The sequence below is a fragment of the Anolis carolinensis genome, unplaced genomic scaffold, assembly GCF_035594765.1.
Source record: "Anolis carolinensis isolate JA03-04 unplaced genomic scaffold, rAnoCar3.1.pri scaffold_55, whole genome shotgun sequence".
Taxonomy (NCBI): Eukaryota; Metazoa; Chordata; class Lepidosauria; order Squamata; family Dactyloidae; genus Anolis; species Anolis carolinensis.
The window spans coordinates 1-115,652 of record NW_026943864.1 but is presented as its reverse complement, the minus strand read 5'-3'; the positions used below and the strand labels follow the sequence as shown (position 1 = coordinate 115,652).

Below are 115,652 nucleotides of genomic sequence, written 5' to 3'. Positions count from 1 at the left end.
CTCTGCTTGTATGCTTGCAAGTATATCTCATTGAATTTCACAGAGTGTGCTCATAAACAAGGATTGTAGTCTTAGAACATTTTGGAAGCAATACATAATAGAATATTAGCTTTTTATTTTCACATCAGTCAGTGGTACTTATTGCATTTGTGTAGCTGAAATAAGATCATTATGGCCTTTTCTTTTTCTGCTTCACTAAAGAAAAGCAATTGATCATGCCTCTTAACCCATTGTGCTGCTTTCCTTTGCAAACACATTCCCTTCCTCCATTCGAATTGCAAAATCTCATTATCCTTACTCTGTGAAATGTTCAACTAATAAAAGGGACTGTAGACAATTTCATATTCCTAAAATACATATAAAATAAGCTTTTTATTTTCATGTCAATCAGAGGCAGTTATTACATTTGTTTAGTTGAAATAAGATCATTGGGGCGGGGGGCGGGTTCTGCTCCTCTTAAGAAAAGCAACCGAGTATGCCTCTTAGGTAGCAAAATGGAAGGGAAAAGGCAGAGAGGCCAACCAAGGGCAAGATGGATGGATAATATCCTTGAAGTGACTGGCTTGACCTTGAAGGAGCTGAGGGTGACAACAGCTGGCAGGGAGCTCTGGCGTGGGCTGGTCCATGAGGTCATGAAGAATCGGAAGTGACCGAACGAATAAACAACAACATGCCTCTTAGGTAAGCCAGCATAACATAGCAGTTTAACATCTGACCACAACTCTGGGGATCAGGATTCAAATTCCCAATCATGGAAACCTACTTGGTGAGTTTGGGTGAGTCACTCAGTTAGTCCCAGAAAACCCCATAATAGGTTTATTTTAGGGTCACCATAAGTCAAAAATTTATTAATATTTATTTATTACATCACTTCCACCCCACCCTTCTCACCCATCAGGGGACTCAGGGTGGCTTACAATATAAACATCTACACCAAAAAACAGTTTACATCAAATTTAAAATCCAATAAAATTAAAAATTCCAAAAAGTTAAGAACATACATTAAAAACTGTCATAATTATACATTTAAATGTACATTTGAGGCACTTTTCATGTCCAGATGGGGTCTGTCAGTGAGTCATATATTCATATCTCATTTCTGCTGCTACTCTTGCTCAAAAGCCTGGTCCCATAACCACGTTTTCATTCTTTTTCGGAAAGACAGGAAAAAATGACTTTAATTTACACAATAACAATGGATCTTAACCTAATGTGTTGCTCACCTTTTTCAAACATATTCCCTTCCTTTTATACAACTGCAAAGTCTCATTAGTGTTATGTTGAGAAGATGTTCTACTAACAGAAGTAACTGCAGTCTATTTATTATTTATTTACAGTATTTATATTTCACCCTTCTCACCCCGAAGGGGACTCAGGGCGGATTACAATGAACACATATATGGCAAACATTCAATGCCAACAGACAAACCACATACATTAGACAGACTCAGAGGCATTTTTAACATTTTTACAGCTTCACGATTCCGGCCACAGGGGGAGCTGTTGCTTCACCGTCCAGTAGTGGCTGTACTTCCTCATTCCTTTCCTCGTGTTTTGCTGGCAGTTTTATGGTGTTGTAAATTAGCCTCCCGCATGAAGCATCCCTAAATTTCCCTAATTGACAGGTACAACTGTCTTTCGGGGCTGCATAGGTCAACAGCAAGCCAGGGCTATTAATGGTCGGAGGCTTAACCCGACCCGGGGTTCGAACTCATGACCTCTCGGTCAGTAGTGATTTATAGCAGCTGGTTACTAGCCAGCTGCGCCACAGCTCGGCCAGTCTAATAATTTCAAAACCATCACATCCTTGAAATCTTCTTGCACATTGCTTTTCCGAAAATCACACACACTTAAAAAAAACAGGCCCATAACCAGAGATTTTGAGATGACATTGTTTAGTAGAAAGAGCCTACCATAGGTCTGTAAGGTGCAGTGCTATATTATGTCCAACATTATGCTTGGATCTTCCATTGGAAAACTAATATGGGCACAAGCAGCTTAATGCGATGAATGGCCTGTCTTGCCAGAGGGATGTTTGGAGTTAGGGTTGCCAGGTCCAAATAATCCCAAACTGTGTTTGCATCACCAAGAGATAATTTCATGTGATGTCACAGCAACAGGCTTTGGTGATGCTTCAAAGATGATGTTACAAGGATCAATCTATGATGATGTCATCAAGCATAGAACATTAAGTATCAAGTTGCCTTGAGTCCTTGTATTGGGAAAAGGGCAGGATAAAAAGTAAATAAATATAGCTACACGTTCAAAGTAAAAGCACAACACCAGTATATGGGAATGATGCGTGCCCCACACCCATTTCAAGGCAGTGCTCTCCTCCTGAGATTCCTTCTTCTCTGGAGAAGATTTGTAGTACGTTTTATTGATTAGCCTATCGGCCGTATCAAAACATTTAACACATAGACATACGGTAGAGTCTCACTTATCCAACACAAATGGGCAGGCAGAATGTTGGATAAGCATATATGTTGGATAATAAGGAGGGATTAAGGAAAAGCCTATTAAACATCAAATTAGGTTATGATTTTACAAATGAAGCACCAAAACATCATGTTATACAACAAATTTGACAGAAAAAGTAGTTCAATGGGCAGTAATGCTATGCAGTAATTACTGTATTTACGAATTTATCACCGAAATATTACGATGTATTGAAAACATTGCGTTGGATAATCCAGAACATTGGATAAGCGAATGTTGGATAAGTGAGACTCTACTGTACATACACATACAACCCTCGGTACAAAAGAAGTTAAAATAAACAGGCTGTTAACTAGATCCCATCCAGGTCAAATATCTGCATCACCTTTACAGTTTACCCCAATTGATTCCAAATAAGCAGTTCTCTCTCTTTTTTTTTTTTTTGAGTGGGTAAACAGTTTACAGTAGAGTCTCACTTATCCAACACTCGCTTATCCAATGTTCTGGATTATCCAACACATTTTTGTAGTCAATGTTTTTAATATATCGTGATATTTTGGTGCTAAAGTCATAAATACAGTAATTACTACATAGCATTACTGCATATAGAACTACTTTTTCTGTCAAATTTGTTGTATAACATGATGTTTTGGTGCTTCATTTGTAAAATCATAACCTAATTTGATGTTTAATAGGCTTTTCCTTAATGCCTCCTTATTATCCAACATATTCGCTTATCCAACATTCTGCCGGCCCGTTTATGTTGGATAAGTGAGACTCTACTGTATTAATGAAATGTTACATAACAAAACAGCAAATTATAGCAGATATTATAAGCAGTTTTCAGCTGTGTTGCTTTGAAAAGGACTGTTTTATGTGTTATTTTAGGATTCTGGCTGGCCAACAAAGATGTAGTTTTAATATGTGAGTCCCAGTATGTTTTGTGAATAATGTATGGCCCGAGGTATTGGTCTCTCTCTGGAGAAAAATAATGAAGCCAGACCAAAGGTCTGACAACTTTTTTAGGGTAGCTGAACCCCCCATCACATGCATCCTCATCTTTTCTGTTCCGTGGCTATAGGACTATTCTTTCATTGGCTGCATGATCACTTGGACCACTCCAGAAAAAACACACCAAGGAGACCATTCTTGCCAGACAATATCTCACTCTGATATCTCTTGCAACTGTTGGCCCTGTTATCAGCCAAGACCTTTTATATTAAGATTCCTTTCATCTCCTGAAGCTCTGTTTATTTACGATTCTGCATGGCAAAGGTCACTTGCTGGTTGTTATTATCTCTCTTTCATTCTATTTTAAGAATGGCATTTTCAAGGGTTAGGGTGAGGAAGCTGTAACAAAGACACTCTCAGCTGCCAATAGGAGCTGTCCCCAATCAGGTCCAAGGGCACAGAGCTGCCAGAATGTGTGGGAACAGGCATCAAAACCATTTTGGAAAAATTCAGGGTCTTGCTTCGTAGCCCATGATTTTAAAGCTGTTTTGATATCATTCAAGTCATTGAATCTGAAACCACGTATGTTGTCTTTCAGAGATCCAAAACAACAACATTCAATGACTTGAATGACATCAAAACAGCTTTAAAATCATGGGTCACAAAGCAAAACCCTGAATTTTTCCAAAATGGTTTTGATGTAAACCATGACACAAATGTGTACAAATTGATGGTGACTATGTTGAACTGTTGTTTTGCATAGAGGATAGTTCAGGCTATGATCTTCTTCTGCTATATGTCCATTCATAATGTTTTTATAACACAGGAGGCAAAACTTTTTGACCCTCCCGTGTATTAAGTGTGATTACTAAACTGTAATTACTAGCCTAGCCATTATTTGTGTCTGTGCAGATATTATATGAAATGCAATGGTAGGGTTGAATTATATTTACTGTATATACTCGAGTATAAGCCTAGTTTTTCAGCCCTCTTTTTAAGACTGAAAAAGCCCCCCTTGGCTTATACTCGGGTGAGGGTCCTGGTTGGCTTATATTTGGATCAGCTTATACTCGAGAATATAGGGTACATTTATTATTTTTCTCTATTAATATTGGCATTATTACATTTATTATTTTTCTCTATTATTGTTGCTACTATTATATTTATTTTACTCTATTTTTTTATTATTATTAATACATTTATTTTCACTCTGATCTTATTATTATTATTATTGCATTTATTATTTTACTCTATTATTACATGTATTATTTTCCTGTATTATTATTATTATTATTATTATTATTACATGTATTATTTTACTCTATTATTATTAAAAGGATACATAAGCACATTTACATTGAAGAAGATGAGAAGAATGATTTGATCAGAGTTGGACAGTCTTATCTTAAATTTGAGCTTTATGTAAATATTCAAAAACATTTAACCTACTGATGCCTCAATTAATGTAATTTTATTGGTATCTATTTTTATTTATGAAATTTACCACCCTTGGCTTATACTGGAGTCAATGTTTTCCCAGTTTTTTGTGGTAAAATTAGGTGCCTCGGCTTATATTCGGGTCGGCTTATACTCGAGTATATACGGTACGTTGAAAGAGCCTTAGAAGTGAGAACAAAACTAATTGTACACATTGTGTCGGTGCACACCTAGGAGGGGGTAATCTCCTCCCTTTCTTTCTGTGGTAGGCGTATTCTTCTTCCTCTTCAATTGTGACAACAAAATGCCCTGGAAGCCCTATAGCAGTCAGTAATTCAAGTGGATGAGTATTAGCAACAACTGTTCTGACAGGCTGGATGTCTATTTGATGGAGAGGTTGAAAGGAGGGGAGGAGGCAAGGTTGAGAGGTGCCATTTAATCATGTATTAAACTCTCTAATAAACACCCAGTCCAATGTATACATACCTTCTTTCTATTTTTCCAGCGGAGCCCCATTGGCACACCTACCTCTTTAAATATTGCAGCAAGATAGAAATGCATAAATGTTATGCATTTCAATCCACCAGCTATTTTTAGGGTTTCTTTTGTGAAGAAGGAAAAAGATGGTTTCAGGATTCATCTACCTCTAATTTAAGAGGGAAGTGTGCCGCATAGCCGTTGTCCCCATGAGGCGTTTTCAATCCAACAGAGCTTGAATGGTGAAATCGAAACACATTCCCCCGATACTGGTGTGCTGTGATTAAGCAGCCCATCCCAGGAGTTATGTGATGAATCAAGATTTTAAAAGGTTTCAGGGCCTATTTGCTGACTGACAAAGGTGAGGAAATGTATCATGAGAGTGGGGAACCACACTTATACAAATATGCACGTGGTCATGAATAATAATAATAATAATTATTATTATTATTATTATTATTATTATTATTATTATTATTAACTGGGATCTGCACGCATCATCCGAAAATACATCACACAGTCCTAGACACTTGGGAAGTGTTCGACTTGTGATTTTGTGATATGAAATCCAGCATATCTATCTTGTTTGCTGTGTCATAATAAATAATAATAATAATAACAACAACAACAATATCTTTATTTGTACCCTCCCACCATTTCCCCAAAGTAGGCCCGCAGCCAGGATTTTGATTCGGGGGGGGGGGGGGCTCGGATTTTTGTTTGGGGGGGGGCTGAGTCTGGGTGAGAGACGATCTACCCTAGCTGTCGCACCTCAGGCTAGTTTCACCTTGCTTAATAAACCCGGCTGCACACAGGTTGAAGTCTTTTGTAGTTTATTAGAAGATAGAAAATAAACTGTTCTTAAAAGCAAAAGCAAAGTTCCAAAAGATTGTTGCAAAACAGGGCTTCCAAGAATAATCCAAGAAATCATAAGGAATAAACAAGGTTCCATTAAGGCATGACAAAGTCCCATGAACATGAACACACAAAGGCTGCAAAATAATCCAGGAAAATGAGAGCTTGCTTCTTGGCTTGAGCGAGAAGTTGCTTTGACAAAGGTTTGTCTCCCAACACACTGTTTTAATACCCTTTGCCTAGCATGAACACATTTCTTTGGCCTCTGACCTCCTTCTTGTTTGCTATTCCAACACTCTTGCGAGCCTTGAATTCCAAATGGCCAGCTCAATCTAAAGATTCCATTTCGTCAAGGCCAGCCAGCTCATTAGCATCAATCTGCTGGCAGCTATCAGACTGAGAACTATCCTCCTTTTCTGAGTCAATTTGCACTTGGCTAGTTTCAGTATCATCAACACCATTCCCTGCTGTGGGAAAGACTTCCTGTTCCTCATTTTCTATAACAGGAACACTTTGAACCTGAATCCCATAATCCCCATCAGAGTCACTCTGAAGTTCCAGCTGAGTCATAACACTAGCAAACCTTTTGTATCGTTATGCCAATGCCCCCACGCATAGGGGATGTATTGAGCATACTGCTCAGATCATGATATGAGTAAACATAACAGTTTAAATAATAAAAGTAAGGCCTTTTTGCAGACCACCAGCTTAGAAATGGAGATGAGCACCAACCCCCAGAGTCAGTCACGACTGGACTTAATGTCAGGGGAAAACCTTTACCTAAGACTATATAAGATGCATATCACCTTGTTTTTAATATATGAAAAAAGATGTGCCTGTGAAACTTTATATGTTCATACTGAAAGTTCCAGAATGCCAAATTCCCACCCCCAACACCACACATACTAATTAATACACGTTGCTGAACATCTTCTTTATTTATTTAGATTTCTGTACCGCTTTCTGAGGCCCAAGCCCCCTGAAAGCATTTAGTAATATATTTTTTAAAACCTTACAAATGTAGGGTACAAACATGTATAGTTTGCTGTGATTCTCTGGATTATTTTGGTGCTTTTTATGTTAACTGTGTGTTTGTTTATTAAACAGATAAACATACAATCCATGGGGAAAAGCCGGGGCAGGGAGTTCTGAAAGGCTAAATTATGACATATATTACAACTTAAACAACAACAAATGCCAACTTTTGCTGAAATAAAAAAAATCAACTGTAAATGAAAAATAAACAAAGAGCTTGGAAGTTTTTGTGGCTATGAATGAGTCTCATCACAGAATAAAAAAACTCACTTTTGCCTCTCCATGAGCTCTTAATAGACTAGTGTGTTGTGTTAGTACAGTTGTGATGTATCTTATACATGTCTGACTATAAAGCTCTGTAAGGAAAGAGCACTCCTGGCCACAAAGAGCATAAAGTGCTAGAATTGGTCCAGGAATATCTCCAACCTATGAACATACAGTAGAGTCTCACTTATCCAACGTTCTGGATTATCCAACACATTTTTGTAGTCAATGTTTTCAAAACAATGTGATATTTTGGTGCTAAATTCGTAAATACACTAATTACTACGTAGCATTACTGCGTATTGAACTACTTTTTCTATCGAACTTGTTGTATAACATGGTGTTTTTGGTGCTTAATTTGTAAAATCATAACCTAATTTGATGTTTAATAGGCTTTTCCTTAATCCCTCCTTATTATCCAACATAGTCGCTTATCCAACATTCTGCCGGCCCGTTTATGTTGGATAAGTGAGACTCTACTGTACTTTTCCAAGGAAAGGTTATCTTCATCTAGTCAAACTGGCTTCCTCAACTTGGACAGTGAAATCTTTTGACCAGTGGCACGTTTTTCTTGGCCAGATTTAATTTCAGATTGCTTATTCATCTATCAATTTATGACAAGGATGAAGGGTGAGTCCTCCCTCCAGCAGCACCTTCTCCTGAAACTAATAATAAAAGAAGACCTAGGACCAGTTCCTATTCCCATGCCTTATTCTAGCAAAACAAGCCAGAAATATGACCAAACAGAATAACTGTGTTAGCAAAAAACATCTGTTCAGTTATAACTGACCGGAGGTGAATTCCAAACATCTGTTTCATGCATGAAATTTAGACATTGAACTATTTAAGGAAAGGAAGGAGCTGATCCATAATTTTGTTCAGCTGCTGTTTTTGTTGCAGACCATTTTCATCTTATTATTTAACTCCAGGTACTCTGGCTTTTCTGATGTAAAGATAGATGCCCTAGAAATGTAAACTATATGTATATACCAGAAATACAAATAACAGATGCTGGTAGAATTAATCAGGTTTTGCAGTAATTGGTTCCTTTCATTTCAGTATTCCTGAATGGGGGTACATTGATGTTCAAGTTCATTACCTGTTAAGACTGGATGCACTAAAAATGGCAAAATTTGGATTTCAAAGATTTTGTTGTCATTGTGTCATTGCAAAAGGGTTGAGGGAGAGACACTGCACTTTAATTAACAAACATGCACCAATATAAGATTTGATGCTACTTGCTGCTAAAAGGCAACATAGTTGGATGCATTAATAGATAGGGTGTACTTGTGACTAGGGAAGCCCGTCCATAAATGTGGACATTTTTTCTGACATGCAATGGACAATAGTCAGCCATTAACCTAACCTTGTAATGAGTGTGAAAAGATGAATGATCCTGGATTTGTCAAGTCTGGTAAATCCTTGAAAACTGTTGTACAAATTATCACAGGGAAGATCAGTTAAAAAAACTAAAGTGACATATGTGTTGTTGAAGGCTTTCATGACCGGGATCACAGGGTTGTTTTATGTTTTCCGGGCTGTATGGCCATGTTCCAGAAGTATTCTCTCCTGACGTTTCGCCCACATCTATGGCAGGCATCCTCAGAGGTTGTGAGGTATGGAGAAACTAAGCAAGGAAGGCTTATATATATCTGTGGAAAGTCCAGGGTGAGAGTAGAACTCTTGTCAGTTGGAGGCCAGTGTGAGTGTTGTAGTTAATCACCTAAATTAGCACTGAATGGCTTCATCTCCTGGCTTCTTCCTGCCTGGGGGCATCCTTTGTTCAGAGTCGTTAGCTGCCCCTGGTTGATGCATGTCTGGAACTCCTCTGTTTTTAGTGTGTTGCTTTTTATTTACTGTTCTGACATATATCTGAAATACTTCCATGATTGTTGTTGTGGTTGTTGTTGTTACATTTGAGTGCATTGTTGGCAAGGAATTTTTGTTTGTTGCTAAAAGAATGTTCTTGGCATGTTTGCACTAAAGTCTACTGTTTGTTTTTTGAATGATTTGCTTTTCAATTCAACACCATAAATCAGGTGGGGGAGAGAGGGTGTTAGATTTTTAGACTACAACTCCCAGAATACCAAAGATTATGGATCTTCAAAACTGAACATGTTACCGACGGATTCTAGGAAGTATTGTTTAAAATGTAACTTTGCCAAGCTCCAGTTTGTAGTTAAACTTCTGAAGTCTCTGGTAAACTACTGTAAGTAACTCAGAGGTATCTACAAATGAATTCTGAACTACATTTTTGCCCATCCCAGTGTAAGACGTCAGAAGTACAGTGTTCCCTCACTTATCACTGGGGTTACGTTCCAGGACCACCCGCAATAAGTGAAAATCCACGAAATAGGGACACTATATTTATTTTAATATTTATACATTGTTTTAGTAATTATACATTATGTTAAGTCTATATCAACCAATCCTGTGTTGATAAATCGCCTCCTTTTCCTCCCATTGCCACTTGGGCTCCTTTTCTCTTCCTTTGGCTTCTCCTTCCTCCCTTTCTTAGGCTGTAAATTGTAATTTTTTATGATTTATAATAGTCTTTTAGAGTTTATTGAAAAACTGGAAGGCAGCGAATCTGTGAAAAGTGAACCGCGAAGTACTGAAGTACTGAAATTTAAGCTGAATTGACTAAGAAGATAACCCAGATAACATGGTATGTTGATAGCAGAGTTGATATGGTGCCATCTGGGAAACTGCAAAGTTGGAGAGAGAAGAAAGGGGAGATTAATGAAACAAGTTTCATAGGGAGCAGTTTACTGGAAAGATAGAGAGAAAGCTGTTTGTGAGAAGCTGTTCGTGAAGTTTGTGCAAAACTCAAATCCTGGGAGCCATTTTAATCAATATTAATCAACAGCCTTGATGATAAAGATGGGAGAGTGTTAATGAAATCTCCTGATGATATCAAACTGCAGCTTATCTTTTATACGAGAGGAGAATGGAAAATTAAACAAAACGAGCTCAATATTTTTTATGGAATGGAATAGTAGAAAAGGAGCTTGCCATGTTTATGCATTTAATTGTTAATAATAGTAGCTAATTTTTGTAGTGGTCTTAGCAGCAGGAAAAAAGGGAAAAGGGAATTGCCCAGGCCTATTCAGAAACCACAGTAGATTCTAACCCAGTGTGTTGTCGAAGGCTTTCATGTCCGGGATCACAGGGTTGTTGTATGTTTTCCGGGCTGTATGGCCATGTTCTAGAAGTATTTTCTCCTGACGTTTCGCCCACATCTATGGCAGGCATCCTCTGAGGATGCCTACCATAGATGTGGGTGAAACGTCAGGAAAAAATACTTCTAGAACATGGCCATACAGCCCGGAAAACATACAACAACCCTCTAACCCAGTGGTTCTCAACCTGTGGGTCCCCAGGTGTTTTGGCCTACAACTCCCAGAAATTCCAGCCAGTTTACCAGCTGTTTGGATTTCTGGGAGTTGAAGGCCAAAACATCTGGGAACCCACAGGTTGAGAGCCACTGTTCTAACCACTCTTGTATGACACTTTGTGGTGCTTTGTTTTCAACTGATGTTAAGTTGTCTTCAACCTATGGCAATTGTTGGAGAGAGATCCAAGTCATCCTACTCTCAGCAGCTCTACTCAGATCTTGCAGATTCAGGGCTGTGACCTTCTTGATTGAATCCATCAATTCGAGATGTGTTATTCCTCTCCCTTCCCAAGCATTGTTGTCTTTTCAAGTGAGTCATGTCTTCTCATAATATAGTCAAAGCATGACAGTTTCAGCTTAGTCATTTTGGCTTCTAAATAAGGTTCAGGATTGATTTGTTCTAAGGATATATCCTTACAAATTTTATGGATGCTTCCATATATACCTGACCAATCAAGTTGGTTCAAGGTATAGTGGTACATCACACTAGACATTCATACGAGGGTTGAATGAAAAGTAATGCCTCCACCTTCGTAACTCCTCAACAGATGCCAGTACTGGTATGCGGCAGGTACTGACTTGTTCAGTAGACTCTCCTGTACAGTTCCATTTGGCAGGAAGCCTTAGCATTGAACGGTTGTGTTGTTAAAGTGCAAAGTATGGAACCCTGTGCAGACAGTTGGTCAATGCGACTTAAGCAACGTGCAGTCATTGAATTCTTGACAGCAGAAGGTGTCACCACAAAGAAGAAAGGTGTCACCTTCATTCTCATAACGCGAGATGAGTTCCTGGCAAATTTCAAGTCCATGTGCTTTCATTTCATGTGCTGATTTTTAATATCGGAGTACAAACATCTCTATCTGCGGTAATTGATGTTCCCTGGTCTGATCACGCTGTCCTGAAGGCCCGGATTGAGATTCCATCTCCTCCTCCCCATCCTGCCACACCAATCTTTGCTCGGTCTAGGAGACTCATGGAACCTGCTAGGTTCTTGAATGCCCTTAAGGGCCTGGGAACTGCGTGCGTCACTCTCAATGAGCTAGTCAACATCTGGAACGTCAGTTTGTTGGCTGCCTTGGATGAGATTGCCCCCAGACGCCTCCTTCGCCCTCACCGGAATCGCTCCCCCGGTACACTAATGAGCTACGGACGATGAAGCAAGCACGAAAGCGGCTGGAACATCGGTGGCGACGGAAACCCGACAAGGTGTCACTGTCCGCTTTCAAGGCTTTTCACAGGTCCTATGAATCAGCCGTCAAGGATGCTAAAAAATCTTACAATTCCTCCTTAATAGCCTCTGCTAGATCGCGCCCAGCTCAAGTATTCAAAATCGTTCGTGCTTTGACCAGTCCGGCTCCCTTAGTCCAAAACCCAGCAACCACGGCTCTTACAGCAGAGGCATTCCAGAAGTTTTTCACTGATAAAATCACCATGCTTCGGCAAGAACTGCCCCCTACAGTTGATACCTTAAGTGAGCTTGAGACTTTGTGGCCACTTAGTGGGCCTATTTTTGACCGATTTGCTCCGGAAGACAAGGAAGATGTCGCTAGAATCCTGGCTGTTGCAAAACCAACCACCTGTTCCCTTGATCCGTGTCCCTGCTGGCTGGTGAAGAGCTGCCTGGAAGGTCTACTCGATCCGTTGAGTAATATCATCAATGGCTCTCTTGTCTTCCCGGACAACCTAAAAGAGGCAAGGGTTCGTCCCTTGCTAAAGAAGCCTAGCTTGGATCCCATGACCCTTGCCAACTATCGTCCTGTCTCCAACCTCCCATTCTTGGGTAAGATGATAGAGCGGGCTGTGCTGGGACAATTGCAACAATTTCTGGATGATACAGCCGGCCTGGACCCTTTCCAATCAGGCTTCCGCCCTGGCCATGGGACGGAGACAGTTCTGGTTGCCATTACAGATGAACTTCGTCGCCAGTCTGATAGCGGCGGATCAGCGCTACTGGTACTTCTCGACCTTACCGCAGCGTTTGACACCGTTGACTACGATCTAATGATTCACCGTCTCGCCATGTCCGGAGTTCGCGGTCAGGCCCTCAATTGGTTCAACTCATTTCTGCGAAAACGGAGCCAATGCGTGGAGTATATGGATCAAGTCTCTGACAGATCTCCCCTCCTATGTGGGGTGCCCCAAGGTGCAATTCTCTCCCCTCTTCTCTTCAACATCTACGTTAGACCCCTTGCTAGTTTGGCTCAGAGTTTTGGCCTAGACTGCTATCAATATGCGGACGACACCAAACTCCTTCTGCGCTTGGAGCCTGGAGCAACGTCAATACCAGACAATTTCACCTTATGTCTGGAGGCTCTGTCGAACTGGCTACGTGCTAGCAGACTGAAGGTGAACCCGGCGAAGACTGAGATTCTCTGGCATGGCCACTCGACTGGTCTGACCCACTTGCTTCCCACCTTCGATGGTGCTGCCCTATCTCCTTCGCCCACCGTTAAGAGCCTGGGTGTCGTTCTGGATTCGCAGCTGACAATGGAAGCTCAGGTCGCTGCTGCCAGCAAACAGGCCTTTTTCCACCCTCGACAAGCGAGGCAACTGGCACCCTATCTATCTGATGAGGCTCTGGCAACTGTCATCCATGCCACGGTCACGTCTAGGCTGGACTATTGCAACGCCCTGTATGCTGGCCTTCCGATGTCCACGACCCGGAAGCTCCGTATTGTTCAGAATGCGGCAGCCAGGCTACTCACAAGAACACCCATGAAATGCCACATAACACCAGTGCTGCAGCATCTGCATTGGCTTCCAACTGATTACCGTGGTCTATATAAAATGCTAGTCCTGACTTTTAAAACTCTTTACGGCCAGGGCCCATCGTACCTTAGGGACCATCTCTCCTTCTCCCATCATTGGAGGTCGCAACAACCATCCCAATGAGACTTACTTCATGTTCCGGGTCCTAGAGAAGTGCACTTAGAAAGGACCAGACGCAGAGCTTTTTCTGTTTCTGCCCCTGCCTTTTGGAATGCCTTGCCGCCCTATATGAGAGCCATGCGTGAGTTAGGGCCTTTTACCCTAGCACTCAAGACATGGCTCTTTACTAGAGCTTTTAATCTATTTTAATTTTTATCAATATTTGTATGTATGTATTTTTATCCTTTACAATTTTATCTTGTAAATCGCCTAGAGCATCGTGGATGGAGGGCGATTAATAAGTAATTAAATGATGATGATGATGATGATGATGATGATTTCAGGCATCAGCATCCTTGGTACCCATCGTGCACAGATCTTCCGATAGCCAAGCAAAGCAATAATGTGACCCACACGTTCTTGTGAAATACCGATTATGCTTGAAATTTCTCTCTGAGTGATACGACCATCGTCATGAATCAATATGTCAACCTTTTGCTTGTGAAACTCAGTGGTTGCTGTCACAGGATGTCCAACTCTTTGTTTCTCACGCAAGTCAGATGTTCCCACCTCAATATCTTTAAACTACTGATGCCTCAATTAATGTCATTTTATTGCTATCTCGGCTTATACTGGAGTCAATGTTTCCCCAGTTTTTTGTGGTAAAATCAGGTGCCTCGGCTTATATTCGGGTCAGCTTATACTCGAGTATATATGGTATCTTTCCTCCTCCTTCCCATGGGGAGAACTATCATATCAGACCACCTCATCTCTCCAAACCCCTAATCACTCACATTTTAAGAAAAAACGATATAAATAGCATATGAGACAGAGGCCAGAAAGGGAACTTTTCTGAAAAGCAATGAGTAGCAAAAATAGCTATGTTGGTTTAACACAAAACAGTACACTTCCCTTCCCTGCCCAAAGGAGCAACAGTAGTCACCATTACTGAGAGTATATAGTCTGAATTTGTCCTACATAAAAAAATTCCCCAAACCCTATTTTAACTTGTAGTGTTTTAATAATATGGTTTCCACATTAAGTTGTTCATCTCTCCCTCTTGGGGTTTTAATTTTGTTGTTGTTCTCCCACTTCTGCACCACTTAATATACTTCTGTGGTGTTAAGTTGGACACCCAGCTGCATATAACATTAATGAACCCAAACTATTAGCAAATATTATGTAAGACCATTTGGCAAGGATTGTGTTCTCTCTTTTTCCTCTATATCAGCACTTAGTACATCATGCCTTTTTGTTTCTGCCTTTGTTATTAATAGTAAAGAGCATTTATTAAAGACTAGATTTGTTAATAATTAAGCATTTGATGTGTATTTTACTTCAGAATGATTGAGAATTCAGACAGGCAAGTGTTTTAGTCACTCAATTTAACAGGCCTTTTGTTATTGTTCTTGATCACATGCTGACTCCATTCACATTGCAATCCCACCTAAGTCTAAAAATTCACTTGGAGATATTCCTAAGTGAGTATGCATTTGGTTGCAACCTAAAGCAGGGGCTGGCATCTGGTTTGTGAATTTCAAACAAACCTTCACATTTTCTGGGGTTAGGGGTGGAGGACAAGAGTAGAAAAGCCATAAATACATAGGTAAAGGTTTCCCCTGATGTTAAGTCCAGTCATGTCTGACTCTGGGGGTTGGCGCTCATCTCCATTTCTAAGCCGAAGAGTCGGCGTTGTCCGTAGACACCTCCAAGGTCATGTGGCCGACATGACTGCATAGAGCGCCGTTACCTTCCCGCCGGAGCGGTACCTATTGATCTACTCACATTGGCATGTTTTCGAACTGCTAGGTTGACAGGAGCTGGAGCTAACAGCTGGCGTTCACTCCGCTCCCGGGATTTGAAAGTATTAATACTATATATCAAAAAAAGAACCACGCACTTCTCTGAGGGCATTTTGAATGCTTGGGTGGGAAAAATGATGACAGTGGCACCCAAGGGCACCTGGTGCTCTCTGGTGTTACTGGCATTTACCCACTCTCCCTAGAATGACCCTCAACTTATCCATAGGTCATATCAAAATTCTGATTTGTTTTTTGTGGCATAACATTGGGAAACATAGCAACAAAGACTCTGTGACAGACACACATCTCCCAACGCACAGTCTTGGCAACTGGTTGGATATAGTTGAAATTGTGGTGGCATGAAACAGTCCTTCTGCATAGATAACTGTGTGCCTGTGATGTCTGACAACAGCCTAAGATCTAGTTTATGCTGGTATCCAAATTCATCTTGCAAATTGAACTGATGATGGCACTCCTCAGTGTCTCAGCTTTACTTTGTTTTGCCAAGAACTGCTCCATTTGTTCTTCTGTCACATTTAGACATATTTGTTGGATTAAATAAAAATTACTGAGCCATCAGATGGAAGTGTAGGAAGTGTTAAGCTGTAAATGTGGATATTTTTCAAGTATGCCAGAATGACAGCTGGTTTAAGAGGTTTCAGAAGAAAATATCTGAGATTCTATAACAGATTACAGGGCAGGTGTTAAGCCAGTCATGGTCAACTGGGACACTCCAGGTATTTTCATTTTATAACTTCAATCAGTCTTAGCTTGCATAGCCAACAGTATGAGCTATTATTGGAACTGCAATCCAAAGAAAATCTAGATGTCCCAGTTATCCATCTGTGAGGTAAGCTGAAAAGTATTAAGTATTCAATCAAATTTCTTGAGTCTTTTCAAGTGTTCAAATTTCAACTTTCATTTCATTATTGAAATGGCAGACCCTCATCCTCTCACTGCTCATTATTGACAGGCCAAGTGACCGCTGCTGGTTCTTTTCTTAGTCAATCAGTACATGAACTCCTGTTTGGACTACATTTAAAGGAACTATTTGTAGTGCTGAACACTCTTAATACTAGTTTCAGAACCTTAAATAACTCCCATAGGTAAAGCTTAGCTAAAGTTTTCCCCCGACATTGAGTCCAGTCGTGTCCGACTCTGGGTGTTGGTGCTCATCTCCATTTCTAAGCCGAAGAGCCAGCGTTGTCTGTAGACACCTCCAAGGTCATGTGGCCGGCATGACTGCATGGAGTGCCGTTACCTTCCCGCCGGAGCGGTACCTATTGATCTACTCACATTTGCAAGTTTTTGAACTGCTAAGTTGGAAGAAACTGGGCCTAACAGTGGGAGCTCACCCAGCTCTCAAGATTCAAACCACCGAAAACCTTCGGTTTGTAAGTCCAGCACCTCAGTGGTTTAACCTGCTGTGCCACCATAAACTCCCATAACTCCCATAAAGCTATATGAAGCCCAGAATGGATTCATTGTCCCACACACTTTATTTATTTATTTCAGACATTTATATCCCGTCCTTCTCACCCCCGGGGGGAGGGGGGTTCAGGGTGACCTCAAAATCAGCAACCATTAGATACCAAGAAACATATAAAACAAATTAAAACATTAATTTAAAACATCCATTTAAACATCCATTTAAAAAGCACCATTCAAGACATAATCCAGGTCTGTCCATTATCAGTTGATCATTTTTACTGCTGGTCAAATGCCTGGTCCCACAACCAAGTTTTAAGTTTTTTACGAAAGGACAGGAGGGAGGGAGCCAATCTGATTTCATTAGGGAGGGAGTTCCACAGACCGGGAGCCACTACTGAGAAGGCCCTGTCTCTTGTCCCCACCAATCGCACTTGCGAATGTGGTGGGATTGAGAGCAGAGCCTCCCCCGACAATCTTAAACTGTGAGGTGGATCATAGCAGGAGATACGCTCAGACAAGTAAGCTGGACCGGAACATGGGACTCACTGTTCATATGTCTTATTTTACAGAAGTCATCACTCCATTTGAAAGTTTCAAGTGTCCAGTCTAAGTCTGAGTTAACAGATAAACACTAACTCAAGATCCTTGATATTACCCATCAAGAGTTAGTGCCTAGGACAGGTACACCTGGTCAGTGTCCTATCCACAGTTTCCATATTTCTATTTAAATTATAGCAATTATTTCTTAAAGTGACATCTATAGATACAAAATTGTATAGGCCCCTTTTCCCCCAATCTGTGTTCTCTTCTGTCCTTCATGGATATGCACTTCCTTTATTTTTGTAGTTAAGTGCAAGTGGTTAATCTAGCCCAGGGGTCTCCAAACTAAGGCCCGGGGGCCACATGTGGCCCATTGAAGCCATTTATCTGGCCCCCGTGGCAGCGGCTCCCTCCTCCTCTGCCGAGGAAGGTGCATGCGGTGCAAGGGAGAAGGGAAAGGCATGCACCTTTCCCGCCTCCTCCCATGCCTTCCAAAGCTTTGGTTGTTTATAATGGTATTTTAATTATTATTTAATTAATAATTAATTATTAAGGGGTGCTTTGTTAGTGCTTTTGGTGCACAAAGGCAGAAGGGGGTTGGACTAAATGGCTCAAGAGGTCTCTTCCTACCCTCTTTATTATTAATATTATTATTATTATTATTATTATTTTATGACACAGCAAAAGGAGCCCTAGTGGCGAAGTGTGTTAAAGCACTGAGCTGCTGCATTTGCAGACTGAAAGGTCCCAAGTTCAAACCCCGGGAGCGGCGGGAGCGGCCGCTGTTAGCTCCAGCTCCTGCCAACCTAGCAGTTTAAAAACATGCCAATATGAGTAGATCAATAGGTACCGTTCCGGTGGGAAAGTAACGGCGCTCCATGCAGTCATGCCAGCCACATGACCTTGGAAGTGTCTACGGACAACGTCGGCTCTTCGGCTTAGAAATGGAGATGAGCACCAACCCCCAGAGTCAGACATGACTAGACTTAACGTCAGGGGAAACCTTTACCTTTACCTATGACACAGCAAACAAGATAGATATGCTGGATTTCGTATCAGAAAATCACAAGTCAAACACTTCCCAAGTGTCTAGGACTGCGTGATGTATTTTCGGATGATGCATGCAGATCCCAGTAGGGTGGCCTTTTGCAGTTGGCAGATCTTGATTTTGTCAATGTCTATTGTTTCCAAATGCTGGGTGAGATCTTTTGGCATGGCACCCAGTGTACCCATCACCACTGGGACCACCTGCATTGGTTTATGCCAGAGTCTTTGAAGTTCAATCTTGAGGTCCTGATAGCGGCTGAGTTTTTCCTGTTGTTTTTCGTCAATGCGACTGTCACCTAGGATGGCGACATCAATTATCCAAACCTTTTTCTTTTCCACAACTGTGATGTCTGGTGTGTTGTGTTCCAGAACTTTGTCAGTCTGGATTCGGAAGTCCCACAGTATCTTTGCACGCTCATTTTACAATACTTTTGCAGGTTTGTGATCCCATCAGTTCTTTGCTGCTGGCAGGTGGTACTTGAGGCATAAGTTCCAATGGATCATTTGGGCCACATGGTTGTGCCTCTGTTTGTAGTCTGTCTGTGCGATTTTCTTACAGCAGCTGAGGATATGATCCATGGTTTCGTCGGTTTCCTTGCACAGTCTGCATTTTGGGTCATCAGCTGATTTTTCGATCTTGGCCTTAATTGCATTTGTTCTGATGGCTTGCTCCTGGGCTGCAAGGATCAGGCCTTCCGTTTCCTTCTTCAGTGTCCCATTTGTGAAGCACAAGCAAAGCACCCCCGACAGATGGCCACCCAGCCTCAATGTTGTTATTGTGCTTTTGGTGCACAAAGGCAGAAGGGGTTGGACTAAATGGCCCAAGGGGTCTCTTCCAACCCTCTTTATTATTTTTATGATGATGATGATGATGATTAACATTGGGGCTGTATTTGTTCCCGTTTTGTTTGTTTACTTCAAAATAAGGTATGTGCAGTCTGCATAGGAATTTGTTCATAGTTTTTTTTTTAAACTATGGTCCGGCCCTCCAACGGGCTGAGGGACTGTGAACTGGCCCCCAGTTTTAAAAGTTTGGGGATCCTTGATGTAGCCTGTTATAAGTTAAGGGAGGCTCTTGGTATGCCTGAGGTTTGATCCTAGAAGAGGGCTACTCGAAGGCAGGAGAAGTTGTAGTTCCCCCATCTCCAGATTCAGCAGTAGGTTAAAAGGTGAATGGACATCTCTGAGTTCTGCTCTAACATCCCAGTTTATGTTCAAATAAAGCCCAGAGAGGGTGAAAAGAGTCCTTTGTTTCTAAGACCATAATAACGGGTTCAGCATAGTGCTCAAAATGTGCTTCTCTTCCACATTCCATCCCTCTGGTTTGCATGACAGCCTAGAAAATCCACAGTAAGGGCATCTCTCTGCATGGTGACAATGTTTTTTCCACAATGATTCAGGGAATATCATTCTGAAGTCTTTACAGTCAATATGTATTTGGGTTAATTAACTGAAAACACAATGGCACTGTCTAGCTCCCTTCTCCAATTCTCTGATTAACCAGTCTCAATTTCAGCATGTGGCCTGCAGCATTTCTATTTTTAGCACAAATTGAAGACTCTTAAATTGCTTATTTTCTGTTTACTAAAGTTTTTCTGTTTGTTCCCATGGAAACTGTGGCAAGTGTCACAGATAAACTGGTTTATTAAATGGACGGAAGCACAGTTGCAAGATTGGAAAAGAAAGGCCTGTTGGATTTTATGCACAACTTGTAGTGTCATAAATATGACACAAAAGGGGAAAAATACTAAATACATCATGTGAATCTATATTAGATCAGAGCATCCTTCCACCAGCCAGCAGTCTCTGGATATTTTAAACTATCAAATGTATATTATCCCCAGCACAACATGGCCAACAATGGCTCAAGGTGATGGTGATTGTTTTGCAACACATTTGGAAGTTGTCAGCTTGGAGCAAAACAAGAGTATATTTGAAACATGTTCTCCAGTGTGTTTAAATTTCTTTCCATTGGCACTGTGAAACCAGGTTTAAAGAACTCCATTAATGATTAATGACTATAATGGAATGGATAAATTGCAGATCATCTGCATTAGTTTCAGCCTCTTGTGATTATGGCCAGATAATTCTCTCACGGATGTATCCATGTACAACTGGGAGCTAAACTGTCTCTTGGTGCTTATTACCACAATCACATTACTATTGGAATGGATCTCTCCTGCTACAGAAGCAGTCTAATGGCCATGTTAAAATACAACTTGTACAAGGAAACATTTGAAAGTAAGGAAACATGGTTGAGATATTTCCTTTTCAACCATTTGATGAAGCATCCAGCGAGTTTGATGTAAAGGTACAAAATAAAAATTATTTGCTTTGACATGACTATATAATAGGGTAGAAAGGTGTGTGTGTATGTAGGTATCTATCTATCTATAGATATAGATATGAGATGTGAAATAAAGCATATTTCAGAATGAGATATGGCAAAGGTTCTAGGAAAGAGACCCAAAAATGCTGGCAAAACACTAGCTGTAATTCTTTCCTTTTCTTGTTTTCTCCATTCGTTGAGTAGAGATAAGTTATAAGCAAGTTTACTCAGGTGTTTACTCAGCTTCCTGACCTGAAAAGCAAAACAACAGCTCTTCAAGTATTGCTTATCTCTAATCACTGGTTGGACATGACAACAGATGAAAGAAGAGGTTCCCGTGTAGGGACCACAAGCCAGAAAAATAGTAAACTATTGTCTAACATAGCTTTGCCTCTACATAAATCATATAGCCCTTATATAGATAATATAAGCACTTTGTATGAACCAAAGTAGTATGTGCAACACAGGGCTTGTACCCCTCCCTTCCTGTGGGCTGGTGACTTCCTTCAGGAAGTTCCAGAGAGAGAAGAAAGCTCAGAGTAAACAAGTTAGGTCATTGGTATCACTTGTGCCAAAGTAGGTGTGGAAGGTGAGGAAGACCCTCAGCCTTTGGTGAATTCTAGATAAGGCCAAGATATACAATTCTTTGTTTGCTACGACATGCTTTGCGATGGCCATTTGCATTGTACGGACCCACAAAAGTGGGTACTTATGGCTGTTTTGCCTTATCATCAGCTGTGATAATAAAAGGCTTGTTTTATTGCTCTCCTGGAATTCTCTCCTTTACTCCCCCGCTGGGCTAGTCTCTAACTCCCATGCCTGCATTATGTAGTACATTTCAATGATTTCAAGTGCAGATCATATGCTACGGTCTTTTTTTCCCCCCATATCAACATTGGTAGTCTCCATGGAAAATTGGTGATATGCGTTTATAGCACAGCACAATCATTTATAGAGATTAGTTTATGGAGTTATTCTATGTTGTTTTGTTTATTGAAATCAAGCCAACTTTGAATGAGACATCACACAGTCTTTCTATCATAAACTGTTCTTCTCAGGTCTTGCAGACTCAGGGTCTTGGCCTTCTGTATTGAGTCTATCTATCTGAAATGCAGTGTTCCTCTTTTCTTATTGCCTTCTACCTTACCAAACATTTGTGTGTATGAATGAATTGTATCTTCTTATGATATGGTCAAAGTATGATAGCCTCGGTTTAGTCATCTTGACTTCTAGGCAAAGTTCAGACTTGATTTGCTCTAGGACTCATTTATGAGTCATTTTAGCAGTCGAATTTTCTGCAGCACCATCTTTCAAATGAGTTGATTTTCTTTCTATCATTTTACTTCACTTTTCAGCTTTCACAATCATACATAAACATGGGAAATGGACAGTATGACTAAACAGACCCATTGTCATGACTCTTAATCTGAAATGGGGCCTTCCTCTTTTTCTGTTGCCTTTTAGCATACCAAGAATTGTGACTGTGTGAATGTAAATTGTGTCTTCTCATGATTTGGCCAAAGTACAACAGCCTCTGTTCGGTCAACTTAGCTTCTAGGGAGAGTTCAGTTTGGATTTCCTCTAAGACCCATTTATGTTTCATTTTAGCAGTCAACTTTTCTCCAGCACCATGCATATTCTTTCCACCAGCTTTTTTCAGTTTCACACATAAATAGAAATGGGAAATACAATAGTATTTTTCACTTCCTTAATTGTTTATCCGTAAAATATTTTCTTGCATTTTATAAAAGGTAATATTATTCACTTGTTTCTAGCTATTGGGTGAGCTTTTGTAAAGAAGAAAAGAAACCAGGGAAGGAAGACAAAAGGCTACTATTACAGCACTAAAATAAAAAGTACAAAGACGTTAGTGTCAAAAATGACCATTATTGCTTAATGATATAGCATTTGAAGGTATTTTATGCATTTAAAGATTTAAGATTTTGCATTATAGATGTACTGAAGTTTCATAGTTACTTTATTGCTGTAATATGTGCTGGTGGCACAGTGCATTAAAGCGCTGAGCTGCTGAACTTGCGGACCAAAAGGTGCCAGGTTCAAATCCCGGGAGCGGAATGAGCGCCCACTGTTAGCCCTAGCTCCTGCCAACCTAGCAGTTCGAAAACATGCAAATGTGAGTAGATCAATAGGTACCGCTCCGGCGGGAAGGTAAGGGTGCTCCATGCAGTCATGCCGGCCACATGACCTTGGAGGTGTCTATGGACAACGCCGGCTCTTCGGCTTAGAAATGGAGATGAGCACCAACCCCCAGAGTCGGTCACGACTGGACTTGATGTCAGGGGAAAACCTTTACCTGACCTATGTGGCCATTGTAATTAATAAAATGAAATGAACAACAAGAAATCCAGTATCTAACCATTCTCACAATATTTATCTGGATGATGAGCAACCAACTGCTTTGTGGCTCACTCTCGCTTTCTCTCTCTCTTTTTCACTCTCTCACACACGTTTGTAAGCCTGTTATTGGATCATTAACAGGACATTGTCCCTGGATGGAACTGAAATCCTTAATAAGCCTATACTCTGACTAAAACTGGTGATGTTTCAAAAGACCTTCTCTGTCTGCAGGGCATATCAAAAGGAGCCTGTCTTTCAATCCAATCATTATTCTTGGAGTAGGTGAGGAAAAGAAGGTTGATAACAAAGGAAATAATTAGCTCAACAATGCTAGCAAAAATCTTGGATCAAGAGATGCACCAAATCTGTGTAACTGTAAAACATCTCTTACCCTCCATCCTCCAAAGAAAAGAAAAAAAACCCTGGAGAATAGTAAAGGAACACTGTGATAGGCATCTGATGGGACCTCAGAGGAGTCTTCCTTGGGCCACTGAGGATAAGATCACTGCTGTTTATCAAAGTGTAGAAACATGACCAGATGCTTCTCTGCCACTCTACCTACTCTCCACCAGCCAGTAAATGGTAGTAATGGGTGGCTGTAGCAAAGAATCCCTGCCGTTGCTATGGAGACCGGACCCTCCCCACCAGCTTCCAAAGGATGGAGGGTACTTGTTTAAGTTGGCATCAAACCTGGGCAGGATTTGGTGGGGCGGAAGGAGGATTAGGCTCTTGTGTTGTCGAAGGCTTTCATGGCCGGGATCACAGGGTTGTTTTATGTTTTCCAGGCTGTATGGCCATGTTCCAGAAGCATTCTCTCCTGACGTTTCGTCCACATCTATGGCAGGCATCCTCAGAGGAGAAACTCAGCAAGGAAGGTTTATATATATCTGTGGAAAGTCCAGGGTGAGAGAAGAACTCTTTGTCAGTTGGAGGCCAGTGTGAATGTTGTAGTTAATCACCTCAATTAGCATTGAATAGCTTCATCTCCTGGCTTCTTCCTGCCTGGGGGCATCCTTTGTTAGCTACCCCTGGTTCCCATGTCTTGGTTCCAAGGGCAGCTAACGACTCTGAACAAAGGATGCCCCCAGGCAGGAAGAAGCCAGGAGATGAAGCTATTCAGTGCTAATTGAAGTGATTAACTACAACATTCACACTGGCCTCCAACTGACAAAGAGTTTGGTTGTTGTGTGTTTTCCGGACTGTATGACCATGTTCTAGAAGTATTCTCTCCTGACGTTTCGCCCACATCTATGGCAGGCATCCTCAGAGGTTGTGAGGTATGGAGAAACTAAGCAAGGAAGAGATATATATACATATATATATATATATATATGGAAAGTCCAGGGTGAGAGAAGAACTCTTGTCAGTTGGAGGCCAGCGTGAATGTTGCAGTTAATCACCCTAATTTGCATTGAATGACAAAGAGTCATTCCAGAGTCATTTCCAGACAGGAATCAATCAGGGGCAGCTAACGACTCTGAACAAAGGATTTCCCCAGGCCAGGAGGTGAAGCTTGGAAGGACATTTAATGCTAATGAAGGTGATTAATTACAACATTCACACTGGCCTCCAACAGACAAGAGTTCTTCCCCCCCCCAACCCAGGAACTTCCACACATATATAAATATAATATATATACAGTAGAGTCTCACTAATCCAAGCTAAACGGGCCGGCAAAAGCTTGGATAAGCGAATATCTTGGATTATAAGGACTGATCAAGGAAAAGCCTATTAAACATCAAATTAGGTTATGATTTTACAAATTAAGCACCAAAACTTCATGTTATACAACAAATTTGACAGAAAAAGTAGTCCAATACGCAGTAATGTTATGTTGTAATTACTGTATTTACGAATTTAGCACCAAAATATCACGATATATTGGAAACATTGACTACAAAAATGGCTTGGATTATCCAGAGGCTTGGACAAGCAAGGTTTGGATTAGTGAGACTCTACTGTATTATATATTAAATGTCATATTACTAATAATATTACCATATAATTATATAGTACAATATATTAATTTAATGCTTATATTGTGCTAGGCTAATAATATATTGTATGTTCATTTGATTTGTAAGCCGGTCTGAGTCCCCTTTGGGGTGAGAAGAGCGGGATATAAAGGTAGTAAATAAATAATAAACTTTCCTTGCTTAGTTTCTTCATATCTCACAATCTCAGAGGATGCCTGCCATAGATGTGGGCGAAACGTCAGGAGAGAATGGGGCCGGGCTGTGGCACAGGCTGGTGAGCAGCCAGCTGCAATAAATCACTCTGGTCATGAGTTCGAGGCCAGCCCATGGTGGGGTGAGCACCCAACATTTAAAAATAAAAAAATAGCCCCTGCTCGTTGCTGACCTAGCAACCCGAAAGATAGTTGCATCTATCAAGTAGGAAATTAAGGTACCACTTATAAAGTGGGGAGGCTAATTTAACTAATTTACGACTCCATAAAAAAAAATCATCCAGCCGCCATTGGAATGAGGAAGTGCCGTCGCAGTGGATGATGAAGCAGCTGCTCCCCCTGTGGCTGGAATCGAACATCCCCTCAGGAGAAGTTTAAATTGCCTCTGTGTCTGTCTCTGTCTTTGTTCTATGTGTATATGGCATTGAATGTTTGCCTTATATGTATATAATGTGATCCGCCCTGAGTCCTCTTCGGGGTGAGAAAGAAGGGTGGAATATAAATATTGTAAATAAATAAATAAAATATATAATACTTCTGGAACATGGCCATACAGCCCGGAAAACATACCTACAACAACTCTCCAAAAAGTTCCTCTCGTTCTCATAGTTTAATGTTGACCTTAAGGTTGCAAAGGGGATTTGTGTGTATCTGCAGTTGTTATAAGAAGCCAAATCTTTGATGTGTCGGGTGGAAAGTTGACTGGGCTGGCATGATAAACTGGGGATCTCTCTTCCCTTCCACTTTGCCTTTCCTCCCCCATCCCTTCTAGTACATTTCCCCCTCCCATGCTATAAATAATCAAGCTCTTATGCAGTAACAAGATGCAAATTCAGCCTCCTCCTAGAGCAGCAGGCGCTGGGGAGTGGGGGGGGGGGGAGAGAAATAAATTGCTTCTCTGACAGTCAGTTACAAGGGTAATCATTCCAAAAAGGCAATTTGACGGGAATGAAATTTGCATTGCATTAGCATTGTGAGTGACACCGAGGTCCTGATCCTGCAGGAGGTGAAGGGAAAAGATGCAACCTATGCCTCCCAGCAATGCTTGTGGAGAAGGCACAGAAATGCTCAGGAGCTGCGGGAGGAAAAAGGAGATAATTTAGAGACGGTTGGGAGGGCTTGGATGTGACTCTAGATTTGTTGGGCTGCTGTTAGATTCAATTGCGGTTGGCTCACAGGAGTTATGTTCTAGACGTTCTCATAAGACCATAGGTAAGCAGAGAGACCTCCAAAGACCATCTAGATGGTCTCATAAGATCATAGATAAGGAAAGGGATCCTCAAAGCATTTGGATGGTCTCATAAGACCATAGATAAGCAAAGAGACCTCCAAAGACCATCTAGATAGGTCTCATAAGCCCATAGATAAGGAAAGTGACCTCTAAAAGCCATCTAGATGGTTTCATAAGACCATAGATAAGGAAAGGGATACTGAAAGACCATCTAGACAGTCTCATAGGACCATAGGTAAGGAAAGTGACCAAAAAGCCATCTACATGGTCTCATAAGACCATAGATAAGGAAAGGGATCCTCAAAGATCATCTAGATGGTTTCATAAGACCATAGGTAAGGAAAGTGACCAAAAAGCCATCTACATGGTCTCATAAGACCATAGATAAGGAAAGGGATCCTCAAAGATCATCTAGATGGTTTCATAAGACCATAGGTAAGGAAAGTGACCTCCAAAAGCCATCTAGATGGTCTCATAAGACCATCAGTAAGGAAAGGGATCCTCAAAGACCATCTAGACGGTCTCATAGAACCATAGGTAAGGAAAGTGACCTCCAAAGGCCATCTAGATGGTCTCATACGACCGTAGCTAAGCAAAGAGACCTCCAAAGACCATCTAGACAATCTCATAAGACCATAGGTAAGCAAAGAGACCTTCAAAAACCAGGTAGACTTAGGTCAACCCTAAGCCTAAAGTTAGCACAGGGGCCAGGTCAATGACCTTGGAGGGCCGCATCTGGCCCCCGGGCCTTAGTTTGGGGACCCCTGTGTTAGAGGATGCAGCTACATTGTAGTATTAATGCAGTTCGGTACAACTTAAATATATACTGTATATACTCAAGTATAAGCCTAGTTTTTCAGCCCTTTTTTAGGACTGGAAAAAACCTCTTCAGCTTATACTCGGGTGAGGGTCCTGGTGGGCTTATATTCAGGTCGACTTATATACGGTATATTTATTATTTTTCTCTATTATTATTGGTATTGTTACATTTATTATTTTACTCTATGAATGAGCGCCCGCTGTTAGCCCCAGTTCCTGCCAACCTAGCAGTTCGAAAACATGCAAATGTGAGTAGATCAATAGGTACCGCTCCGGCGGGAAGGTAACGGCGCTCCATGCAATCATGCCAGTGGCCACATGACCTTGGAGGTGTTTACGGACAACGCCAGTTCTTTGGCTTAGAAATGGAGATGAGCCCCAACTCCCAGAGTCGAACATGACTGGAATTAACGTCAGGGGAAAACCTTTACCTTTACCTAACCTACATTTATTATTTTACTCTATTATTGTTGTTACTTTTATATTTATTTTATCCTATTTTTATTATTATTAATACATTTATTATTTTACTCTCAGAAAGAGAAAGAGTGCAACTGGTCCCTCTTCTGGAGGCTGTTGTGTGGGTGGAGCTAATAAAGTGGTTTTTTTGTTCACTGCCATATTGTAGGAAAAAATTTCAATGCTCTACTATAATTGATTTTTTTTTTAAAAAAAAATAACTGACTGCTTTCCTCCTCTTTTTTCTCCCTCTCATTCTTATTCTCTTCTCTTCTTCCAGGCCTGAGCCTTCTATGATGTACACTCCAGACTGAACTTGAAACCGGGGCAGCTTAGGAAGGGAAGAAGGCCGGCTGCTCCGGGCATCAAGAGAGATATATGGTCCTTGGAGGAATATTGGAGCCTGTGAACATTTGGGAACCGGTCAGAGACTTTGCTTGACTTGACCTGCTCTTGGGTGGAGGAAGATGCTGTAGAAGAGCGGCCCTGTGCTCCTGGGGAGGGGGAACAGGGGAGGTGGAAGGACCTTTCTGCCTTGAGACCCACGGACATTGGGACTTTTCTGCTTGAGAGAGCCCCCTCCCCATGTCCAGCGGTCCCTGTGGGTTCCTCATCGTTTGAGAAACAGACCAGATTGTAACCTCTTCTCCATCTTCCCTCTCCACGGCGCTACTCTTTTGTCTCATGTGGATTTGAAAGCATCTCGAGGACGGGAGGCCTCCTTGACCTCCAGGCGAAGCCATGGCGAAGCCGGTGCGTTTGCTGGTGCCCTTGGCGCTGCTGGTGGCCTCGATGCTGAGCCCAGGCGCAGGCGGAGCGGCCTTGGAGTTCAGCGGCACGACAGGGCAGTGGGCACGCTATGCGCGGTGGGACGCCAGCTCCTTGGGGGAGCTGAGCTTCAGCCTCAAGACCAACGTCTCCCGGGCGCTGGTGCTCTACCTGGACGACGGCGGGAACTGCGACTTCTTGGAGTTGCTGATCCTGGAGGGGCGCTTCCGCCTGCGCTTCACCATCTCCTGCGCAGAGCCGGCCAGCCTGCACCTGGAGACGCCCGTCAACGACGACCGCTGGCACATGCTGCTCTTGACGCGCAACTACCGAGAGACCATGCTGGTGGTGGACGGCGAGGCCCGGGTCGCCGAGGTGAAGTCCAAGCGGCGCGACATGACGGTGGAAAGCGACCTCTTCGTGGGCGGCATCCCGCCCGACGTCCGCCTCTCGGCCCTCACGCTCAGCACCGTCAAGTACGAGATGCCTTTCCGCGGCATCGTGGCCAATCTGAAAGTGGGAGACATGCCGCCAGCGCTCTTGGGCAGCCAGGGCATCCGCAGCGACATGGAGTACCTGTGCACCAAACAAAATCCTTGTGTCAATGGTGGGATCTGCACCGTCATCAACAGCGAGGTGCAATGTGATTGCAGCCTTACCGGCTTCCAGGGGAAGTTTTGCAGTGAAGGTAAGACACTCTGATTCTGGGATTTATTTATTTATTTATTTACAGCATTTATATTCCGCCCTTCTTTCTCACCCCGAAGGGGACTCAGGGTGGATCACATTACACATATAGGAAAACATTCAATGCCTTTTAACATAGAACAAAGACAAGACAAACACAGGCTCCAAGCTGGCCTCGAACTCATGACCTCCTGGTCAGAGTGATTCATTGCAGCTGGTTGCAGTTGGCTTGCTCTCCAGCCTGCGCCACAGCCCAGGATTGAGTTCCTTGAACCACTCAGGGGTACGGTAGCCAAAGATGGGGAATGGTTGTTGTAAAAGTAGTGTCTCACTTATCCAACATCCACTTATCCAACATTCTGGATTATTCAACGTAGTCTGCCTCCCACCCGGATTCACAGCTGTCTCTCTAGGCAACCAGTACTGAACTTTTTACTCATTTAATTACCGACAATATTGTTACTGTAAGCTTATTTTAGGCAATTCTATCTTTATTTATAAGGAGCCCCGGTGGCGAAGTGTGTTAAAGCACTGAGAGTTCCATACTTCGCACTTTAACAACACAACTGTTCAATGCTAAGGCTTCCCGGTCTGCACAGGGTTCCATACTTCGCACTTTAACAACACAACGGTTCAATGCTAAGGCTTCCCCGTCTGCGCAGGGTTCCATACTTCACACTTTAACAACACAACCATTCAATGCTAAGGCTTCCCCATCTGCGCAGGGTTCCATACTTTGCACTTTAACAACACAACCGTTCAATGCTAAGTCTTCCCGGTCTGCACAGGGTTCCATACTTCGCACTTTAACAACACAAACGGTCAATGCTAAGGCTTCTCCGTCTGCACCGGGTTCCATACTTCGCACTTTAACAACACAACGAGGGTGCAGTGAATGATGAATGGTCATGAGTTTTCTTGTTTTTCTGTCCAAATTGTCTAGTTCCACCTGTGACCAATTTATAATGCCAGCAGTATATCTTATGACAGGTATGGCCCAGGTGTTTATGGCCTTGATGGTGTTGCCTCCATTGAGCTTGCTTTTGAGAATTTTTCTGACCCTTTGTGTGTATTCTTTACTGACCACAGTCTTCACATGTTCATGCTTGATGTTGTCCAGCTGTAATATGCCCAGATATTTATAGGCCTCTGGCTGGTGACACTTTATTGTTTGGCTATTAGGCATATTTATGCCCTTACTTTCAATGATTTTTCCCTTCTTCAATGCCACTGTCGAACATTTGTCCAAGCCAAACTCCATGCTGATATCAGTGCTAAAAATTCGGACAGTGTTAGTCAGAGACTGGATTTCAGTTTCCGTTTTTCCATACAGCTTCAGGTCATCCATGTACATCAGATGCAAAATTTTGTGAGATTTCTTAGATGTTTGATAGCCAAGATTTGCTTTCTGTAAGATTGTTGACAGAGGGATCATGGCAATAATGAAAAGCAGAGGGGACAATGAGTCTCCCTGGAAAATTATTATAATTATAATTATATAATAATAATTATATTATTATTATAAAATTATTATTATTATTATTATTTTATTATGACACAGCAAACAAGATAGATATGCTGGATTTCATATCACAAAATCACAAGTCGAACACTTCCCAAGTGTCTAGGACTGTGTGATGTATTTTCGGATGATGCGCGCAGATCCCAGCAAGGTGGCCTTTTGTTGTTGTTGTTGTTGTTGTTGTTGTTGTTGTTGTTGTTGTTATTATTATTATTATTATTATTATTATTATTATTATTATTATATGGGCACCAACCCCCAGATTCAGACACAACTGGAGCTCGCTATAACCTGCAATGTCATTGGAGGGAGAGCCATTGGTGTCTCCTGTGTAGTGGGAGCTATAGCTGTTTGTGGAAGTGGGAGCTTGTCTGTGGAAGTGGACACCCCAGCCACACATACACATACATATTTTCACTTCTATTATGTGTCTAGATTTGTGTGAGGATCACTTTCATGCTATGAAGAATGTTGCTGTGCAGGAGTGGTCATAATCGGTCCTAGACGAGGAAACAAATGCCTTGCAGGTCAAAGGCAATCTGGTCCCTAGCTACAAACAATTTATTCAGCTATTACTTATCTGTTTATGACTGTGCCTGCTGTTCTGGAAGGAAGCCAACAAGGGCTGCAGGCATCCAGCACTGGGGAAGCTGGTGTGGGCGGACTGCAAAGGGAGACCCTGGGCTGTTTTTCCAAAGTCCCTTGCTTCCCTGCTTGGATGCCAGTGGGTGGATCCCAGTGATGTAATTGAGGGAGAGCACTCATTCTTACTCTCACTCTCTTTCTGGAATCCTTTGCTTGTGCAGAGCATAGTTTCCCGTTTCCTAATACAGGTTCAGCATCCCTTAATCGGAAATGCTTTGCATTAGATGTGTTTTGGATTTTATGATACTGTATATACTCGAGTATAAGCCTAGTTTTCCAGCCCCTTTTTAGGACTGGAAAAACACCTCCTCGGCTTATATTCGGGCAAGGGTCCTGGTGGGCTTATATTCAGGTCGGCTTATACTTAAGTATATATGGTATATTTATTATTGTTCTCTATTATTATTGGTATTGTTACATTTATTATTTTACTCCATTTATTATTATTATTACATTTATTATTTTACTCTATTATTGTTGTTACTTTTGCATTTATTTTACTCTATTTTTATTATTATTAATACATTTATTATTTTACTCTATTTATTATTACATTTATTATCTTACTCTATTGTTGTTACTCTTACATTTATTTTACTTTATTTTTATTATTAATACATTTAATATTTTACTCTATTTATTATTACATTTATTATTTTACTGCATTTATTTTATTATGACACAGCAAACAAGATAGATATGCTGGATTTCGTATCACAAAATCACAAGTCGAACACTTCCCAAGTGTCTAGGACTGTGTGATGTATTTTCGGATGATGCGCGCAGATCCCAGTAGGGTGGCCTTTTGCAGCTGGCAGATCGTAATTTTGTCAATGTCTGTTGTTTCCAAATGCCGACTGAGATCTTTTGGCATGGCATTTATTATTATTATTACATTTATTATTTCACTCTATGATTATTAAAAGGATACATAAGCACATTTACATTGAAGAAGACGAAAATAATGATTTAATCAGAGTTGAATAGTCATATCTTAAATTAGTTTGACATAAAGATTCAAAAACATTGAAACTACTGATGCCTCAATTAATGTAATTTTATTGGTATCTCGGCTTATACTGGAGTCAATGTTTTCCCAGTTTTTTGTGGTAAAATTAGGTGCCTCAGCTTATATTTGGGATGGCTTATACTCGAGTATATACGGTACCTTATTTCCATATACTACAGTATGTACACAATTAGATCAGGGTTGTTGTGTGTTTTCCAGGCTGTATGGCTATGTTCCAGAAGTATTCTCTCCTGATGTTTCACCCACATCTGTGGCAGGCATCCTCAGAGGTTGGAAAAACTAGGGATTCTGAGACATACTGCCCGAAAGTAACTTTTTTGCAAGTTCTGTTTTTCCCTATGAAAAATACAAAGTGAGATCCTGTCAATGAACCACAGAAATGTGCTAGAAGACCTAGAAATTCCTAGAGAGGTTTTCTTTCAAGTAAAAAATCTGTGTTTATTTACGGTATGATTTTTCATTTTCACATGGGAAGAGGAGAGTGCAGACTTGTGACTTTCCAGAAGGTTCGGGCAAAAGCAAACTATGTCCAGCACTCTCCGCTTGTGTGTTCCTCCCTTCTTAACAACCTTTGCCATTCTGACCACACTCTGAGCTTGTTTAAGCCGCATCTGCCGCAATTTCCATCTTTGAAATGCTGAAAGGTATGCTTTTGTTCTCATGTTCAGAGATAAAATCTGCTGGAGAACTTTGTCTGGTCTACCTTTTTGATCTAATTCAGACTCCAACAGACTGCTATGAAAATAGCAACATGGTTATACCTCAGACTCTGAATTTTATAATGCAATTCTTGGAATAAAAATCCCTAGTACAATATAGGTTGAGCATCCTTTTTTCCAGAACTCCCAAAACCAAAACACTTAAAAGTTCAATATTATCCACATTGATCATAGAATCATAGAATAATACGAGGGTTGAATGAAAAGTAATTCCTCCACCTTCATTACTTGGGTTTGGATGGGAATATTTTAATAAATCCAACACAGAAATAACCCTTAGAATGTACTCTTTAACAATCACTTTTCACTTTTCCACACAATCACCAGACAATTGGATACATTTCTGCCAACAATGAACATGTTTTCTGAAGCCGTCATGGAAGAAGTCGACACTCGGTTTCCACAACCAGTGTCTCACAAGACCCATCATGCACAGATCTTCCGATAGCCAAGCAAAGCAATAATGTGACCCACTCATTCTTGTGAAATGTCAATGATGCTTGAAATTTCTCTCTGAGGGATACAACAATCGTCCTGAATCAATCTGTCAAACTTTTGCTTGTAAAATTCAGTGGTTGCTGTCACAGGACGTCCAACTCTTTGTTTGTCACGCAAGTCAGATGTTCCCACCTCAACATCTTTAAACTTACTCGCCCAATGACACACAGTACTCACATCAACACAATCACCACAAACAGCTTGCATTCTCTCCTGAATCTCCTTTGCGGTGACACCTTCTGCTGTCAAGAATTGCACGTTGCTTAAGTTGCATTGACCGACCGTCTGCGCAGGGTTCCATATTTGGCACTTTAACAACACAACCGTTCAATGCTAAGGCTTCCCTGTCTGCGCAGGGTTCCATACTTTGCACTTTAACAACACAACCGTTCAATGCTCAGGCTTCCCCGTCTGTGCCGGGCTCCATACTTTGCACTTTAACAACACAACCGTTCAATGCTAAGGCTTCTCCGTCTGGCAGGGTTCCATACTTCACACTTTAACAACACAACCGTTCAATGCTAAGGCTTCCCCGTCTGTTCCGGGCTCCATACTTTGCACTTTAACAACACAACCATTCAATGCTAAGGCTTCCCCATCTGCACAGGGTTCCATACTTCACATTTTAACAACACAACCGTTCAATGCTCAGGCTTCCCCGTCTGTGCCGGGCTCCATACTTTGCACTTTAACAACACAACCGTTCAATGCTAAGGCTTCTCCATCTGGCAGGGTTCCATACTTCACACTTTAACAACACAACCGTTCAATGCTCAGGCTTCCCATCAAATGGAACTGATCTTTGTAGGTTCGACCTATTTGCCGACTTAGCATAGACCCACAGGTATGCCTTCTCAGTATTATACTTAGCACTTTAATGCCTTCATCAGTTGGGCAACTACCCCTCCCTGATGACTCTGACATATTTTGCACTTTGGCCCAGATCTGTGATTTTAACTCATGTTTTTAACACCTTATTTTGTATGTTGACCTTTTATGACTGTTTTTATCGATATTGTTGTTTTTATTGTTGAGTGATTTGCTTTATTGTTTTGTTTGCTTTTATATTGTGGTGTTTGGGCATGGCCCCATGTAAGCCACCCCGAGTCCCTTCGGGGAGATGGGGCGGGGTATAAGAATAAAGTTATTATTATTATTATTATTATTATTATTATTATTATTATTATTATTAACTGTAGAGGAGAGTCTACTGAACAAGCTAGGGCCTGCTGCATACTAGGACTGCCATCTGTTGAGGAATTACGAAGGTGGAGGCATTACTTTTCATTCAACCCTCATAGAGATGATCTAGAGCAGGGGTCCCCAAACTAAGGCCCGGGGGCCGGATGCGGCCCTCCAAGGTCATTTACCTGGCCCCCGCCCTCAGTTTTATAATATAATATTTTTACATCAGTTTTAATAATATATTGTATATACATATAATATTAATAATAATCTTATGCTATACAATATAATACTAATAGTAATACTGTACCATATAATAATATTAATTATATGTTACAGTAGAGTCTCACTAATCCAAGCCTCGCTTATCCAAGCCTCTGGATAATCCAAGCCATTTTTGTAGTCAATGTTTTGAATATATCATGATATTTTGATGCTAAATTCGTAAATACATTACTGCGTATTGAACTACCTTTTCTGTCCAATTTGCTGTATAACAGGATGTTTTGGTGCTTAATTTGTAAAATCATAACCTAATTTGATGTTTAATAGGCTTTTCCTTAATCCCTTCTTATTATCCAAGTTATTCGCTTATCCAAGCTTCTGCCGGCCCATTTAGCTTGGATAAGTGAGACTCTACTGTATATATATATATTACATATTGTATAATAGTATAGTGGTGTAGTTCAATATAGTAATATATAGTGCTAATATTGTGTTATGCTAATAATATAATATATTGTATGTACATACGGCTGCTCTGAGTCCCCTTCGGGGTGAGAAGGGTGGGATATAAATGTAGTAAATAAATGCAGTAAATAAATAATTAATTTTAGACTTAGGCTCGGCTGACATGACCTGAAGGCACACAACAACAACAACAACAACAACAACAACAACAACAATCCTAATTAACTTGGCTATCTCATTGGCCATTAGCAGGCCCACCCTTTCCATTGAAATCCTAAGAGGTTTATGTTGGTAAAAATTGTTTTCATTTTTAAATATTGTATTGTTCTTTCATTGTTGTTGTTGTTGCACTACAAATAAGACATGTGCAGTATGCAAAGGAATTTGTTTTTTGTTTTTTCAAATGATAATTCGGCCCCTCAACAGTCTGAAGGATTGTGGACTGACCCTCTGCTTAAAAAGTTTGGGGACCCCTGATCTAGAGGTTATAATGCAGCTTGCAATTAGAGAGGATCTAGAGCACCAGAGCATCTGTTTTGGAGGGAGAAAGCCCTAGGTCCAGACTCTGTTTTTTCTTAGTAGGCTGAGAAAGAGCGTTCTCTGAAATCCCAGAGAACTTCCGCTACTCTTTCAGAACCAGTTCTGGAGCAGTGACATATACTGGGATGGTAGCAGCAGGGATAAAAATGAGATTCTGGGAGGCCAAAACTAAGATGCTTTTCTGTTTGAGGCTCTATTCATGGATTACAAACACTGGAGCCTTGGCTCCTGCCAGCTTTGCAGATTCAGGGCTGTTTGCATATAGGTAATGTGCCTTAAACCTTGTCACTCCATCCCTGTGCAAATCTAACCCTTCTCTGTTTGCCTTTTGTGTGTGTGTGTGTAAGGCCCCGACGGCAATGTGTTTTAGTATCCCGACAGCAACCAGACAGTTTCAGTTTACATAACCCCTCCACGAACACGCCCTTCGTCTCACGAGGAGTGCCAAATGGTTCTCGCTTACGTCAAGAAGTCTCTCCAAGTTTTCTTTTCCCATGTAGACGCACAACAACAACACCCACACGCACCGTCACTTGGGCTGAGACCACCCACCCACTCGCTCCCGGCTACATGTTGTCTGGGTTTGTGTGTGTGTGTGTGGGGGGGGGGAGAGGAGGAGTCTGGAAAGCAGATGGTTGTAGCGACCAAACATGGCTAGTTGTTGTAGAGATGGCTTGGCGATGATGGAGAAGCCTCCATTAGCTCTCACACAGGCAGCTGTGGCAGACATTTCAGCCCACTGACTCTTGGGTGGCGGTTGTGCAAAAGAAGGCGATGGCGATTGTCACGGCCGGGGTAGCTGTCACCTAGCCCTGTTGCCATGGAAACAGGGCCCCGGCCGGCTGATGGATTTAGACTCAAACACATTTGATGCTCCTCAAAGTGTGCAGTTTCTCAATGACACAGCAGGAAAGTTGGAATGCAAGTGACTGAGAGATCATTTGTACATGCTTCCTTTCTTCCTGTGCTCTAGCCCGGCCTATGATATGCCTAAAGGATTTAGTTTTCCCTTCAGCAATGAGTAGACCTAATCCTACACTCACCCTGGTCACTCAACTACAACTCCCAAGAATTTCCTAGCCAGTGGAGCCAGTGGGCATTTGAACCACAGTAGCAATTCCAACTTCAGATCAGAAGCCGGTCTCTTGTAAGGCTGGTGGGACTTAGTTGCCCAAAAAAGACTAAGCCACCACAAAATATTTCATATTACGAGGGTTGAATGAAAAGTAATGCCTCCACCTTCATAATCCTCAACAGATGGCAGTCCTGGTCTGTGGCAGGTACTCACTCGTTCAGTAGACTCTCCTCTACAGTTCCATTTGGAAGGAAGCCTTAGCATTGAACAGTCATAAAAGGTCAACATACAAAATAAGGTGTTAAAAACATGAGTTAAAATCACAGATCTGGGCCAAAGTGCAAAATATGTCAGAGTCATCAGGGAGGGGTAGTTGCCCAACTGATGAAGGCATTAAAGTGCTAAGTATAATACTGAGAAGCAGGGCCGGCCCCACCATAGAGGCCACGTGAGGCGGCCGCCTCGGGCGCAGGTCCCTGGGGGGCACCGTCAGGCTTCCCCCGCCCCTGTGGGGGGGGCGCTTTTCCCCACCCCCTGCGTGGCGCCAGCGGGGTGGGGGCGCTTTTCTCCACCCCCACTTAATATTATAAATTATCTCCGGCCAGCCCTGCTGAGAAGGCATACCTGTGGGTCTATGCTAAGTCGGCAAATAGGTCGAACCTACAAAGATCAGTTCCATTTGATGGGAAGCCTGAGCATTGAACGGTTGTGTTGTTAAAGTGTGAAGTATGGAACCCTGCCAGATGGAGAAGCCTTAGCATTGAACGGTTGTGTTGTTAAAGTGCAAAGTATGGAGCCCGGCACAGACGGGGAAGCCTGAGCATTGAACGGTTGTGTTGTTAAAGTGCGAAGTATGGAACCCTGCGCAGATGGGGAAGCCTTAGCATTGAACGGTTGTGTTGTTAAAGTACGAAGTGTGGAACCCTGCGCAGATGGGGAAGCCTTAGCATTGAACAGTTGTGTTGTTAAAGTGCGAAGTATGGAACCCTGTGCAGATGGGGAAGCCTTAGCATTGAACGGTTGTGTTGTTAAAGTGCGAAGTGTGGAACCCTGTGCAGATGGGGAAGCCTTAGCATTGAACGGTTGTGTTGTTAAAGCATTAAATTACTATATTGTACTACATCATTATATGGTAATATTATTAGTAATATTTATTTACTACATTTATATCCTGCTCTTCTTACCCCGAAGAGGACTCAGAGCGGCTTACAAATCAAATGAACATACAATATATTATTAGCATAACGCAATATGAACATTAAATTACTATATTGTACTATATCATTATATGGTAATATTATTAGTAATAATTTTATAGTAAATAGTAATATTTACTACATTTATATCCCGCTCTTCTTACCCCGCGGTGAGAACTCAGAGCAGGTTACAAATCAAATGAACATACAATATATTATTAGCATAGCACAATATAAGCATTAAATTACTATATTGTACTATATCATTATATGGTAATATTATTAGTAATAATTTTATAGTAAATAGTAATATTTACTACATTTATATCCCTCTCTTCTCACCCCAAAGGGGACTCAGAGCGGCTTACAAATCAAATGAACATACAATATATTATTAGCATAGCACAATATAAGCATTAAATTACTATATTGTACTATATCATTATATGGTAATATTATTAGTAATATTACATTTAATATATAATATATAATTAATATAATTATATTGCATTATTAGTAGTATAATATTGTATTCCATTATAATATTATAATTAGCGGAAGTCGTGTAAGTGGGATTCTATTCTACCAGAATCAGTGCAGATTGCACCTATGAGAACGTTGAATATATAGCATTAGAGAGGCCTGCAATCCACCTGATGACAAATTGGCTGACATTGTCTCCCCTAATTGTCATCAAGCCAAGAAGCATTGAGCATATGAGCATGTGGCCACTCCAGAAGAATTCAGAAGCAAACTCGCGGTGTTTTCGAGGGGTGTTTCCATCTCTGTGTTTGTCTCTTCTCCATGTGCCACGCCGGATGCCCTCCTGGCACTGCCTATATTTAAACCAAGCAGCCTCCGGTCAGGTCATTTGCATGCTTGCTCACGAAACCTTGGAGGGCAGATGCAAGAGGATGTCCTTGCCATAGAGACACACAATTGTGAGATTGCTTGTCATTTTCTTTTGTTGGAATAGGAGTTGTAGTTTGGCAGAGAAGGCTCACGACCTTGTAAAACCACAACTCCCGTGTTTCCATGACATTTAGACACGCCATTTAAAGTGGCGTCAAGCTGTCTTCATTCTGCAAGATAAGCAAAAATTTATGTGCATCATCAATCTCTTTAAATCCAAATAATGAAGTTAGCACTGGAAGTCATATATTCGAAAAAAATTGTGAATGAAAAGACCGAGTTGAAATTATCAGATGGGGTTTCAGTATCTCAAAATATAAATACCGCCTGTGTCTCATTATGCCAAAATATATACAAGATGCATCTGGTAGAATAATTAGAGAAATCTCCTTCAAAAAATGGCTGTGATGAATCATATATTAAAATTTTACAGAGACGGCTATCAGTGCTAACTGTGACTTGAGATCGAGAGAAAAAAAAATGCATTATGCAAAAGCCAAAGAACGTTGAATTTGCAAATATGCCAGGGAGATTGTTGGCGTTTAAGTTATAAAAAGAAACAGAGAGAGAGAGAGAAATAAAGATACAAGAGGGGAAAGAGATAATTGCTGATAATGCAGATATTCAAAAGGTGTTCCACAGATATTCTTCGTTATAGAAAAGGCAACAAATGCTGTTGGTAAAGAAAGAGGAATCCTTAGAGAAACAAAATCTACTGTTTATCTTTTTTTTCATGTCAGGAGCGACTTGAGAAACTGCAAGTCGCTTCTGGTGTGAGAGAATGGGCTGTCTGCAAGGACGTTGCCCAGGAGATGCCACCGGTGGTGTAGTGGGTTAAAGCCTTGCGACTTGAAGGTTGGGTTGCTGACCTGAAGGCTGCCAGGTTCGAATCCAACCCGGGGAGAGTGCGGATGAGCTCCCTCTGTTAGCTCCAGCTCCATGTGGGGACATGAGAGAAGCCTTCCACAAGGATGGTAAAACTGTTTATCTAAAACAGTCAGAGATAGATGTTGAATGCTCCTATAACGGTAGAAGATTAAGATTGGTAAGGTACTTGGGTCAGATAACATATGCTGTTTTATAAATGTTTTGAGGAAGAGGGTTGTTGTATGTTTTCCGGGCTGTATGGCCATGTTCCAGAAGTATTATTAATAATAATAAAAATAGAGTAAAGTAAGCCCTCTTTTTAAGACTGAAAAAGCCCCCCTTGGCTTATACTCGGGTGAGGGTCCTGGTTGGTTATATTTGGGTCAGCTTATACTCGAGAATATATGGTACATTTATTATTTTTCTCTATTATTATTGGTATATATTTATTATTTTTCTCTATTGTTGTGGCTACAATTGCACTTATTTTACTCTATTTTTATTATTATTAATAATAATACATTTATTATTTCACTGTGATATTATTATCATTGCATTTTATTACATGTATTATTTTCCTATATTATTATTATTATTATTTCATGTATTACTTTACTCTATTATTATTAAAAGGATACATAAGCACATGTATTTTATTTACTCTATTATTATTATTATTATTATGATTACATTTATTATTTCACTCTGATCTTATTATTATTATTATTATTGCATTTATTATTTTACTCTATTTATTATTACATGTATTATTTTCCTGTATTTATTATTATTATTATTATTATTATTATTATTATTATTATTACATTTCTTATTTTACTCTATTATTATTAAAAGGTTACATAAGCACATGTACATTGAAGAAGATGAGAATAATGATTTGATCAGAGTTGGACAGTCTTATCTTAAATTTGATCTTGATGTAAATATTCAAAAACATTTAACCTACCGATGCCTTAATTAATGTAATTTTATTGGTATCTATTTTTATTTCTGAAATTTACCACCCTTGGCTTATACTGGAGTCAGTTTTTTTGTGGTAAAATTAGGTGCCTCAGCTTATATTCGGGTCGGCTTATACTCGAGTCTATACGGTATTCTCTCCTGACATTTCGCCCACATCTATGGCAGGCATCCTCAAAGGTTGTGAGGGTGCCTGCCATAGATGTGGGTAAAACATCAGGAGAGAATACTTCTGGAACGTGGCTATACAGCCCGGAAAACTCACAGCAACCCAGTGATTCTGGCCATGAAAGCCATGAAAGCCTTCAACAGCCCTTTTAGTTTCTTCTAACTAAGTGATTTTGTGATTCTGCCAAACACAAGCTCACTCCGTTCTGATATTATGACTATCACATCACCTCTATGTCTACTTGTCTCCAAACTAAACATGCCCAGCCTCCTCAATCATTCGTCTTGAGAGTATTTTGAACATCTTGGTTGCCCTTCTCTGGAGATGTTCCAGCTTGTCGACATCCTTCTTGAACTGTGGTGCTCGGAACTGGACACAGTGTTCCAAGTTGAACACCCTGAGGAACCATGCCTGAACAGTTCAGGGCCACTGAAGTTCAAAAGAGCAAATTTTCGGAAACTGCTACCGTGAGTCGTTTGCAGTCCATAAGCACAAACATCTTTTTGTGATTCTGGAAGGGTCTTTTATGTTCTCGCTCAGCCCAACTCATATTATGGGCCAGAATCTCATCCCCAGTAGGGAATTGCCTCCAAATCGTGCTCCCGTTGTAGCATAAGAACAGAGGATGTGTTAAGGCAGAAAAATTGGAAGGGCACCACTACATAATGCCCTTCCTCCACCAATAATATAGACTGAATTTTTCATGGAGACGGTGAACAGTTTCCCTTGTAGAACAACTTCCATGGCAGGAATGGAGAATGGGTGATCATTTGCACGTGGCTGCAACTCCCAACAGCCCTAGCCAAAACAGCTAGAGTTGAAGGATAATACGAGGGTTGAATGAAAAGTAATGCCTCCACCTTCGTTACTTCAGTTTGGGTGGGAATATTTTAATCAATCCAACACAGAAACAATCCTTAGAATGTGCTCTTTAACTACCACTATTCACTTTTCCACATCATCACCAGACAATTGGATACATTTCTGCCAACGATGAACAAGTTTTCTGAAGCCGTCACAGAAGAAGTTGACACTCTGTTTCCGCAACCAGCATCTCACAGTCCCCATCGTGCACAGGTCTTCCGATAGCCAAGCAAAGCAATAATGTGACCCACACATTCTTGTGAAATGCCCATTATGCTTGAAATTTCTCTCTGAGTGATACGGCGATCGTCCTGAATCAATCTGTCCATCTTTTGCTTGTGAAACTTGGTGGTTGCTGTCACAGAACGTCCAACTCTTCAGACATTCCCACCTCAACATCTTTAATCTTGCTCACCCAGCAATGCATAGGACTCACATCAACACAATCACCACAAACAACTTGCATTCTCTGATGAATCTCCTTTGGGGCGATACCTTCTTCTCTCAAGAATTCAGTGACTGCACGTTGCTTAAGTTGCATTGACTGACCATTTGCACAGGGTTCCATACTTCACAACCGTTCAATGCTGAGGCTTCCCCATCTGTGCAGGGTTCCATACTTTGCATTTCAACAACACAACCATTCAATGCTAAGGCTTCCCCGTCTGCACAGGGTTCCATACTTCGCTCTTTAACAACACAACCATTCAATGCTAAGGCTTCTCCGTCTGCACAGGGTTTCATGCTTCGCACTTTAACAACACAACCGTTCAATGCTAAGGCTTCCCCGTCTGCGCAGGGTTCCATGCTTCGCACTTTAACAACACAACCATTCAATGCTAAGGCTTCCCCGTCTGCGCAGGGTTCCATGCTTCGCACTTTAACAACACAACCATTCAAATGCTAAGGCTTCCCCGTCTGCGCAGGGTTCCATGCTTCGCACTTTAACAACACAACCATTCAATGCTAAGGCTTCCCCGTCTGCGCAGGGTTCCATGCTTCGCACTTTAACAACACAACAGTTCAATGCTAAGGCTTCCCCGTCTGCGCAGGGTTCCATACTTTGCTCTTTAACAACACAGCCATTCAATGCTAAGGCTTCCCGCCAAATGGAACTAACTGTAGAAGGGAGTCTACTGAACAAGCCAGGACCTGCCGCAGACCAGGACTGCCATTTGTTGAGGAGTTACGAAGATGGACCAAAAGGTCCCAGGTTCAAATCCCGGGAATGGAATGAGCGCCCACTGTTAGCCCTAGCTCCTGCCAACCTAGCAGTTCGAAAACATGCAAATGTGAGTAGATCAATAGGTACCGCTCCGGTGGGAAGGCAATGGTGCTCCATGCAGTCATGCCGGCTACATGACCTGGAGATGTCTATGGACAATGCCGGCTCTTCGGTTTAGAAATGGAGAGAAACATCAGGGGAAACCTTTACCTTTTAACCTACAAAGGTGGAGGCCTTACTTTTCATCCAACCCTCATATTTGTATGATTCAGCATTTTGGGTTCCTCCTATCAGACTCAAACCTGGAATGAATTCATCCTTTCATTTAAATGGATGCTATTGTCACCACATGGTTGCTTTAAATTTAACATAGGTGGGCTGGGGAGAAAGGGTGACATATCCTGCTTTGAGCTCTTTAGACGGAAGAAGGGTAATAAATAAGGGTAATAAATAAAACCATGTCCTTTGCTACTGTACTAAACTATCCACAGGCTGGAATGGTCTCTCCCTGCTCCGTCAGTTCATCAGCTTCAATATTTCTTTCCGCAGACTGCTCCTTTGGCTGCCTTGCCTCTCTCCTCCCTCTCCTCCCCTCCAGCTTCCCTTTGTTTATTCTCTTTCCCCCTCTCCCTGCCTTTTTTTGAATCAGCCCTTCTCCATCCCTCTCGCTCACGCCATACCCATAGGCAGGCCTGCAGTGGTGCCCACCTGCCTGTTCCCGTTAGCTTTGCTTCCCATGATGGGTGCCGAGTGACTCCGCTCCTATTTTTCTTTTCCTGCTGAATTGCTTTCCTTGTCGAGGGGGCTCCAGGCCCAGCCAGCCTTGGCGTTCCCTGCAAGGACAGCCCAAGGTCGGTTGCCAAGCACGGCTGCCAAAAGATGCAATGCATGCTGTGTGTGTGTGTGTGTGTGTGTGTCTTTTTCTCCCTGTGGAACATCTCCTAGGGCATGGCTTCTACTCCTTACTCACTGTTGAGCAGGCTGGGCACCACCAGGTGGCAATCGGAGAACTTCCGTGGCATGTGCCGGAGCATCAGGCCATGCCTCCAAATGATAAAAGAAAAACATTGCTGGAATTTTATTTATTTATTTATTTTGCACAAACTCGGCCTTTGCCTTGCACACAAGAAAAAGTAGGAAATTTATTTATTTATTTATTTATTTACCCTGTTTCCCTGAAAATAACACATCCCCAGAAAAATAAGACCTAGTAGAGGTTTTGCTGAATCTATCTATATAAAAAGGTAATGAAATTTCGGCCTAGGACAAAACAACAAAACTACACATCCCAGAAACACTAAACTTGGCAGCACAACCCCTCATCCATGCCTCTATGTTCATACAACAAAAAACAAAAGAAAAATAAAGTCCTAATTAGAGGGAGAGGAATAATTGTTTTTATCCAATTGCTGCCAGTTAGAAGGCTAAGCTCCGCCCACTTGGTCTCCTAGCAACCCACGCAGCCCAGGGGACAGGAAGAGTTAGGCCTCACTTAGGCCTCTTCCACACTGCCTATAAAATACAGATTATCTGATTTGAACTGGATTATATGGCAGTGTAGACTCAAGGGCCCTTCCACACAGCTATATAATCCATTTATAATCTCATATTATCTGCTTTGAACTGGATTATCTTGACTCCACACTGCCATATAATCCACTTCAGTGTGCAGTCGGACACAACTGGACTTAATGTCAGGAGAAAACCTTTACCCTTTACCTTAACTACCACCAATTCTTCAATACTTTATTTCCCATACCACCATACTTTGCCACAGCAACGCGTGGCCGGGCACAGCTAGTTGCTAAATATAAGGCCTCTCCTGAAAGTAAGACCTAGCAAAGTTTTTGTTTGGAAGCATGCAGGATTGTTGTACATGGAAATAAAGGTAGGAACAAGAAATAATAATAATAATAATAATAATAATAATATAATAACTTTATTCTTGTATCCCACCTCCATCTCCCAGAAGGGACTCAGGGCAGCTTACACAGGGACAAGCCCAACAACAACATAAATTTACATATGAACAGAAATTTAAAACAGTAATTTAAAAACAGTATAGCAATAAAATATAATATAGAAATTCTTGAAAGGATTCACAGTTTGGTTATGCTGGTTTGTGATGACAACTACTGTACAGTAGATAATAAATTTTCATTTTTTAAACATTCAACCATAAACGTGAATTTTTCTTTGTGGAAAAATAAGACATCCCCTGAAAATAAGACCTAGCGCCTCTTTGGGAGCAAAAATTAATATACGACACTGTCTTATTTTTGGGGAAACAAGGTATTATTTAATACATTTATATCCCGCCCTTTGGAGCATCAGGCCATGCCTCCAAATGATAAAAGAAAACATTGCTGGAATTTTATTTATTTATTTATTTATTTTGCACAAACTCAGCCTTTGCCTTGCACACAAGAAAAAGTAGGAAAATTATTTATTTATTTATTTATTTATTTATTTAATACATTTATATCCCGCCCTTTGGAGCATCAGGCCATGCCTCCAAATGATAAAAGAATAACATTGCTGGAATTTTATTTATTTATTTATTTATTTTGCACAAACTCAGCCTTTGCTTCAAGTCAACCTTCAAGTCACAAGGCTTTAACCCACTATGCCATCAGGGGCTCCATAGAGTGAATGGTGACTCTGGCCACCTTAATTAGCATTGAATAGCCTTGCAGATTCAACACCTGGCTGCTTCCTGCCTGGGGGAATCCTTTGTTGGGAGGTGTTAGCTGGCCCTGATTGTTTCCAGCCTGGAATTCCCCTGTTTTCTGAGTGCTGTTCTTTATTTTCTTCGTGGGTCTGTAGATAGTTTGTAGGTTGTGTTTCTTCATCAGCTTCCCTTTGTGGCCAGTGGTTCCCTTGAAGTATGGCAAGAACACTTTTCCTCGGGGTGGGTCTTTGTCCTTTCTCGTGTGACTTTTTCCATACAGATTGGGTGATTCGACTTGTATATGTGATAGCTGCTGCTTTACTTTAGGGACTACAACACGGAGCAATGGATTCGCCTAAACCAGGGGTCCCCAAACTAAGGCTCGGGGGCCGGATGTGGCCCTCCAAGGTAATTTACCTGGCCCCTGCCCTCATTTATAATATAATATTTTTATATCAGTTTTAATAATATAATATATTGTATATACATGTAATATTGATAATAATATTATCATTTTATACAATATAATACTAACAATAATGCCATATAATAATATTAATTATATGTTATATATTACATATAATATTACAGTATAGTGGTATAGTTCAATATAGTATAATGCTAATATTGTGCTATGCTAATGATATAATATATTGTATGTATTACAGCTGCTCTGAGTTCCCTCCGGGGTGAGAACAGTGGGATATAAATGTAGTAAATAAATGTAGTAAATAAATAAATAAATAATTTTGGACTTCGGCTCGCCCAAAGTCTGAAATGACTTGAAGACACACAACAACAACAATCCTAATTAACCTGACTATCTCATTGGCCAGAAGCAGGCTCACACTTCCTATTGAAATCCTGATAGGTTTATGTTGGTTAGAATTATTTTCATTTTTAAATATTGTATTGTTCTTTCATTGTTATTGTTGTTTTTTGCACTACAAATAAGACATGTGCAGTGTGCATAGGAATTTGTTCGGTTTTTTTCTCCAAATGATAATTCGGCCCCTCAACAGTCTGAAGGATTGTGGACCGGCCCTCTGCTTTAAAAGTTTGAGGACCCCTGGCCTAAACATTAAGAGAGAATCCAAGATTAGGAAGAGCGGGAATTCCAATCTAGAAAGGACCGCTTATAGTCCTTCTGTTTGCTGTCCATGGTCCTGAAACTAAAGGCCAACCCTCCTCCTTCCATTCTAAATATCTTTCCTGCTCAGTGCTAACTGTGTCTATTTTACATCCACCATTTGCTAGTAATTGCATTCATTATTAGTGTTTTTTAATTTAATTTGTCACAGCTGTGTTCAGTGTGTGTTCCCCATTCCCACTGAGCTGCCTTTTGTTGCCTTTGTAACCTTATTCCAGTGTTTCATATTGAGAACTGAAATCTTTGTGTTGTCGAAGGCTTTCATGGCCAGGATCACAGGGTTGTTGTATGTTTTCCGGGCTGTCTGGCCATGTTCTAGAAGTATTCTCTCCTGACGTTTCACCCACATCCATGGCATCCTCAGAGGTTGTGAGGTATGGATAACTAAGCAAGAAAGGTTTATATATATTTATTTCCATCATTTCTATCCCGCCCTTCTCACCCGAAGGGACTCAGGGTGGCTCACAATCTGGCCAAATTCAATGCCAATATACAATACAAAAAGATAAAACTTAAGCAATTAAAACAATTAGGTAATTTAACAAAATACAATAAATAGATTTAAAACCATCTATATATATAAAAAGGTAATGAAATTTCGGCCCAGGACAAAACAACAAAACTACACATCCCAGAAACACTAAGCTTGGCAGCACAACCCCTCATCCATGCCTCTACGTTCATACAACAAAAAGAAAACAAAAAATAAAGTTCTAATTAGAGGGAGAGTAATAATTGTTTTTATCCAATTGCTGCCATTTAGAAGGCTAAGCTCCACCCACTTGGTCTCCTAGCAACCCACTCAGCCCAGGGGATAGGCAGACTTAAGCCTCACTTAGGCCTCTTCCACACTGCCTTTAAAATACAGATTATCTGATTTTAACTGGATTATATGGCAGTGTAGACTCAAGGCCCTTCCACACAGCTATATAACCCATTTATAATGGACTTAATGTCAGGGGAAAACCTTTACCCTTTACCTTAACTACCACCAATTCCTGAAGACTTTATTTCCCATACCACCAGACTTCGCCACAGCAACGCATGGCCGGGCACAGCTAGTCTATATATATAAAAGAGTGATGGCATCACGGCAATTCACAAAACAACAAAAGTACAGGCCCCCCAACCTCAAAATTTGACAACACAACCCATCATCCACGCCTCAAGGTTGATACAACAAAAAGAAAAGAAAAATAAAGTCCTAATTAGAGGGAGAGCAATAATTTTTTTTATCCAATTGCTGCCAGTTTAGAGGGCTAATCTCTGCCCACTTGGTTGCCTAGCAACCAAAGGACAGCCAGGTTTCAGTTAGGGGACAGGCAGATTTAGGCCTCACTTAGAATTCTTCCACAGATTATCTAATTTGCACTGGATTATATGGCAGTGTAAACTCAAGGCCCTTCCACACAGCTATATAACCCATTTATAATCTTATATTATCTGCTTTGAACTGGATTATCTTGACTCCACACTGCCATATAATCCACTTCAGTGTGCATTTTATACAGCTGTGAAGAAGGGGCCTCAGATAATCCAGTTCTAAGCAGATAATTTAAGATTATCAATATACAGTAGAGTCTCACTTATCCAACGTAAACAGGCCGGCAGGATAAGTGAATATGTTGGATAATAAGAAGGGATTCAGGAAAAGCCAATTAAACATCAAATTAGGTAATCGTTATACAAATTAAGCACCAAAACATCATGTTTTACAACAAATTTGACAGAAAAAGTAGTTCCATGCGCAGTAATGCTATGTAGTATTTACAGTAGAGTCTCACTTATCCAACACTCGCTTATCCAACGTTCTGGATTATCCAACACATTTTTGTAGTCAATGCTTTCAATATATCGTGATATTTTGGTGCTAAATTCATAAATACAGTAATTACTATATAGCATTACTGTGTACTGAACTACTTTTTCTGACAAATTTGTTGTCTAACATGATGTTTTGGTGCTTAATTTGTAAAATCATAACTTAATTTGATGTTTAATAGGGTTATCCTTAATTCCTCATTATCCAACATATTCGCTTATCCAACGTTCTGCCGGCCCGTTTATGTTGGATAAGTGAGACTCTACTGTACTGTATTTACAAATTTACCACTAAAATATCACAATGAATTTAAAACACTGACTACAAAAACATTGATTATGAAAAGGCAGACTGCGTTGGATAATCCAGAACATTGTATAAGCGAATGTTGGATAAGTGAGATTCTTCTTTAATATGAAATAATTACTCGGATAGAATAATGCAGAACAATATAATCTCTAAAACCAGGACAGTAAATAAACAGGGGAATTCCACACAGGAAACAATCAGGGCCAGCTAACACCTCCCAACAAAGTATTCCCATCATCAAAGTCTGGCAAATCCTGTTTTCTCAGGGCCACAGACAGTAGAAGCACATAAAATATCGCAAACAACACCACTCTGAAAACAAGGGAATTCCAGACAGGAAACAATCAGGGCCAGCTAACACCTCCCAACAAAGTATTCCCATCATCAAAGTCTGGAAAATCCTCTGTTTTCTCAGGGCCACAGACAGTAGAAGCACATAAAATATCGCAAACAACACCACCCTGAAAACAAGGGAATTCCAGACAGGAAACAATCAGGGCCAGCTAACACCTCCCAACAAAAAATTCACTCAGGGAGGAAACAGCCAGGCTTTAAAGCTGCAAGGCCATTACATCCTAATCATTTTTCCTAATTGCAGCATTCATACTTGCCTCCAACAAACAAACAAAAAAACCAATCAGAAATATTGTATATTCACAACCTTTAGGAAATAATATCCCCTGATGGCGCAGCGTGTTAAAGCGCTGAACTGCTGAACTTCTGGACCGAAAGGCCACAGGTTTGAATTGGGGGAGCGGAGAGAGCCCCCACTGTTAGCTCCAGCTTCTGCCAACCCAGAAGTTCGAAAACATGCAAATGTGAGTGCATCAATAGGTACTGCTCTGGCGGGAAGGTAACACCGCTCCATGTAGTCATCCCACATGACCTTGGAGGAGTCTACGGACAACGCCGGCTCTTCGGCTTAGAAATGGAGATGAGCACCAACCTCCAGAGTCAGACACGACTGGACTTAATGTCTGGGGAAAACCTTTACCCTTGACCTTAACTACCACCAATTCCTCAATACTTTATTTCCCAGACCACCAGACTTCGCCACAGCAACGCGTGGCCGGGCACAGCTAGTACATTATAAAATACTTGAGCCATATACTGAACAAAATCTGGCTACCAGTATTAAAAAAACTCAACAATCAGAACAGTAAATAAGAAGCAACACTCTGAAAACAGAGGAGTTCCAGACATGAATTAACCAGGGGCAGCTAACGACTCTAAACAATGGATGCCCCCAGGCAGGAAGAAGCCAGGAGATGAAGCTATTCAATGCTAATCAAGGTGATTAACCTGTGAGTTTTCCAGGCTGTATGGCCATGTTCTAGAAGCATTCTCTCCTGACATTTCACCCACATCTATGACAGGCATCCTCAGAGGTTGTGAGGTCTGTTGGAAGGTTTGTTGGTGGCCAAACTGGGAAGTGAGACTAAACAAGGCAAACCTCTTGCATCTTATTGAGCCTGTGCTGATGCTGTGTAAGTTGGATTTATTTTCTCTGCTGCCAACACAATATTTCATGCTGCAATTCATTGCACTTGGCTATTGTGTTTTGACTATGGTCTTTTTAAATATTTTATGGTTTTGTGAGCTGGCCATAGAACATTGTTATTGGGAGGCCTATATAAATAACGATTTAAAAAACAAAACAAAACAAGGGCTTAAAATCTTAGGAACCCAAAACTGCTTTAGGCTCAGAGCCAGTGGTAAGAGACTAAGGCAAAATCCTATTAAATCAATTCCTGAATGTGATGTAAACACATATGCAAATCTTGCTAATTAAATGGACTTACTCTGGTTTGGAACAGAAAAAGGCTTGAAACAAAGAAGTTACAGTGGACCAGCTGTTTTTTCACAGCAAATTGCCCATAGCTTTTTGAAAATGATTAAGGAATGTGCTGTATATACTCGAGTATAAGCCTAGTTTTTCAGCCCTTTTTTTAGGACTAAAAAAGGCCCCCTCGGCTTATACTCGGGTGAGGATCCTGATTGGCTTATATTTGGGTCAGCTTATACTCGAAAATATATGGTACAGCCCGAAAGACATACAACAACCATATGGTACATTTATTATTTTTCTCTGTTATTATTGGTATTAATACATTTATTATTTTATTCTATTAATTATTATTATTACATTTATTATTTTACTCTATTATTGTTGTTACTTTTACATTTATTTTACTCTATTTTTATTATTAATACATGTATTATTTTACTCTATTTTTACATTTATTATTTTACGGCATTTATTATTATTATTATTATTATTATTATTACATTGATTATTTCACTCTATGATTATTAAAAGGATACATAAACACATTTACATTGAAGAAGATGAAAATAATGATTTAATTAGAGTTGAATATCTTAAATTCCAGTTTGATGTAAAGATCCCAAAACATTTAAACGACTGGTGCCTCAATTAATGTAAATGTATTGGTACAGTAGAGTCTCACTTATCCAACATAAACAGGCCAGCAGAATGTTGGATAAGCGAATATGTTGGATAACAAGGAGGGATTAAGAAAAAGCCTATCAAACATCAAATTAAGTGATGATTTTACAAATTGAGCACCAAAACATCATGTTATACAACAAATTTGACAGAAAAAGTAGTTCAATATGCAGTAAAGCTACGCAGTAATTACTGTATTTACGAATTTAGCACCAAAATATCACGATGTATTTACCACCCTCGGCTTATACTCGAGTCAATGTTTTCCCAGATTTCTTGTGGTAAAATTAGGTGCCTTGGCTTATATTTGGGTCGGCTTATACTCGAGAAAATATGGTAATTTTTTTGGTATCTCGGCTTATACTCGAGTCAATGTTTTCCCAGATTTCTTGTGCTAAAATTAGGTGCCTTGGCTTATATTTGGGTCGACTTATACTCGAGAAAATACGGCAATTTTATTGGTATCTCGGCTTATACTGGAGTCAATGTTTTCCCAGTTTTTTTATGGTAAAATTAGGTGCCTCGGCTTATATTCGGGTCGGCTTATACTCGAGTATATATGGTAAATCTCCAGACAGCATAGGGACTGGGCCTTTTGCACATGGCATAAACAACAAGGAGCATGTGCAGAGTGCTTTCCCTTTCATCCCATTGAGTCGTGGGCTTACACCCAACAAGCAAAGCCGTGCCAGATGCACCGGGATCCTGTGAGTTAAGAAACTGTCAGCCACAGATCCATTCAGGGAGATTTTTAGCATGCACATTTCCAGTGGATGATGAATGACTCAATTCGTGTGATTTATTGGTTCGTTCTTCCAGACCAACATTATTCATCTTTTAAATCCTTATTACGAACCTCATTTGGAGCATTTGCAAATCTGCCCCCATGGAAAACAAATCCTGTGAGAAAATAAACGCTGGAAGAATATTTAGACTGGAAAAGAGAAGATGGGGGGAGTGGTATGAGATATAGGGGTGGGGAAGAGAGACCTCTTAGGGTGCCTCAAAAAGGATTTGCACATGGCAGAGGGGAAAAAAACTGTTTTCTTTTTGCTGTGAAGAACTAGACCAAACAGAGTTGAATTATACGAGGGTTGAATGAAAAGTAATGCCTCCACCTTCGTTACTTCAGTTTGGATGGGAATATTTTAATAAATCAAATGCAGAAATAATCCTTAGAATGTGGTCTTTAACTATCACTATTCACTTTTCCACATAATCACCAGACAATTGGATACATTTCTGCCAACTATGAACACGTTTTCTGAAGTCGTCACGGGAAGATGTCAACACTCGGTTTCCACAACCGGCGTCCCACAGTCCCCATTGTGCACAGATCTTCCGATCACCATGCAAAGCAATAATGTGACCCACACATTCTTGTGAAATGCCAATTGTGCTTGAAATTTCTCTCTGAGGGATACAACGATCGTCCTAAATCAATCTGTCAACCTTTTGCTTGTGAAACTCAGTGGTTGCTGTCACAGGACGTTCAACTCTTTCTTTGTCACGCAAGTCAGATGTTCCTACCTCAACCTCTTTAACCTCACATCAACACAATCACCATAAACAGCTTGCATTCTCTGCTGAATCTCCTTTGGGGTGGCACCTTCTGCGGTGAAGAATTCAATGACTGCACATTGCTTAAGTCGCATTGACCGACCGTCTGCGCAGGGTTCCATACTTTGCACTTTAACAACACAACCGTTCAATGCTCAGGCTTCCCCATCTGCACATGGTTCCATAATTTGCACTTTAACAACACAACCGTTGAATGCTAAGGCTTCTCAGTCTGCACAGGGTTCCATACTTCACACTTTAACAACACAACCGTTCAATGCTAAGGCTTCCCATTCTGCGCAGGGTTCCATACTTCACACTTTAACAACACAACCGTTCAAGGCTAAGGCTTCCCATTCTGCGCAGGGTTCCATACTTCACACTTTAACAACACAACCGTTCAAGGCTAAGGCTTCCCATTCTGCGCAGGGTTCCATACTTCGCACTTTAACAACACAACTGTTCAATGCTAAGGCTTCCTGCCAAATGGAACTGTAGAGGAGAGTCTACTGAACAAGCCAGTACCTGCCGCAGACCAGGACTGTCATCTGTTGAGGTGTTACGAAGGTGGAGGCATTACTTTTCATTCAACCCTCGTACAACGGTGCTTTGGTTTGCAACTATCTGGCTGCCTCCTTCCTTTGGCCAAAAGTTTAGGCCTTTGGAAGAAACACTGGGCCACTATGGCCGCTGCACTCCAGGCCCTAAGCGATGACATTGTTGTTGCTCTTGTTGTTGCTGTCAAGTATGAAATGTATTTGCTAATTGCTTTCCGCCCACCAGGACTTCCCCAAGTGATGCCAATAGACTCTATAAATTACACCGTTCGAAAGCACAGCGCTCGCAGTTTTATAAACCAAAGGCCATGCAAAAGAATAACAGTTTTGACCACTGCAATGGAAGGTCAACAAGAGGCAGCACAAACGTACAAAAGCTGCATCTGCAGCGTCTATGACTTGCTGGCTCACTTATGGGATGGGGTGAAAGGGTATGGAATATAGGATCCTGAAAAAGGGCTGGCAGCCAGAACAGAAGTGATCTATGTGGCAGTGTTATGCTATGTTACACAGAATGTCAGACTTGTGAAAAAATTCATCAACTTGTAAAAAGAGGAGGCATGGTGAGAAGGAGTTCATTTCCCTTCCCTCTTTGGAGTCTCCCTCTCCACTGCATTTTCTCCCTAGAGAAGGAGTCTCCCTTGGCTATCTTTTCAGCACCAAAAGAAAGTTTTTAACTGCTACAGGCTATTTAATCATCATATCCAGACTTAGGTTTTGCGTGTGCATATTTGCGCTCAATTTTGTGCTTTAAATTGTTCATGTAAATAGCATGCCCACAGGGGCGGTTCAACCGTGAGGCAAATTAGGCAGTTGCCTGTGGCACCATCCTCTAGGGGGCGCAATTGAGGTGCTCCCACATGCGCACATCCCTCCTTATTATCCAACATTTTTGCTTATCCAATGCTTTTATTTTTCAGTGATTGGTTTGGGGTGGTGGGACGCCAAAATTCTGTTCGCTTACACTTGAAAATTACCTAGGGCCGGCCCTGTATGCCCACACTTGAAATATCTATCTCAGTATGATATTATTTATTTATCATGTCAGAAGTAAATTGAGGGTACAGTTATCATGTATTTAAAAATACAACATTAAAAACTTGGCATTATATTACGTGTCCTTGGACCAGAAGCTGGCCACTTGGGAGTGCCTCTGGCGTCACTGTGAGAAGGTCCTCCGCTGTGCATGTGGCAGGGTTCAGGCTGCATTGTAGTCAGTGGTCTGAGGTTTGCTCTTCTCCACACTCGCATGTCATAAACTCCACTTTGTAAACCCATTTCTTAATATTGACTCTTCACCTCGTGGTGCCAGAGCACGGTCTGTTCAGAGCCTTCCAAGTCGCTCAGTCTTTTGTGTGCCATGGAGGGAGTCTCTCATTCTGTATCAGCCATGGATTGAGGTTCCAGGTTTTAACCTGCCACTTTTGGACTCTCACTTGCTGAGGTGTTCCTGCGAGTGTCTCTGAAGATCTTAGCTGTTTCTTGATTTAAGGCGTTGGCATGCTGGTTGGTATCCGAATAGAGGATTGGCCAGAGATGTCAATGCCTTGGTCCTTTCGTTATTGGCTGCTATTTCCCTAGGGATGTCAGGTGGTGCAATACCAGCTAAACAGTATAATTTTTCCAGTGGTGTTGGGCATAGACATCATGTGATGATGCAGCATGTCTCATTAAGAGCCACGTTCACTATTTTAACACTGGGCATTCGTATTCAGCAGCAGAATGGCATAGCGCAAGAAGTCTTCACTGTGTCCGGTTGTGATCTCCGGGTTGTGCCAGTCAGCTTTCGTATGATATTATTTCTAGCACCCACTTTTGCTTGATATTCAAGTCAGAGAGTGATCCAGAGTTCTGTTATTATCATTTAGCAGATGATATGTACTTCGTGGGGTGGTGTATATTCATAGGAAAGCTGTGGCAATGCTGGGAAGGGAGGAAGCATTTGTTGTTGAAACTTCTTGAGTCAACCGAGTTGATATCTTTTGGCATTTTCCATCCTTGAACTACCGTATGTGACATCTTCCAAATCTATGTTTTCTTAAAATACAGTGATATCCTCCATGTTAGTGGGACATTCAATCTGCTCCAGGTATTACTCTCAACTTTAAAGGAGCCGTTCAAAGTATTCCACCAGATACTTGCAATATTTTTGATAATTCCTTTAAATATCAGACTAAAACCCAGAGCGCAGTCAGTGCTCCTCTGACATGGGAGCTACCAAATCTTGAGATGTTCTTCATTCACCATTTCCATTTGAAAAGTTTTTTTGTATAACCTTGCTCAGAAATCCATATATATTTGTGCGCACATTCCTCCTGTGACTATTTCTCAAAAACAATTTTCCTAATACTGTATATCACATTTTAGTGTCAGTTTCAAGAATATATGCATTTCAACGTCATGGTTCCAGCGAGTGACAGACAAAATGTATCCAATTGGTGTTGTCTCCTTTTCGCAATCATTTTGTCCCATTTGCACATCAGTTGCTGTTTTCTTTTATTTTCTTTTTTTAAAAACACTATTCAAACCGGAACTGTGAATTTTAGCATGCACATTTCTCCTAATGTACATCTACGTACATAATTATGCCTTAACACACCTTTTCAGGCAACCAGTTTCACCCACAAAGACAATGTTATTTTTGCAAATGTATGCTTTTTTGTACAGGCCCCCAGTGGCACAGCATGTTAAAGTGCTGAGCTGCTGAATTTGCGGACCGAAAGATCGCAGGTTCGAATCCGGGGGCAGGGTGAGCTCCTGCTGTTAGCCCCAGCTTCTGCCAAACTAGCAGTTCGAAAACATGCAAATGTGAGTAGATCAATAGGTACCGCTCCGGCGGGAAGGCAACAACGCTCCATGCAGTCATGCTGGCCACATGACCTTGGAAGTGTCTACGGACAACACCGGCCCGCTCATCTTGGAAATGGAGATGAGCACCAACCCCAAGAGTCGGACATGACTGGGGAAATCTTTTTAAAAAAAATATTTTTATTAAGGTTTTTATCATATGAAATAAAGTAAATTAACATCGGAAGAGTGGGAACATTTTGATTATATAGAAAGTAGGAAAACAGAAAAGGAAGAAAAAGAAAAGGAAGAAAAATAAAAAATAAAAGAAAATAAAAATAATTAAAAATTAAAAAAATAAAAATTTGTTGACTTCTTACTTTGATAGTCCTATAGTCCATTTTCAGTCAATGTGTTCTTGTTTTAAATCTACTGTATATACTCGAGTATAAGCCTAGTTTTTCAGCCCTTTTTTAAGGCTGAGAAAGCTCCCCTCGGCTTATACTCGAGTGAGGATCCCGGCTGGCTTATGTTTGGGTCGGCTTATACTCAAGTATATAGGTAATCAGACAGTCTTATCTTATTAAAGTCTTCTTCTTCTTCTTCTTCTTCTTCTTCTTCTTATTATTATTATTATCATAAATTACAATTTTATGTAAACATTCAAACACATTTAACTTATTGATGCCTCAAATAATGTAATTTTATTAGTACAGTAGAGTCACACTTATCCAAGCCTCGCTTGTCCAAGTTTCTGGATTATCCAAGGCATTTTTGTAGTCAATGTTTTCAATATATCGTGATATTTTGGTGCTAAATTCGTAAATACAGTAATTACAAGCTAACATTACTGTGTATTGAACTGCTTTTTTGTCAAATTTGTTGTAAAACATGATGTTTTGGTGCTTAATTTGTAAAATCATAACACAGCTCGGGCTGTGGCGCAGGCTGGAGAGCAGCTGCAATGAATCACTGCAATGAATCACTCTGACCAGGAGGTCATGAGTCCGAGGCCCGCTCGGAGCCTATGTTTGTCTTGTCTTTGTTCTATGTTAAAAGGCATTGAATGTTTGCCTATATGTGTAATGTGATCCGCCCTGAGTCCCCTTTGGGGTGAGAAGGGCAGAATATAAATGCTGTAAATAAATAATAAATAAATAAAATAATTTGATGTTTAATACGCTTTTCCTTAATCCCTCTTTATTATCCAAGATATTCACTTATCCAAGCTTCTGCTGGCCCGTTTAGCTTGGATAAGTGAGACTCTACTGTATCTATATTTATTTTTATTTTTGAAATTTTCCAGTAGCTGCTGCATTTCCCACCCTCAACTTATACTCGAGTCAATAGGTTTTCCCAGTTTTGTGATAAAATTTGGTGCCTCAGCTTATATTCAGGTTGGCTTATACTTGAGTATATACGGTACTTCTCCTCTGTTTTCTTCTTTACCTTCGGATTGCATACTTTCAACAAAAGAGGAGAAACCTTTACCTTCCGTACTATGAATGAAAAAGAAAATTGCATTAACTTATTTTGCAGCCCAATAAGCAGAGTTCAAGTCCAGATATAAACTGGGTGCTGGGAATTCTTTCTGCTTGAAATACATGGCTGAGAAATACTATGGAGAGAAAAATGCAGTTTGCAGCTGCAGCCAAGAATGGAGATCGATGCTTGCAGCAAGCAATCTGCCTTTACTAATACCATTACTCATTGTTTCCTACACAAACAGAGACTGAGTAACCTATGCATGCAGACACCTCCTCATTGCCAACGAAACCCTCTAATCAGAGAAGGAGGGGAAAGCAGACGGAAGGCTTGGGAGGCAGGCAGAAAACCATCTTGTTGTGACAACATTGTCACAACACAAGTATGACACAACTGAAACAAAGGAAGCCGCGTTTGTATTGGGTCAGACCATTGGTCCTTCCAGCCCTGTACTGTCTAGTCTAGAAGGCCATGCTTTCTTTCCCAAGATCTCAGAGAAGGGTTTTTAAAATAGCTTTAGGTAAAGGTAAAGGTTTTCTCTTGATGTTAAGTCCAGTAATGTCCAACTCTGGGGGTTGGTGCTCATGTCCATTTCTAAGCCGAAGAGCCGGCGTTGTCCCTAGACACCTCCAAAGTCATGTGGTCACTGGCATGGATGCGTTGTTACCTTCCTGCCGTAGCGGTACCTATTGATCTACTCATATTTGCATGGTTTTGAACTGCTAGGTTGGCAGAAACTGGGGCTAACAGCAGGCTATTCTTGGAATAGTGTAATAATAGAGTAAAATAATAAATGCAATAATAACTGTGGGACTTCCGAATCCAGACTGACAAGGTTCTGGAACACAACACACCAGACATCACAGTTGTGGAAAAGAAAAAGGTTTGGATCATTGATGTCGCCATCCCAGGTGACAGTCGCATTGACAAAAAACAACAGGAAAAACTCAGCCGCTATCAGGACCTCAAGATTGAACTTAAAAGACTCTGGCAGAAACCAGTGCAGGTGGTCCCTGTGGTGATGGGCACATTGGGTGCCATGCCAAAAGATCTCAGCCGGCATTTGGAAACAATAGACATTGACAAAATTACGATCTGCCAACTGCAAAAAGCCACCCTACTGGGATCTGCACGCATCATCTGAAAATACATCACACAGTCCTAGACACTTGGGAAGTGTTTGACTTGTGATTTTGTGATACGAAATCCAGCATATCTTTCTTGTTTGCTGTGTCATACAATAAAATAATAATAATAATAATAATAATAATAATAATAATAATAATAATAAATCACACAGCCCTAGACACTTGGGAAGTGTTCGACTTGTGATTTTGTGATACAAAATCCAGCATATCTTTCTTGTTTGCTGTGTCATACAATAAAATAATAATAATAATAATAATAATAATAATAATAATAATAATAATAATAATATCACACAGCCTTAGACACTTGGGAAGTGTTCGACTTGTGATTTTGTGATACGAAATCCAGCATATCTATCTTGTTTGCTGTGTCATAATAAAATAAAATAATAATAATAATAATAATAATAATAATAATATCAGAGTGAAATAATAAATGTAATAATAATAATAATAATAATAATAATAATAATAATAGAGTAAAATAAATGTAATAGTAGCCACAATAATAGAGAAGATTAATAAATGTATACCAATAATAATACAGAAAAATAATAAATGTACCATATATTCTCGAGTATAAGCTGACCCAAATATAAGCCAACCAGGACCCTTACCCGAGTATAAGCCGATGGGCTTTTTCAGTCTTAAAAAAAGGGCTGAAAAAGTAGGCTTATACTCGAGTATATACGGTATATATTGCATATTTGCATGTTTTCGAACTGCTAGGTTGGTAGAAGCTGGGGCTAACGGTGGGTTGGCTTATACTCGAGTATATACGGTAGCTTTTCCAAGCTATGGTACCCAGTGCAGTATTTCAAACCTCTGCAGAGGAGTAATTTCAGTTTATTTATTTGATGCATTTATTCTGCTCTTCATCAAAAGGATTTTCAGCACGCTTATGTTGTCAGTTAGCAAACATAAAACAATAATTACCCTCCAAAACCATTAAAACTCTTACCAGCAAGCAAATTAAAAGCAGCATTAAAACAATAAGCGCAGGAACAGGCCTCCTCACAAGTAAGGACTGCCGCCTACTGCTCATCTCTTTAATTATTCCTGCCTTGTCCTCTCCGCAGCTGCTGGCATTGATTTGTTGGAATAAGTACATTTGTTAGTATATCTGCCATGACTTTGGAAAAGTCAACAACAAACACATGCTGGAAAATGTCTGAACAGCAATTAATGTTTTAAACAATGCAGGACAGTTCCCAGCCTGCCCTGTTAAATGCTGACATCTACTGATAAATGGGTGGAAAGAAGGAAGAGACAAAATTAATCCGTAAAAAAAGAAATTGGGGTGGTTGAGATGTACCATACCGTATATACTCGAGTATAAGCCGACCCGAATATAAGCCAAGTCATCTAATTTTACCACAAACAACTGGGAAAACATTGACTCAAGTATAAGCAGAGAGTGGTAAATTTCAGAAATAAAAATCGATACCAATAAAATTAAATTAATTGAGGCATCAGTAGGCTAAACGTTTTTGAATATTTACATAAAACTGTAATTTAAGATAAGACTGTCCAACTCTGATCAAGTCATCATTCTCATCTTCTTCAATGTACATGTGCTTACCTAGCCTTTTAATAATAATAGAGTAAAATAATAAATGTAAGAATAATAATAAATACAGTCAAATAATAAATATAATAATAAATGTAATAATATCAGAGTGAAATAATAAATGTATCAATAATAATAAAAATAGAGTAAAATAAATGTAATAGTAACAATAATAATAGAGTGAAATAATAAATGTAATAATAGAATAAAATAATAAATGTAATAATAGAATAAAATAATAAATGTAATAATAACAATAATATCAGTGAAATAATAAATGTATCAATAATAATAAAATAGAGTAAAATAAATATAATAGTAACAATAATAATAGAGTAAAATAATAAATGTAATGATAAATAGAGTAAAATAATAAATGTAATACAGAAGAGTCTCACTTATCCAAGCCTCGCTTATCCAAGCTTCTGGATAATCCAAGCCATTTTTGTAGTCAATGTTTTCAATATATCATGATATTTTGGTTCTAAATTCGTAAATACAGTAATTACAACATAACATTACTGCGTACTGAACTACTTTTTCTGTCAAATTTGTTGTATAACAATGTTTTGGTGCTTAATTTGTAAAATCATAACCTAATTTGATGTTTAATAGGCTTTTCCTTCATCCCTCCTTATTATCCAAGATATTCACTTATCCAAGCTTCTGCCGGCCCGTTTAGCTTGGATAAGTGAGACTCTACTGTAATAATATCAGTGAAATAATAAATGTGTCAATAATAATAAAAATAAGATAAAATAAATGTAGTAGTAACAATTATAATAGAGTAAAATAATAAATGAAATGATAATAATAGAGTAGAAAAATAAATGTAATAATATCAATAATAATAGAGGAAAAATAATCAATGTACCATATATACTCAAGTATAAGCTGACCCGAATATAATCAGGACCTTCACCCGAGTGTAAGGCGAGGAGGGCTTTTTCAGTCCTAAAAAAGGGCCGAAAAACTCAGATTATACTCGAGTATATACGGTAATAATAATAATGATGATGATGATTATGATGTACTAGTAAATGTTAGAAATGACTGGATTGTTTTCAACTATTTTGTTGACTGGTTTCGGAGGAAAGGTGGTTTGTAAATAAGGTTAACAACAACATTCTCACTCAGGCTGTGAGATGTTGGATACTTTGGTAAATGATGAAAATGATGTCAAAATTTGGTGCTTTATATCAGTGATACCATAGTTTTCAAATTTTCTCTGCTATGGCAGACATTTCTGACAATTGCCTACTGTTCTCCAACAGCGCTAAGAATTACCATGAAATGTCAACAATTGCTAGTCATAAGCTTTTAGATTCATACTAACTGTGCCTGGCCACGCGTTGCTGTGGCTTATGGGAATCCTTTGTTGGCTAGATGGAATAGCAGTAAATAGCCTTGGAGCCTCAAAGCCTGGCTGTTTTTTTCTTATGGGAATCCTAGTTTGGTGTGCTGGAATACAATGGAATAGGTTTGCTGCTTGGAAGTCTGGGTACTTGCGTTCTAGGGTAATAATTTTGGCCAAATTTGGTGTGATTTGGCCCAGTGGTTTTGTTGTTAACTCAGTCCTACAACATACATCACATTTATATATATATAGATATCACTTATCATCTATATATATAAAAGAGTGATGGCATCACGGCGACCCACAAAACAACAAAACTACAGGCCCCCCAACCTCGAAATTTGACGACACAACCCATCATCCACAGCTCTAGGTTGATACAACAAAAAGAAAAGAAAAATAAAGTCCTAATTAGAGAGAGAGAGGAATAATTGCTTTTATCCAATTGCTGCCAGCTAGAAGGCTAAGCTCCTCCAACTTGGTCTCCTAGCAACCCAATAAAAAATAATAAAAAACACTAAAAAATTAATACAATAAAATACCATAATAACAAAAAATAACTAAAAATAATACAAGAAAATAATAAAATATAATAAATAAAAAGATAACTTACAATAAAATTAATTAAAAAATAGAAATAACGTCAAATAAAAATTACACAACAATTTTAACCAATACCACCACCACTTTGCCACAGCAACGCGTGGCCGGGCACAGCTAGTAGATTCCTATAATCCTAGAATTGGAAGGGACCTCATGGGCCATCAAGTCCAACCCCATTCTGCCAAGAAGCAGGAAAATCGCATTCAAATCCCCCTCAACAGATGGCCATAAAGCCTCTGTTTCAAACCTCCAATGAAGAAGCCTCCACCACACTCCGGGGCAGAGAGTTCCACTGCTGAACAGCTCTCCCAGTTAGGAATTTCTCCCTCATGTTCAGGTGGAATCTCGTATATATGTATGTGTCAGAGTATTTGCAGCGCAGCAGTAGTTGGATGGAAGCAGTGGAACGCAGAACAAAGAGACACTCAGAGACATTGGTAAAACTATTTACAAAGTTTTACTGTATGCAGCAGTATTCAACACAAACAGACTTGCAGACGACAGATGAACACAGGACTGTTCTGTTCTCCAACAGAACTTGACTCGAACTCTAGGCAGACAGAACTCAACTGAATTGAACTGAACTGATGCAATCGTTATGCACAAACACTTGTGTCTGGATACTCCCTAGTTCCAGCCACACATCAAGTTCATCATAGCTTCTTGGCAATTAACTCTTTCCACACTATGGTACATTCTGGATGATGCAATCAGTTGCAATACAAGCATGGCACAAATTGCATTTAAACACTATAAACACAAATCCCACATTAACAGTATGCACACATGTTTGAAGATTTCCAAAGCAGCATTCGGGCTTTCAGAGAAGAGGAATCCACTATGAACCAAAGCAGACACTTCTCTCTTCCATCTCTGCTGCTGCCCACCTCTTTTCCTGGCAGCAAACTGCTGGAGAAATCAGAAACAAAAGCCTGCATCACAATACAACCCCACGGTGTAAAGATGCAGTTGCTGCTTGAGCTAAATTACCCCCCAACGAGTGCAGCTGGCAATTACGCCTGACATACGCTCAGCCAGCCGTGCCAGGAGGAAAGAAGAGTTACCGTCAGGATGGTTGCAAGGTTCAAGATCATTCAAAGGAAAAGCCTCCTGAAGCTTCTCTCTCTCTCTCTCTCCCCGCCTTCATTCGATTCCTTTCCCCCACCCACATCATTTTATTTTTAAAACGATTCCTTTGAAGATAGTTTGGAAACTACAGCTAGTTCAGCGATCGGCAGCCAGGTACTAACAGGGAGAGAACCACTCCCATGCTGCAGCAGCTCCACTGGCTGCCGGTCTGTTTCTGAGCTAAATACAAAGAGCTGGTTGTTACCTATAAAGCCCTAAACAGCTCAGGTCCAGGCTATTTGTCAAATCGCATCTCCCTGTATCGACCATCTCGGGCACTTCGGTCAGCGGAGGAGGCCCTACTCTCAGTCCCACTCCATAGCAGCTATGGTCCAAGTGACTGAACATTTTCAGCAACTTGGTCACTTAAATCGGTCCAGGTATACACTCGCTCTGTGCAATAATATTTTTACTGACTGTTTAAATATATATATTTTTTTAATGTGGGATTTTTATGAAAACGTGTATGTTATTGTCATTTTATACTTTTGATATTAGTGAAGTAGTCGTGGCATTGAAAGTTTGCCGTTTATATGTATGTTAACCACCCTGAGTCCCTCTGGGAATAGAGGGCAGTCTAGAAGTAAAGTTTTATTATTATTATTATTATTATTATTATTATTATTATTATTATTAATGACACAACGACATTGTATGACACAGCAAACAAGATAGATATGCTGGGTTCCCTACTTCACACTTTAACAACACAACTGTTCAATGCTAAGGCTTCCCCGTCTGCGCAGGGTTCCATACTGCGCACTTTAACAACACAACCGTTCAATGCTAAGGCATCCCAACAAGATGAGTCCACAACAGACACTCTGCTGGCTGTTGTATTGGATCACACCTCGGACACTTCCTATTATTATTATTATTATTATTATTATTATTATTATTATTGACACAACGACATTGTATGACACAGCAAACAAGATAGATATGCTGGATTTTGTATCACAAAATCACAAGTCGAACACTTCCCAAGCGTTTAGGACTCTGTGATGTATTTTCGGATGATGCGCGCAGATTTCAGTCGGGTGGCCTTTTGCAGTTGGCAGATTGTAATTTTGTCAATGTCTATTGTTTCCAAATGCTGGCTGAGATCTTTTGACACGGCACCCAATGTGCCCATCACCACCAGGACCACCTGTACTGGTTTCTACCAAAGTCTTTATTTATTATTTATTTATTTACAGCATTTATATTCTGCCCTTCTCACTCCGAAGGGGACTCAGGGCAGACCACATTACACATATAGGCAAACATTCAATGCCTTTAACATAGAACAAAGACAAGACAAACATAGGCTCCGAGCGGGCCTCGAACTCATGACCTCCTGGTCAGAGTGATTCATTGCAGCTGGTTGCAGCTGGCTTGCTCTCCTGCCTGCGCCACAGCCCGGGCCCGCAGTTCAATCTTTGCAGTTCAATTTTGAGGTCCTGATAGCGGCTGAGTTTTTCTTGTTTTTTATTATTATTATTATTATTATTATTATTATTATTATTATTATTATTATTATTATTGTATGACACAGCAAACAAGATAGATATGCTGTATTTCGTTTCACAAAATCACAAGTCGAACACTTCCCAAGTGTCTAGGACTGTGTGATGTATTTTTGGATGATGCGCGCAGATCCCAGTAGGGTGGCCTTTTGCAGTTGACAGATCTATTATTATTATTATTATTATTATTATTATTATTATTATTATTATTATTATTAACTGTGCCCGGCCACGCATTGCTGTGGCTTATGGGAATGCTTTGTTGGCCGAGTGGAATAGTAATGAATAGCCTTGCAGCCTAAAAAGCCTGAACTCTGGCTGTACCCTGGTGCCATTGTGACCGAGGGGGTTGCTAGGAGATGAAGTGGGCAGGGCCTAAAGGGGGCGGGGCCTACCCTTCTGATCAGCAACCAGGGTTGAAAATAGCTCTTCCTCTTTCTCTAATTTGGACTTTATTTTCCAGGGTTTTTTTGTTTGTTTGAAAGACATAGATTGGTTGGCTGTCTTTTGTGGCCAAATTTGGTGTGATTTGGTTCAGTGGTTTTGTTGTTTACTCAGTCCTACAAATGTACATGACATTTTTATATAGAATCACTAGCTGTGCCCGGCCACGCGTTGCTGTGGTGTTGTCTGGTGGTGTTGGTGAGAAATTGTTGAGGTAGTGGTGGTATTGAATGTCTGTTGTGTGGTTGTCTTTATGTTTAGTATGCACACTGAAGTGGATTATATGGCAGTGTGGAGTCAAGATAATCCAGTGCAAAGCAGATAATAACCCTTGCTGTTGACCTATGCAGCCCCGAAAGACAGTTGCATCTGTCAATTAGGGAAATTTAGGTACGCTTTATGCGGGAGGCTAATTTAACTAATTTACAACATCATAAAAAACTGCCAGCAAAACACGAGGAAAGGAATGAGGAAGTACAGCCACTAGTGGACAGTGAAGCAACAGCTCCCCCTGTGGCCGGAATCGTGAAGCTGGAAAAAAATGTTAAAAATGCCTCTGAGTCTGTCTATATATGTTGTTTGTCTGTTGGCATTGAATGTTTACCATATATGTGTTCATTGTAATCCGCCCTGAGTCCCCTTCGGGGTGAGAAGGGTGGAATATAAATACTGTAAATAAATAAATAATAAATAAATAATATAAGATTATAAATGGGTTATATAGCTGTGTGGAAGGGCCTTGAGTCTACACTGCCATATAATCCAGTTAAAATCTGATAATCTGTGGAAGAGGCCTAAGTGAGGCCTAACTGTGCCTGTCCCCTGGGCTGAGTAGGTTGCTAGGAGACCAAGTGGGTAGAGCTTAGCCTTCAAACTGGCAGCAATTGGATAAAAACTATTATTTCTCTCCGTGTAATTAGGACTTTATTTTTCTTTTCTTTTTGTTGTATCAACCTAGAGCCATTAATGATGGGTTGTGTTGTCAAATTTCGAGGTTGGGGGGCCTGTAGTTTTGTTGTTTTGCGGGTTGCCCTGATGCCATCACTCTTTTATATAGATAGATTATTATTATTCCTTTCAGGTCAACTTTCTATACATTTAGCTGCATTACAGGCACATAGCAGTTTTAAATAGGCATTCCAACCACTGCAATGAACCCAGTGGTTAATTCAGTTGTCTGTCCAACCCCTTGATCCAGAGGTCGGGCTTATCATGGCCTTTTCTGCTGTTCCTCCTGTTGATTCTGTGCCACGTGGAGACGGTGGCTGCCAGAGCACAGCATTCATCTCCAAGAAAAATTACCCTCTGCGTCGCCTGGAGAAGGAGACCTGAGATTAAACCCCCGCCGGCGCCGGCGCCGTGCACTCCATCACCTGCTCTTATCTTCCACACATTCCTTTCTTCCTTGTCTTTTTGGTGGCATCTTGACTCCTCTCGCCAAGAAATCGGCCGGCTCTCTTGTTCAAACAGGCAGAGCAATTTTTAAAGGAGAGGCCAGGCCGAGCTGCTGATGTCACAGATTTCCCTCTCTGCGAATCTGCATTCTCAGCACACGCTGGGTTAACTTTGATGGTGCCCCTCCGCCTTCGCAGTTACCTCTCATCTGAAATCAATGCCCCTTTCATCCTTGCTACAGAGCTTTGGTTCCTTATTGCTTCTAAAAAAAAATCATTTTTATTGAGTAACATTTACATGGAATAAAAACTGAGTCAAACATATAACAAAAAGCAACTACAGTACGACCCTTGTGCCCACAGTTTCATCTACCTGCATCTGACAAAATATGTCTCCTCTAGGGATTTTCAGAGTGGCGGGCGGTGGCACAGCGTGTTAAAGCGCTGAGCGGCTGAACTTGTGGACCAAAAGGTCGCAGGTTCAAATCCAGGGAGAGGAATGAGCACCTGCTGTTAGCCCCAGCTTCTGCCAACCTAGAAATTCGAAAACATGCAAATGTGAGTAGATCAATAGGTACTGCTCCGGCGGGAAGGTAGCGGCACTCCATGCAGTCATGCCAGTGGCCACATGACATTGGAGGAATGAGCTCCCGCTGTTAGCCCCAGCTTCTGCCAACCTAGCAGTTCGAAAACATGCCAATGTGAGTAGATCAATAGGTACCGCTCCGGCGGGAAGGTAACGGCGCTCCATGCAGTCATGCCAGTGGCCACATGACCTTGGAGGAATGAGCACCCGCTGTTAGCCCCAGCTACAACCAAGCTGGTGTAGGGACCATAAGCCAGAAAATAGTAGACTATTGCCTATATAGCTTTGCCTCTGCATATATCATATAGCCTTTATATAGACAATATAAGCACTTTGTATGAACCAAAGTAGTACAGTAGTCTCGGTTATCCAATGTAAATGGTCCGGCAGAACGTTGGATAAGCAGATATGTTGCATAATAAGGAGAGATTAAAGAAAAGCCTATTAAACATTAAATTAGAGCCTATTTTGGAAAACTATAGGTCAGTTCCTGTAACTTTAGATAAAAGCCGGGGATGGTTACACTGCATAGTTAATATTGGAGCAAATGAGCTCCCTTTTTCTAGTATGAATATGACAGCAAAAATAAGTTTGGTGCAAGCTCTATTGCTTTTCCTCCCTTTCCAGCTGGATCTCATCCAGGTCTTGGTACCATGGCTCAGCTCCAAAATATGTGCAGTAATAACAGCAGAGGATAATAATGGGCATGTGCTAAGTGTCTATCTTTCTATTTTTAAAGCGGCTGACAAGCTAAATATCAAACCCCCCTCAGCTGCCAATGTATTAAGGATAGCCGGATCCTTTTTCAGCGTGCTTTCTGTAGCCAGATTTTGTTCATTTTCATGGTTTCCTCCTTTCCGTTGAAATTGTCCACCTGCTTGTAGGTTTCAGTGGCTTCTCTGTGTAGTCTGACATGGTGGTTGTTCGAGTAGTCCATCATTTCTGTGTTCTCAAATAATATGCTGTGTCCAGGTTGTTTCATCAAGTGTGATGCTATAAACCCCACTTGCCTAGTTTCCAACAGACCTCATGACCTCTGAGGATGCCTGTCATAGATGTGGGCGAAACATCAGGAGAGAATGCTTCTGGTTGTGAGTGGTCCATCATTTCTGTGTTCTCAAATAATATGATGTGTCCAGGTTAGTTCATCAAGTGCCCTGCTATAAACCCCACAACAGACCTCACAACCTCTGATGATGCCATAGATGTAGGCGAAACGTCAGGAGAGAATGCTTCTGGTTGTTACAGTGGTCCACCATTTATGTGTTCTCAAATAATATGCTGTGTCCAGGTTGTTTCATCAAATGTGATGCTATAAACCCCACTTGCCTAGTTTCCAACAGACCTCACAACCTCCGAGGATGCCTGCCATAGACGTGGGTGAAACGTCAGGAGAGAATGCTTCTGGTTGTTAGAGTGGTCCATCATTTCTGTGTTCTCAAATAATATGGTGTGTCCAGGTTGGTTCATCAAGTGCCCTGTTATAAACCCCACAACAGACCTCATGACCTCTGATGATGCCATAGATGTAGGCATTTTCGTCAGGAGAGAATGCTTCTGAAACATGGCCACGCAGCCCGGAAAATTCACAGCAACCCAGTGATCCCGGCCATGAAAGCTTACAACATTTTACTAGTTGTTTATTCCCATTTTTCAAACATTGCTGTGCTGCTTTGTCATATCAGAACATTGTATCAATATTTGCTTTTTTGTTGATAATAGCTGCAATCAGAGTCTGAATAAACACATGGGTGAGAACACTTGTCAAGAACGAAAGAAACCACATATATTTCCGTACCAAGAGACAGTATGTAGTTGCTAGAGTTCAGGCAGGGATTTGGCATATCTGTGGGCTGGTTCCCAAATAATATTTAGGGAACCGTGGGAGAGTCACACCTTCCCCGGCTAACAAACCCAGTAGGTTTGCTGGGAGAATAAAGAGTCACCACATTAGGATTTGGAGAGCAAGGTTCGGATCTCTACTTGGCCATGGAAAATCACTCACTTATCCAACGTTCTGGATTATCCAACACATTTTTGTAGTCAATGTTTTCAATACATCGTGATATTTTGGTGCTAAATTCGTGAATACAGTAATTACTACATAGCATTACTGCGTATTGAACTACTTTTCTGTCAAACTTGTTGTGTAACATGATGTTTTGGTGCTTAATTTGTAAAATCATGACCTAATTTGATATTTAATAGGCTTTTCCTTAATCCCTCCTTATTATCCAACATATTCACTTATCCAATGTTCTGCCGGCCCGTTTATGTTGGATAAATGAGACTACTGTATTACTATTTGTAGATTTAGCATTCTATTGATTTCTCCTTCAACCATTCTCCAATATTCTTGCACTTGATCGCACTCCCATATCATATGATATAAACACCCCTCTTTGTTCACGACCGTGCCAACACTTATCCTTCATCCCTGGTAAAAAACGTGAAAGTTGTGAAGGAGTTCTGTACCATTTTTGTAACTTTTTCCTTCTTGCTTCCCTTAATACATTGGGATTCCTTCCAAGGTGATCCTTGGTGCTCGAGATGCTTGTCTATTCTTAAGGTGAAAAGCACATGTGTGCATGGATTAGGAATCAGCTGGTTTTCCCTGTAATAGGCAATAAGAGCACCTAAAGCTTCAGAGAGCTTCTGTTCAACCATTTCAAAGCTCCCTGAGCAGTGATGGCACGATTGTCAGTATAGTGATGGATTAGGAATCAGCTAGTTTTCCCTGTAATAGGCAGTAAGATCACCTAGAGCTTCAGAGAGTTTCTGTCCAACCATTTCAAAGCTCTCTGAGCAGTGATGGATTAGGAATCAGCTAGTTTTCCCTGTAATAGGCAGTAAGAGCACCTAAAGCTTCAGAGAGCTTCTGTTCAACCCTTTCAAATCTTCCTGCTTGAGCAGTGATGACACAATCGTCAGCATAGTGATGGATTAGGAATCAGCTGGCTTTCTCTGTAATAGGCAGTAAGATCACCTAGAGCTTCAGAGAACTTCTGTTCAACCATTTCAAAGCTCCCTGCCTGAGCGGCGATGGCACGATCGTCAACATAATTTAACTCAAGGAAGTAAAAAAGGAAGAAAGGAGGACAGAAGGTACGAAGTCATGACTAAGCTACACGTAAGGGCTATTATGAGGAAATGACTTCGCAATAGAGAAGTTTTACATGAACTCCTCTTGTTTTTGCTTTAGAAACTTATCAGTGACATCTGGCAGCTTCCATACTAGTGAAATGGAGCTCTAGTCCAACTTCAATGATTCGTTCAAAATGCAGATACTATTTTGTGAAGCACCTTGGATATACGTAGCTGCATTAACATTCAGACTGAAAACCAGAGCAGATTCTACACTTCCTCAGACGCAGGAGCCACCAGTTGCCATAGGAAATTAAAGACTGCCAAAATACAGTAGAGTCTCACTTATCCAAGCCTCGCTTATCCAAGCTTCTGGATTATCCAAGCCATTTTTGTAGTCAATGTTTTCAATATATCATGATATTTTGGTGCTAAATTCGTAAATACAGTAATTACAACATAACATGACTGCGTATTGAACTACTTTTTCTCTCAAATTTGTTATATAACCTGATGTTTTGGTGCTTAATTTGTAAAATCATAACCTAATTTGATGTTTAATAGGCTTTTCCTTAATCCCTACATATTATCCAAGATATTCGGTTATCCAAGCTTCTGCCGGCCCGTTTAGCTTGGATAAGTGAGACTCTACTGTAGTTCCAATATTGTTTTGGGATGCTCCCTGGAGAATACCTCCTTTGGCAATGAGTTGCCACTTTACACCATGCGCCAATTAGGAATGCTGTATTGGTTGTGTGCGCACACTATTACCAATGAGTCTGCCTTCTGTGTGTGTGTGTGTGTGTGTGTATGTGTGTATGCTCACACTTTGCTCACTGGTCCTGTGCCTTCCAGCTCTCCTGCGTAGCAAGTGGTATTGGTAGGGGAACACAACAGGCAGTATCTGTGCCGGCGAGATAAGATTCTGTGCCTTGCGCTGTGGCTTTGACTTTGACTTGCTCTTGATGTCGTGACTTCCTGGAACAAAAACAAAGGGGAAAGTGAAGCTGGAAGGGGTGGCAGGAGAGGGGGAGAGAGAATGAGGTGTGCGAGGAAAACCAGTTGCCCAATTTCTTTGCTCCCCTCTGAATGAAAGGGGGCTGCAGACCCCGGTCGGAAAACAAAGACAGCGTGGGAAGTAATTGTGGGCGAGGGTGTGATGTGTGCATGCCAAACAAAGCCGTGCGCGTCCAGATGTCAATTCTGGCTCCAGGAATGGATGCATTGCAGAGGAGGAAAGGTATACCCACACAATATACACACAAGCAATCTGTTAAGGGTTAGCCATGCTGGTTTGTTTCAGTATGGGAAGTAAAGGAAAAAAAGCCGTTCTGTAGAACCTTTAAGACCAAATCTACGAGGGTTGAATTAAAAGCAATGCCTCCACCTTCGTTACTTCTGTTTGGATGGGAATATTTTAATAAATCAAATGCAGAAATAATCCTAAGAATGTGCTCTTTACCACTATTCACTTTTCCACATAATGACCAGATAATTGGATACATTTCTGCCAACGATGAACAAGTTTTCTGAAGCCGTCACGGGAAGAAGTCGACACTCGGTTTCCACAACCAGCGTCTCACAGGACCAACTGTGCACAGATCTTCCGATAGCCAAGCATACTTCACACTTTAACAACACAACCTTTCAATGCTAAGGCTTCTCCGTCTGCACAGGGTTCCATACTTCACACTTTAACAACACAACCGTTCAATGCTAAGGCTTCCCGCCAAATGGAGCTAACTGTAGATGAGAGTCTCCTGAACAAGCCATTACCTGCCACAGACCAGGACTGCCATCTGTTGAGGAGTTACAAAGGTGGAGGCATTACTTTTCATTCAACCCTCCTGTTTTAGTATCAACTTTTGTGGCTTGCAATCCACTTCTTCAGATGAAATGATGGAGTACCGTATTCATTGATTTGAGGAGCTGGGGAGGGGGCGAAATGGGATACGGAAAAAACGGGATTGTAACATTAGGCACTTAGCATAAACATGCTGGCACCGTTAAGCGAAAACACGGGTCTGCTTGGCTGTTAATTGGCTCTGAAGTGTGAAACTAATACGTTCTGCTTTCAGGAAAGTTTGGTGCTGTTGGAAGCAGAGCCTTTTCTTGAAGGCTTTTGTTTGTTTGTTTGTCATACGCACAACTATCATGAAAGCCAGCCTATTAATATATATAATGGGCTGAAAAGCCATTTTCTCTGTTCAAACCACTGGTAATTGACTGGAATTTGCAAATGTATCCCAATTACAAAAACATTTAACCTACTGATGCCTCAATTAATGTAATTTTATTGGTATCTATTTTTATTTTTGAAATTTACCACCCTCGGCTTATACTGGAGTCAATGTTTTCCCTGTTTTTTTGTGATAAAATTAGGTGCCTTGGCTTATATTCCGGTCGGCTTATACTCGAGTATATATGGTAATTGGAATGTATTTTTATTTCTGAAATTTACCACCCTCGGCTTATACTGGAGTCAATGTTTTCCCAGTTTTTTTGTGATAAAATTAGGTGCCTCGGCTTATATTTGGGTTGGCTTATACTCGAGAATATATGGTATTATTATATTATCATATCATCCATTGAGTTTCAGAACTAAACCCCATTTTTTGTGACCCTAGCCAAATATCCCAGCCATGACATCAAAGTGTGACCTTTCTGTTCTGAGTGATAATTGTCTACAAAAGGACTTTTAATCTGGGTTTATTATAAGGGTTCTTCACTCCAAATGAAGAAGGAGAGCTTGAAAGCATTGGCAATGCAATATGTGGATTCCTGGGGTGGACTCTTTGGGGTCAAAGGAGGGTCCATGGGGCTCCTGTGTTTCAAAGAAAACATTCAGAAGCCACGAAAGTCACTCCCAGAGTAAGATCTAAGCTCCGTGCAGTCCTGTGTGGTTTAAAATCCTTTTTAAAAAGCTTCAAGTAAGCTTGTGTCAAGACTGGCATGGGCGAAAGAGGCTTAAACCTTGTTCCTCTGCAGCTGGTTTTTTGTTGCAAAATTGGCCCCCCTGTGCCGGTTAAGGCAAAGAAAACCCCGTTTCTGCCTTTGGAGCTCCTACGCAGAGAGGGAATTTTGAAACAAAAACCAGTCAGGGGTGCAATGGAAGGTTAAGCCTCCCCCGCCCAGAGATGGATCGGTCCCCCAACTCTTATTAGAGAGGAAGAAAGAAAAGAAAACGATTTTAAATTGCACAATATGTGTTTTATCATAATGTGCCTCATTTTGCCACAGTGGAGTTTTTTTATACCAAATATACATTGAGGGACTCATTTAGACCAGCCTTTTGTAGTTTAAGCAAGGATTTAGATTTCCTTCAATTTGAGATATATGTTTATATAAGCTCCCTGCTCTGTATTGTGTGGTTGTGTTACGATAATATATACAGTAGATACTCGAATATAAGCCAACCCAAATGTAAGCCGAGGCACCTAATTTTACCACAAACAACTGGGAAAACATTGACTCAAGTATAAGCCGAGAGTGGTAAATTTCAGAAATAAAAATCGATACCAATAAAATTAAATTAATCAGTAGATTAAAATTTTTTGAATACAGTAGAGTCTCACTTATCCAAGCTAAATGGGCCGGCAGAAGCTTGGATAAGCGAATATCTTGGATAATAAGGAGGGATTAAGGAAAAGCCTATTAAACATCAAATTAGGTTATGATTTTACAAATTAAGCACCAAAACTTCATGTTATACAACAAATTTGACAAAATGTAGTTCAATACGCAGTAATGTTCTGTTGTAATTACTGTATTTACGAATTTAGCACCAAAATATCACGATATATTGAAAACATTGACTACTAAAATGGCTTGGATTATCCAGAGGCTTGGATAAGTGAGGCTTGGATTAGTGAGACTCTACTGTATTATTACATTGTATCACATCATAATATTATTATTAATATTACATTAGTGAGACTCTACTGCATTATTACATTGTATCACATCATAATATTATTATTAATATTACATGATGATAATATTATAATGCAATGCAATTTAATACTAATAATAATACAATATAATAATATTAATTATATATTATTTATTTCACGTAATATTACCGGTAATAGTACAGTATAGTGGTGTGCTGCAATATGCTGGTATATTGTGCTAGTGTAGTGCTGTGCTAATATAATATAATACACTGTAGATAAATATTATTTGTAAGCCACTCTGAGTCCCCTTTGGGGCGAGAAGGGCGGGATATAAATGTAGTAAATAAATAAATGAAGCCCAGATACTGTGGATGGGATTGCTTTCATGTGCAGATACATGTGGTGCCAGTCCTAACGGCATAACCCGAAAAACTCCATCAGGTTGTGGATGAACTACAACTCACATAATGCCAGGTTAATCCCAAAAAACTTCATCAGTACTTAAAGCTTGTTATGTTGGGCAAATTTGCTTTGTATGCATCATTGGTAAGGTTAAGTGCTCTCTTGCTGTAGGGTAAACTACAACTCCCACTATGTTTTCGGACCCCTCAAACCCCTCCAGTAGGTCAAGTTAGTTATTATGATTCTGCGTGCCAAGTTTGGTTCAGGTCCATCATCGGTGGAGGTCACAGTTTCTCTGGTTGTGGGTGAACTACAACTCCCAGAAAGGAAGGTCAGTTTCCTAACCCTAACCCAAACACTCCAGTAATCCAATTTTGGGATATAGGTCTGTGTGCCAAATTTGGTCCAGATCCATCGGTGTTGGGGTTCACAGTGCTCTCTGGATGGAGGTGAACTACAACTCCCCCAAATCAAGGTGAATTTTCCCCAAAGACCTCCAGTATTTTTTCTTGGTCATGGGAGCTTCTATGTGACAAGTTAGTTCCAGTTCCATCATTGGCAGAGTTTAGAGTGCTCATTGATTGCAGATGAACTATACATCCCAGTCCCTACAACTCCTGTAAATCATGGTGAATTATTTCATAGGCTGTTTTTTCCCATCTTGTCTGAATTAAGCCTCAGCCTACTGCATGTAGAACTGCACATAGCTCTCAGTGCTTCCCCATCAAACTTTTATTCTTAATTAAAGAGCTGTGGATGTCATAGCCTTTCATCAGAGGATCCTGCTCCGTCCCCTTTGTTATGAATTGATCGGAGCTGCTTTGATCACAACCACTCCACCAAACCAGATTACAGACTGATGAAATTAAGGCAAAGCCATTTGATAAAAGCAGATTTATTTGATGATGGATGGATCATGTAGCCACGGCTTATGACAAGTATACACTGTTGTTGCAGTGGATTGAAACCCACTTTCTTCCTAAATCCAGGTGTCCCAAAAATACAGAATTTCCCCCAATACTCTCTCCCTCCATGTCCTAGGTAGGCAATAGTTTCCTCCTCATCCACACTGGCTCTCATTTAGGATACTAATTTATGTTAATACTCTGTGGCATGGAATGAGGACGTTTTCTGGGGTTAATGAATCTGGAGTACTGTATATACTCAAGTATAAGTCAAATGGGTGGAAAGAAGGAAGAGACAAAATTAATCCGTAAAAAAAGAAATTGGGGTGGTTGAGATGTACCATACCGTATATACTCGAGTATAAGCCAACCCGAATATAAGCCAAGTCATCTAATTTTACCACAAACAACTGGGAAAACATTGACTCAAGTATAAGCCGAGAGTGGTAAATTTCAGAAATAAAAATAGATACCAATAAAATTACATTAATTGAGGCGTCAGTAGGTTGGATGAGCAAAGGTTGGATAAGCAAAACTCTACTTTACTTTGTATTGATGATGTTAATATTGAAACTCAGTAATTCAAAGCAAATAAAGACAAACGGCACTGAATGGAACACAGCAGGAGGATAACACACCTGGGCATCTCCTGGGCAACGTCTCTGTAGACAGTCAATTCTCCTATACCAGAAGCAACTTGCAGTATGTTCCCAAGTTGCTTCTGACACGATTTAAAAAAAACCTTTTTAAAATGTCCTGGTTTCTCTCTTCTCCTAAGGCAAGAGGCCACTATAACCAGATATATAATATAATAATATAAACTATAAGACAGTATTTCCTATAAATGCTATAGTCATAGAACATACAATATACAGACAAGGATTATAGAGATTCAGAATATACTAAATGCTTCAAAATACATGTCTCTAAGCCAAAATCTTCCTTATATAGGAAAGCAAAGAAATTCACAAACCTTGAATATAAGAGTTTTGCTTTCTGTGAGTGTATGTGTGTTTGTAACACATTGATTACCGATATACTCAAGTATAAGCCGACACGAATATAAGCACCTAATTTTACCACAAAAAAACCTGGGAAGACATTGACTCAAGTATAAGCCGAGAGTGGTAAATTTCAGAAATAAAAATAGATACCAATAAAATTACATTAATTGAGGCGTCAGTAGGTTAAATGTTTTTAAATAGTTACCGTATTTCAAAGAAAAACAATAAACTAGCTCCAGGGGGATTCCTTCCCAGGTAATCCTCAGAGCTCAAGATGCTTGTCTGTTCTTAAAGTGAAAAGCACATGTCTGCATTTTAGATGGATTTGGAATCAGCTGGTTTTCCCTATAATAGGCAGTAAGATCACCTAGAGCTTCAGAGAGCTTCTGTTCAACCATTTCAAAGCTCCCTGCCTGATCGGTAATGGCACGATTATCAGCATAGCTAAATCAAGGAAGTAAAGGGCCTGGGCTGTGGCGCAGGCGGGAGAGCAAGCCAGCTGCAATTAACTGCAATGAATCACTCTGACCAGGAGGTCATGAGTTCGAAGCCGCTCGGAGCCTATGTTTGTCTTGTCTTTGTTCTATGTTAAAAAGGCATTGAATGTTTGCCTATATGTGTAATGTGATCTGCCCTGAGTCCCCTTCGGGGTGAGAAGGGCGGAATATAAATGCTGTAAATAAATAAATAAATAAATAAATAAATAAGGAAGGAAGGAGGACAGAAGGTACAAAGTCATGACTAAGCTACAAGCAGGTGATATTATGAAGAAATGACTTTGCAATAGAGAGTATCTCTGTAGATCTTAAAAAGCTGTTTCTTGATTTAAGGCATTGGCATGCTGGATGATAGGAATAACCCTCCCAGTCCATTCGTCCTCTCTCTTAGTCCTTTCAGGCACATCGAGGCCAGGAATAGTTTCCTTGTGTATGCCGGCTGAGATCTTTTGGCATGGCACCCAATGCGCCAATCACCACCGGGACCACCTGCACTGGTTTCTGCCAGAGTCTTTGAAGTTCAATCTTGAGGTCCTGAGTTTTTCCTGTTGTTTTTCATCTATGCGACTGTCACCTGGGATGGCAACATCAATGATCCAAACCTTTTTCTTTTCCACAATTGTGATGCCTGGTATGTTGTGTTCCAGAACTTTGTCAGTCTGGATTCGGAAGTCCCACAGTATGTTTGCATGCTCATTTTCCAATACTTTTGCAAGTTTGTGATCCCACCAGTTCTTTGCTGCTGGGAGGTGGTACTTGAGGCCTAAGTTCCAATGAATCATTTGGGCCACAGAGTTGTGCCTCTGTTTGTAGTCTGTCTGTGCGATTTTCTTCCAGCAGCTGAGGATATGATCCATGGTTTCGTCGGTTTCCTTGCAGAGTCTGCATTTTGGGTCATCAGCTGATTTTTCGATCTTGGTCTTCATTGCCTTTGTTCTGATGGCTTGCTCCCGGGCTGCAAGGATCAGGCCTTCTGTCTCCTTCTTCAGGGTCCCATTCGTGAGCCAGAGCCAGGTCTTCTCCTTGTCAGCTTTTCCTTCAATTTTGTCAAGGAACTTTCCATGCAATGTTTTGTTGTGCCAGCTGTCAGCTCTAGTTTGCAGTGCGGTTTTCTTGTACTGGTTAGGGTCTTCATTGCCTTTGTTCTGATGGCTTGCTCCTGGGCTGCAAGGATCAGGCCTTCTATTATTATTATTATTATTATTATTATTATTATTATTATTAATTGTGGGAGTTGAAGTCCAAAACACCTGGAGGACTGAAGTTTGCCCATGCCTGCGTCTATACTCTAGATGTGGGTTGGAGGGGAGGAGGATGCAGATTTGAGGGTCCCGGTCCTCGCCTCCCGTCTTCCAAGGCCTGTCAAGCGCCTGAGCCGAGCGGAGAAGGAAAAGGAGTCTGAGCACATTAGGATGCTGCTCTCTCCTCCCGTTGCCATGGAGACCACTCCAGTGGTCCCTCAGGCATGACGGCGGCGGCCATATTGCTCCGGCTGCGGCAGCCCCCACTAAGTGAGCCGGAATTGGCTCCGGTTAGGATCTTGCAGCCGGACAAAACCAGAGGGAACTTGGAGACGAAAGAAAGCAGGAGACATGTGCGCACCACCCGCATGGCTTTCCCCTTCCCTGCTACTATCACACCCCCTCTATTATTGAGAGCCTGCCCCGAACCCCTATGTAACCCTTCCTCTCTCTGAGTCCTTTCTGGCTCAAGGGGAGCAAAAGGGAGGGAGACTTGTGAGCAATGCACAAAGGCACACGTTCGCACACATCCGCCCACTCTCCGCGTCTACATAGTGAAGTGGAAAGGATAAATCCCAAAGGGCAGGCTGTGAATTCAGGCTCTGCCCGTCGTCATCCTCGCTGCTTCAAGCAAGGCAATTGGGGGCGGGGGGTGGGGGCGGAGGGGGGGTGGGGGGGGGGTTGCCCAAGGAGCAACCCACGGCAGGCGACCGAGGCAAGAAAATGAAACAAAGCAACAGTCTCCTTTTGCAGGGAGACTTGAGTGCCTGGTGCATCGCGCTCACCTTCACGTTTCATCATTTCACACCTTCAAGTGCATGCAATATGCATCTTTCCATAGCAGCTGCCTTGCATGCAGAATCGTAGAATCGCAGAGTTGGGCTGTGTGGTCTAATCCCCTGCCATGCCTTTCATTATCAACTGTAGTACTTCTCATGCATACCTGTGCATTGGGCCGGGCTGTGGTGCAGGCTAGTTAGCAGCCAGCTGCAACAAATCACTCTGACCAAGAGGTCATGAGTTCGAGGCCAGCTCGGAGCCTGTGTCTGTCTTTGCCTCGGTTCTATGTTATGGCATTGAATGTTTGCCTTTATGTGTGCAATGTGATCTGCCCTGAGTCCCCTTCGGGGTGAGAAAGAAGGGCGGAATATAAATGCTGTAAATAAATAAATAAAATCATATTACAACCAGTTCCAGAAATGCTTCAGGACCAGCCCCTTCCACACAGTCTTGAGCAGTTATCTTTGGGGCCAGGCTTTAGCACAGCAGGTTAAACTACCAGCTGAAATGTTGGTTTATTAGTCGAAAGGTTGACAGTTCGAAGCTTGAGTCAGGGTGAGATCCTAGCCTTTAGCCCAGCTTTCACCTACCTAGTGGTTCAAAAGAAAAATGTGAATAGATAAATACTGGGAGGTATTTAGGCACCCATAAGGAAATGCCAGGAAAATGCCGGTGACATTAAGTCCAGTCGTGTCCGACCTGGGGGTTGGTGCTCATCTCCATTTCTAAGCCGAAGAGCCGACGTTGTCCATAGACACCTCCAAGGTCATGAGGCCAGTGGCATGACTGCATGGAGCATTATTACCTTCCCGCCGGAGTGGTACCTATTTATCTACTCACATTTGCATGTTTTCAAACTGCTAGGTTGGTAGAAGCTGGGGCTAACAACTCTCACCCAAAAGACTCCAGAACTTCACGTGTGCGACCCTCCGTGTGGGGATCTTTTGGAGTCTTTGGGTGGGAGTTGTTTCTTCATCCTCATTCCAACAATGGGGAGGGTGGCTGACAATGCAGCGTTTTGGCGACGCTGCGCAACTGCGAAAAGGGGTGACCGGCTGGTTGAGGACGCAAGCGGCAGAGTTTTGTGGGGAAGGAGTTGCCAGGCTCATTCTTCGCTATGATAAGTGCCTAGATTTGAATGGCGACTATGTTGAGAAGTGGTATTTGGGTGTGGCTTTCAACTGCATATGGTAAATGTTTTCTCCTATACTTTTTGAGGGCGCAAGCAGCAGAGTTTTGTTGGGAAGGAGTTGCCAAGCTCCTTCATCGCTATGATAAGTGCCTAGATTTCAATGGGGACTATGTTGAGAAGTGGTATTTGGGTATGGCTTTCAACTGCATATGGTAAATGTTTTCTCCTATACTTTGTTCATTTTTAATTCCAAAACGTAATCTACTTTCTGGATAACCCTCGTACCATACACGCACCATTTCCAGCATCTCCTTCTCAAAAGCCCATCACTATGCTAGCAAATTTTTACACATGCCACCCACTACTAGAATCTACTCACAAGTCATCTATTTGGGGCTCCTTAGAGTACACCTACACTAGACAGTTACAACAGTTTCATACTATTTTCACTGCCAATGCATAAATCTAAGGAAGCTTTGGATTTGTAGTTTGGTCACGAATTCTTTACTAGGGAGCTCTAATGCTCATCTATGTAAAACTTTAAGCTGCTCACCAAACTACAAATGTGAGGGTTCTGTAAGATAAAGCCAAAATACTTACCGTATATTCTCGAGTATAAGCCGAGGGTGGGAAATGAAGCAGCTACTCGTCAATTTCAAAATAAAAATAGATACCAATAAAATTACATTAATCAAGGCATCAGTGGGTTAAATAATGTATATATACAGATACAGATATACAGATACATGGATCTATATGTATATAGGATTTGCAAAGACCTGCAAAGATATGAGGGGAAAATTCATATATAAAATTAATGTATATAGCTAGATAGATACAGGTATATAAATACATAGGGATTGCAAATGCATGCAGGGGGGTTAATGCCTATCTGTAGGAGAGTTTAACCAATATTTCAGGGGAAAATGCTTTTATAAGATTAATGGATATATATTTTCTTCTTCCTGACTTGCAAGGGCTTCTCTACCTTTTCAAAACATTCCCTTGGTTAAGAGCGAGGGAGGCTTTGGAAAACTAAACACTGCTAAGGGAGGATAAGAGAGATACATATATATCATATATTGCAAGCAATGTCCTCCAGGTTCTGTTGATCTTGACCCCATTATAAGCCAAGGGAGGCTTTTTCAGCTAAAATAAAAAGGGCTGAAAAACTCGGCTTATCTTCGAGTATATACGGTAGTTCCACAGAACTGTATAGCATAAAAACACTGCAAGTCACCGGGGATTTATCTATATGCATTCCTGGATGAACTCCTCATCGAAAAGCAGATTGGGAGCAGCGAAATGAAATTCCAGGAAGATATAGGATCCTAAGGCAGGTGCAGGCTCCACCTGGCAAGAACTGGGTGAGCCGGATGCTGTCGAGCATAAGACCTCACTGATTCAATTGAGATTTATAGAGATCTTGGTTGTCCTACAGTCCCATTACCCCCTATCTGATTGCGGAAGAAAGAAGCGCAGGAATGGCTGCAAACAGGTTGCAACTCAGTGGGAGGGCAACTCCTTTGCATGCAGACGCTGAGAAAGGCTGGGCTGAGAAAGATTTCTGTCAAGAAACTCTGGAGAATCACTGCTGGCCGATGCACAGAATACTGAGCAAGACAGGCAAGTGGTCCACTGCAGTGTAAGACAGCTTAAAATCTCAGAATGACAGAGTTGTAACAGAGCTCATGGGCGCGAGTGCAGCCTCCTTGCTCAAGGCAGGATTTCCAGCCAAAGTATCCACAACAGGGAACTGTCCAAGGTCTTTTGAAAAAGTTCACCTCCTTAGGAAATTGGTTCCACTGCTGAACCACACCTACTGTCAAAAAGTTCCTTCAAATGTTCAATCAAAATCTACTCTCCTATAACTACAAGCCTGGTGCTACCCTCTGTGACAGCCTATGAGCTATTTAAAGAATGATCCCATGTCCCTTCTCAGTCCTCTTCATGGAGCAGAACATGGCTAGCTCCTTCCAACTTTTCCATGTATAAGGTAAAGGTAAAGGTTTCCCCTGACGTTAAGTCCAGTCGTGTCTGACTCTGGGGGTTGGTGCTCATCTCCATTTCTAAGCCAAAGAGCCGGCGTTGTCCGTAGACACCTCCAAGGTCATGTGGCTGACATGACTGCATGGAACGCCGTTATCTTCCCGCTGGAGCGGTACCTATTGATCTACTCACATTGGCATGTTTTCGAACTGCTAGGTTGGCAGAAGCTGGAGCTTAACAGCGGATGCTCACTCCACTCCCCGGATTTGAACCTGGGACCTTTCAGTTTGCAAGTTCAGCAGCTCAGCGCTTTAACGCACTGTGCCACCAGGGGCCCCTTAAAATAATGTATAAATACAGTATTAAAATATATTTTCCGCAATAAGTGACAATCCGCGAAGTAGGGACACTATATTTATTTTTAAAATAATGTAAGGTAAAAAGGTAAAGGTTTCCCCTGACGTTAAGTCCAGTCGTGTCCGACTCTGGGGGTTGGTGCTCATCTCCATTTCTAAGCCGAAGAGTTGGCATTGTCCGTAGACACCTCCAAGGTCATGTGGCCATTGGCATGATTGCATGGAGTGCCATTACCTTCCCACCGGAGCGGTACCTATTGATCTACTCACGTTGGCATGTTTTCGACTAGGTTGGCAGAAGCTGGAGCTTAACAGCAGGCGCTCACTCCGCTCTCTGGATTTGAACCTGGAACCTAAACCCATCGATAAGTGAGGGAACACTGTATTCTTTCTTTTTGGGAGAACATCAGGCATTCTATCAGTCTGTGTGCTTTGCACCAGTGAGTATGGAATGGGCGCATAAGCTGTGGCCACTTGACAGATTGATTGCTGTGGGTGTGTGTGTGAGTGTGTGATAGAGAGAGCATGTGTGTTTGCACATTCAAGAAGGGAGTGCAAAGCCCTCATTTGCATGAAATTGGGTCCTTTTTCGGAAACAGCTGCCAGTGCCAGGTCGAAAGCTGACGCGATGATGAATGGTGACAGAAGGGCTGGTGCAAAAGGAATAGTAATGGCATTTTGATCTGATATCAACTGCACCCTTTAAGAAGCAGGAGCGAAGTATGTGGCCCCATATTGCTTATCCTCCTCCTAGTCCTCGGGATCCTGTTTTATATATCAAGACTGTACTGGGAGGTAATGAATGGGTAGGTGGTCTTAGCAGACATGGAAATCAGGAAGACTTTAACATGGGACCTCCGGCTTTGAAAACACTCCAAAGACCAATTCCTGATGCGTCAAAGGAGCTCTGAGCCAGAATGAAGAAGCAGACAGGAAGACATCATTCCACCATGTCTCCTGTGTCACTATAACAATATAATAATATATAATACCATATATACTCGAGTATAAGCCGACCCGAATATAAGCCGAGGCACCTAATTTTACCAGAAAAAAAACTGGGAAAACATTGACTCCAGTATAAGCCGAGATACCAATAAAATTACATTAATTGAGGAATCAGTAGTTTACATGTTTTTGAATCTTTACATCAAACTGTAATTTAAGATATGACTGTTCAACTCTGATTAAATCATTAAATGCATATGTGAAATTAGTATATATAATTATAGATGTATATCTAGCTCTGCATTGTTTATATAGGCATTGAATGTTTGCCTGTTACTATGTTGGAAGCCGGCCTGAGTCCCCATGGGAGATAGGGTGGGATACAAATGAATTACAGTAGTCTCACTTATCCAACATAAACGGGCCAGCAGAATGCTGGATAAGTGAATATGTTGGATAATAAGGAGGGATTAAGGAAAAGCCTATTGAACATCACATTAGGTTATGATTTTACAAATTAAGCACCAAAACATCATGTTATACAACAAATTTGAAAGAAAAAGTAGTTCAATATGCAGTAATACTATGTAGTAATTACTGTATTTACAAATTTAGCACCAAAATATCACGATGTATTGAAAACATTGACTACAAAAATGCGTTGGATAATCCAGAACGTTGGATAAGCTAGTGTTGGATAAGTGAGACTCTACTGTATATATAATTATAGATGTATATCTAGCTCTGCATTGTTTATATAGGCATTGAATGTTTGCCTGTTACTATGTTGGAAGCCGGCCTGAGTCCCCATGGGAGATAGGGTGGGATACAAATGAATTATTATTATTATTATTATTATTAGTAGTAGTAGTAGTAGTATAAAATTATTGTTGATACCATATTGTTTTTGTTGATCTTACGTTTCCACTTACAGAGCTAGTTTATTGTTTTTATTTGAAATACGTTAAATATTCAAAAACATTTAACCTACTGATGCTTCAATTAATGTAATTTTATTGGTATCTATTTTTATTTTGAAATTTATTATTAGCAGCTGCATTTCCCACCTTTGGCTTACACTCAAGTCAATAAGTTATCTCAGTTTTTTGTGGTCAAATTAGGTGCCTCAGCTTATATTCGGGTCGGCTTATACTCGAGTATATACAGTAATGTAATTTTATTGGTATCTATTTTTATTTTGAAATTTATTATTAGCTGTTGCATTTCCCACCTTTGGCTTATACTCGAGTCAATAAGTTATCCCAGTTTTTTTGTGGTAAAATTAGCTGTCTCGGCTTATACTCGAGTATATACGGTAATGTAATTTTATTGGTATCTATTTTTATTTTGAAATGTATTATTAGCTGCTGCATTTCCCACCTTTGGCTTATACTCGAGTCAACAAGTTATCCCTGTTTTTTGTGGTCAAATTAGGTGCCTTGGCTTATATTCGGGTCGGCTTATACTCGAGTATATACGGTAATTAAAATAACACACTGTGATACATAAAACAGAATAAAATTAACATGATAACAGAGTATAACGCAACCATTGAACCCACAACCAATGGGCCTGAAATAACGAGTTCCTGGGCATGGGTGCGCAGACTGGTGCAAATCGAACTCGGCACTTTGCTGTATCAATGCCAGTGAACAAAATGAGATTGCTAGACAAAGTCTGACCATAACTGTTTGCCCTTTAGCAACCTTCAGTCTAGTCTTGCAAAGAAATCTTCAGAAATTACCAGCTCACGATAATATGTGTCCTTCTGCGCATATATCAGTATTAGTCACTGGAAGACATTCGCCCGGAGGCGAAGGCTTACTCACCACAGGTGACCAGATGAGTGGCCAGTGTTAACCTCGCTGTCTGTCTTGTATTTGAGAAACATCCATAGCGTGTCAACGCATGCTTATTTATTTACTTTATTTACTGATTAAATTCATATCCCGCATTTTCAAGTAATGGGTTCCCCATGGCAATAAAGTAAGAATTCTAATGTATTCGAATCGTTCAAGAATAGGAATGGAGGAGGTGAGCATGGAATTAAGTGATGCAAAATGTGTTTGTGATCTGATGTTGTCTTGTGACTAATGCAGAATAATAGAGGAAGATGAACATTAGCATGACGCAACCACTCAAGACGTGCTCATCTATTTTGTGGTAGCCAAAGGATGTAGTATGTACTTTGCTTGCAAAATGTCTACTCTTTGTTCGGATTGATGAGTATGGGGATCTTTTTCTTTTCTTTTAGGGAAGTGGGGAATTAGACCTAGCTCCATTGTAGAACAATCATGAGATCCCGAGGCCAAGATCACAGAGCTCCAAGAAGAGCTAGGAAAGATCAAAGTGGTCAAGGATTGGTGGTTGGAGGCCACATTCAGGTTGATGCTCACTTCCAACATAACATAGTGGACATGGTGGTGAATTGGGCTATATTTTGAGGCCAAGATCCCAGGTTTCACTTCAGAGAACTCCAAGAAGAGCTAGGAAAGATCAAAGTGCTCAAGGATTGGTGGTTGGAGGCCACATTCAGGTTGATGCTTGCCTCCAACATAGTGGACATGGTGGTGAATTGGGCTATATTTTGAGGTCAAGATTCCAGGTTTCACTTCAGAGAGCTCCAAGAAGAGCTAGGAAAGATCAAAGTGGTCAAGGATTGGTGGTTGGAGGCCACATTCAGGTTGACGCTTGCCTCCAACATAACATGGTGGTGAATTGGGCTATATTTTGAGCACCTTCTAGGTCATTTTAGGCCCATGAAAGGCCATTTGTCAATAGGGAGGGTCAATGTCATTTTCTATTTGGGTAGTGGGGAGTTGGACCTAGCTCCATTGTAGAGCAATCATGAGATCCCGAGGCCAAGATCACACAGCTCCAAGAAGAGTTAGGAAACATCAAAGTGGTCAAGGATTGGTGGTTGGAGGCCACATTCAGATTGACGCTTGCTTCCAACATAACATAGTGGACTTGGTGGTGAATTGGGCTATATTTTGAGGCCAAGATCCCAGGTTTCACTTCAGAGAGCTCCAAGAAGAGCTAGGAAAGATCAAAGTGGTCAAGGATTGGTGGTTGGAGACCACATTCAGGTTGACGCTTGCCTACAACATAACATAGTGGACTTGGTGGTGAATTGGGCTATATTTTGAGCACCTTCTAGGTCATTTTAGGTCCAAGAGAAACCATTTGTCAATAGGGAGAGTCAATGTCATTTTCTATTTGGGAAATGGGGAGTTAGACCTAGCTCCATTGTAGAGCAATCATGAGATCCCGAGGCCAAGATCACAGAGCTCCAAGAAGAGCTAGGAAAGATCAAAGTGGTCAAGGATTGGTGGTTGGAGGCCACATTCAGGTTGACGCTTGCCTACAACATAACGTAGTGGAATTGGTGGTGAATTGGGCTATATTTTGAGCACCTTCTAGGTCATTTCAGGTTCATGAGAGGCCATTTTTCAACAGGGAGGGTCAATGTCATTTTCTATTTGGGAATTGTTCTCCTGGGCTTCAAACTGGTAGTGGTGGTGCACAATAAAGGGATGTGGTCAATTGCACTTACATGTGATCAATGGCACTTACACCATTACTGCCGAACAGGTCAAATAAAGCATGTTAATGTGCTGCTATAAATTAGGAGATGCATCTCAGTCCAGAATATCTGCTTTGCATATACAAGTTCCCAGGTTTGATGCCTGACATCTCTAGGTTTGGCTTACCTGATACCGTGGAGAACCCGACTGCCAGTTTCTCTGCTCCAATTCAAACCAGCTTTTTTATGGGTGGGAGTAAAGTTCTAGTTGAGTGGCAGTTACAAATGTCTAGCATGCAAAAGGTCTTGGAATTTCACAATAAAGCCCATGGGAGACCTCTGTCACAGCACTGAAATTGATGGACTGAGAAACTGGCTTTGGGCACACCAAATTTCCGCGTTCTTATTGATCCCAAGTCTCCTACCCGATGGCTCTGGCTGTACAATCCCCCATCCAAGGTGGTGGTAGGTCAGTTTTTGGGGCTTACACAATATTTCTGTGGTAAAGGGATATAACATGGTGTTCATCCAGAATGTATTATCATTGCTGGTTCGTGGGTGAGAGATGTTGGTTGGTTTGATGGGAAGGGTGGAAATGTTCCTCCGGTCCCATGGACAGCTGGGCTCTCCCTCCCTGGCCTACTACACTGACACCTTCCCAAAAAGTATTCCACCAGGAGAGTCCTGCAAACCATTTTTTCGCACCACTAACAATCTTCCTTCCTGGAGCTGTTTTCGCTCACGGCTGCAAACACAACACTCGCCCCTCAAGGCTGCTTGGTTTGTGTAGTTCTCTCCCACCCACCCCCCACCCATTTTTGTTGTTTTTCTCCTGAAAAAAAAAGCATTTTCTCCCACTGGGCAATGTGGCCATTTGCCCAAAATGCTTTTTTTTTTTTAAACCGTAAAAGAAACCCAACTTTAATTTGTTTTTCTGTTCTAGCCTGTTCCCCTCTCTTGTTCTTGTTTTGGTTCTGTCTGGCTCTGTCCGGGATTTTCAGTTTCTTCTCCTCTCCTTTCTGTTTGTTTCGGCATCCGACCCTCAACTCCCTTCCCCTCTCTATCTGCTGGGGGACCCGGATGTCTGTCACAAGTTAAAAAAAGCTTTTAAATTGTGGCATAGAGGGGAAAACCCTCCTTTTTTCCGTGCGTTTATATGACTCGTCTTTTTTCTTTCTTTCTTTTTTCCTTTCCTTCCCCTTCAAGGTCCGGCTCACCTGACGCTAAACAGCCAAGGTATGGTTTTATGTTTCTTTCAACAAATGAGTTTCAAAGTTCTTCTCCTCCTCCTCCGAAACCTGCTTCCATCTCTCTTTCTCTTTTTCTCTCTTTTCATCATCACTCTCAGTCTCTCGTTCTCTCTCCTGCCATCCGCCTCGACCATCTCATCTCATGTTGGTTTCTGACATTGCCTCTGTCTCTTGCTGAATTTTATATATTTATATATATATATATCTTTTGGTTGTTTGGAATGTGAACATGTATCCGAAAGAAAAAGCATGTTGCGGAGAGAACTCGAGAGCACCAGAGAAAGATGGTTTTATCTCGTGTCGCTTCACGTTGATGAACTGTGTGACTTATGCTTATGATCTGATTATTAACAGCCTTGTGCATTTGGCTCATTGGTTGCTTTGGATGCGGTTCTAGGGGATTCACATACTGTACCAGCTGGTGTGAGCTAAATTTGTCTACACAAGATACAATGGAGTTCTTGGACCAAGATATAGTGAACCAGGATGCAAGCGAGTGAAGGAGTTTGCCCCCAACTAGATCAGGGCAGGAGAAGCATGATGCCACTCTTCTATGATGGATGGTGGCTCCCATATCAGAAACGTGGTTACAGAATCCTAGATTTGGAAGAGACCCCCAGGACCATCCTGTACAACCCTCTGCTATGCAGGAAGACACAGCCCAAGCCCTTCCAACTGATAGAATCATAGAGTTGGAAGAGACCTCGTGGGCCATCCAGTCCAGTGATTCCCAAAGTGGGCACTACTGCCCCCTAGTGGGTGCTGCAGAGATCCAGGGGGGCGGTGATGGCACCTATTAGGATACGGGGGCGGGGCCAGGGGAAGGGCGGGGCCTCTTCCCAAGTGCCGGAGACAGGGCTGAGCACCTGAGGCACCTGTTAGGACACAGGGGGTGGAGCTAGAGGAGTGGGCGTGGCTTCTTCCCAACAGCCCGAGACAGGGCTGAGCATCTATACCTCTCCTGAGGCGCTTGTTGGGACACAGAGGGTGGAGCTAGGGAAGGGGGCGGGGCCTCCTTCCAAGAGCCTGAGACAGGGCTGAGCCTCTATACCTCTCCTGAGAGGCCTTTTAGGACTAAAGGGCGGTGCTAGGGGTGGGGGCGTGGCCTCTTTCCAAGAGCATGAGACAGGGCTGAGCCTCTATACCTCTCCTGAGGCTCTTGTTAGAACACAGGGGTGGGGTATAGAGGTTCAGCCCCATCAGGCACTTGGGAAGAGGCCCGCCCCCTCCTCTAGCCCTGCCCCCTGTGTCCTGGCAGGCACCGCAAGACAGGGATAGAAGCTCAGCCCTGCCTCAGAACTCGTAACTCCGCCCATTCCAGTCCTGGCCGCCCATTTGTGGCCCCGCCCACCTCCCCCTCCCCCTCCCAGCACTGAATCTGGGTCTAGGGGAGAGGCTCAGTCCCGCCCTCTTGAGCAGGAGCCACGCCCACCCCTCTAAGCCACTCCCCTCTTTCCAGGGTGTGCTGAGTCATATTTTTTCTGGAAAGGGGGCGGCAGGCCAAATAACTTTGGGAACCACTGATCCAATCCAACCACCTTTCAAGAAGCAGGAAAATGGTATTCATGAGGAAACCATGAAAACGAACAAAATCTGGCTAAAATCAGGACAGAATTAGGACAGGAAATAAGGAACAACATTTAAAAAACACAGGAATTCCAGACAAGAAAGAATCAAGGCCAGCTAACACCTCCCAACAAAGGATTCCCCCAGATTTTGTCCATTTTCATGGTTTTCTCCTTTCAGTTGAAATTCTCCACATGCTTGCGTATTTCAAAGGCTTCTCTGTATAGTGTGACATGGTGGTTGTGAGAGTGGCCCAGCATTTCTGCGTTCTCAGATAATATGCTGTATACAGGTTGGTTCATCAGGTGCTCTGCTATGGCTGAGTTATCTGGCTGAATTAGTCTGCCGAGCCTTTCAGTGCTAATCAAGCTTCACACTTGCATTCACACTTGCCTCAAACAGACAAGAGTCCTTTTCTCCCACCCTGGACCTCCCACAATCAGGGCCAGCTAACTTCTCCCAACAAAAAGATCCCTCCAGGCAGGAAGCAGCCAGGCTTTGAAGCTGAAGGGCCATTCAATGTGGCCTGCTGCAACATTCACACTTGCCTCAAACAGACAAGAGTCCTTTTCTCCCACCCTGGACCTCCCACAATCAAGGCCAGCTAACTTCTCCCAACAAAAGATCCCTCCAGGCAGGAAGCAGCCAGGCTTTGAAGCTGAAGGGCCATTCAATGTGGCCTGCTGCAACATTCACACTTGCCTCAAACAGACAAGAGTCCTTTTCTCCCACCCTGGACCTCCCACAATCAAGGCCAGCTAACTTCTCCCAACAAAAGATCCCTCCAGGCAGGAAGCAGCCAGGCTTTGAAGCTGAAGGGCCATTCAATGTGGCCTGCTGCAACATTCACACTTGCCTCCAACAGAAAAGAGTCCCTTTCTCCCACCTTGGACCTCCCACAATCAGGGCCAGCTGACACCTCCCAACAAAGAATCCCTCCAGGCAGGAAGCAGCCAGGCTTTGAAGCTGAAGGGCCATTCAATGTGGCCAGTTGCAAGATTCACACTTGCCTCCAACAGACAAGAGTCCTTTTCTCCCGCCCTGGACCTCCCACAATCAGGGCCTGTTGCAACATTCACACTTGCCTCCAACAGATAAAAGTTCTTTCTCACACCCTGGACCTTCCACTGATATATAAACCCCACTTGCCTAGTTTCCAACAGACCCTACAACCTCTGAGGATGCCTGCCATAGATGCGGGTGAAATGTCAGGAGAGAAAAATGCTTCTGGAACTTGGCCATGCAGCCTGGGAAACTCACAGCAACCCAATATTTTTGTAAGCTGCCCTGAGTCCCCTCGGGCGAGAAGTGCAGGCTATAACTGTTGTAAATAAATAAATAAATAAATAAATAAATAAATAAATATTCAAATTATTTTAACTGGAAATAGCTCAGGATGTTGCCTCATTGTCCATGTCAGAGGAGACACAAGTGCATCCTTGGCTAGCTTCTGGATATGAAGTTAGCAAAGCAGGAAAATGTTCCTTTTCTGGGCTACAGCTCCCCAAATCCCCAGGAAACTGTAGACCAAAAGGTAACCTCTGGCAACGTGCCATATTGTCCCCTGCCTCAAGCTGGCCCTGGATGCAGCTCAAATTCAGAACTGTCCATCAGGATTGGGCGATTGAGCAGTCAACCAGCCATAGCAGCTGGCTGGCATGACAACTCCCTTATCATGCACAGAGATGCTTACGAGGCCCCATCAGTCGAAGGACGTGACATGCCTTCCCGAGGAGACTGTGCATCGTGGTGGGATATTTAGTGCTCTGTCCAGGAGGTGCCAGGTTTCTGTAGGATTGGACTGTAAATTGCCATGGCCCTTGGTCTTCCATAAAGTCCTACAATGCCAGCTTCTGCCATTCATCTCTTGCCATCACTCAGTTCATTATCTTTACAGATGGCGAGGTTTAGAGCTTGGGCATATGGTGTATCACACCCAGCCATGTTTCTAACATCAGGATGAAGTGGCCATCGTGTTCCAGAAATGTTCACAATAATGCTTAGGAAAATCCTCCTCCACCTCCAATTATTTCCAAATTGTCCAGCCAATATTTGTAATTGGTATCCGGAGTCGTAGGAGAGTGTTTCAAGGAACAGATGGCTCGAGCTTGGGAAATCATGATTTTGGACCACTGATCTATCATGGCCAATGGGATTGTTGATAGACAATGTCAAGTTCTAGGTTGCCCTCCAGGCCTGATGCCACCTAGGACCACAGCAACACACAAGAATCCAGAGTATAAGTAAAGAGTTGACTGTAAAAATACATAAAATATGTGAAAAAGCAGGAAATAAGAAAGAAGAGGAATACAGCAGAGTCTCACTTATCCAAGATAAACAGGCCGGCAGAACATTGGATAAGCAAAAATCTTGGATAATAAGGAGGGATTAAGAAAAAAGCCTATCTATATATATAAAAGAGTGATGGCATCACTGCGACCCACAAAACAACAAAACTACAGGCCCCCCAACCTCGAAATTTGACAGCACAACCCCTCATCCACTCCTCTAGGTTGATACAACAAAAAGCAAAGAAAAATAAAGTCCTAATTAGAGGGAGAGAAATAATTGTTTTTATCCAATTGCTGCCACTTAGAAGGCTCTAAGCTCTGCCCACTTGGTCTCCTAGCAACCCACTCAGCCCAGTGTTAATAAAAGAATAAAAAATAAAATAAATACAAATAATACAATAAAAACACTAAAAAAATTAAATACTATAATAACAAAATAACTAAAAATAATACTACAAAATAATAAAATATAATAAATAAAAAAGATAAGTTACAATAAAATTAATTTTAAAAAGTACAAATAACGTCAAATAAAAATTCCACAACAACTTTTAACCAATACCACCACCACTTTGCCACAGCAACGCATAGCCGAGCACAGCTAGTACAATATAAAATTAGAACACTGGATAAGCGAAAATCTTGGATAGTAAGGAGGGATTAAGAAAAAAGCCTATTAAACATAAAATTAGAACATTGGATAAGCGAAAATCTTGGATAGTAAGGAGGGATTAAGAAAAAAATCCTATTAAACATAAAATTAGAACATTGGATAAGCGAAAATCTTGGATAATAAGGAGAGATTAAGAAAAAAGCCTATTAAAATTAGAACATTGGATAAGCGAAAATCTTGGATAATAAGGAGGGATTAAGAAAAAAGCCTATTAAACATAAGATTAGAACATTGGATAAGCGAAAATCTTGGATAATAAGGAGGGATTAAGAAAAAAGCCTATTAAACATCAAATTAGAACATTGGATAAGCGAAAATCTCGGATAATAAGGAGGGATTAAGAAAAAAGCCTATTAAATATAAAATTAGAACATTGGATAAGCGAAAATCTTGGATAATAAGGAGGGATTAAGAAAAAAGCCTATTAAACATCAAATTACATTATGATTTTACAAATTAAGCACCAAGACATCATGTTTTACAAGAAATGGACAGAAAAAACAGTTCAATACACAGTAATGTTATGTAGTAATTACTGTATTTACAAATTTAGCACCAAAACATTGCAACATTGACTACAAAAGCAATGACTACTAAAAGGCAGACTGCCTTGGATAACACAGAACCTTGGATAAGTGAGACTCTACTGTAATACAAAACAGGTTCAGCAATAGGTGATAATCTTACAGGATTCCAAATGTCTCATGAAAATCCAAAGGTCACACAGTCCAGGAATAGTCAAAAATCACAAGTAGAGCATAAATTCATAAGCAAAAGATATCCTTAGGAAAAAAAACTTAGCAAGAATCACAAAGCAAGAATATAAACAACCTTCCAAGATATTTGAATCCCATGAGCAGGACACAAGAACTCAGGCCTAGGTTCTCCCTCGAACACCAATGTTGCCTGAACTAATTTAAAGGTAAACAACTGGCCGTTAATAAGCAGTCATGAAGTCATGGTGTTTCCCATGAACTTTATCTATTTCCCACGTAAACATGCTGACCTTAGGAATTGATTCTCTGTCCTGATGTGCAAACAGAGATCCTGGTTTATCTCCATACCACCAGGTACTTTCCCTTGAGTTTTCTGTTTCACTTCATTCTTCTTCTCTCCTCCCCTTATCTAATGATGTTGTTTCTGGCTCCTGTGACTGACCTTGGAGCTCAGCACGGTCTGAGTCAATTTCATTCCCTTGGTCTGTATCACTTTGAACCCCAGGAAATCCCACAATCCCTTCTGAGTCTTCAGTGAACCCATCATCCCCTGGCTGCTGAACTACAACAGTCTATTCCAGGGGTCCCCAAACTAAGGCCCGTGGGCCGGATGTGGCCCTGCAAGGTCATTGACTTGGCCCCTGTCCTAAACTTTAGACTTAAGGTTGATCTAAGTCTACCTGGTCTTTGGAGGTCTCTTTGCTTACTTATGGCCTTATGAAATTGTCTAGATTGTCTTTGAAGATCTCTTTGCTTAGCTTCGACCTTATGAGATCGTCTAGATGGTCTTTGAAGGTCTCTTTGCTTAGCTACGGCCTTATGAGACCATCTAGATGGCTTTTGGAGGTCACTTTCCTTACCTATGGTCCTATGAGACTGTAGATGGCCTTTGAGGGTCCCTTTCCTTACCTATGGTTTTATGAGATTGTCTAGATGGCTTTTGGGGGCCCCTTTCCTTACCGATGGTCTTACAAAACCATCTAGATGGTCTTTGAGGTCCCTTTCCTTATCTATGGTCTTCTGATGCCCTTATGAGATCATCTAGATGGCCTTTGAGGGTCCCTTTCCTTACCTATGGTCTATTGAGACCATCTAGATGGCTTTTGGAGGTCACTTTCCTTACCTATGGTCCTATGAGACCATCTAGATAGTCTTTGAGGATCCCTTTCCTTATCTATAGTCTTATGAGACCATCTAGATGGCTTTTGGAGGTCACTTTCCTTACCTATGGTCCTATGAGACCATCTAGATAGTCTTTGAGGATCCCTTTCCTTATCTATAGTTTTATGAGACCATCTAGATGGCTTTTGGAGGTCACTGTCCTTACCTATGGTCCTATGAGACCGTCTAGATGGCCTTTGAGGGTCCCTTTCCTTACCTATGGTCTTATGAGACCATCTAGATGGTCTTTGGAGGTCTCTTTCCTTACCTATGGTCTAATGAGATCGTCTAGATCAGGGGTCCCCAAACTAAGGTCCTCCAGGGTCACTGACCTGGCCTCTGTCCTAAACTTTAGACTTAGGGTTGACCTAAGTCTGAAATGACTTGAAGGTACACAACAACAACAATCATAATTTTGGACTATTTCATCCTAATCCGGGCCCCCAACACTCTGAGGGACAGTGAATCGGCCCTCCACTTAAAATGTTTGAGGACCCCTGGTCTATGCAGTTCCTTCGTGGGATTTTCCATCTTTAAATTAGCACTTCAAATAGAGGAGGAGAACTTCCAACTTAAAGGCAGGCTGTGCAATGCAGGATGGCCAAATTATCAGCATTCATCAGAGATGGATAAAGTTACTATTTTGGGCTATATCTCTGAGAATCTCCCCGCTAGGCTGTGTTGCTTAGAAGATACCGAGAATTGCAGTATGAAAATGTTTCAGAGACAGTTGCTTTTTTGCCCAAAGTTCAAGACAGAGGACTTCTTTGTAGACTGGATCCAGCAGTTCCCTGTCTCGGTGTAAATCTATTGCCTATGTTCCTATTTCAATCAACCCATTCTTCAGAAGCAGGAGAACTGGAATCTGACACAATATTTTAGAACAATTTTTCTTCCACCCTCCCCTATCCCAAATTTAGGGTGTAGGCAGAGCCCTAATTTTGAGTTGGAGCAAAAAGCTGATACTTGAAGAAGACATTGACCCACCCTTGAGAGAGATGAGCCAGTTGTCTCACGTGAGATAAGGCAACCGCCTGCTTTTGCATTCAAATCAAAGCTGTAGTGATCTGAGCACTGAACTCTGGAATCCAGGGTTTGGATCCCCACTGCTGAATTATTCCCCTGCTATATTCCTGCAAACCTTGAAGTTTCCCCCCAGGGACCCACAGATGACTCAGCCTGTCTGCTCAAGTCATCCAAGGACACCCTTCTGTCTGTTCCAGACCCTCCAGGACAGGGTTGGAGGGGACGAACGAGAAGGACATTTCCTCCATTGTGTCACCCAGAAGGTATCAGTCCCCTAATAAAATGAAACAAAGCAGCAAGCGGTTATGCAAGAGGAGCAAAAGGCAACAGACTTTGCTTAAGTCTCAGATCCCAGATTTAATAATAATAATAATAATAATAATAATAATAATAATAATAATAATAATCTTTATTCTTATACCCTGCCTCCATCTCCCCGAAGGGACTCGGGGCGGCTTACATGGGGCAAAAGCCCGAGCAAATACAATAAGGAACACATCAAACAGCAAAAACCACGCGCAAATGAGAATAAACATGTTAAAAAAACAGCAAAAACATTAGTAAAGACATATTAAAATACAGCAATAAAATCATAAAAAACGAACTGGGCGAAAGTGCACTAAGTGTGTTTTGTAAACATGAGGCAGTTATTAAAATGTTTCAAAATAAAGAGCGAAACGTCAGGAGAGAATGCTTCTGGAACATACAGCCTGGAAAACTCATAGTAACCCAACAATAACATACCTCTCTCTATCCAGGTGTATGTTTTAATCAATGGGGTAAGATTTTGGATTACCCATTTTTAAAGCCTAGGTATCCATACATGTACGTAGATCGCAAACAAGATGTAGTTAAAGCAATGTAACTAATTAATAATTTCCAATTATAAACCAAACACAACAAAACGATAGTACAGCAAAAGTAATCAGAAGTGGACACAAGCCAGACACAGAAATGGGAAGCAAAGGATGTTTGCACAGGCATCCTTGATAGATAAGCATGTCATCCATCCCCAACCTGTTGTTGAACCTGGCTGCTATTGCTCTGTGGATAATTGCAGCTTACAGGTAGAAGGTGGGCAGAGTCAGAGCACCTGAAACCCAGAATTACTTGCCTGCAGCAGCCTCACGCTTGAGGAAGATTTCAGGGCCCGGGCAGCTTTTGTACTGTGCAAATATGTAGCTAGAACCTGGCTTGCTCATCAGGGATAACCTCACAGCAGTCCTTCCCCTTTTCAAGCTGGTTGTTCTGACAGGGTTTGATTATCACAGTAAAATAACAAATCTAATCATACCAATAATAATAGAGAAAAATTATAAATATACCATATATACTCGAGTGTAAGCTGACCCAAATATAAGCCAACCAAGACCTGCACCCGGGTATAAGCTGTTTTAATCAGAATTGGATTCTTCCCCAATGCTGTCAGTAAGTAAGTAAGTAAAAGTTTATTTGTATGCCGCCCTCTCTCCCAAAAGGGACTCAGGGCAGTTTCCAATATAAAATCAGCATAAAACATTGTACAATAAAACACTGAAAACACTATAAAACGCTATAAGAATTTTTTAAAAAACATAACAATTGACTAAAACAATCACATAAACAGAAGCAATATAATCACTCAAATAACACGTGGCTGGCATGACCGCAAGGAGCGTCAGCCTATATACCATATATACTTGAGTATAAGCTGACCCGAATATAAGCCTGCACCCAAGTATAAGCCGTTTTAATCAGAGTTGGATTCTTCCCCAATGCTGTCGGCATATATACCGTATATACTCAAGTATAAGCCGAGGCACCTAATTTGACCACAAAAAAACTGGGAAAACATTGACTCCAGTATAAGCCAAGGGTGGTAAATTTCAGAAATAAAAATAGATTCCAATTACCGTATATACTCGAGTATAAGCCGACCCGAATATAAGCCGAGGCACCTAATTTGACCACAAAAAAAGGGGAAAATATTGACTTCAGTATAAGCCGAGGGTGGGAAATTTCAGAAATAAAAATAGATTCCAATAACTGTATATACTCAAGTATAAGCTGATCCGAATATAAGCCCGCACCCGAGTATAAGCCGTTTTAATCAGAGTTGGATTCTTCCCCAATGCTGTCGGCATATATACCATATATACTCGAGTATAAGCTGACCTGAATATAAGCCGAGGCACCTAATTTTCCTACAAAAAAACTGGGAAAACATTGACTCCAGTATAAGCCGAGAGTGGTAAATTTCAGAAATAAAAATACAGTAGAGTCTCACTTAGTCAAGCTAAACAGGCCGGCAGAACCTTGGATAAGCGGATATCTTGGATAATAAGGAGGGATTAAGGAAAAGCCTATTAAACATCAAATTAGGTTATGATTTTACAAATTAAGCACCAAAACATCATGTAATAAAACAAATTTGACAGAAAAAGTAGTTCAATACGCAGTAATGCTATGTAGTAGTTACGGTATTTACGAATTTAGCACCAAAATATCACGATATATTGAAAACATTGACTACAAAAATGCCTTGGATAATCCAGTTTTGGTGCTTAATTTGTAAAATCATAACCTAATTTGATGTTTAATAGGCTTTTCCATAATTCCCCCTTATTATCCAAGATATTTGCTTATCCAAGGTTCTGCCAGCCCATTTAGCTTGGATAAGTGAGACGCTACTGTGTTAATAATATTAATAAAAATATAGTAAAATAAATGTAATAGCAGCAACAATAATAGAGAAAAATAATAAATGTACCATATATTCTTGAGTATAAGCTGACCCAAATATAAGCCATCCAGGACCCTCACCTGAGTATAAGCTGAGGGGGGCTTTTTCAGTCTTTAAAAAAGGGCTGAAAAACTAGGCTTATACTCGAGTATATACAGTATTTGCATGTGCATACACAAAGACAGGGAGAGAAAAATTGTGGACACTGAGATCAGAGGAAAACGAAACGCCAAAAAGTACAGGCAGTGACAATTACGGAAAAGCTTAAACATATGTAAAATACTCACCGCGACATGCGTCGATGCTTTACGTCCATTTTGGCTTTAAGGTAATTGTCACAGCCTGTACTTTTTGAACGTCACTCGTTTCATTCACTCCTCGCCATCTTCCCGAGGGCAGCCACTTAGGCATCACCAAAATGAGGCACGAAAGAGCACACAGATTTGCATTAAATCTGCCAATGGTAATTTTTTTATATATATAGATGCAAATTTGGATGTAAGAGTTACTATAATCCAAATAGGAATACAAGCTTTCTCGGCACAGTTGACTGCCTGGGACATGCATGGGTGAACTTCGGCCCTCCAGATGTTTTGGACTCCAACTCCCACCATTCCTAACAGCATTATCTGTATCAACTTGCCAACATTTAACTGAATTGTCCAATTCTTTCTGAAAAAGACACTGTGATATCCAGTATGCCCAAAACATCGGTTATTTTGCTGAACCAGATGTACTTTTAAATCTATAGAAATGTTTGGTACTGAGGCTGCGGCAATTTTCCACTGGTTGCTTCATACAGGACAATCTAACTCTTTAGTTCATTGAGTTCTAACTTCACCGAACAATACATATTCATAAACTATACTTTCTAATAATGGGGACAGTGGTCCTGCAAAGGTTGTGTCTAAAGCCTTGAGACCCTCTTGGGTTTATTTTATTTTTTGCGGTTAGGAAGTGAGGACAATGTTGCTGTTTAGGAGCATTTTTCCTCTAGGAATTTGGACCAAAAATTGATTTTTCCAATCTGGCAATGCCAGGCATACAGGGTCTCAAGATTCAGCAATGGGACTTACTTTCATTGTTTCCCATCATACAAGGGTTGAATGAAAAGTAATGCCTCCACCTTCGTAACTCCTCAACACATGGCAGTCCTGGTATGCGTCCAAATGACATATATTATTACAGTTCCCCGTACAAAGCTCGATTTGGCCGTACCCGGCAAAATGAAAAGGAGCAACAGCTCTAACACAAAAGTTATTCAAGTCTGGTATTGGTTCCAATGTATATAGGCTTCAGGGATACATAGTCAATGAAAATATCTTCCAAACAATTTAAACAGATGGTTGGTCGTGTTGCTGTATACTGGAATGAAGAAAATAATGATGGAGCACCGCTCTCAAAAAAGTCTTCGAAAATAAAGTCTAAATAAAGTCCCAAGTCTACAGGGGTCCCGGGTATTTTTGTACCCTGTTTCAGGGAGAAAATCCCCTTCTTCAGGAGTTGTTATACTCAGCAACAATGAATTTCTATATAGTGCCTAATTGCTTTCACTGAGTGACCCTGCTTGTGGTGATTTCAACTGCGAGTGTTTGTACGGGGAACTGTAATAATATATGTCATTTGGACACATTTTCTTTGTACATAGACTATCGTATGTTTGTATAGATACTTTACAAGTATTCTGGGATTTTGTATAGTAGTCCTGGTATGCGGCATCTAACTTGTGTGACCGACAAAGAGTTGGACGTCCTGTGACAGCAACCACCGAGTTTCACAAGCAAAAGGTTGGCAGATTGATTCAGGATGATCATCGTATCACTCAGAGAGAAATTTCAAGCATCATTGGCATTTCACAAGAACATGTGGGTCACATTATTGCTTTGCTTGGCTATCAGAAGATCCAACTCTTTGTTTGTCACATAAGTCAGGTGTTCCCACCTCAACATCTTTAAACTTACTTGCCCAACGACGCACAGGACTCACATCAACACAATCACCATAATCACCTTTCATTCTCTGATGAATCTCCTTTGGGGTGGCACCTTCTGCAGTCAAGAATTCAGTGACTGCACGTTGCTTAAGTCACATTGACCGACCGTCTGCACAGGGTTCCAGACTTTGCACTTTAACAACACAACCGTTCAATGCTAAGGCTTCCCTGTCTGCGCAGGGTTCCATACTTCGCACTTTAACAACACAACCGTTCAATGCTAAGGCTTCCCGCCAAATGGAACTGTAGAGGAGAGTCTACTAAATAAGCCAGGACCTGCCGCAGACCAGTACTGCCATCTGTTGAGGAGTTATGAAGGTGGAGGCATTACTTTTCATTCAACCCTCATCTTTAATGTGTATCCCATCCATATGGACAATATGATGGGGGGGACAGATGCAGAAGAGGGTCTTCTCAGCCATGGCATCCCACTTGTAGAATTCCTTACTTTTGCAGACCCTCCCTGCACCAGTGTTGCTACCTTATTTTTTTTTTGGTTTCTAGTCAACATGTGGTTTTTTTTATTATATGTCTTCACTAAGCCTAATTTCCTTTGAACCTTGTCCATGGTTGTTTTAAAACCCTTTTAAATCTCTTTCAATTACAGTAGAGTCTCACTTATCCAAGCTTCACTTATCCAAGGTTCTATATTATCCAACACGGTCTGCCTTTTAGTAGTCATTGTTTTTGTAGTCAATGTTGCAATGTTTTGGTGCTAAATTCGTAGATATAGTAATTACTACATAACATTACTGTGTATTGACTGCTTTTTCTGTCTATTTCTTGTCAAACATGATGTTTTGGTGCTTAATTTGTAAAATCATAATGTAATTTTATGTTTAATAGGCTTTTTTCTTAGTCTCTCCTTGTTATCCAAGATTTTTGCTTATCCAATGTTTAATAGGCTTTTTTCTTGATCCCTCCTTACTATCCAAGATTTTTGCTTATCCAATGTTTAATAGGCTTTTTTCTTGATCCCTCCTTATTATCCAAGATTTTTGCTTATCTGATGTTTAATAGGCTTTTTTCTTGATCCCTCCTTATTATCCAAGATTTTTGCTTATCCAATGTTTAATAGGCTTTCTTCTTGATCCCTCCTTATTATCCAAGATTTTTGCTTATCCAATGTTTAATAGGCTTTTTTCTTGATCCCTCCTTATTATCCAAGATTTTCGCTTATCCAATGTTCTGCCGGCCCGTTTATGTTGGATAAGTGAGACTCTACTGTACTTGGAATTTTTGATACGTTATGTCTAGATTTTAGTTCTGCCTTGTTGAAATCGTTTATGCCGTCTATAAACCTGTTTACAGGTTTGAAATCTCATGATAATAACTAGTAAATATTGCGGTTTGATTCGAATAGTTTCCAACATTTACTGGAAGTTTGTTTCCAACATTGATTTTTGGGGAATGCTTTGTGGGCAGGTTGCGGGTTTGGGGCAGGGTCAAGGGAGTGTTTACAACGGAAGCATTGTTCCCAAGCGGCCTTTTTGTACATGTTGTGCAATTGTTGTTGTTGTTATGGATGGAAGAAGGCAAACAAATTCTGCCAAATCAACCTGAGATATGTTCGCCTTGCTTTGGGTGTTCTTACTTATTAATACGTTTGCCATCTTGACCACACTCTGATGCCGCTCGTCTCTCAATTTTCATCTGTGAAATATTGGAGGGTATACTCTATGTGTGTGCATAGGGAGTGATATGATATATCTGGGGATAATGGTGGTTCTTCTGGAGTTATTCCCTAATGCTATATTTCTCCTTCTACAGGAGGGTCCCTACTCTACTCGGAAGGTGGGACAGGGAGAGGAACCAGCGAGGTGCACCAGACGTCGAAAGGTCAGTGTAAACCCACCACCATGTCTTTCAGGACATGCAAGATGCAAGGCCAATGTCTCCCATTGCTGGATTTATTTATTTATCATGTCAGAAGCAAATTGGGTGAACTTATAATGTATTTAAAAACACAAACAAAGTTAAAAACTTGGCATTATATTACGAGGGCTATCCAGAAAGTAGATTACGTTTTGGAATTAAAAATGAACAAAGTATAGGAGAAAACATTCACCATATGCAGTTGAAAGCCACACCTAAATACCACTTCTCAACATAGTTGCCATTCAAATCTAGGCACTTATGATAGCGATGAATTGGGCCGGGCTCTGGCGCAGGCTGGTGAGCAGCCTGCTGCAATAAATCACTCTGACCATGAGGTCATGAGTTCAAAGCCGCCCCGAGTCCCCATTGGGGAGATGGTGGCGGGGTATAAATAAAGTTTTATTATTTTATTATTATTATTAAGGCCAGCCCGTGAAGGGGTGAGCACCCGTCAATTAAAAAAAAAAGCCCCTGCTCGTTGCTGACCTAGCAACCCGAAAGATAGTTGCATCTATCAAGTAGGAAATAAGGTACCACATATAAAGTTTATAAAGGAGCCCTGATGGCAAAGTGTGTTAAAGCACTGAGCTGCTGAACTTGCAGACCGAAAGGTCCCAGGTTCAAATCCCAGGAGCGGAGTGAGCGCTCGCTATTAGCTCCAGCTTCTGCCAACCTTGCAGTTCAAAAACATGCCAATGTGAGTAGATCAATAGGTACGGCTCCGGCGGGAAGGTAATGGTGCTCCATGCAGTCATGCCAGTGGCCACATGACCTTGGAGGTGTCTGCGAACAACGCTGGCTCTTCGACTTAGAAATGGAGATGAGCACCAACCCCCAGAGTTGGTCACGACTGGACTTAATGTCAGGGGAAATCTTTACCTTATAAAGTGGGGAGGCAAATTTAACTAATTTACAATGTTGGAATGAGGAAGTGCCGTCACAGTGGATGATGAATCAGCTGCTCTCCAGTGTGGCCAGAATCGAACATCCCCTCAGGAGAAGGTTAAATTGCCTCTGCATCTGTCTCTGTCTCGGTTCTATGTGTTATATGGGCATTGAATGTTTGCTCTATATGTATATCATGTGATCCGCCCCTGAGTCCCCTTCGGGGTGAGAAGGGCGGAATATAAATGCTGCAAATAAATAAATAAATAAATAAATAAATAAATAAATAAATAAATAAATGGGCTTGGCAACTCCTTCCCCACCAAACTCTGCCGCTTGCGTTCTCAACCAGCCGGTCACCCCTCTCCACAGCTGCGCATCATCACCAAAACGCTGCATTGAGGACGCAAGCGGCAGAGTTTTGTGGGGAAGGAGTTGCCAAGCTCATTCATCGCTATGAGAAGTGCCTAGATTTGAATGGCGACTATGTTGAGAAGTGGTATTTGGCTGTGGCTTTCAACTGCATACGGTAAATGTTTTCTCCTATACTTTGTTCATTTTTAATTCCAAAACGTAATCTACTTTCTGGATAACCCTCGTAGATTTCCTTTGACCACTTGGAGTGCCTCTGATGTTGCCGTGAGAAGGTCCTCCATTGTGTATGTGGCAGGGCTCAGGTTGCATTGTCGTACCTTGTCTGTGGTTTGCTCTTCTCCACACTCGCATGTCATGGACTCCACTTTGTAGCCCCATTTCTGAAGATTGGCTCTGTATCTCGTGGTGCCAGAGCGCAGCCTGATCAGTGCCTTCCAAATCACCCAATCCTCTGTGTGCCCAAGAGAGCGTCTCCCATCTGGTATCAGCTACTGATTGAGATTCCGGGTTTTCACCTGCCACATTTGGACTCTTGCTTGCTGTGGTGTTCCTGCGAGTATCTCTGTAGATCTTAGGAAGCTGTTTCTTGCTTTAAGGCGTTGGTTTGCTCGCTGATATCTGAACAGAGGATGGACCGGAGATGTCAATACCTTGGTCCTTTCATTGCTGGCTGCTATTTCCTAACGGATATCGGATGGTACAATACGGGCTAAAAAGTATAATTTTTCCATGGGTGTAGGATGTAGACATCTTGTGAAAATGTGTCATGTCTCATTAAGAGCCACATAAACTGTTTTAACGTGGTGAGATGTATTCCACACTGGGCATGTGTATTCAGCAGCAGAGTAGCAAAGCTGTGTCGGGTTGTGATCCCAGGTTGTGCCAAACAGCTTTCGTCCAATATTATTTCTAGCACCCACTTTTTGCTTGATATTCAAGCAGTGGTTCTTATAAGTCAGAGTGATTTCCAAGTATTTTGTTGTGCTGCAATGCTCCAGGAGGATTCTTTCCCAGGTCATGCTCAAGGCTTGAGATGCTTGTTGGTTCTTAAGGTGAAAAGTATGTGTGTGCAGTTTAGATCGATTAGGAATGAGCTGGTTTTCCCTGTAATAGGCAGTAATCTTTGGGGTTCAATTTACAGCCCAAAAAGCTCACAACAACATTTATAAGGGTTATTCTTATGTTCTTCCAAGAGAGAGGGGGAAACAAAGCCTTAACTCTCTGCTATCCTTTTGATAGGCAAAACAAAAGCCTAACAGCACAGCAAGAACTTCAGAGAGGCAAGAATCCAAAAGGACCTTTATGATTGACACAGGAATGTTGAAACAGCGAGCTTTAGGCAGTAAGAGCACCTAAAGCTCCGGAGAGCTTCTGTTCAACCATTTCAAGTTTGAGCAGTGATGGCATGATCGTCAGCATAGAAGGAAATCTCTGTCCCTTCTGGCAGTGGTTGATCATTTGTATAAATGTTAAACATGGATTGCTAGATTATCATTCATAAATCAACACTATGAGACCATTTCCTCCACTTAACTTCAGTGTTTGTGTGCATAGGTGATATTGTGTTTGTACGTTCGTGAAACAATGTCCTTTTTCACCAGCCCTTGGCTTTCAAGAAGCGCACACTTTCTCTCTTTCTCTCACATTCACAACCCAGCCGTGTGAAGCGTGAAAAATCCCAGCCTTAATATTTAATTACAACGCGAGCAATTAATACATTCTGTCCAGGGAGGGTGAGGGGAGACTCAAAGGGATCGTTAACATTAATGATGCATTCAGAACAAATAAGATGCCATTAATATACGGAGGCCCATGGATGTACTGAAGGGAAAAAAGAGTAAGAAAAGGGCAGCTTGTACTCTCAATTTTAAAATGTGTGCATGTATCCACAGGCTGGGCAAATACCTCAAGTAAGATTCCCAAGTCAGGCCAGAGTATGGCCCAACTTCATTCCCCAACTGGCCAAAAATGTCCATAAATCAGGTCAATCAAACTTGCAATGTGATCATCTCTCTTCTTGGGCTGAACATACCAATTGTCTTTATCATGGGATCAGACACGGGTCGAATGAAAAGTAATGCCTCCACCTTCGTTACTTGGGTTAGGATGGGAATATTTTAATAAATCAAATGCAGAAATAATCCTTTAATTACCACTATTCACTTTTCCACATCATCACCAGACAATTGGAAACATTTCTGCCAACAATGAATATGTTTTCTGAAGCCGTCACGGAAGAAGTCGACACTCTGTTTCTGCAACCGGCATCTCACAGGACCCATCGTGCACAGATCTTCCGATAGCCAAGCAAAGCAATAATGTGACCCACACGTTCTTGTGAAATGCCGATTATGCTTGAAATTTCTCAACAACGATCATCCTGAATCAATCTGTCGACCTTTTGCTTGTGAAACTTGGTGGTTGCTGTCACAGGACGTCCAACTCTGCCACGGAAGGCAGATGTTCTCACCTCAACATCTTTAAACTTATTCGCCCAATGACTGCTTTTGACACAATAAATAAATAAACTGCAATTGCGGAGAGGTGTTTGAGAGATCTTCCCCCTTCCCAACTTGGATGCTTTTGGATGCAAAAACACCTTCAAATCTGTATAGATGAAGGGAAGCGAGTCTCTTCCAGACTGCAAAATATCCTGAGCCAACCCCCTAGGGCTTTAGGCTGGCGGGGAGATATCGTTTTGTTCTTTATCGGTATAGGTCTTAATTCTGTTTTCAATCTGTGTTGTATGTTTTAATTGGATTTGGTTTTGTTTGATTTGACCAAATCAACAAATCAAGTTTTTCTTTCCTTTCAGTTCTGGCTTGCCTTTGGGGGCTGAGGGACAAGCTGAAGCCTTTCTGATTAAGGAGGCTTTCAAGGCCCCTTGTTGAGGTCAGCGGGTTGCTAAACCAGTGCTAATGATGCTTTTATAGGCGGCTGAAGTGGGTTAGCCAGGCAACACTCAACCTCAACAAGGAGAGGGCGGGAGGTGTAAAAGCCATTGTAAAACGCCACAAAATATGCATGCACACACATGCACCACTTGACTTCATTCCGACATTGCAGGCAAGACCATGCACCGCATCTACGAGGGTTGAATGAAAAGTAATGCCTCCACCTTCGTAATTCCTCAACAGATAACAGTCCTGGAATGTGGCAGGTACTGGCTTGTTCAGTAGACTCTCCTCTACAGTTCCATTTGGTCGGAAGCCTCAGCATTGACTGGTTGTGTTGTTAAAGTGCGAAGTATGGAACCTTGCGCAGATGGTCGGTCAATGTGACTTAAGCAACATGCAGTCACTGAATTCTTGACAGCAGAAGGTGTCACTCCAAAGGAGATTCATCAGAAATTCAAGCTGTTTGGGGTAATTGTGTTGATGTGAGTCCTGTGCGTCATTGGGCGAGTAAGTTTAAGGATGTTGAGGTGGGAACATTGTTACCAGGTGAGTGTGCAGCGGAATCAGCAGAGTCCAGTTAACACCATGTGCAAAAGACTCAGACCAGGCAGAGGAATTGAAAGAACAAAAGGAAAAACTTTACTTGTTGAGTTGAAGTCAAATAAACAGTTCAGCAATCATACAATGTCCATGTAGTTGCATAAGATCAATAACCAATCAATCAGCATTCAATATATATACAGCATAGCATATTTAAATCAGCTACTTGACCGTAGCCAGAGAGCCTGTCTATTTTCTGTGCTCTCCCACCAAGCTCAAATTCCAACTGACAAACCAACTGACAAACCAAGCCATCTGCCATCAAACCGATACATTGTTTTAGGCGTGGCTTTGCCTCTGCAAAGCTGAGCTCTTTTGCAGAGATTTCCTGCAAACATCTTTTGCAAGGATTTCTTTACACACACACATAGCAATTTGGGGCAATAAATATCTGACTTGCATGACAAACAAAGAGTTGGATGTCCTGTGACAGCAACCATAGAGTTTCACAAGCAAAAGTTGACAGATTGATTCAGGATGATCGTCATATCACTTAGAGAGAAATTTCAAGCATAATGGGCATTTCACAAGAACGTGTGGGTCACATTATTTCTTTTTCTTGGCTATTGGAAGATCTGTGCACAATGGGGACTGTGGGACGCTGGTTGCGGAAACAGAGTGTCAACTTCTTCTGTGACGACTTCAGAAAACGTGTTCATCGTTGGCAGAAATATATCCAATTGTCTGGTCATGATATGGAAAAGTGAATAGTGGTAGTTAAAGAGCACATTCTAAGGATTATTTCTGTGTTTCATTTATTAAAATACTAGCTGTGCCCAGCTACGCATTGCTGTGGCTAAGTTTGGTGGTATGGAAAATAAGGTTGTGAGGAATTGGTGGTAGTTAGTATATGTGCTGTCCTAAAGCATGTAAATTTACAATATTTCTTGTTATTCCTTGTTTTGTCTGCTGGGGGCAAGTAGGAATGCTGCAATTAGGCAAAATGATTTGAATGTAATGACCTTTAAGCTTCAAAGCCTGGCTGCTTCCTCCCTGGGGGAATCTTTTGTTGGGAGGTATTAGCTGGCCCTGATTGTTTTATGCCTGAAATTTTCCTGTTGTCAGAGTGTCGTTCACACTGAACACAGTTCAAAGCATCCCCATTACCCTTTACTGTAAGCCCTCCCCCCGTTGTTATTATTATTAGAGAGGCTCGCGTGCTGCGTCCTGCGCCACGCATGCGCATATGGCCTTTTGGTGTTTTTTGTCTCTTTTAGGCGATGTATGTGAGTAATAGTTTTGATCGTGTTGTCGGAACCTAGCCACAAGAACCGTGGGTTGTGTTGCCAAGTTTCGTGTTTCTGGGTGGTTTAGTTTCGTTGTCTACTTTTAGGTAAAAATTCCATTACATTTTTATATTTATAGAAGATTCCCATCCAAACCCAAGTAACGAAGGTGGAGGCATTACTTTTCATTCAACCCTCGCAGATCCTCATACGTCTTTTGTGTCAGAACCCTGCTACTAGAGCCTGGATGTGGCTCTGAGTTTCAGGGTCACTGACATTGATAAGACACCTGCGGCTCAGGACTTGGAGAAGAAACGGCTGCTGGACTTGGCGGGGAATTTGCGCGGGGTTTTACTGAGCGGGAAGAGACTGTTCAAATGAGGGGGAGGGTATATAAAGGAGGGTTGGCCGTAGTATCCCATTCTTGGCTTTTCTGATGTTCATGTTTCCTACAGTAAAAGTTCCTGGTGATACCACAGAGAGTCTTGTGTGTTCATTCAGGAGCGGCTGTGGTGAGCTGACACTTTTGAATTAATTAGAATTAGAATACATAAAGCAATCTCCCCATTCAGCACTGGATTTGATCATCCCCTCCAATTAGGAGAGAGCGAGCATGGTCTTAGACTGCGACTCTGGAGACCAGAGTTCGACTTTCTGCTCAGACTTGGAAACCCGTTGGGCAACCTTGGGCAAGTTATACTCTCTTGGCCTAAGAGAAAAGCAAACCCCCTCAAAACAAAATTTGCCAAGAAAATCCCTTGATAGGCTCACCTGAGGGTCACCAGAAGTTTAAAATGTCCTGAAGGCATATAATAAATGCCCATAATAGGATTCAGGGTCCCTTGAGCTATGATCTTTCCTTGAACTTTGGAGAGGATGCTCTTGCAATGCTTGGAGGCAGTAGGGTCAGAGATGAAGAAAATTAGCTGTGTTCTGTGTGTGTATAAAAGGCAGGGAGGACTTTGGAGGTTCTGGGAGTTGTATTCCAAAAGGCTAACCTTTCCGAGCTCTGAATTTATTTATTTATTTTTTGCTGCCACTCAAGGAAATGGGGGCTGAAATGTTGTGCTCTTACTCACAGCAGGAGTTGGCTGTACTAAAGGGCAGGGCCCGACTCACCGGGCCCTGCAGATTGCTGGGAAGGGCGCTCCCTCCCTCCCAGCATGGCGGCGGACCAGGGGGCTTCTTCTTCCCAGGAGCCCCCTCGGCGCGGCGGGAAGGTTTCCCGCCGCCAGCACCCGCTGGCCAATGGCAGGCCAGCACTCCTGGGCTGCCATTGGTCAGCGCCCCTCCATGGGCGGGGCCGCACCAGGCTCCGCCCCCGAGAGGCTCAACAGCAGCCATTCGGAGGCTGCAGCTTGGAGGAGGAGGACACGCACGGAGCAAGAGAAAGAAGGCAGCGCGAGGAAGAAGGCAACGAGGGGCATCGGAGTTACAGTAGGAAGGCTGGAAACGAGGGGAAGGTGAGGGTACCCCGCTGGGAGTCTGGGCAGCTCCGTTTGGCATCCGCCGGGCGGTTTCATTCATGGGACATTGTCAACTAATCATGGGTCCTTCTCCTGGCCTCCGCTGCCTCCCGGCCTTGCGCAGGCCACCCCCCCCATTGCCGTGCTCCCCCCACACTCCCTCTTCACGGAGTCGTTTGCTCCAGCACCCCCCCCCCCCAGCCTGGCCAACGCTTTATTTCCGGGCCTCCTGGCCTCCGCTACCTCCCGGCCTTGGGGCCATCGCCTTGCTCCCTCACACTCCCTCTTCTCGGGGTCCGCTTGCTCCAACACCCCCCCTCCCCCGCCAGGCCAACGCTTGATTTTCGGGCCTCGGGCAGCGTCCCGGGTGCATGCGTTCCTCATGCTGGCCTTCCGGGGGGCCCGGGCGGCGAGCGAGGGGGGGGTGTGGGCGGCGGCGGGAGCGCGGAGCGGCCCCTCAAGCGCACCTTTACTGCTGGGCCTCGCGTCAGGCGCAGGCCCGGGTGGCGGCTGCAGGCCCGGGTGCCCCAAAAGGCTAACCTTTCCGAGCTCTGAATTTATTTATTTATTTTTTGCTGCCACTCAAGGAAATGGGGGCTGAAATGTTGTGCTCTTACTCACAGCAGGAGTTGGCTGTACTAAAGAATACACTCCAGATTCTCCTGAGAGCTTGTACGTGTTCTGTGCCAAGAAAAGCCTCGCTCTGTGGTCTGAATAAATATATGCACATAAGGCAGTGTCTGCACACATATGTAGGGAAGCCTGAGGAGAAGAAGAGAGGAAGGGAGGATTGAACAGGGGATCTGAGACCCCAGACTTGAACTCGTCTTATTTCTGAACCACTTTTCTTTGCAGCCATACCATATGCTGCAGCCATTTGGCAGCAACAGGGCCGAGGAACTCTCTGTTGCCCCACTTTCCAACTGCTTTGAAATGTCCCAGTTTCTCTTTCCTTCTCCAGGAAGCAGCCAGACTTTGAAGCTGCAAGGCTATTCAGTGCTAATCAAGGTGGCCAATGGCAACATTCACACTTGCCTCCAACAGACAAGAGTTCTTTCTCCCACCCTGGACATTATTCCACAGATATATAAACCCGACTTGCCTGAAGGTAAAGGTTTTCCCCTGACATTCAGTCTAGTTGTGGCCGACTCTGGGGTTGGAGTCCCTGTGGGGAGATGGTGGCGAGGTATAAATAAAGTTATTATTATTATTTTATTATGACACAGCAAACAAAATAGATATGCTGGATTTCATATCACAAAATCACAAGTCAAACACTTCCCAAGTGTCTAGAACTGTGTGATGTATTATTATTATTATTATTATTATTATTATTATTATATTTTATTTTATGACACAGCAAACAAGATAGATATGCTGGATTTCGTATCACAAAATTACAAGTCGAACACTTCCCAAGTGTCTAGGACTGTGTGATGTATTATTATTATTATTATTATTATATTTTATTTTATGACACAGCAAACAAGATAGATATGCTGGATTTCGTATCACAAAATCACAAGTTGAACACTTCCCAAGTGTCTAGGACTGTGTGATGTATATTATTATTATTATTATTATTATTATTATTATATTTTATTGTATGACACAGCAAACAAGATAGATATGCTGGATTTCATATCACAAAATCACAAGTTGAACACTTCCCAAGTGTCTAGGACTGCGTGATGTATTATTATTATTATTTTATTTTATGACACAGCAAACAAGATAGATATGCTGGATTTCGTATCACAAAATCACAAGTCGGATGATGCACGTAGATCCCAGTCGGGTGGCCTTTTGCAGTTGGCAGATCGTGATTTTGTCAATGTCTATTGTTTCCAAATGCCGGCTGAGATCTTTTGGCACGGCACCCAATGTGCCCATCACCACCGGGACCACCTGCACTGGTTTCTGCCAGAGTCTTTGGAGTTCAATCTTGAGGTCCTGATAGCGGCTGAGTTTTTCCTGTTGTTTTTCGTCAATGTGACTGTCACCTGGGATGGCAACGTCAATGATCCAAACCTTTTTCTTTTCCACAACTGTGATGCTTGGTGTGTTGTGTTCCAGAACTTTGTCAGTCTGGATTCGGAAGTCCCACAGTATCTTTGCGTGCTCATTTTCCAATACTTTTGCAGGTTTGTGATCCCACCAGTTCTTAACTGCTGGGAGATGGTACTTGAGGCATAAGTTCCAATGAATCATTTGGGCCACGTAGTTGCACCTCTGTTTGTAGTCTGTTTGTAGTCTGTCTGTGCGATTTTCTTCCAGCAGCTGAGGATATGATCAGTGGTTTCATCGGTTTCCTTGCACAGACTGCATTTTGGGTCATCAGCTGATTTTTCGATCTTGACCTGAATTGCCTTTGTCCTGATGGCTTGCTCCTGGGCTGCAAGGATCAGGCCTTCTGTCTCCTTCTTCAGGGTCCCATTCGTGAGCCAGAGCCAGGTCTTCTCCTTATCAGCTTTTCCTTCCATTTTGTCAAGGAACTTTCCATGCAATGTTTTGTTGTGCCAGCTGTCAGCTCTTGTTTGTAGTGCGGTTTTCTTGTACTGGTTTTTTGTCTGCTGTGCTTTGAGGAGTTTCTGATTTTTGACTTCAATCAAAGCAGGTTCTTCTTCTTCTTCTTCTTCTTCTTCTTCTTCTTCTTATTATTATTATTATTATTATTATTATTAGGACCCTTAGATTGTGGACCTTTGATCTGGGGGGCTTCCTTGGATTTTGGTGGAAAGGAGTATTAGAGTTACGTGTCATCTATGTAAAGATGACACTGAACTCCAACACGCCGGATGACCTCACCCAGAAGTTTCATGTCGATATTACAAGGGTTGAATAAAAAATAATACCTCCACCTTCGTTACTTGGGTTTGGATGGGAATATTTAAATAAATCAGCTGTTCAATGCCAAGGCTTCCCACCAAATGGAACCGTCTGTGCAGGGTTCCATACTCCGCACTTTAACAACACAACCATTCAATGCTAAGGCTTCCCTGTCTGCGCAGGGTTCCATACTTCGCACTTTAACAACACAACCGTTTAATGCTAAGGCTTCCCCGTCTGCGTAGGGTTCCATACTTGGCACTTTAACAACACAACCGTTCAATGCTAAGGCTTCCTGCCAAACGGAACTGTAGAGGAGAGTCTACTGAACAAACCAGGACCTGCCGCAGAGCAGGACTGCCATCTCTTGAGGAATTACGAAGGTGGAGGCATTACTTTTCATTCAACCCTCGTACACAGGCGGAACTGGACAATTTGGACAGAAAAACAAGAAAACTCATGACCATCCATCATTCCCTGCACCCTCGCAGTGATGTTGACCGGCTATATCTGCCTAGAAGATCAGGGGGCAGAGGACTCTTACAAGTCAAACAAGCAGTCAAAGAAGAAGAACATGCCCTGGCAGAATATGTAAAGCAAAGTGAAGAACCTGCTTTGATTGAAGTCAAAAATCAGAAACTCCTCAAAACACAACAGACAAAAAACCAGTACAAGAAAACCGCACTACAAACTAGTGCTGACAGATGGCACAAGAAAACATTGCATGGAAAGTTCCTTGACAAAACTGAAGGAAAAGCTGATAAAGAGAAGACCTGGCTCTGGCTCACGAATGGGACCCTGAAGAAGGAGACAGAAGGCCTGATCCTTGCAGCCCAGGAGCAAGACATCAGGACAAAGGCCATTCAGGCCAAGATCGAAAAATCAGCTGATGACCCAAAATGCAGACTGTGCAAGGAAACCGACGAAACCATTGATCATATCCTCAGCTGCTGTAAAAAAATCGCACAGACAGACTACAAACAGAGGCACAACTATGTGGCCCAAGTGATTCACTGGAACTTATGCCTCAAGTACCACCTCCCAGCAGAAAAGAACTGGTGGGATCACAAACCTGCAAAAGTCTTGGAAAATGAGCACGCAAAGATACTGTGGGACTTACGAATCCAGACTGACAAAGTTCTGGAACACAACACACCAGACATCACAGTTGTGGAAAAGAAAACGGTTTGGATCATGGATGTCGCCATCCCAGGTGACAGTCGCATTGACGAAAAACAACAGGAAAAACTCAGCCGCTATCAGGACCTCAAGATTGAACTTCAAAGACTCTGGCAGAAACCAGTGCAGGTGGTCCCGGTGGTGATGGGCACACTGGGTGCCGTGCCAAAAGATCTCAGCCGGCATTTGGAAACAATAGACATTGACAAAATCACGATCTGCCAACTGCAAAAGGCCACCCTGCTGGGATCTGCACGCATCATCCGAAAATACATCACACAGTCCTAGACACTTGGGAAGTGTTCGGCTTGTGATTTTGTGATATGAAATCCAGCATATATATCTTGTTTGCTGTGACATAATAAAATAACAATAATAATTCTTTATTTCTAGACTGCCCTCTCTCCCCAGAGGGACTTGAGCCTTCACTCACCAAACTACAGATCCCAAGATTACATAACATTGAACTATGACAATTTAATTACAGATATCTCAAATTAATTACAGGTATCTCAAATAGGAGCTCTATCCTCTATTGCCTTGTTTTCAGGAGATGCTGCTGGAGCTGGAGCTGGAGCGCAGGAGAGCCTGGCCTGTGTCCGGTGGCGGCAAAGAGGAGCTCCTCTTGTTCCGGGTTTTCCAGAAGAGGCTCAAAGGGTTGAAGAGCGGGGAAGAAATGCACCGGCAGCAAGAACTGTTCCTTCAAACCAGGTGAAGTCACGCAGTCTGCGAGGGACACCGAGGCCCCATCTCCACTGTTTATTTTACCTGTTTGAGGATGTTGTTTACATATGTACTGCTTGTTCTTTGGGCTTGTCCCCATGTTAGCCGCCCCAAGTCCCTGCAGGGAGATGGAGGCGGGATAGAAAAATAAAGTATTTTTAGTATCAGAAGTGACTTGAGAAACTGCAAGTCGCTTCTGGTGTGAGAGAATTGGCTGTCTGCAAGGACGTTGCCCAGAGGACGCCTGGATGTTTGATGTTTTTACCATCATTGTGGGGGTTACTCTGGATTACAACAACAACAACAACACATTATTATTATTATTATTATTATTATTATTATTATTATTTTATGACACAGCAAACAAGATAGATATGCTGGATTTCG

The 115,652-nt window shown here is 41.5% G+C and overlaps 1 protein-coding gene and 2 long non-coding RNA genes across 8 annotated transcripts; 1 reads left to right on the top strand and 2 right to left on the bottom strand.

Annotated features, from left to right (window-relative positions):
• Window positions 1–28,172: 28,172 nt before the first annotated feature.
• LOC134295006 (neurexin-2-like) lies at window positions 28,173–115,572 on the top strand. 4 transcript variants are annotated; one of them, XM_062966964.1, is made up of 5 exons: window positions 28,176–29,383; window positions 89,016–89,045; window positions 102,978–103,046; window positions 111,496–111,642; window positions 115,093–115,571. In XM_062966964.1, exons 1-5 carry the CDS (start codon window positions 28,669–28,671, stop codon window positions 115,368–115,370), a joined length of 1,239 nt encoding a protein of 412 aa, XP_062823034.1. In that variant the 5' UTR covers window positions 28,176–28,668; the 3' UTR covers window positions 115,371–115,571. The 4 variants fall into 4 exon arrangements, with proteins under 4 accessions (XP_062823037.1, XP_062823036.1, XP_062823034.1 ...); XM_062966967.1 differs by lacking the exons at window positions 111,496–111,642; window positions 115,093–115,571 and adding an exon at window positions 105,585–109,546 and having other exon boundaries at window positions 28,173–29,383; XM_062966966.1 differs by lacking the exon at window positions 111,496–111,642 and having other exon boundaries at window positions 28,175–29,383; window positions 115,093–115,572.
• Window positions 33,523–46,607, bottom strand: LOC134295008 (uncharacterized). Its single transcript, XR_010001591.1, has 2 exons — window positions 44,209–46,607; window positions 33,523–40,414 (listed from the first exon to the last, which is right to left on the bottom strand). It is a non-coding gene; the product is annotated as an uncharacterized LOC134295008 (long non-coding RNA).
• Window positions 63,428–93,708, bottom strand: LOC134295007 (uncharacterized). 3 transcript variants are annotated; one of them, XR_010001589.1, is made up of 3 exons: window positions 79,864–93,708; window positions 71,960–72,111; window positions 63,428–67,997 (listed from the first exon to the last, which is right to left on the bottom strand). It is a non-coding gene; the product is annotated as an uncharacterized LOC134295007 (long non-coding RNA). The 3 variants fall into 3 exon arrangements; XR_010001590.1 differs by lacking the exon at window positions 79,864–93,708 and adding an exon at window positions 72,910–76,306; XR_010001588.1 differs by lacking the exon at window positions 79,864–93,708 and having other exon boundaries at window positions 71,960–76,306.
• Window positions 115,573–115,652: the final 80 nt, after the last annotated feature.

Coding starts and splice junctions, on each gene's coding strand:
- LOC134295006 (XM_062966964.1), top strand. CDS start 28,669: ATGGCGAAGCCGGTGCGTTTGCTGGTGCCCTTGGCGCTGCTGGTGGCC. Junction 89,046..102,977: donor CCTGACGCTAAACAGCCAAG/GTATGGTTTTAT, acceptor CTCCTTCTACAG/GAGGGTCCCTACTCTACTCG. Junction 103,047..111,495: donor GGTGCACCAGACGTCGAAAG/GTCAGTGTAAAC, acceptor TTCCTTCTCCAG/GAAGCAGCCAGACTTTGAAG.